Source organism: Humulus lupulus, chromosome 3 (genome assembly GCF_963169125.1).
Source record: "Humulus lupulus chromosome 3, drHumLupu1.1, whole genome shotgun sequence".
NCBI lineage: Eukaryota > Viridiplantae > Streptophyta > Magnoliopsida > Rosales > Cannabaceae > Humulus > Humulus lupulus.
Window position 1 is genome coordinate 5074471 of NC_084795.1, and position 144179 is coordinate 5218649.

The 144179-nt window shown below is 33.4% G+C and overlaps 9 protein-coding genes and 1 long non-coding RNA gene across 12 annotated transcripts; 5 read left to right on the forward strand and 5 right to left on the reverse strand.

The window, feature by feature from the left end:
* Positions 1-733: 733 nt before the first annotated feature.
* LOC133821879 (uncharacterized) lies at positions 734-40142 on the reverse strand. Its single transcript, XR_009887778.1, has 3 exons — positions 39987-40142; positions 1192-1429; positions 734-1098 (listed from the first exon to the last, which is right to left on the reverse strand). It is a non-coding gene; the product is annotated as an uncharacterized LOC133821879 (long non-coding RNA).
* On the reverse strand, positions 27458-31936 carry LOC133821877 (uncharacterized). Its single transcript, XM_062254042.1, has 2 exons — positions 28158-31936; positions 27458-28050 (listed from the first exon to the last, which is right to left on the reverse strand). The coding sequence occupies exons 1-2, from the start codon at positions 28548-28550 to the stop codon at positions 27571-27573; spliced, it is 873 nt and encodes a 290-aa protein (XP_062110026.1). The 5' UTR covers positions 28551-31936; the 3' UTR covers positions 27458-27570.
* Positions 32078-40486, reverse strand: LOC133821876 (pleiotropic drug resistance protein 1-like). The gene is made up of 26 exons (XM_062254041.1): positions 40169-40486; positions 39871-40009; positions 38832-39069; positions 38617-38737; positions 38449-38537; positions 38281-38365; positions 38039-38198; positions 37842-37918; positions 37620-37673; positions 37452-37542; positions 37053-37354; positions 36683-36967; positions 36262-36578; positions 36015-36175; positions 35836-35939; positions 35529-35685; positions 35299-35424; positions 35111-35220; positions 34328-34660; positions 33963-34253; positions 33796-33879; positions 33568-33701; positions 33245-33472; positions 32994-33165; positions 32653-32907; positions 32078-32550 (listed from the first exon to the last, which is right to left on the reverse strand). The coding sequence occupies exons 3-26, from the start codon at positions 39065-39067 to the stop codon at positions 32290-32292; spliced, it is 4233 nt and encodes a 1410-aa protein (XP_062110025.1). The 5' UTR covers positions 39068-39069; positions 39871-40009; positions 40169-40486; the 3' UTR covers positions 32078-32289.
* Positions 40487-47543: 7057 nt separating this feature from the next.
* On the forward strand, positions 47544-49308 carry LOC133821878 (sphinganine C4-monooxygenase 1-like). 2 transcript variants are annotated; one of them, XM_062254043.1, is made up of 3 exons: positions 47544-47647; positions 47766-48011; positions 48654-49262. In XM_062254043.1, the coding sequence occupies exons 2-3, from the start codon at positions 47766-47768 to the stop codon at positions 49215-49217; spliced, it is 810 nt and encodes a 269-aa protein (XP_062110027.1). In that variant the 5' UTR covers positions 47544-47647; the 3' UTR covers positions 49218-49262. The 2 variants fall into 2 exon arrangements, with proteins under 2 accessions (XP_062110027.1, XP_062110028.1); XM_062254044.1 differs by lacking the exon at positions 47544-47647 and having other exon boundaries at positions 47691-48011; positions 48654-49308.
* Positions 49309-59684: 10376 nt separating this feature from the next.
* Positions 59685-62698, forward strand: LOC133820907 (sphinganine C4-monooxygenase 1-like). The gene is made up of 3 exons (XM_062253472.1): positions 59685-59796; positions 59979-60235; positions 61872-62698. The coding sequence occupies exons 2-3, from the start codon at positions 59990-59992 to the stop codon at positions 62430-62432; spliced, it is 807 nt and encodes a 268-aa protein (XP_062109456.1). The 5' UTR covers positions 59685-59796; positions 59979-59989; the 3' UTR covers positions 62433-62698.
* Positions 62699-64344: 1646 nt separating this feature from the next.
* LOC133821880 (elongator complex protein 2) lies at positions 64345-69519 on the reverse strand. The gene is made up of 10 exons (XM_062254045.1): positions 69328-69519; positions 69149-69236; positions 68702-68787; positions 68394-68547; positions 67864-68024; positions 67124-67774; positions 66650-66965; positions 66245-66465; positions 65510-65687; positions 64345-64987 (listed from the first exon to the last, which is right to left on the reverse strand). Exons 1-10 carry the CDS (start codon positions 69466-69468, stop codon positions 64491-64493), a joined length of 2493 nt encoding a protein of 830 aa, XP_062110029.1. The 5' UTR covers positions 69469-69519; the 3' UTR covers positions 64345-64490.
* Positions 69520-72530: 3011 nt separating this feature from the next.
* LOC133821881 (uncharacterized) lies at positions 72531-78630 on the forward strand. Its single transcript, XM_062254046.1, has 9 exons — positions 72531-72993; positions 73086-73163; positions 74583-75278; positions 75450-75552; positions 75835-75935; positions 76023-76197; positions 76941-77111; positions 77199-77299; positions 77923-78630. Exons 1-9 carry the CDS (start codon positions 72667-72669, stop codon positions 77980-77982), a joined length of 1812 nt encoding a protein of 603 aa, XP_062110030.1. The 5' UTR covers positions 72531-72666; the 3' UTR covers positions 77983-78630.
* A 2019-nt stretch (positions 78631-80649) lies between these two features.
* On the forward strand, positions 80650-82456 carry LOC133820908 (auxin-responsive protein IAA32-like). The gene is made up of 4 exons (XM_062253473.1): positions 80650-81133; positions 81272-81529; positions 81607-81715; positions 82238-82456. Exons 1-4 carry the CDS (start codon positions 80977-80979, stop codon positions 82305-82307), a joined length of 594 nt encoding a protein of 197 aa, XP_062109457.1. The 5' UTR covers positions 80650-80976; the 3' UTR covers positions 82308-82456.
* A 6369-nt stretch (positions 82457-88825) lies between these two features.
* On the reverse strand, positions 88826-91696 carry LOC133821882 (receptor protein kinase-like protein ZAR1). The gene is made up of 2 exons (XM_062254047.1): positions 89972-91696; positions 88826-89832 (listed from the first exon to the last, which is right to left on the reverse strand). The coding sequence occupies exons 1-2, from the start codon at positions 91446-91448 to the stop codon at positions 89153-89155; spliced, it is 2157 nt and encodes a 718-aa protein (XP_062110031.1). The 5' UTR covers positions 91449-91696; the 3' UTR covers positions 88826-89152.
* Positions 91697-107914: 16218 nt separating this feature from the next.
* LOC133821883 (uncharacterized) lies at positions 107915-112306 on the forward strand. 2 transcript variants are annotated; one of them, XM_062254048.1, is made up of 12 exons: positions 107915-108072; positions 108183-108281; positions 108398-108482; positions 108650-108719; positions 109201-109261; positions 109369-109422; positions 109588-109744; positions 110074-110170; positions 110464-110573; positions 111384-111490; positions 111646-111756; positions 111866-112306. In XM_062254048.1, exons 1-12 carry the CDS (start codon positions 107983-107985, stop codon positions 111980-111982), a joined length of 1158 nt encoding a protein of 385 aa, XP_062110032.1. In that variant the 5' UTR covers positions 107915-107982; the 3' UTR covers positions 111983-112306. The 2 variants fall into 2 exon arrangements, with proteins under 2 accessions (XP_062110032.1, XP_062110033.1); XM_062254049.1 differs by having other exon boundaries at positions 107959-108072; positions 108187-108281.
* The last annotated feature ends 31873 nt before the right edge of the window (positions 112307-144179 follow it).

A 144179-nucleotide genomic window follows, 5' to 3' on the forward strand; every position in this document is an offset into this window, starting at 1 on the left:
ATGATGGTACCGAAAAGGTGGCAGGCGAACGATCATGGGCGGATTTCCAAGTTACTCGAGTACCTTAAGTAAGCAATACCCAACTGACGCGTGTCCATTTTCAAGTGTGTGATGGTGCGGTTCCTGAAGAAAGTAGTTCAAAATTTTCCTTCTCATAGGATTCGAACAAATACTTTTGAGGGGGCAAAATGTTACACCCAGATTTCGAGCCATAAGAATTATGATCTCGAAAGCTGGATTCGCAATGGATGAACTCGTAATGTCTGGATCATGTCCGCAGCCGAGGCATCGAGCCTGCGAAGCAGAGACGACTTCGAAGATGGTAGCCTCGGGATCCTCATAAGCTCGAAAGACAGACACCGAAGTACGTATGTTCTTAGGAGGGCCTCGGATCATGGGCTCCGAGCTTGACACAAGCTTGAGCTCGAAGTCATGTGATCTCGGGAAGATGTTATAGCTCGAAAGTCGATAAGATATCTGGGTGAATAGGACCCTAGCGATATAAGATAACAAATTTGAATATCTTAATGAATCATCTATATGAGACGCGGTCTATATTGATTGCTATAAATCCCCTATAATCAAGGGATATTAATTGTTCAGTTATACGCCCCCTGATCTTCAGGGGACGTTTCCTTGTATATAGGATTGCAGGCTTTTGATGTCATTAAATTTATTTGCATATACAGAATAACTTCCCGAAATATGTGGGATAGTATTCTGAAATCTTCTCTATAAATAGAGAGGTCATGCACCATTGTAAATGACCGAATTTTTGTGATCTTGAGAGAAAACTCTGGAGAATTCATCCTTGAAGAATTTTCAGAGATCATCTTAAGTTTAATAACAAAGACTCGTGGACTAGGCAGATTTAACTGCTGAACCACGTAAAAAATCTCGTTTGTGTTATCATATTTTTATTGGCTATTACTGATTATTGTTTTCGTGCTCTTATTTCACTGTTGACGAAAAACGGCGTCAACAACATTCGTCGTGAAGTTAATGAATGAAGGTAGAGCTCTTTCTCCCACGTAAATATCTGTCTCAACATTGAGATGTTCAAAACGCACTTCAACAGTAGGTAGCTCAATTCCAACCCTGTTGAATGTGGGAAAAAAGTTAGTTAAGATAGGAAAACCTATTTCTATTTGATTACTTGGAATATTAAACAAAACAGAGAAAGTGTGTAACTTGTCAATGCGATTCTTCAGTTTGGTTAAGAAAGTTTCATTCTGTTCCTCAGGCACCTTGACCAGCTTCTCAATCAAATTCTGTTTTTGGTCAATACTAAGATGGTGTACATCAATTGTGCAAGTGTCGAGTATTCCTTTTCTTAGTCATTTGTACGTTGGAAGCCTCTCAAGTGCTGTCCACTTGAGAGCTTCTTCGTCGTCTTCTACTCTTTTGCCAAAGGAATCCCTCTTCATTCCTTTTTTCCCAAAATATTAAAACATAAAATTTATACCAAACATGGAGTAGATAGCTTGTAAGGAGAACAAAAAAATCAAATGAACCCAAGAATGTAGAATATAAACAAAAATGACTATATGTTATTATGTTTACAAATATTTAGAACAACAAGAAATGGGATTGCCTTGCATGAGACATGTTCTTCAAGCAACATACAGCTTATTGCTGATTGAATCACGAAAACTACAAACTCCAGTACTTTTTAAAAAAAAACTTTTGAGAAAATGAAGCTGCCTTGTGTGCTAAGCCCAGAAGATTTCCCAGATTTAATTACCAATTTATGAATCATTTAGGAATTGAATATTTTGGGTCATGGGATTTTGATTCCTGTCCAAATTTACCCCCCAAATATGAATATGAATACAGATTGGGATTGAGTAAGCTATCGTATGACAGCTTATATTCCTTTTCTAATGGGAAATTTCACTTTTTATAAGTTATAATATTTACAATTATACTTTAGAATATTTCCAATTACATAACAATACTACAGCTATTCACCATTTATGCTAAACATTCTTGTATTTCCCAAAATACCCATATCATTTTTCTACACCCAAAAAATCAACCTCTCACTTCTCTCTCGGTTTCTCTCTCTACCACTCTCACAAAAATCCAAGAACCCCGTCGAGCCCACCTCCGTCGAGGCCCCAACCCCGAGACCCACGACGAAACTGAGACCTACGTCAACCCCGAGCCATTATTTCCTCCAAAGTTTTACAATCAGAGGTAAAATATTGAACCCATTTCAATATTTGATAGAAATTATTGTTGAATCTGTGATCTGTGAAATGGGTTCATCGTTTTCTTGGGATTTTTTTCTGGGTTTGAACTGGTGGCTCGATAAGTTCGATAATGGCTCGATTGATTTGTGGTAATAGATTAAACTAGCTTGATAGACTCGATTATGGTTCGATAGTAGGCTCGATAGGGTCGTTTGGATTGTTCGATAGTTGCTCCACATGAGCTCGATAGGGTAGTTTGAATGATTTGATAGTAGGCTTGATATAGTTAGGCTCGATGTAAGCCGATAACTCTATATTTTAGAGTTATTAATTGAACTTTTGAACTTAAAAATCTAAGTGAAATAGAGTGTTTGTGTTGTTATTGTATCGTTTTAGTCATTTTGGATGGGGACACCTTGTTCGGGTTCATTCACTGATGGCCCGGACCATTATGGACGGGGACACCTTGTCCGGGTTCATTTACTGATGGCCCGGACCATTATGGACGGGGACACCTTGTCTGGGTTCATTCACTGATGGCCCGAACCATTATGGACGGGGACACCTTGTCCGGGTTCATTCACCGATGGCCCGGACCATTATGGACGGGGACACCTTGTCCGGGTTCATTCACTGATGGCCCGGACCATTCTGGACGGGGACACCTTGTCCGGGTTCATTCACTGATGTCCCGGACCATTCTGGACGGGGACACCTTGTCCGGGTTCATTCACTGATGGCCCGGACCATTATGGACGGGGACACCTTGTCCGGGTTCATTCACTGATGGCCCGGACCATTATGGACGGGGACACCTTGTCCGGGTTCATTCACTGATGGCCCGGACCATTATGGACGGGGACATCTTGTCCGGGTTCATTTACTGATGGCCCGGACCATTCTGGACGGGGACACCTTGTCCGGGTTCATTCACTGATGGCCCGGACCATTATGGACAAGGTCTATCAGGACTTTCTTCCCTGTTCATTGGGCTCAGGGTGAGCCTGGATCTCTTTGAGGGAGTCCATGCACCCATCGTGTCACGCCACGCGTCCCGGGGGAAAACAGGGATAACAATATATATGTTTCACCTAATAATATTTACTTATTTTACTATTATTATTATTATATAGAAAATTACGTGCCTAATTTCATATATATATTTTTTTCAATATATATAAATTCAAAATTAGTATTTATTAAATGCCATTATTGTTTGTTTTATTGTTCACGGCATGATATATATTGTTTTGATTAGGAAAACTGGATGTTTTTTTATCAAAGAATATCATATTTTTTTACTATGCTAAATTATCACAAAATTATGCAATTTTTAAAAATTAGGCCAAAAAACGATGCTTAACATCAATTTTGTTTAATTGTTAAAAAATGATATAATTTTGTGATAATCTTTAGAGTTGACAAAGTGAAAAAATATGACATCTATTACAATTTAAGGAGAGAAAGACTACTATGATTAGAATTGATATTCCATCTTAAAATTAATTAATATTAAGTGGAGTACTCTTTTTCTTTCTAAAAATATTATTATTCTTATATATTTTTCATATATGATTTTTTTCACATCTAATAGCATCTTATTATGCATAAGAGATCAAGTTTTCAAATAATTCCTTTGATTATAATGATGGTATTACAGCGAACATAATGATTTTGTTAGTTTGTCATATCTAAACGATATTCCATTATTTATATGTTGATTTTCATTTCTAATAGTGACAATTTTTTTATTAACATTTTCTGGATTAAAAAATGACTGAACACTTTTTGTTCATAATTAAACGAAAATTAAATTGTCTAAATAAAAGTTTAGTCATATTGGAAAAGACAGGATACTGTTTGCCACATTGAAAGGGTTTTAATGTTAATTAATATTTTTCTCCAAATGCTCTCAATGTAATGAATCTGATATGAATCAGGATCTCATATTTTTGATAGTTCATCTGAACGGTAATTGGTGAAAATAATATTCCTTCTTTTATTAAAAGTGAAAATTCTCATTCTATTTTTAGATTATTATTATTCCCACGTAAACATCAATGTGGAAATTAATTAAAAAAATATTATAGCAAGTAAACTCATGCAGTATAGGGCACATATAAATGGGATTTTTTTTATTCTCATTACATTTAGAGCTCTAATTATATATTTATTTGTTTTCTTACATATAGGTTTTCAAGTAACAGGGGCTATTTATAATTTTACATTCTTAGAGGAAGTGCTATATATAGATTGAAAAATTGAGTTAAATTATTTATAGAAAAAAAAAAAGACTAGGGGAGCCCCTCTTTCTTGTGGCTCGATCTGCAAAATGATAGTGCACATCACAATACTGTTTTCTTAAGTGGTAATTTTGAAACAACTTTTTCCATGGAACATGGTATTTTTCTACGGATAGGCATTTACATTAATTTGTTCTCTTCTAGAAATATAATATAAGAAACTAAAATATATATATCTCTTCTAGATAAAACATGTGTAAATAGCGAAAATTCTTAGTTTTAACAGGTTTTGTTAACTGTTATCCTTATTTCCTGACGTGGGCCCGGGACGGCGGTTTAGGCCCATGGATTGGGCGTTCGACTGTGGGCCCAGGCCTGGCCCGCTTGGTACAGGAATATCCGAGGGGGGCACGGCGTAGTGCTTTCCGGGGGCCCTGATGGTGATCCAGGACGATTGCCCGGGAGACGTACAGAGCTCAGAAGCCCATTGAAGCACGCATGAACGATCCCGGAGCCTGGCACGGTCCGGGCCTGTGGTAAACGAAGAGGGACAAAGGTAAATGTACCCGGATTAGGTCGTCCCCGGTTGGTAAGGAAAAGCGTCCGTGACTCTGAAGCCGCCCCACTCCGCGTGGGGGTTGTCCCCACTTTTCGTCTGCAGAAAAGGTCACATCGGGATTGCACGCCGATGTTTCTGATCTGCGCTGCCAAGTACTTTGACTGGTCTTGTCCCCTGAATTTGCCTCGTAACTCGAAGTGCCCAGACCAAAAGCATCGTTTTGTCGGGCGAAATATAGTTGTTGGGCCACCCTATTGGGCCTTATTTAGTCATGAATCTTTGTATGTTTTATCTTTTATATTGGGCTTCCACCAGAGAAGCCAAGGGGATCCATATCTCTTATGGGCCCGGGTCATACCCGGCCCAGACCCGGTATACCTATAAGCCTATAAATACAGGCGATAGAATACTGGGAAAATGATCTCTCTTCAACTGATATACAGTTACTCTGTCAAAAAATAGAGAAAAACTCCATTGTAAAAGACTTTCCAAGCTCGAATACAACTAACTCGTGGACTAAGGCTCATTAACTCCCCAACCACGTAAAAATCCCGTGTTAATCTTCTATTTACCTTATCATTACTCTTAGATAATATTCATTAGTATAGTTTCCGAAAATCTCGATAAACATTAACTTTAATAGAATATTTTAAATATTTAACGAAATATACTTTTAAAACTAACTAAATATAGATATTTATTTTATTAATATAAATTCAAATATTATAAAATATCATTATTATAATAATATTTAATATAAGACTACATATATAATAATTATATTAATATAAATTCTAATTCTAATTAAAATATTATAAAATATCATTATAATAATAATATATAATACAAGATATTATAATTATATTAATATAAATTTAATGTTATAAAATATTATTATGATAATAATATTTAATACAAGACTAATATTTAATACTTATGTAGAGGTTGAAATCTACAATGATTGGAAATGATGGATCGTGGGCACTGACAACCTGTAGAACAAAGGAAGAAATACCGTAAAAGCCTTGGGACACTGGGGTGATGCCAGCCGAAGAGACTCCGATGGTCAAGTCAGTAAGCAATTCGAGTATATAATAAAGAAATGTAAAGAAAGTAAACAACAATTAAATAAATCCACCGTAGAGTGGCGGTCAGGGGATGATCTAAGTGATCAGTTCGATAGTATTAGAGAGAGATTGAGAGCTTTTGAATGAGTGCTTGATAGGAGTTCCATTTTTTTTTCTTTTTTTTTCCAGAGGTCCAGAAACTTGCTTTTATAGAGTTTTCAATAGTCTGTTGCTTAACCACTGTGAGCGTGAGAAACGATTTTCCTCCTGAAAAGGAGGAAGACATATTCTCTTGGGTGAGTTGTAGATTGACCCAACTCCTTTGCCCACGCTTTTGACTTGTTTTGTTGCTATAAAGCTTTTTGGGCTTACAGAGTAGTCAGAGCCCAACACTACTCTTGATGAGTGGGCTAAGGTTTGTTTGGGGCAAAGACTGGGCCTGGTTGTTCAGAGTAGCTTCTTACGGACTTACCTTGATGGGCTCTTTAGTGTTTAATGGGCTATAGTTTCCAATTGGGCTGATGCATAATTGATTTGGGCCTGGTGCAATTTTTGGCCACTACAGTTTGTCCCTTACTTTCTGAGTCAAGTTAAGTTGGCTCGGAGAGTAGTAGCGTCGACTGGCAAAAAATTGAGATATGTAGTTTTGAAAATTCTATCGAGTGTCCAAGAGAAAAAGTGTTGGATGTGGAGAGCAACTTAGGGTGGAGTTTGGACAATAATATCAAGTGAAAGGTTAAATATATATATATTTAAAAAAAAAAAATTACCATGTGGACTCCTTAATTATATGAGATGTAACATGCATAAATGTATATAATTATAATTATCTGATGTATTTAACAATATTTATATGATTATATAAAAATATGGATATACTTATAAAATTATCTTGCTTACCTTAGCTAGGATCCTCATGACTAGATATAGGTTGGATATATATATATAAAGTAACATTTGTCATGTATTTTGAATATACCACATGATATCTGCTTTTGGGCTTCGTGGGCCTATGTCCTTAGTCTATTTCATGCATATAGACTTAATGCTTGACATCAATATTTTGGTCAGAATCTAGACGTATACGGATGCCTTATTTGGAGTTTGACAACCCCTCAAGTTGTCGTGTCCCTGGTAAGAGCTGAGTCTTTTTCTTCTTTTATTATATCATTTCTATAGAAGTTTAAAATATCAGTCATTCTTATTTTGTCTACTAGAAGAGCAGAAAAAAGAACAACGTTTGGGACTTCTCACCTCAGGCCAAAGAAAGCGAAAAATTCAGGTTTAGTTCTCTCTTTCTCTCTCTCTCTCTCTCTCTCTCTCTATATATATATATATATATATATATTGGTATATGTTTTTGGGTTTAGTTGAAATTTGGATGAATTTAAAAATGCATTTCTAGGGTTTTCATGAAAGGTTTAAATGTTCTTGGTGTTCTTGATATTTTGGCTTTTTGATCTGAAATGAATGACAAGAAAAATTTAAATGTGTTTATGGCTTTTTGATTTGACAAGTATTTTTCCCAAATTTTGACTAAAGTGTTTGAGACAATTTGGTGGATTGGAGAATCAGAAAATGCTAGTCTTGATATCACTTATTTATTTGGGGATTGTAGAGAGTTAGGATTGGTGGACCCAACGTTGTCCATTTGTCTTGGGATTGTAGTGTACCGAAAAGGGTCACTCAAAAGTTGTTTATCTGTCTAGGGACTGTAGGGTACCAAAGAGGGTCACTCCAAAGTTTTTTATCTGTCTAGGAATCGTAGGGTACCAAAGAGGGTCATTCCAAAGTTGTTTATCCGTCTAGGGATCGTAGGGTACCAAAGATGGTCATTCCCAAGTTGTGTGTCTATCTTAGGATCGTCAAGTACTGGATGAGGGGGCACCTCCATGCTGGTGTCCCTAGTAAATATAAGGATGGTCGCAGGGATGTGTCTCCTAAGAACTCCTTGTCCTGACGTAGGGTGATAAAAAAAAGAGTACCCCTTAGGCTGTCCCTAGTGTAGGCAACAAAGTCGTAATATTTTGGTGGATCGTGAATAAGTGTTGTGCTGAAAAGGGGGTCTTTTATTGGTGTTTCCAGTGGAATTGTTGTGTGGGAATTGAGCCTTTGAGGTTCTATGTCCTTAATGTGTTATGTGAAATAGCCACTTAGGATTTTTGTGTTGTAATATTTTATATATATATATTTACGATTTTGACAACCTATGTCATGAGTAGGAGTTAATGTCGAGCGCCGGGAGTGCATTCTACCCCGCATTTGTAGAGGTAGATTCCGATACTAATAGTAACGGTCAGCAGGTTGTCAATATGGATGATGATTTTGGTGATGAGGTCCTAGATGCTTTGCCTATTAATCCTGTTACAGTGGTAGATGATTATTATGGTGGGGATATTGAAGACCATGATGCCATCGGGTTGGCGGTACCTGGTGAAGAAGCCTCTGTGATGGGTTATATCTTGGCGCAACTGGTGGGTGAAGATGATGGGCCAAGTTTTTCTAGCCGATCACAAGGTATTCCTGAAACCCAACTGACAGTTCCCTTTTTAGCTAAAATGAGATTATCTTTTGGTATTCCTCATAGTATTAAGATGAGGTTACCCAGGTTTGTCGAACGGATCGACTAGGATACCCCTGGTTGGTGTGGTATGTATGAGTATACTTTTCATCAAGGCTTTAGGTTTCCCTTCCCTCCTTTTGTTTAAAAAATACTTAACTGGTATCAGATAGCCCTTAGCTATCTAATGCCTAATGCATGGAGAATGCTTTTAGGCATCGAAAGGTTTACTGAGGTATTCGGGATGAGTATTGAGTTAGTAGAGTTTCGTGCTCATTACACAGTGAGTAAACATAATAAAGAGAAGGGAAGATATAGTTTTGTGTCTCGTAATGAAGACGAGTCATTGGTTTGTAATATAAAATCCAATGACCGTGGATGGAAAAAATACTATTGTTTCTTCCATGGAAAGGGAATGTTCACGCCTGGAGTCGATAGGTTTCCTACTAGTTGGTGGGTATTAGGTAGGTTTTGTATGCTAGATGATTTTACCTTTTGTTTCCAACCCATTGAAATCCTAATGTTAGTGTTTTTCTTTTATTTTTTGTAGATAAAGAATTGACAATACTTCCTGCTCTGTCGTACGATAGTGAACAGAATTTGAAGAAAATTTTAGCAATCCCTGAAAAGCAACGAAGTTGGAAGAAATTGCTGAAGGAATCAAATATGACTTCCAGTTTTCTTTGGAGCAAAGCTGAGGGGCGGAGTGGAGGTAATCTTCTTATTGGGATGGACGGTCTAATTCCTGTTTTTTTGTTGAAGCGAGCTTTAGAATTGATTGGTATCAAGTTTATTCTTCTTAACCATCTGACAGAAGAAGAACATAATCTAGCGGATAAGTTTTCGAAAAAAGATGTCATTCAAAATGCCTTCCGATCCTGATGCCTTGGAAAAAGCCAAGAAAGCGGCAAGTAAGAAGAAAGGTCATTCATCGGCTGTAGAGCAATCAATAAACTCTCTGCCCTCAAAGAGTATTGTTCCTTCAAAGGACATCTGTACGCCCTAAATATCCACGGGTTATTAGCGAGCTGAAAAATGGCATAATTCTATCAGCCACGTGGAAGCCACCTACCCAGAGCTGTTGTTACAAGTCTCTACCTCTTTAGCTCGAGATAGCCAAAGATTTAGTGAGATTACTAAGGCATCGGATCAGCAGTATGGACACCACGAGCTGAGACTACATCAAGCTCGGGGTACGAGCTTAAGCTGATGCCTCCGACCCTTTATAAAGTCAACCACGCAATGTAAACGTGCATATATCAGACATCACGTGTCTACCCCATTCCTGAATTCTCGGACACGCAACATAAACGTGCGTGTTCAGGCACCCCACGACTGGTTTGGGCCATGCGGCCCATTATCCCCCTTACCTATTGATTAGACCACACTTCAGTGTTAGGTTTTAGGAATTAATCATAAACGTCACAGAAGTGACATGATGGGTAAGAAGGTCACGGGATGACCTCCTTTGCCAACACCCAGGTGTCCTCTCCCTATAAATATGGAGACCCTGAGAGTTGCAAAGGGTTAGCTTCTAACTTGTAAAGAAATACCCTATAAGGAATATCAGAGATATATCAATAATATTGACTGGTGGACTAGAAGGATTTTAACCTTCGAACCACCTAAAAAAGTATTCGAGTTATAATCTCCCTTTGAGATCATTCATCTATTACGGTTCATCATTTAGCACTAATCCCTCTCCTTATTCATATAATTAGCTGTTGCCGAAGAACCGCGTCAACACCATCAAAGGAGGAGGATTGAGCAAGAGGCCTAGGGTTGATTTTGATGAGTCGAAGAAAATATCTCTGTCATTATTCCAAAGAATACTTGTGTGACGATGTTGTAATGCCCCAAATTTCCTAATAAGGTTTAGGACCTTGATTAGGAGGCTGGGAGGGCCATAATTGATTTATTATGTTATTAAATGATTATATGCATGTTTATGTGAATTATATTATAATATGATGATGAATGCATGCATATAGGTCCACATTTTATGGTAAGGGCATATTGGTAATTTGGTTCGTTGAGCGTAATTGTGTATTTTGGTGCATGTTTGTGATTATTTAATAATACCACATTATATGTGGATTTGTTCGAGCCATTCGACATGAGACGATCATGGAATGCAAGTTTTCGATCTGGTCATAACGGGGTTAATTTCGGGGCTCGGGGTGAGTCTCGGGGTAATTTGAGGATTAGAACATTACCGGGAATTAAAGGGTAATGGGATATGATTTATTGGCATTTGAGAATATTGAGAATAGCGGGAATTGGAGGGTGTTAATTATGATTAACGAGATAGGTGGGAAATGACAGTTTTGCCCTTGGTGGCTGTTAAGGTTTCATTTTAGACTTGAGGGCATTTTAGTCTTTTCACCCTAAGGTTATAGAAAGCTATAGAAACAGAACATCCAACCTTCTTCTCCCGTGCACCATTTCTCCACCATTTCTCTTTATATTTTGAAGCTAATTTTGAGGAACCAAGCTAGGGAACCAAGTCTTGATGATCTAGGGTTATGCTCTACCATTGAAGATGGTGTGATTCTGAGATTAAGGTGATTTTCTAGCCATTAAAACTCTTGTTCTTGCTCTGTTTTTCTATTTGAGTTTCAGCTGGTTTTTGAGTTGGAAAGTTGAGTTTCAATGAGAGTTTTTGGCAAAGGGTACTTGGGTTATGATGCCTAGGTTATGTGTAGATGATGTTTGGGTTCAATTGGGGGTTTAAATGGAGTTTGGAAGCTTGATTTTCAGGTTAGCAATGGATGATTTGAAGGAGGGAAGAACCAGAGAGATTCTGCTTGGTGCTAGCGCCATAATGCCCACCTATGAGCGCTACAGCGCTAGCCAGGGCAGATCTGGCTCTGGTTGTAGCGCCTAGGCGCTAGGGGACAGTGCTATAGCGCTAACCTATTTTTCAGGGTTCTTATTTTGGGCATTTTTAAGGGTTTTTGGCTTGGGGTTTCAATTCCTAAGGCTCGGGATCGAATCTACTCACCGTTTGGTTACAATTCAGGGTCCCGGGAGTGAGGGATCATGAACCTTTTATGGTTGATTTTCATTAATGGAGGTTATATTTGGTTATGACTAGGTGAACGCTAAGGGATCAAAAGATCGATCGTTCTCAAGGGTCGTTCAATTGTTATTCTCGCTCGAACCAGAGGTAAGAAAACTGCACCCATTATGTGATGCATGAGAAACATGTGATTAGGGCATGGCATGAACATTGAATGTGAGATTGATCAGAGCTTGAGTCCCTATGTTTGTGCATGATCATAATTATGCTAGCAATTGTTAAGTAAGCATGTTGAATGCCCTACATTTGGATATTTGACATATGATATATGTCTGGTTGCATTGCTTACTTGTGCATGGCACAAGTCCATGAGTCAGAATTCGGCATGGGTCGTATGGTATTGGCTTAAGAGTCAAGAACGACACTGATGTGTTTAACACAAGCCGAAAAGATTAGATATAATCGAAATTTTCATTGAATGACTCATCATGAGCATTAATGTTGGACCAACCTTAAGTTCGATGAAAACTAAAAGCACTTGTCTAGCCTATGGCTAGTTACTTAGAGTCAGGGCCAGAAGGCCAAGGTGACTACATCGTCACATGGCTATGGATGCTGAGTCCACTTAGTGACTTGCTCATCAGTCACTCATTATGGTTAACAAAACCTCAAGTGTTAAATCACTCATTATGGTTAACAGAACCTCTGGTGTTAAATCACTCATTATGGTTAACAGAAACTCAAAGTGTTTAATCACTCATCTGTTTAGGATTAACTTGATAGTCATCCAGACAGGAAGGCAAAGCCCACATGGTTATGGATGCTGAGTCCACCTAGTGACTTGCTTGTCAGTCACTCATTATGGTTATCAGAACCTCAAAGTGTTAAATCATTCATCTTATTAGGATTGACTTTATAGTCATCCATTCATGAGGGTAGGATTTCTTATCCTGGGAATCCCATCATTATCTGAACTTGATTGCATGTGTGGTTAAGGCTATTATTGCTAGGCATGCACTTTATGATTTGATGACATGTTATTACTGTTCATGAGCATATTGAGTTTTCTTGTTGGGCTTCGGCTCACGGGTGCTATGTGGTGTAGGCAAAGGAAAAAAAAAGCTGGACCATCCTTGAGTTGGAGAGCTTAGGTAACGATGTGTACATATGTGGCTGCTTGACCACCACACGGCCGAGGGTTGAAAGAGGAACTAGGGATAAACCCTATTTTTCCGCTTAGATCGGCTGGTTGTAAATATTTTCTTGTAATTAACCTTTAAATTATATTTTTGGGATCTCAATGTATAAAGTAAACGTTTTAGTGAAACGTTATATCTTAACCAAAATTTTTAAACCTAAACCGTTAATCATGTTTAGATACACGATTATGGCCAAATGACTCGATTAGCGGGTTTAGCACTGTTTAAATGCTCACTGTAACGGTCCCCGGGGTATTGGGGCGTTATAGATGCGGTCACCTGGGCCTTCTGGCCCTGGTTATAAGTAACTAGCCTTTAGACTAGACAAGCGCTTTTAGTTTTCATCGAACTTAAGGTCGGTCAGGCATTAATGCTCATGATGAGCCATTCAATGCTTATGTCGATTAGAGATAATCTTTTCTATTTGTGTTAAACACGCTAATACCATTCTTGAATCATAAGTCAATACCATACGACCAGTGCTTAGTACCACTGCTGATCTTGACTGATAAGTCACAGCTTCACAATCAATGTTGATCCCTAACTAATAAGTCAGTGCTTCCTTAATGAGGTAATGCAAACAGACATATATCATATGTCAAATATTCAGATATTCATATATAAGGAATTTAGCATGCTCATTCAATAATCAGAAACATAATTATAATCATGCGCAATTACAGAGACTCAAGCTCTGATCAAACTCATAATCAACATTCATGTCATGCCCTAATCTCATGTATCTTATGCATTTTAATGCAGTCAATGTCCACATATAGAATACAGTCAATGTCCACATATAGAATACTCAACATGCCTCAATAATAACCATGCATGTCACATACTGGGTGCAGTTTTCTTACCTTTGGTTCAAGCGAGAAATAGTAAAAGAACGACATTTGAGAACGATCAATCATTTGAGTTCCTTAGCAGTTACCTAGACATAACCAAATGTGGGATTCCATCAATAAAATCAATCAATAAAAGGGTTTATAATCTAAATCTCGCTCCCGGGACCTCGAGTCTTACTAACACGGTTAGTAAATTCGATCTCGAGCCTTAAGAATTGAAATCCAGAGCCTAAAACCCTTGAAAAACCCTTCTTAGTTCAAATAGGAAGGGCGGGTCGCGACTTGGCTTAGTGGGTCGCGACTTGCCCTCAAATAGAGAGCTCCATCATGAAGGGCGGGCCGCGACTTGGCCCCTGTTGGGTCGCGGTGCACCTCCCCCTCTGAGCCCAAGGAGCCTCTGACTTGGGTCCAAGTCGCGACTTGGCCTATTGAGTTGCGACTTGACCCCTCGAACCAACATCCCCTGCCATTTTCTCCATGAAAACTAGCCAAAAATCTTCACCAAACCTCCATCAAACCAACCCAAAATCAAAACCAATCATTAAAACATCATGTCCACTAGTTTAACCACAAAACCCAAGCTTTAAACCAATTAAAATCACCTCAAATAACCACTTCTATAATCAAAACTTCTAGCTCAAAAACTAACTTCAAAACAGAGCAAAAACCAGCAAATTAATGGTTGAATTCTTACCTAAAACCCAGGTTTTGTAATAACCCGAATTTTTTTTTATATATTTTGTTTTATGTAAAAATTATTATGTGAATTAATTTTTTATTTAAGAGTATGAATAATAATTAAAACAATATTTGGTGAATATTATTTTAATTAAAGAAGTGTGAGTTGATCGCTTTAGACCATAGCGTGGAGACTTAGATGTGAAATAAATCTAAAATGGATATCTAGTTCAAAGAGTTTTAGTATATGATTTTATGTGTTTGGAATCCACATAAAATCATAGCATCATTTAGACTATGATTTTGTGACTTATGTACTAAGAGTCTATGAATAATCCAAGTGGTATTTTATGAGATCAAAGTCATGATTTTATGTTGTTAGGACTCACATAAAATCATAAACACATTATTAGCTAAGGTGGAATTATTTTGGTACCTAGACTATAGTTTATATTTATTTATTTTAAGCTATAGTTTTAGTATATATTTTGGAATAATGCAAGTGTATTTTGGAAGGGTTTAGAGCCAAAGTTATTAAGGGAAAATAATCTCTAAAAATATGGCTTAGTGGTGCTATAACTTAGTAAAATTCAGCACTTGTTTAATGACTTATTAGAGGGTATTGGCCAACACGTGGAGTGGAGGGAAACCATTTTTTTAAAAGTGGTCTTGGAAGTTTTGGAGGTTACAAGGGAGGGAATTAGAGCCATTTTTTTCCTCATTTGCTTCAGAAAACATTGGAATTACTAGAGAGAACAAAGAGAGTTTGAGAGATTAGAGAAGAAGAACACCTTGAGTCTCGTTGTGGTGTACGTCCATTTTGGGTCCAAGAAAAGAAAGGCAAAAAAGAGGAGAGAGTTTCACCCAAGTTTCGAAAACTTTGGTCGAAAATCCGAACTAGTTGTTGAGGACTATAGGAAAGGGAAGAAGAAATCACCAAGAACCCGCCACAGAAAAAGGATCTAAACGCAATCGGAAATACTCACAAGGACACAATTCACGAAAGCTAAGGACAAGAGGTAAGGAAGTATACACCAAGAGTAACTTAGCTTGTTGTGATCTTAATGAATTGTTTGCATGTTTGTATGTTGCCAGTTAAATTCTAGTTGTTATATATATGTGAGATTATATGGCTGGATGTGCATAATAGTACCTATCTATCAGGTTTGAATGTGCTTAGTGCAGTAAAGTTATCATGAATGCAAATGTGCAATATTTGTGACTGTCAAGGGAAACCTTGTGTGGGTGGATCCCATGTAGCCATGTACTGGGGTTAGCCGCCAAGTCAGTAAAGTCATCGTGTTTTAGCGGAGTGTACCCCTTTGGCACGGGAGGTGAGTATTCTCTGGGCCGCGGATGCCACACGAGGATCATGACCCCACAGATAACTCGATGGCTCAGTTACAAGGGAAACCTTGTGAGGGTGGATCCCATATAGACGTACAGTGGGGTTAGCCGCCAAGTCAGTAAAGTCATCGTGTTTTTAGCGGAGTGTACCCCTTTGGTACGGGAGGTGAGTATTCTCTGGGCCATGGAGGCCACATGGGGATTAAGATCCCACAGATAACACGATGGCTCAGTTATATGTTTTCAGTATGTTACGCAATAGTATGACTTATGTGAATATGCTAGACGTGTAGCTCAGTTTACAGTTTCCAGTTGTGCAATGCAGTTATGCAAAGTTTGTTTTGGATAATAGAATCATAAGTTGTAGCTAGCTTCCTTATTGAGCGTTATAGCTCATCAGTTACTATGTGTGTGTAGGTAAGGGCAAAGCTTAAGGGGCAGTGCAATGAGCTGGAGGGGATTCTGTCTGAAGTATGCATATTGTGAAATAACCGATCTGTAGGGTTGTCAGGGTTCTCTTAAGTCTTCTGTTGAGTCCAGTAACAGATTTATCAATATCATGTTTACTAGTTTTATTTAAAGAAGGCCCTATGGCCACAAACTATTCTTAAGTTACGTTTAACTACATTTTCTTTTTAAAACTATGGGATCCCATCAAAATACTATTTTATTTCAAAGTGCTACAATGTAAAATTTTCTAAAGTTGACTTTAAAGTGTATTTAGTTCTTAACGTCCGATTTTTACCAAAATTGACCGTAAGGGTCCAGTTGACCCCGAATAGACATAGTTGTATTTCTGTGGGCCTAGTTAGGAAAAGTCGGGTCGTTACAGGTTTGCATCCCCTTTAATGGCTGAACAAAAGCCTAGAACCTCAAGCCTTGATTCCCACACTCGAATCCTCAAATTGAGCTTCAAAAATTCAAAGGAAGGAAGAGGAAGAGAGATGATCGTGGGAGAGAAAGGATGGCTCTATTTTGGCTGTCCAATTTCTACAGCTTTCCTAATTTAAACATATCCCTTGGTCAAATGACCAAATTGCCCCTATGTCCATCTTTTTTTCATAACAGCCCCAAGGGCAAAAATGTCATTTCCCACTTATCCCGCTAATTATAATTAACGCTCTCCAATTCTCATTATTCTCAATATTCTCAAATAATAATTAAATCATATCTCATTACCCTTTAATTCCCGATAATGTACTAATCATCAAATTACCCCGAGACTCACCCGGTGCCTGGAAATTAACCACGTATGACCAAACTACTAATTTGTATTCTGAGATCGTCTCATGTCGAAAAGCTCGAAAAAATCCACATTATAATGTAACCTCATTAATAATCACCAACATGCATGAAAATATACAAATACGCCATCAACGGGCCAAATTACCAAAATGCTCTTATAATGAAAAAGTTGACCCATATGCATGCATTTATCATCATATAATAATATAATTCACATAAGCATGCATATAATCATTTAATCACATTATAAATCAATTATGACCCTCCCGGTCTCCTAATCAATGTCCTAAACCTTATTAGGAAATTTAGATCATTACAATTTACATAATAAAACCACTAGTCTCTCTTATCATAACTCAAAAAATATAAATTAAAATCTACTTATCATAATGGTCACCAAGCTGAAGTGTTATAACCTTTTCTAATAATATTATTTCTAGCACAAATATATAGTCAAAACTTGGGTCTCAGTCCTCCATCGAATTAATACTTTCATTATACTGATGAGCAAAAACAGTGTTGTACGTATATATAGTTTAGGATATAATAAATTAATAGAAATATATGAGGGTAATTTAGTCATTTCAGATGGTGAAAGGGACTTCTTTTCTTGCTTCATTTCTCTTTCCCGTCATTTTTTCTTCTTCTTTGGCTTTAAAATGTATGACACTCTTTCTCATCTTCCAAAACTTTTTCTTGAGTGTTTAAATGAGGTAAAACAAGATCAACATGGGCCTTGGGAAAGTTGGGGATGAAATATTGGGAACTCTTGTTCCAATTCTGGTGTACTGGGTATACTCTGGACTGTACGCCCTTGTGGGTTTAAAACTGGGTGAGAAATATAGGCTTCATACCAAGAGAGATGAGGAGGAGAAGAATGTAGTGCCCAAATCGGTGGTCATAAAAGGTGTCCTCCTTCAACAGTTTATACAAGCTATTACTGCAACCATTTGTTATATGGTATGAAACAGTAACTAAACTATATACTACTACAAAAACATTTTTTTAGGACACTCACATATATGAGAGTCCTAAAAACAACTTCTGGACTTTTTAGGACTCGCGTTACGAGTCCAAAAATCTCTGTGTGTCCTAAAAAAGTTTGATTTTGGGTTTTAAAAAAACACCTCCTGGACTTTTTAGGACTCACGTTGCGAGTCCTAAAAAAGTTTGATTTTGGGTTTTAAAAAAACACCTCCTGGACTTTTTAGGACTCCCGTTGCGAGTCCTTAAAGAATATATTTTAGGACTCGCATTTTGGGTTTTAAAAAAACACCTCCTGGACTTTTTAGAACTCGCATTGCGAGTCCTTAAAGAATCTTTTTAGGACTCGCGTTGCGAGTCCTAAAAACTTATATGTCTCCTAAAAATTTGAATTTTAAAAAATCACAAATCCCCTCCAATCTCCTGGACTTTTTAGGACTCGAGTTGAGAGTCCTTAAAGAATTTCTTTTAGGACTCGTGTGTCCTAAAAAAAATTAAAGTTTTATAAATAACTAAATTAAAGAAAAAACTCACACTTATCAGCCCCCTCTTCTTTCTCTCTCCTCTCTCTCCTTCCCTCTCTCTCGCCTGAAAGTTTGCCGAGCCCGACCGCCGCCTTCCCCGCCGCCACCTGCAACACGCGCGGGCTAGGGAGCTTCGGAGGCCACCGAAGCTACGACCCTCACGAGCTTGAGCCCTCACGCGCCTCCTAAGATGGACAACAGATAAGATCTTGGTGTTGGGTTTTCCCAAAGTTTCCGACGAGATTCCGACCACCTTGGGTCGTTGTGAGTCGAGCCACCACCACCACCATCGTACTCAACACTTTCATGCGAGCAAAACCCAACCAAGGATCGGGTTAGAAGTCGCCGGATTTCATTTTTGGTGTTCTTCGGAATCTATGGAGTCCGAAACTTTTTACCTCAAATCCGGCCACCACATTCTGTTCCACGAAGAACCACCACCACCACGACGTTCCCCGAGCCTTAGGCTTCGAAAGCCAATCATTTTTTTCACGAACCACTGTCGCCGGTGGTGGCGCTGCCGCTGTTGCCGGAGCTCCGGCGGGAGCTTTGGCCACCAATTCATTTTTTAAAAATTAATAATAAAACTTTTTAGAACTCGCAATGCGAGTCCTAAAAACATTCTCCTCAGTTTTTAAAGGCTCTCAAATAGAGGACTTGCGCCCCGCGAGTCCTAAAAACTTTTTTAGGACTTGCAATGCTAGTCCTAAAAACCCTTTTTTGTAGTTGTACGCCCTGATTTTCCCACGGGCTGTTAGCGAGCTGAGATACGAACTAATCATGACTACCACGTGGACATCCCCAAAGACCGGAGATGCCATCGTAAGATCCTACCTCCTTAGCTCGAGGTAACCTAAGGGTTCGCCAAGATTACTCGAGGACTGAGTCTGGACTCTGAAGGCCACAGATTGAGGGAAGCACCCAGCACGTGGTACGAGCTAGAGTTGGAGGCTGTGACCCCTTATAAAGTCAACCACGCAAGGTAAACGTGCATATATCATACATCACGTGTCTGATATATCCCTGACTTCTCGGACACGCAGCATGAACGTGCGTATTCAGACACCCACGACTGGGTTGGGCGGTGCGGCCCATTATCCCCCTTACCTATTGATTTGACCACACTTATGTGTCAGGTTTAGGAATTAATCATGAATGTCACAGAGTTGACATGACAGGTAAGAAGGTCACGGGATGACCTTCTTACCAACTCCCAGGTGCCTTCTCCTATAAATTTGGAGACCCTGGGAGTTACAAAGGGTTGGATTCTATTATGTAAGAAATACCCTATAAAAGAATACCAAGCATATAGTAATAATACTGATTGGTGGAGTAGAAGGATTTTAACATTTGAACCACCTAAAAACGTATTTTGTGTCACCATCCCATTTCCAAGATCATTCATCTATTTCGGTTCAACATAAGCACTAATCCCTTCCTCTTCTTTTCTTAATTACCTGTTGGCGAAGAACCGCGTTAACAGTTTGGTACTTTCATTGAGAGCAAGTCAGATTGGTGCTGTCTCAAACATCCACTATGGTGACCACTCGATCCCGGCAAGGTAACGAGACGGAACAACATGATGGGCAGGAGGCTCATCATATCGCCATCCCCGGTGAACAAATTCCTGAAGTTCAGCAGCGGCCGGGCAAACAGCCGGTGGGCCAAGATGACACTGGAAGTTTGGCGCCCCGGCCACCTAAAACAAAACCCAGGTTATTACACTGCGGTGGAGATAGAGAATGCTCAGCTGAGGAGCCAGCTAGCAACAGCCAATCAGCAGATAAAGGAGGTGTTGGCCCGACTACCCCCTCTTACAACCGACGCTAACGTCGGGAAGAGGCAAGGCGAGACTCATAAGTCCCGCCGGGGTAATTGGTCCAGGCATAGCCGCTTGGACAGACTTCCGACAGCCGACTCTATTCCCTCATTGCACCATCGAGAGGCAAACTTCAGAGAAATGCTAAGAGCCGAACAACAACAGTACAGCCGTTCAGTCTGAACTTTGACTCCCAGCTCCCAACCAGCCTCGAGCGCGCCCAGGAGAGCTCGAGGAAATTCCAAAATAAGATCCAGGGAGGGCTCACAACATCAGCCCGTCCCCACCAGCCGTCCTACACCTCGTCCAGATCGCCAGGCGCGGGACCCACAGGTTGGCAGGGCCGAAAGGCCCCCACCTAACTTGATCCGCCCTGATGGAACCAGGATCGCCTCTCCGGTCAGGCATCCTCCATCTCCAATAAGATATCCATCTCCTCCTCGGCCCATCCGAGATATTCCATCCTACGAAAGTAGCAGGAGAAACCCGTCGTCCGCAGGTCTTTCCCGACGTAGCAAGGCACCGAGAGAAAGCCTGGATCCTCACCACCAAAGGCGGACTCCGAGCCTCTCTGGCAGGAGCTACTGGATCGGCAGTCGCCGGAGTGACCTTTCTGGCGGGGACCTGCGCCAGCATTTAAGTTCGGCACAAAGTCCTCAAACCACCCAGGGGGGCGACCTGCGAGATCGCCTTAACTCTCATAGAGGGGGACAAGTAGGAGCTGACAGCCATGCTCGCTCAGGGGGAGCCCTGTCTGAAGTATGTAACGGCGGGAATGCCCCAAATAACCTATCTCAAGATAGGAGGGGAAATAACCCACCAAATATGTACAATGGATCCGGAGCTGTTGAACAGCCCCGGAATAACCAAGGAAATCAGGACAAAACCCTCGAGTGCCTAGCTCAGATGGAGGAGCTGATGAGGAAGCTCCTATCGGAGAAAGAAAAAGATGAATATGATTCGGGGGACGAGATGGAGCTCTTCGCCCCCAGCATAGCAGCAACGGCTTACCTACCCGGTTTCCGTATGCCGCACCTGTCCAAGTTCAATGGGGACGGAGATCCGTCAGACCATCTGGGGATGTTCAACACCCTGATGATGGCCCACAACATTGGCCCGGAGCTGAGGTGCCTGATCTTTCCTTCCACACTGACTGGACCAGCCAGGCAGTGGTTCAAGCAAAGCAAAAGACAATCAATCAGCTCCTGGAAAACTTTCTCGGATGATTTCAAAAGGGCATTCCGAGCCTCCCAGGCTGCCCGCGTCAAGGCCGACTCTCTGGCTAATGTGAGGCAGCAGCCCGACGAAACTCTGAAGGCTTACTTGAGTAGATTCGCGAACGTCGCTGCTCGGGCCAGAGACGCGGATGACAGCTCCAAGCTCATGGCCCTGAGAACTGGAATCCTCGTCGGAGGAGAACTCTGGAAAGATATACAAAGGAAGGGAGTTAGCTCAGTGAACGAGTTCCTAAATAGGGCCCAGGAGTGGATCAATTGGGAGGAGGCCGAGGCCTCAGCTGCAGGAACCAGCCAGGTCCCTGAGCAGACCGCTGGAGTGGGGACGGAGGTCGTGGCAGCGACCCAAAACGTCACACAGAACAACCAGCTCGGTGGAGGCAAAAGAAAGGGGAATGGCGAGGGCAGCCAGCGCGGCCCAAAGAAGAATAAGTCCGTAGACAAGTTCAAGCCCGTCTACACGACTTATACAGAGCTCACCCAGTCTAGGGAGAATATCTTCCTAGCTAACTCTACTCGCCTCCCCTGGAAGAGGCCGGAGCCGTTGAAGCACCAAAAGGGGAAGAGAGACACCTCCAAGTTTTGTTGTTTTCACAACGATGTTGGCCACAATACTGATGATTGTAGACACTTGAAAGATGAGATCGAGACTCTCATCCGAGCCGGCTCTTTGGCCCAGTACGCGCAGAACAGGGTTCCAGCAAGTCGACCTGCTCCAGAAGTCCCGGTCAATCAGCCCAGGTCTCGGGTAGATCAGGACGTCCCTCCTCCTGTGATAGGAGGAGAGATATCCACCATCTCTAGAGGTCCGCATATGGCTGGCATGAGCAGGGGTGCCTAGAAGAGGTACGTAAACAAACTCAAGGCGCATAATGGAGTAGAGTTCGTCCCGGAGCAGCGTCTGCCAAAGCAACAACGATTGGAAAGGCAACCGATCATTTTTACGGAAGAAGATGCGGGCCATGTCCAGTTCCCTCACAACGACCCGCTGGTTGTAGCAGTTCAGCTCGCTAACCGGAGGGTTAGGAGGGTGCTGATCGACAATGGGAGCTCGGTAAACCTTCTATTCCGGTCCACTTTGGAGAAGATGGGTTTGACTGTCGCCGAGCTGAAGGCGACCTCCATGATGCTTTATGGTTTTTCGGAAGAAGGATCAATGGCTGTAGGGACTATCGAGCTGGTGATCACCCTAGGAGAAGGAACTCAGACAGTCTCCAAACTCCTTAAGTTCGTGGTCATCGACTGCTCCGCTGCGTACAACGCAATTTTGGGACGACCTACACTCATAGCTTTCGAGGCCATCACTTCCATTCGCCACCTCGCGATGAAATTCCCTACTTCCATGGGAATATGCACTGTCCTTGGCGATCAGCTCGCTGCCAGGGAATGCTAAAATATTTCCATGAAGGGAAAATCAAAACCCGGGCAACTAGCAATGGCCATCCAAGATGGTGGAGAGGAATCTCAGGAACCCTTAGCTGATCTTGAGATTGAAAAACCTCAGAGCGCTGAAGGGGAAAATATCGTCTTAAGTGAGGATATTGACCCCCCGAATAGGCGAGGACAGGTTCGAGCTCCAGGCTATTGAGGAGCTCGAGGAAGTGAACATCGATCCGCAGAACCCTTCACGGATGGTCAAGCTCGGGAAAAACCTCTGTAGCAAGAGGAAGGCAGAGCTGACTAAATTTCTGCAGGACAACCTGGATGTGTTTGCGTGGTCACACGAGGACATGGTGGGAATCAGCCCGAGTGTCATCATGCACACCCTTCATCTGGATAAAAGTGTTCCTTCAAAGGCCCAGAAGCAGAGGCGCCTTAGAACAACCCGGGCTGAAGCCTTAGAAGAAGAAGTAGCCCGACTCAAGAAATGCGGCTTTATCCGTGAGGCCAAGTTTTCAATTTGGGTCGCCAACCCCGTGCTAGTCCCGAAGCCCAACGGGAAGTGGCGGACCTGCATCGACTTCTCCTACCTGAATAAAGCCTGCCCCAAGGATTGTTTTCCATTGCCAAGGATTGACCAACTGGTGGATGCCACGACAGGGCATGAGCTCATGTCCTTTATGGATGCGTACTCAGGCTACAATCAGATCGCCATGAATTCGGCGGACCAGGAGCACACCAGCTTCATGACCCCGACTAACGTTTATTGTTACAAGGTCATGCCGTTCGGGCTGAAGAACGTCGGTGCTACATACCAAAGGTTAGTAAATAGAATGTTCGCAAACCAGATCGAGAAGAACATGGAAGTGTACGTCGATGACATGCTAGTCAAGTCAAAGACTGCCGATAACCATGTTTCCGACCTGGAAGAATGCTTCAAGATACTATGGGAGTATGGCATGAGGCTTAATCCACAGAAGTGCACTTTTGGAGTCGCATCGAGAAAATTCCTGGATTTCATCGTCAATACCCGAGGAATTGAGGCAAACCCCGACAAGATCAGATCATTGCTCGAGCTTCCCTCACCCAGGTCGCACAAAGATGTCCAAGGCCTGACAGGAAGGGTGGCATCCCTCAATCGGTTTATTTCGAAATCCACCAATAAGTGTTTTCCATTCTACAACCTGCTCCGAGGAAATAAGAAGTTCGAATGGACAGAAGAGTGCGAAAGTGCTTTCCTCGACCTGAAGGCACATCTGGCCGAGCCACACATATTATCCAAACCAAAAGCAGGAGAGCCTCTTTTTCTCTACTTAGCTGTCACAGAGGATGCAGCTAGTGCCGTATTAGTCCGAGAAGAAGACCAGGTTCAGAAACCAGTCTACTACATCAGCAAGAGACTTCTCAGAGCTGAATCCCGGTATCCGTTGATGGAGAAATTGGCATTCTGCCTTATCACGGCCTCGCGAAAGCTCAGGCCGTATTTCCAGTCCCACTTAATACACATCATGACCGATCAGCCTTTAAGGCAGGTTCTGCAAAAACCTGAAGCATCGGGACGTCTGTTAAAATGGGCTATCGAACTCAGTCAGTTTGAGATTTTGTACACCCCCCGAACTGCCATAAAAAGTCAGGCTCTGGCCGATTTTGTAGCAGAGTGCTCAGGATTCCAGGAGGATCCTGCGGAAGACTCACCCCAGGTCACCTCGGCCCAGACATCATGGAAGATCTTCGTGGATGGTTCATCCAACGAGAACGGCTCTGGGGCTAGAATCATTTTGATATCCCCTGAGGGACATAGATTCCACTCGGCGCTGAGATTCGGATTTAAAGCCTCCAACAACGAGGCCGAATACGAAGCTTTGCTGGCCGGGCTGAGGATAGCCCAGGAGCTGAAGGCGAGCTCCGTCCAGTGCTTCAGTGACTCTCAGCTCGTGGTAAACCAAGTTCTGGGCGAATATCAAGCACGAGGACCCAAGATGGCCGCCTACCTAGCGAAGGTAAAAGTTGAACTATCCGCGTTTGGGCGAGGCTCAATCGAGCAGATACCTCGGGAACAGAACACTAACGCAGACGCTCTTGCCAAGCTCGCCACCTCCGGGGAGACAGAGACTCTGGGGCTAGTTCCGGTAGAGTTCTTGGAAAAACCAAGTATAGAAGAAGTCAGGACGGAGGTCGAGATGATCGACGCCAGGCCGACCTGGATGACCCCCATCCTCGAGTATCTCACTAAAGGGAAGCTACCTGAAGGGCGTAATGATGCGCGGTGAGTACTGTATCAGGCTCCCAGGTATACGGTGGTAGACGGGGTTCTATACCGACGTGGGCACTCCTTACCTCTCCTACGATGTGTTCTTCTAGGCGAAGCAAAGGCCATCTTGCAGGAAGTGCATGATGGTTTTTGCGGAGATCACACTGGGGGGCAAAGCTTGGCCCTAAAGGTCCTGAGGCAAGGATATTACTGGCCCACTCTGTCCAAGAACTCGATCTCATATGTCAAGAAGTGCGACAAGTGCCAGCGATTCGCCACAATTGCTCGAGCTCCGCCGGTCGAGCTGAAGATGATCTCGTCCCCATGGCCGTTTGCAGTGTGGGGGATCGACTTGGTTGGCGCCCTCCCTACTGGAAAGGGCGGGGTCCATTACGCCATGGTGGCCATCGACTACTTTACGAAGTGGGCTGGGGCAGAACCTCTGGCAACAATAACTTCCAAAAAAGTCCTTGACTTCGTGGTTAAGAGCATTATCTGCCGATTCGGGCTGCCCAAGAAAATCTTTTCCGACAATGGGACTCAGTTCGACAGCGACCTATTCACCGAGTTTTGCGAAAGGTACGGAATTGTGAAAAGTTTCTCCTCCGTGGCCTATCCTCAGGCGAATGGTCAGGTCGAGGCAGTCAATAAGACGTTAAAGGCGAGCCTCAAGAAGAGACTAGACGAAGCGAAGGGGGTCTAGCCAGAACAGCTCCCCCAGGTTCTCTGGGCATACCGGACCTCACACCGGACTCCTACGGGTCATACTCCCTTCTCCCTGACCTTTGGGAGTAAGGCAGTCCTCCCCGTGGAGATCAAGGTACTTTCGCATAGGGTCCAGGCATACGACCAGGATCGTAACCACGAGCTACTTTGCGCTTCCCTTGACTTGGTTGAGGAGAGACGAGAAGATTCGCAACTCCAACTCGCACATTACCAGCAAAAAATCACTCGTTATTTCAATTCAAAAGTGAAAAAGCGCACCTTCAGCGTTGGCGACTTGGTCCTCAAAAGAGTTTTCTTAGCTAGTAAGGATCCCAAAGATGGAGTATTGGGACCTAACTGGGAAGGACCATATCAAGTCATCGAGGTCATTAAAGAAGGAACTTACAAATTAGCTCGACTCGATGGAGGGGCAGTCCCACGAACTTTGAACGCCATCCATTTGAAGAGATATTATCAATGATTCCCTTGTAAGGCCTAAAAGGCCATTTATTATGTATTAAGCAATGAGAATTAACTTTTCATTTATGATTGTACATGTTTACAAGTGTAATCTAAAGTAACCACGAAAGACCCTTTCCTAGTTACTTGGGGGGCATATGGTACCTGAATATAATTAGGTCGCCTTAAAAGGCGTAGAAGTTAATTCAAATCGATTGATCGTTGTTCTTCTTAAAGAGCACGAGATATCGATTAAAATTAACGTGAACTAAGCTGTACCCTAGATATAACCAGGTCATAAAACTTAGAAGTTAATTTAAATCGATTGATCGTTGTTCTTCCTAAAGAGCACGAGATATTGATAAAAGTTAACACGAACTAAGTTTTCAAATCAAGTTCCTGGATATAACCAGGTCATAAAACTTAGAAGTTAATTTAAATTGATTGATCGTAGTTCTTCCTAAAGAGCACGAGATATTGATAAAAGTTAACACAAACTAAGTTTTCAAATTAAGTTCCTAGATATAACCAGGTCATAAAACTCAGAAGTTAATTTAAATCGATTGATCGTTGTTCTTCCTAAAGAGCACGAGATATTGATAAAAGTTAACACGAACTAAGTTTTCAAATTAAGTTCCTAGATATAACCAAGTCATAAAACTTAGAAGTTAATTTAAATCGATTGATCGTTGTTCTTCTTAAAGAGCACGAGATATTGATAAAAATTAACGCGAACTAAGTTTTCAAATTGAGTTCCTGGATATAACCAGGTCATAAAACTTAGAAGTTAATTTAAATCGATTGATCGTTGTTTTTCTTGAAGAGCACGAGATATTGATAAAAATTAATGCGAACTAAGTTTTCAAATTGAGTTCCTGGATATAACCAGGTCATAAAACTTAGAAGTTAATTTAAATCGATTGATAGTTGTTCTTCCTAAAGAGCACGAGATATTGATACAAATTAACGCGAACTAGGTTTTCAAATTAAGTTCCTGGATATAACCAAGTCATAAAACTTAGAAATTAATTTAAATCGATTGATCATTGTTCTTCTTAAAGAGCACGAGATATTGGGAAAAATTAATGCGAACTAAGTTTTTCAAAATAGTAACTAAAATGTGTAGAGGCAAAAGGGAGCAAACCAATTAAAAGTAAAAATTAATTGTCTCGAGGTGGAAACACCTCATGCAAAGGTTACAACAAAAAATAAGAATAATAAAATAGTGGGAGCAAAATGGAAAGGCCCTAGGCTCCACCAGTTGGCCCCTTGGAGGTCACCATCTCACCCTGCTCAGCTGCGCTGAAGACTTCCCCTGTCTCGGAAGGTGCTTCTTTCTCGAGACGAGCTTTGAACCCCTCCAGCAAGGGCTCCCAGACGTCCGCTGCCAAGAAGGAGAAGTCGCCGTCCGGGTTATAGGCCCAGCAATGGTAGAACATGTCCTCCATGCCGGTGCCTGAAGTTGCCTGCTCGGCCTCCAAGGCGGCCTTGGCCTCAACCTTCGCAGTGTCTAGGTCTACCCGCGCAGCGACGAGGGCGGCTTTGGTAGCCTCGAGCTCTTGTAGCTTGGGGCGGGCTTCTTCCAGCTCGACCTGCGCGGCCGCCAGGGCATCCTTAGTCGTCTGCAAGGAAGTCTGGTGAGTGGCCACAGCCGCCTGATGCTCGCTCCTCATATCCTCGAGCTGGGCCTTGGTCCTGGCTATGCTTTGATGAAGGGCAGCGGCGCTCTGCGAAAACGGAGAGGCAATTGCCTTAGAAAAAAAAGAGAAGGGAGAAAGGAAAAACAGGGCAAGGCATGATAATCAAAAACCATAAAAGGGTAAGGTCAGCCTACCGTTATGGCCATGCCCAATGAAGATTCCAGCACGCCCACCAGGCTCCTTGTTTCGATGGCCCTGAGCTCCCTCTCGTTGAATTTGTAAATGTGGCTGACGGCGTAGTTCGCCGTCTCATACACCGTCCCCCGGAAGGCCTCTGGAATCTTCTCCAGGTCCTGGGGGTCAACCGGGATGTGCACCTCGAAAGGTGCAATTGCCGAAGCCCCGGGCTCCGCCCCTGTGTCCCGGACGAAGGCCGGAGCTCGCGAAGGGGGTGGGGGCATGCTGCTCCCCCCTGCAGCAGGAGGAACAGTTTCCACGACTTGGGCGGCTGGGGGCTGCTCTTTCTCCTTTGCAGGAGACTTGGTTGAGGTCCCGACGGTTTTCTTCGACATCTGGAGTTTTTTCATTTTGGGCCCAGAAGCTCCTGCGGAGGAATTCCCTCCGGCGAACGCAGCTCACAGACTCTTTCCTCCGGGCTGAGACATCTCTTCTGTCAAAACAAAGATATGGTTAGTACAAAAGTTAGCAGTCATGCAAAAACAAAAACAAAGGGGAAAAAAGAGTAATTCGAGTATCTGTATATACTAAAGGGAATCCTACCCCCCGAGCTAGAAGAAGAATCTATGGTTACGACCATTGGCCCCGGAGCTCTTGCGGGAGGATCTAAGTCAATTACTTCTCGAGCTAGCGCGGGTTCTGGATTCGAGGCCGTCTCAAGACTAGACTCTTCTACGTATTGCCTAAGACCCGGAGCTACGGTGCCCTCCCGGAGTGATGGCCATGACCGAAAGTTAGTCCCATACTCCTCGAATAGGACCGACCTAAAGGCTAGGGTGTTGTCTACAGCTATGATACCCCTAGGATGGCTATTTTCGTAGCCCAACACGAGCTGGTCGACGCAGTGGAGCAGGGTTTCATCTAAGTCTGGGTCACTTCGGTGGCGTTGGACGATTTGTTTGGGATTATACCTAGCTAGCCGGGGGTCGGCAGTGGCCCTATCTAAGTTCCTAAACATGTATGGGTTACCTTGGCCAGAAGGACATGCGGCTGCTCCGGACCGGACCCTCTCCTCGTCCGTTCTTTGGGCGACCTCCAACGGTCGTTGCCTCGTCCTCACGAGGGGTACCTCATCCTCCTCGTCCTCCTCATCTTCATCGCCCGCGACCTCCTCCACGATGATAGGCCTCGTATCGCGGGCTGGGGGAAGCACCCGGGGCCTCCTCAGGTTCAGAGTCTGCCCTGGGGAGATCAGCTTGCAAGCCAGCATCGTCTCGTCTGTCATGAGCTGACGATAGTCCTTTTCACTGGGGGGGGGGGGGGAAGCCCGCCAGTGTCTCGTACTGGCTCCCGAGGATCACAGACTTCTCTATCCTCGCGAAGATAGCTGTAGAATTATTCTAAGTCAGAAATGGATACAAGAGGAGCTAATCGATACTTAACTTACGAGCTAAGGTTGAAAGGCACTTACGAGGGCGGTTGAAGTAGTGCAGCTCGCAGTTTCGGAACCCCGTCGACATAATGAATTGATCTTTGAAGTCGTTGGGGTGGCTGGGCAGCTCGATGATCGCAGCCGTGTTGGGGAACCGGGTTAAGTAGTAGAATCCGTCACCTCGCCCCCGCTGCTCCGGGCTGGCCTTGAGGCAGAAGAAGTACAAAATGTCCGCAGGAGTGGGGACCTCCCACTCCTGTTTCAAGAACAGGTATCTTAACCCCGCCAACAAACGGTAAAATTTGGGGGGGAGCTGGAAGGGGACCAACCTCACAAAGTTGAGGAAGTCGGCGAAATACTGGTCTAATGGGAGGAAGGCCCCCGCCTTGAAATGTTTGTCGCTCCAGGCCGAGAACGCCTCGTCAAGCGGCGCGCAGCTCCGCTCGCCTTCCAGGGGAGGTCGAGCAATCACGGATCCTCTCCCCAGCTCGATGTTATGGGAGAGGAATATTTTGTTTACCCTCGCCTGGTCAGTAATCTTTGAGACGATCTTCTCCGCCTCGAAGAACGCGTCAGGGGCCACCTCGAGCTCCCGTTCCACTGCTGGCCCGAAGTTGGGGATCGGGGATTCAGCCATCACCGCCTTTCCCTTGTCTTGGTGGGAGGACGAGCTGCCTACGGGCTTCTTGGGAGCATTCTTCTTGGGTCCCATCTGGTCGCCTAGCGAACAAAAAGAAGAAATTTTAGAAAAAGGCGACCTAAAAATGGAGAAGAGTCTGAATGTGTTTCTTTGACACGAGCTGAGGTAAGCCCAGCCCGTGGAGAGTGAGACCACGCGGTTCTATAAACACGCACCTGTGCTCCCAACAGATCCCTGATTACTCGGAATTCGTGTGTCAGGAGGGTCAGGATAGAATTTTTCCTTGGAGGGAAAGTTCCAGTAGGCAAGAGAGGCAAAACCGCCTGTGAAGCATGTCCCCTAAGCTACCCGGTTTTGCACCCAAAATACTAGATATTTTGAACAAGCCTACCACAAATCCTACCCAGAAAATTTCCCCAGAAAAGGCACCGTATAAACCGTGTTCCTAAATGGTTTTCTACTACAAACGATACCCTAACCTAAAAGGCTTTTACCCTTCATACCCACAACAAACCAACGAAACCTTGCATGTGGCTACAGTAAATATTTACCTAAGCTACAGTGAAAAATAATTTTAAAACATGCACGGTCAGGAGACTTACTGAGTGTTCTGATTGAGAAGAGGATGAAGGAATCGCCTGGGTTGGGGCTTTGTCGGAGTAGTTGATTCCAAAGCTTCGAAGGAGCCCTTGCACCTGAGTTTCTGGAACGCCGAAGATGGTAACCGGAAAGAGAAAAAATGGGGGATTTTTTAGAGCAAGAAAAAGAGAAATTTCTGAAAATTTTCAAATGAACGGGTGGCCCATGCGTAAGGTGGCCACCCCTTTTATATATGTGAAAGGCCTCGTGAGGAGGGCTGTTGGATTGCCCTGATGTGGGATCCAAAGCTCTCCACTCGAAAGACGAAACGACGGCTGAGTATAGGCTAGGCCATTAAATGCGGTTCTCGGAAGACGTACCGTCACCAACCACGATGTTCTACGTATTCGGCGCCTGCGTAGAATGTGGAATATGAAGAGTTCATGGGGAAGCCTAAAAGCCCCTACTGTGGCCCTATGCGAAGTCGTGTACCACGAGCAGGGGCTTGGGGGGCAGATGTACGCCCTGATTTTCCCACGGGCTGTTAGCGAGCTGAGATACGGCCTAATCATGACTACCACGTGGACATCCCCAAAGACCGGAGCTGCCATCGTAAGATCCTACCTCCTTAGCTCGAGGTAACCTAAGGGTTCGCCAAGATTACTCGAGGACTGAGTCTGGACTCTGAAGGCCACAGGTTGAGGGAAGCACCCAGCTCGTGGTACGAGCTAGAGTTGGAGGCTGTGACCCCTTATAAAATCAACCACGCAAGGTAAACGTGCATATATCAGACATCACGTGTCTGATATATCCCTGATTTCTCGGACACGCAGCATGAACGTGCGTATTCAGACACCCACAACTGGGTTGGGCGGTGCGGACCATTATCCCCCTTACCTATTGATTTGACCACACTTATGTGTCAGGTTTAGGAATTAATCATGAATGTCACAGAGTTGACATGACAGGTAAGAAGGTCACGGGATGACCTTCTTACCAACTCCCAAGTGCCTTCTCCTATAAATATGGAGACCCTGGGAGTTACAAAAAGTTGAATTCTATTATGTAAGAAATACCCTGTAAAAGAATATCAAGCATATAGTAATAATACTGACTGGTGGAGTAGAATGATTTTAACCTTTGAACCACCTAAAAACGTATTTTGTGTCACCATCCCATTTCCAAGATCATTCATCTATTTCAGTTCAACATAAGCACTAATCCCTTCCTCTTCTTTTCTTAATTACCTGTTGGCGAAGAACCGCGTCAACAGTAGTAACCCCAGATAAAAAATTAGAATGATATATATTTATGTTCACTTTTAATGTTATAAAGATTTAACATGAAGATGCACATATTAATGTTAGTCGAAGTTTGTGAGTCTTTCCTCGAGAAACAACCAGCCATGTTACTCCAAACCCATTTGAATGTATTTTAGCTATACCCTTTCCATCTCCATCTTTCCTTTTGTATTATTATTATTATAGCTATACCCTTTCTATCGCTTTTGAAAATTAAGTGTCTTAATCTGCAAGGCAAAGATGAGAGGAAAGGCAACTGCAAAGACAACATTAACAAAAGCAACTACTCCAAGAAAGTCGTGTTTATATCCGAAAAATCGTTCCACAAATTCTTTCACAGTCTCCTCTGAGCCATCAAACTTGTCTGCTACATCTCCATATTGTGATACCAACATGCCATACATAGTCCACGCTACAGGACATGTCCAATAGTACCATTTCCACCACACTGGTATTCTCTGTTATTTTCCAAGAAACCAAACAAGAAAATTAGCTTTCTTCCCAAATATAGAGAAGAAAATTGAAGTTGATGAAATAAGAGAACTAAAAAAACTTCCTACAGAATATGGTATGATGAAGCCGGAAAAGAGGTTCCACAGTCCATAGAAGGCGGACGAAACAGTGGTAGCGACATCAAGGTCTGGTGTTGCAGCCACAACCATCATTCCATAGAAGGTGAAGTAGAACATTGTGAAAATGGTGAAGAATAGATACCACAAGAATTTTGCAACAGTCCATTCAAAGCCTATCATTGCGTACACGATGATGGAATAAACTGTAGCTTGACAAACAATGTATGGAATCTCAATCATCACCTGTTCCATGAAGATGAGGATTTCATAAGCTTATCATGTAATTTGTTTTGGTCCAATACATTGTATAATATTAAGAGCAAGAATACCTGTGCAAATACATAGGGAAAGCCTGAATACATCCCTGCAGCCTTTTCTCTATAATAGACTGTTCTTTCTATTGCAACAACTTCTCTCACAGATGAACCGTTATGTACTCCGATGAAGAAAACAGCAGCATACATTGATCCCATTGCGTTGAGAAGGTCTTTTTGAGTAGTCCTGCACTTTCGATGTTCAGAAACTCAATAAAACCAAAAACAGTTTCACATTACTCGAATTATATTCCAAAGAGAGTTACCTTTTACCACCTAGGTCCCAAAATAATGTCCCAAACATCAGTGCCACAAACAATGTGAAAAAAAATCTAACACAAGTGTAAGGAGCATTTCGCCAATAGGACCATCGTTGTTTCCATAAACAAGCAATGCATTGTGTGGAAAATGATGTTGCAGATTGAGTTGTGAAATGGAGATCCTTTGAGCCAGGATTAGGAATGCTAAGTTCTTCAATAAGCTCTCTGTTCCTTCTGAAATGTATAAGATTTTTAACATATTTTACTCTTTTAATGTTGCAATAACATTATATACAAATGTAGGATTGAGATTAAGCAGTTACACTAACCTATACAGATCTGAAGTCTTGAAAATATCAGCAAAATCAATCCCCAAAGCTATTTCTTGCGCTGAAGAAGTAACCTCCAACATCCAGGTAGCTGGATTATAACCATCTTTAATTTTACTCACACCTTCAATGGCCTTTTATATTAAGAATTAGCATTTATTAGTGAGTTTATGATAGAGAATATGAAAAGCAAGAGCTTAAAGGATTGAATCTCTTGCTGTTTTATACCTCGAAGTATTGGATTAGATTGGAGCAACGGTCACCTAATGGCCCAACATATATCTCTTCACCTCCACACTTCATCAGGAAAAGCTGCAGAGAAAATTTTAGTAACTTAGTCATCACAATGGGTACATGAACATACCAAATAGAAAAAAATCTGAATGCTTAAGTACCTCATCAAAAGCTTCGAAGATGTCTAGGCTTGGCTGATGGATGGTGCACACAATGGTTCTGCCGGTATCCACAGCATTCCTAACTGCTCTCATGACAATTGCAGCCGCTCTTGCATCAAGCCCTGAAGTTGGCTCATCCATGAATATTATAGAAGGGTTTGCTACTAACTCAACTGCTATTGTCAATCTTTTGCGTTGTTCAGTTGAGAGACCATTAACACCGGGCAGTCCCACAAGTGCATGCTGTATTACATTTAGCTCTGCCAGCTCCATCACTTCCTCAATGAACATCTGTGGCAATTTATGATAATCAGATTCCAAAGATTTTAAATAAATAAATAGAGAAATTTCCATTTCAAACAAACCTTTCTCGTCTTGGTATCAATTTTAGTTGGTAAACGAAGCCATGCTGAGTAGAGCAAGGACTCGTAAATAGTAACGTGTGGCGAGTGGATGTCATTTTGCTCACAATATCCTAAAATTCGGGAAAATGTTTCCTGCTTCTTAGGATATCCTGAAATTTTGATATCTCCTTCAATGTATCCCTTGGTTTTTCTACCAGCCAAGACGTCCATCAGAGTAGTTTTTCCAGCACCACTCACTCCCATCAGCGCTGTCAAAACACCAGGCCTGAAAGCACCACTTAATCCCCTCAGAAGAATCAACTTATCATCTGCAATGCCCTGGTTCTTCATTTCCTGCAAGTTTAACTCAATCTTATTTAAGTTGCATTGAAATGGATTATCAGTTATTTGGAGCTATTCAATTTTCAGATTAAAAAACTTGATCGATATTCCCAATATATTTGCTAGTATTGAGAGCATAGACACTATTAGCCAATTCTGCTTCCCTTTGAATGAACATGCTTTTGTGACATATTAGCATGACCTACTGCGCAGTAGTTCTATGTTTTTTTTGGGTACTATTTAAATGAATTGGTAGTATTTGGTAATCTTCGAATAAAATAAGAGGTTCTAGAACTAAACCTTCACATAAGGGATATAAACTAAAACAGAATCCTTTATAGGACTTTGAAAAAGTCATGTAGAGAGACAAATTACTTTGATTCATACAAATTCAATAGCACTGAATCTTAATCTACCACAAAAGACAGCAAAATATACTCAAATTCTTCATTTGAAACTTACTTGTGGCATGTCAACAGAGTAAACAATATCTTTGAAAATGATCCAATGTGGTTCAAATGGAAGAACCATTCCTCTTTTTCTATTCTGGTTCCTCTCTTCAGTAACACTTTCTGCATTTTCATATGGGTTGAATTTAATAAAAAAGTATTCAAATCACAAACAATAGAATTAAGGATGAGCATTTTTACCTATATGATTTCGGCAGGTTGAGTTATTCTCTTTTTCCTGTAGTAAAATTGCATCACTTGTTCTCCCATTTTGATTATTGCTCTCTGACTCTTCAAGTAGAACAATAGTATGAGATTTCCCGAACTCTGCAATGAAGATGCAGAATACATCAGAACACGAGCTACAAAAAAAAACTCCTTATAGTATCAAGTCATCTCGTATCAAAAGACAGCAATATAGAAATACTCACGGTTGAGAAAAGTGAGAGCTAGTGCATAAAGAACATTGAAAATTATAGTGTAACCAACCACCGCTCCAAAGCCAATCCAATACCAATATGATTTTGTAAAGAATCCTTGAGATTCTAACACTGCAATTCCTAGATGTCTTGTTCCATTTGGTTCAGGCTATCAAAATTTTGAGTAAAAACCAAAAATCAAATACATCATCAAAATAACTTAAAAGTGAATATATAAATGTATTATTGCAAAAATAAAACCCCTCCACTAATATGAATTTGTTTACAAGTTCGAATCTCCTTGAGTCCAAGAACATACATGACTCCATTGGTCTGAAAGGAACTCATTGACCTGTATTGCATTCTGATAGTACATTAGGGGAGAACTCCAATAACCCCAAATCCACCATTTCTTAATATCATCTGTAATGAAACATTATAGCGGTCAGAATGGGAAGGCGTAATATATATAAAGAAAAAGATAGAAAGTCCATTTACTCTTTGATAACAGAAAGCCTCCCAAACCGAAAAGCATGAGCAACACAAAAGAGCCGAAGGTGTCAGCTACAATTAGATTCCTAGAAGTAGCTGCAATAGCTTGGAATAATGCAGAGCCCATTTGGTTCACAAAAATGAGCAGAAGACCTTGCTTAAATAAACTGCAAAAGTTTGCAAAATAGAACCCAACTATTTAACAGGTTCAAAAATAGGATTTTTCATGGTAAGTCAAATTAAATGAGATTACCTTGAAACACTAGGATCAAGTCCAATTAAATAGTATGTAATGGCAACCCAAATCAAGACTTCTAAACATGCAATAGGGATCTTAAGAATCCACGTGAAAAGAGCATAAGCCCATGCAGGGTAAAAATTTAGGTCCCTTTGCTTGTAAAACACTGGCAGTTTGTCGATTGTCATAGGAATCTCTGACATCCCATTGAACACAAACATGACCACAATGAAGAATAGAGCACCAGAGTAGATTATTCCATCTTCTATTGTGTCATGATGCATTTCAGTTCTTAAGAAAACAGTTGAAACTACCAGTGCCACAATCAAAATCTTAAAAAAGAAGAAAAAAGGGTCATATATTAATCTCATGGAGAAATAGGATTGAATATTCATAAGCAAACATTCTCTGTAGAAGAGTTAAAATGCACACTTACTTTGATGAGTCTGAAAATGTAAAAGAAGTAGTTTTTTTTCATAAGCAACCATTCTCTGCAGAAGACAGCTTTCAATATCTCTTTCTTGCTTTCAACACCATATTTTCGAGTTGCTAAAGCAGCTGGATGGTTCTTGCTCTTGTCAAATGGAGCTGAAAGCTCATCTTTTATTCTTTGTCCGACATGGAATGATTGGAATGCTTTGACAAAGTCATTGACAGTGATAAATCTATAAGATTCGTCTCTTCTTGCCCAATACTGCTCCTGATCTTTTTTCGATGTTACCTTATAAAATATGATCAACAAATGACTTTTAGTAAATGATAACAGTATCAATAAAAGATTTAATAAGAATCGCATTTGCAGTTACCTCTTGCAGAAAGTCAGCAGCAGCTTTCCTCTCGGGACATTTAAAACCTACAGATTCAAAAAAATCAAGCACATGTTCACGGGGACCTTGGTACACAATCTGACCCTCAGATAAAAGAACGATATCATCAAAAAGGTTGTAAGTCTCTGGCGCTGGCTGGAGTAAAGAGATGACAGCAGTTTCATTCAAGATGTGAACAATTTGCTTCAGAGAATTGACAATTTGATATGTTGTTGAGCTGTCTAAACCTGTGGAAATTTCATCCATGAACAGCACCCCTGTTGGTCCAACAAGCATCTCACCTGTTACAAAAACATATATTTATTTACAGGAAAAAAGTTACAGCCAAATAGTTACATGTTGTAAACTGCATTTGTAAATATGTAGATAAATGTGCACCTGTTGTAACTCGTTTTCTTTGTCCACCAGAGATACCCCTTATTAAGTCATCTCCTATTATGGTATTAGCACATACTTCTAAACCCAAAATCTATAAGCATTGCAATTTGATTTCAATTACTAAGAAGTTGATGTTTGAGACAATATTGACTTGTCAGAGAAGCTCACCTTTAGAACATAATCAGTCACAACACTTGTCTCTTGGCCTTCAATTGCTGCTGCCTGTATAGAGTAGAATAGCAAAAGCTCATGGTCAGAAAATAAAACATAAGTAAACAAGCACTTAGAGCACCTCAGACACCTACTCCGGGTTAAGGGTTGTTTGCATCTTCTAAATTTTATCCATATTAGGCTTTACATTCAAGTAAGGAATTTTGTCATAAGGATCACCTTCATGAAGACATCAATATCAGGATCAGGCTTGATATTGGCTTCTTTCTCTCTTCTAGACAACTCCGCTAGCAACTCTGTAAAAATAGCAAAATGAAGGTGAATTCCAAGTGTCTAATTTTCTCACACCAATTCAAAATATTATGGGAGATTATTAACATTTGAAATATAATGTTATAGAAGATATTCACACATACCATAACGCCGTGTAACTCCTTGGCACCTTGCAGAAAAATCCAAGGTTTCCCTAACAGTCATTTCTTTAATATGGGAATCATGCTCACTTACATATGCTGCTGTTCTCTCTGGGATAAACTCATCCAAGCCATGCCCATTATAAGTCACCATCCCACAAAACTGAATCACCAAATCATTTTATCTAAACATAAATCAATAAGACAAAAATGAAATAAATCAAATTAAAATTGAAATTTCTCACTTTCAATCGTGGGTCAAGCTGTCCAGCTAAAGCTAGTAAAAGAGTAGTCTTTCCAGAACTTGGAGGACCCAATAGTAATGTCATTCTGAAAAGTAATAAGCTTGTTTATTGATTTGTTTGTTTATTATTCTTTCACAAATAGAACTAAAAAGATACTAAGTCCTTCACCTGCATGGCTTTATAATTCCACTAAGGTCATCTAATATAGTAATTCTCTTCTTCTTGCTCGGAATTATATGTAGATAATTCAAGAACCCCTAAAAATAAAATAAAAGAACAAAATAATTATATAAAATTAATACGAATGTATGATTTAAGTACAATTTTTTTATTTACCTCAATGACATTCGTAGTGAAGTTAATGAATGAAGGTAGAGCTCTTTCTCCCACGTAAATATCTGTCTCAACATTGAGATGTTCAAAACGCACTTCAACAGTAGGTAGCTCAATTCCAACCCTGTTGAATGTGGGAAAAAAGTTGAGTTAAAAAAGGAAAACCTATTTCTGTTTGGTAACTTGGAATATTAAACAAAACAGAGAAAGTGTGTAACCTGTCAATGCGATTCCTCAGTTTGGTTAAGAAAGTTTCATTCTGTTCCTCAGGCACCTTGACCAGCTTCTCAATCAAACTCTGTTTTTGTTCAATGCTAAGATGGTGTACATTAATTGTACAAGTGTCGAGTATTCCTTTTCTTAGTCGTTTGTACGTTGGAAGCCTCTCAAGTGCCGCCCACTTGAGAGCTTCTTCATCGTCTTCTACTCTTTTGCCAAAGGAATCCATCTTCATTCCTTGTTCCCAAAATATTAAAAATAAAATTTATACTGAGGCCCGAAATAAATAAATATGGAGTAATGAAAGCACTCTCACTAGCTTCTCTATCCTATCATTCAAAAAACACTACTAAAACACTACTTTTCTATCCAATTACAGATATGAGATTCTCTATATTTTCTTCACATCATTTAAACATTATATTTTATGTATTCTCTGTGTACGGACTTGACCAAAAGTAAAGCATTCCCAACTTGATGTAGTGACAATTGCCCTCATCGAAATTCCAAATAATGCACAATAGTAGAGATTAATTTCAGTAATTACAGAGTCTTAATAAAAACCATTGAATCTTTAACATCAAGGAGAGAGCAATGCAATGGTGACCATATCAAGACATGTACTTCCCCAATATTTGCAACAACAAAAAACGATCTTTTTCCAAAACAACACTTAGAACTCTAAACAAAACAAGGCCATGGAAAATAACAAAATTCAGTAATGGGTTTGCAATGTCCACCTCATTAATGGACTAAAAATCTGAAATTCAATAACACTAAACCTTAACCCCGAAACCCATATACCATATCTCAATAACAACACAATTACATCTCAAGAAACAATGTAGCCAAGCAAAAAAACCAACCCCATACTACAAATTTGAGTACAAAACATCATCACCATCATCGTCATCAATCATGGGTATAATGAAAGTTCAATAACATCAATAACTTAATTATAAACAAAAACAAGAAAACTATAAACCCAATAAAACTAAGAAAATAGCATTGGAGGAAAATTATAAAAAGATTACCCACTTTTTCTTACAAAACGTTTGATGAGTAGAAGTGTTCAATCATTCCCATTTCATCCACATCTTCTATAAACGAAAGCTTCTTCACGCACAGAGAGAGAGAGATTCTAAATTTTTTACCTCAATGAAAGCAGAGCTTGAAGCTGATGATCAGAGATGGAAGCAGCGAGCGCAGTCAAGGAATAATGAGGAGTAACAGAGACTATATTATCAACCCAAAAAAAAAAAAAACCCTACTGTGCAATGAAGAATTAATTAACGGAGAGGAGAAGAGAAGAGGAAATTAAGCAAAGAGAGCTTACTTTGAACTCTTCGAATTGGGTTTGTGAGTACTGAGAAAAGAGTCACATCTCAGACCTCACTAATCCATGCAGATTTTTGAGTTTTGCTCAAGAAAATCTCATTGTTATCTTCTTCTTCCTCATTTTGATCGTCCTTTTCTGAAGAACCCATTATTTTCCATAGTTTTTCTCCCGCCACAAAAAAAATATATAATAATAATAACAAAAAAGAAAGTTTTTTCTAAAGCTGTATAATGATTTTTTTCATGGCGTAATTAATTAAATGTATTTGGAAATTAAATCTGCATATATTCGGAAAGAATCTACGAAGAGAGTAAGCTAATCAATAATATGATCAAATCTGTTCCGTGTGATGGGTTAGTTGCTAATTCATATTCGTCAAAACCAATCCCGTGTCAGTCTTTGTATAGTCAAAGTAACAGATTTCGTTGTCAGAGTAACACGCAAGCACACACAATTGTTGGAGTAATCCTATAAAAAGTAGTGCTGTCCAAAAAATTTTACAACCCGCCCAACTCGAATAAATCGTCCAAATCAATCCAAAAAAATCGCCAAAAAACGCAATACGAATAAACCGACTAAAATTTAAATCGCCCAATTGTTATATTGGGCAGGTTGAAAATAATTATCAACCTGCCCAATATAACCCAACCCGTCCAATTAAGAATTTATTATTTTTAATATATTCAAATAAATATATAAATTAATTAAGTTTTATTTTAATTTTTTTACTATAAATTTAAAATATTTTTTTAAGCTTAAAAATATAAACTTCACACTATTAGTACTAGTATTTAAAAGAAAAAAATTACAAAAATGTTAAAAAAAAAAATACCACTTTTGTTTGGGCAGGTTGACCCGCCCAACTCGACCAACCCGCCAAAAAAAATACAATTTCGATTTGGGCGGGTTAACCCGACCAACCTGCCCAAATTATTGGACGGGTTAAAAAATAAATTTCTTAATTGGGCAAGTTACGAGTCACTTTTGCTAACCCGATTATGACATTGGACGGATAAAAATGCCTTGTAACCCGACCAACCCGCCCAATGCTCAGCCCTAATAAAAAGACAAAATAAATTCATATAATATCATATTTATTTTATAAAATGATTTAAATATGCCCTAAATTTGATTTTGATAAACAATGTTCTTAAAAAAACTTCTATGAAAATTAAATTTAAGAGTATATTTAAATTATTTTATAAAATACAAATTCAAATAAATAATGAAACAAAATAATAAATCTAAAAATATACAAACCCTAATTTTAATAATTAATTTTTTTCCTGTCTTTTTAAATTCCCTTCTAGCACCAAACAACATAGTAGAAAATTCATTTTCTATCAGTCGATCATACTCTATTTCTTTTCTAACCTATCCATCCATGGATTATTTCCTCCAAAATAAAGTCATATTACAATATATTATGCATTGTTTTTTTTTTTTTTAATATTACAAAATCCGTTATCTTATTGTAGTAAAGTTTTGTTTATTAATAAAAAAATGTTAAATAATATATTACTAGGTAATTCTCTAATGGGACTGCTGATATACTCCAAATATTTTTGGTAAATAGAAAATTATAATCTTAATTTTTTTATATTATAATGTATATTATGGTTACAACACATTATATTTGTATTTTAAAATTTTCAAATAATTTATAGTGTCAAAATCAAACTTCAAACCGTTTAAATACTATTTTTAGTATCACAAATTATTTAAAATTTTCTGAAAAATATATAACATGCCTATTTTAATCACAATATTTATCATTATATAAAAAATTAGTATTATAACTATTCAAGTATAAAAAACACACGATAAATGCAACTATATAAAGGATACTACTTGAGAATTACCATATATTATTTATTTATTTTTCTTCTAGAATTATATTAATTAGTTAGTGAGACATATTTTATATTCCACGCAAAATTGAGATGTTACTCTCATTGTCAGTCAATAAGGTAGAATTCCAGTGCACATTAGAATGGGTCAATGGGAGATACTTTGAATTTTTTTTCCTATTAAATTTTGTGTTATAGAATATGAACTTAAAAATAAAGAAATGAAATCTGTAAAGAATTATACATTTATTGTGTTTCTATTTATATAATAAATGATTGTTTCCCCTTTAAATAAAAATAAATAAAAAATTAGCTAAACGACCAAATTAATTGAAATTAAAAAAAATGTACATTGAAGAGAATTTTAATATCCAGACAATTTACTCAAAATAATAATAATAATAATCCAGACAACATGATAGAAAAACTTTCCTTTTGAATTTTCTTGGAAACAAACACATACAGTTGATTTTTTTTTTTAATGGAACCTGTTAGTTTTTTCTTTCTTTCTATAGTGGGTAAAGTGCATTGAAAATAATTTTTCTTTCTTTCTAGTGGGTAAGTGCATTGAAAATAATGTTTTCCTGTTAGTTTTTTTTTTCTTTTTTCTGTCAAACTTTGCATTTGACCGAAGAATATAAGTATAGGGTAATTTTATGGTGCATACTTGAAAAGGTATGCATCGATACATATCTTTTGTGATTTTTTGTGTTTCTTGGCTTGTGAACATTTTTCGGCGTATAAAAAAAATTAATTACTCGTGTAATATCCTGTTTGAACTTACATTTCGTTACTGTAAATTATTCGGAATTTTTTGAAAATTTGCAAGATGCTCTAAATAATTACAATAAACACGGTCATAAAAAAAAATCACGCCTAAAATTGTTTACGAGCCGGGAAACACAAAAAATCATAAAAGGTATGCACTATAACAATACCCTATAATTATATACAAAAAAAATTACTTTAATTGAATATAGAAATTCAATCAAATCTATAGTCACAAACATAACTAATGCTACTAAGATCACTCCAATAAATAAAGTAAAATAGTTCATTTTCTAAAATATAGGGAAAAAAAGTGTAAAAATGAGTTTACAAAGAGTGAGCTAAACTTAAATTATTTTACATTTTCTTACCTTAATGAATAGCAATACTCCACATTTAGAGCACTCCCATCAGCTTCTCTACTCTATCATTTAATATACCTCACAAAACCCCCACATTTAGATCACTCACACGACTTTTCTACTCTATCTACTACTACAATATATATTTTTCTAGTCACCTTTTTATGCCAGACACAAATGGTGTAGGACATGAAAAGTGTTAGATAACATGTTATGCGTTAGAGAATATATTATATTCAATGAAAATATTGAAAAACAAAATACAACTCTAAGTAATAATACAATAGACAATGTATTTGATAAAAGTAATGTTACAACTCAATTTACAAGTAAATAGAAAGATGTAAAAGATGAAGATGACAAACTCAAAACAATAATAATACAAGTAAATAGAAAATGAATAACAAAATAATGAACACAAACTCTCACACAACCAAAATGTAGAGTATGGAGATCACCAACTAATACAATGTTCAAAACATTTGTCCAAAAGATTATTTCCCCTATTCTCTAAGCCCTAAGGGATCTCACAAGGAAATAACTTTCTAGAATTATCAAGCTTCTATGGTATTTTTTAGTCAAGTGTTTTGTGGATAGAAAATGGTATATGTCTTACAAGTAAGCATTAGATTCTTATTTATAGAGTTTGAGATACCCTTTGAATTTCAAATTCTACCAACCTCATGGTTGTTACCAATGTTTAATTGGATGTTTATGGAATTAAAATGTTTACTTGAGAAGTTAAAACCATTCAAATTAGAATAGGCTATCAGCGCCCCAGGCCACGGCCACAGGCCTCAGTCCCCCAGGCCGCGGCCAAGGATAATCAGTGGTTGCAGCCACAATGCAATTTTAACTTCCAATTTTTTTTTTTTCAGTTTTCCAAAAAAACGTCACAATCTCTTCCCACATGATTTTGTAACATCTATATACCTCATGAGAGTTAAAAACATGACTTCAACATCCTTATTACATAATGATTTTATGAAATTCAAACACAAATGTGTAACTCTCACTCTACACATTATCGAGTAATATTTAGAAATTACAAATTTGTAACAAATTTTGTAACTCCAAAATATGTTACATTTGAGCACACACATGTATCTAATTTTGTAACTCTTAATAATATGTTACAAGATATGACAAATCACATTTTATCATAACATTCTCATACTTAAATTAAATAATCATTTTTTGTAACACTTATTTAATCCATTAATTTTTGGCTCACCTTAACGGTATATATGTGTATATGTTTAATTTTTTTGTTAAATTATATGAATATATATATGTTATATATATTGTGTTTAAAAGGATCATCATATATATAAATATATTTATATGTAATATTATGTATATGTTTTAAGTGAGATCAATTATAAAAAAAGTAGCTGCAAAGTTTTTTTTTGGAAACAAATATATATATATTTATATATGTGAGTCAATTTAAAAAAAAAATTATTTTGGATTTGTATATTTAATTCCTTAATAAATAATATATTTTTGTGCAAGTAAATATACATTTTAGTAATTTATTTTCTATAAAGAGAATAATAATATTTTTGTAAATGTGAAAAATTAAATTAATTTTTAATTTGATTAATATTTTTTAGCTATTCATTTATTTTAGTAATAAATATGTACATGGATAAATTAACATTTATAGACTTCCTAAGAGTGTTGTTGCCCAACCTATATTGAAATGGCTCAAAAAGTGGTATTCCCTCCTATTTTGAGAGGAAGACCATTTCTCCTAGGCTTGCTAGTTGCCGAGTTGGACTGCAACCTATTTGTTATTGTAGTACATTAGTAACTTTGTAATATTTTAAATTTTATCTGGGGTAATTGATAACTCTTGAATAAAGAGTTATTTCATGTGCTTAATTGTGCAAAAAAATCATGGGTGAGGTTAGTTTATTTTTAGTTTTTGTAGCTAACTTGGATGTTTTCATTATCTTAATTAAGTGTAATTATTTTTTAGTTTTTAATAGCTATTGGGTTAAAGATAATGATTTCATGGATAAATATTTGCACAAAGGAATGAGTGAGCTTAAGAGTCTATTGTGATTAAATTATGTGTTGATGGCTGAATATTCAGGATTGCTGCAGCAAAACTAAAGCATTGTGATCAGGTATATTTTGGAGCATGGAACACGTGGCAGTCAAGAGTCAAGCTTACATTTCGGCTGATGTGGCAGTGGCAGAAGGAAATAATCAACATATTGGAGAAAATGACAAAAGAGAAGGAAGACTTGATGTTTTGGGAGAAAAAGAGGGGCATTATGGTACTTTTGGGAGGAGAAGAGAAAACCTAATATACCAAAAGAATGCTCCAGCCGTAATAGAGAACCAGCAGCCATTTTTGGCAAAAAGAACAACCAGAAAAATAGAAAAAACAAGCTGAGATACCAACAAGGAAGAAGGAGGACAAGCATAGAAAGCTCAAGCATCATTTTGGATTTGTTCTTTCTTCTTTTCCTAAACTTTCTGTTATTAATTTCTGAGTTAGATTCTAAATCTGAATATTATGGGCTGTTTTGATTGTGAATTAGTGTCTATGAACTCAGCCATGAACTAAATTTTAGGTGACTTGAATTGTTGATGAACCCTATGTTATAGTCTATAAATTTCATGCACTTTATTATAGTAAATCTCATTTGTTCATTCAAGTGTGCTTACATTAATTTCTTGTTGTTGTTTGGCCAGCAATGGCAAGTTATTTAGTTATATTTAAAGCTGGAAAGATTAAATGTAATAAGAAAAACTTGGACGACACAAGTCATAATCTAGGTTAGGTTATGTTAGTAAGTAACATAGGGATATGTTATTTGCCTTGTGTAACTTTTGAGAATTAAACTTTGATTTGCATTCTTAAATCTGATTTTGCATAGGAATATGTTTAATTAGGTAGAAGAATTAATGTCATAAAATTTGGGAAAGTTTTATGAGTGTTTAAAGGAATTCTCGTTAACCTGGGAGTTTTGCTAGAATATTGTTGCAGCAATTTGTCCGCAAATTGTTCAGGACGAATAATATAGGGGAATTCAATAATTCAAGTCCATTTTGCAATCCATATATTTCTCTCAACTTTCTTGTTCAGTTCAGTTTTTAATTTAAGTATTTCCATTTTATTTTAATATTTTGCTTAGCCTATAAACAACCACTTGACTTTTAATTTTCTAAAATTGTTTAGTAATTGTTTTGCTTACTTTTTTAATTTGCAATCCCTGTGAAGACGATTTACTTATCATTATATTACTTGTGTGATTACGTTCACTTGCATATTTAAAATCAAATATTAAATTGATCGCAACAGTAATATTTTGTATTTTAAATCATAAATATTATGTAATATTTTAATTTATAAATAATTCATCATTTTTATTTTAAACTTTTAATTTTTTTTTAAAATGGGTTTCTCGCTCCGATAGGGATTCCCTATCCTACCCCCAACAAGGATAGCATGAATGGGGGCGGGGACGGAGATTAAAATTACAAATGGAGACAGGGGAGCACTCCGCCCCAATTCTCACTCGGTGTGCATTACTTGGAGTACTCCTCTCCTCACCAATTCCCCACCCCGTGTACAATATTCATAATTAGATATACTTCCTAAGTTGAAAATAATTGATTAAATTCATCATTTTGTAGGCTATTTATGATTTTTTCTCCCCGAATTATGACCTATACATTATCGTGCCCCTCGATTTTTTTGGGCCGTTAAAAATTCCCCCGAACTATTCACATTGTTGTAAAGTGTGACTTCTGTCCAATTTTGTCCAATGTGGCTAACGACATGCTGATGTTACTCTTTGCTCGCTGATGTGTCTTAGCCACGTCAGCGCCACATGTGTACTTTACTTTTTTTATTTTTTTTGAATGAGACCGATTAAATTCATCATCTTTTTTTTAAGAAGGCCGATTCAATTCATCTAGTTCGTATTGGATAAGATATAATGTTTATAAAACGTGCGATTTCATTCCTTTATTGACTGTAGGAAGGGTGTGAGGAAATTTTGATGTATATAATATTGCAAATTCATTTAGGAGTATGTTTATAAAACGTGCGATTTCATTCCTTTATTGACTGTAGTAAGGGTGTGAGGAAATTTTGATGTATATAATATTGCAAATTCATTTAGGAAGATCCGTGTAGAATTTTGAGTAAAATTACAGATAAGAACTTAATAAGATAGGAATGCCACAATATCTGTTTATGTGTTTATGCTTAGCTGAATCCTCTTCTTGCCTTAGTTGGTTATAATGTTTTTGTTTGTATTGAGCTTAGCTGAATCCTCTTCTTGCCTTAATCGGATATATACCAAAATTAAAATAAGTGAGCAGACTTTGACTGTCAATTTCTAAAATATATGAACCTTTTATTTTAGGGATTAGAACTCTACTATTTATATAACTTGTTCAGTTTATACACCTAAAATTATATATTAACACTTCACAAAAAAACCCAAGTTTATTTAGTTTCTGCTCATCAAGTAAGTCATGAATATTTATATAGTGTAACACAAATTTTTTTGGCTCTAATCATTCTTTTCTTTTGGACTTTTTTAATATTTGGTTAACTTTTTTTTCTTTTTTGATTTTTGGGTTTAGATGTGGCACAAGAAGATGAGTTTTGAGGCAGTTTCTGATGAAGTATTGGGAACTTTTGTCCCAATTGTAGTGTATTGGTTATACTCTGGAATGTATGTTGTCTTGGATTTGTTAGTAGGTGACAAGTATCGTTTACACTCAAAGAAAGATGAGGATGAAAAGAATGTCGTGCCCAAAAAAGTTGTGATAAAAGGAGTTCTTATGCAACAATTTCTTCAAGCTATGGTTGCAATCACATGTTATATGGTAAGAATTAATCAAATAAATACATAATAAAATAAGAGAAAATCAAACAAAATGCTATCATATCACTTGTTTTCACAATTCAAAATCAAAATTTTGGCCATAAATATAAGAAAACAATTCTCAAAATAATAAAGAGCAAATGAATTAAAGAACTTGAATGGTTTTTGATTAAGCCATATTTACATTATCTATAATTTGGGTAAATCTTAATCTGTTGAGAGATTAAAGTTGCACCTTAATTTCTTTTTTCCTTTTTTGAAAGAGAGTTGCACACCCTAATTTCAAATTTTTATAAAACACTATGGGGAGTTTGGTATGGAGGTTCTGTTTGGTGGGAATGAAAATGTCAAATTTAACACATGTTTGGTAAATTTATTTTTAATGACTTGAAGGTTATTGTTTCCAAGTTTGTCTCATTTTTAACTTGAATTGATGGTAATTTTAACCCTTTTAAACACTTCAGTTTCACATTCTCTTGATCTAAATCACCTATAACTCTACTCCTATAAACCCAAACCTCATACCAAACACCTCATATGTGTCATCTTTCGAATTAAGAAAAATAATAAAGATGAAGGGTATAACTATAAGCAATCATTAACTTAGTATATTTTTCATATCATATTTTGAATTGTTTTGCAGGTTATTGGGAATGATGGAGAGAATGTTGTCGCAGATGAAAAGAGTAGCTCTCTTATTATTTTGATAAGACAATTTTTTATTGCTATGGTTGTTTTGGACACTGTGCAATACTTCATGCATCGGTTTATGCATCAAAATAAATTCATGTACAAGCATATTCATTCTCAACACCATCGACTCGTTGTGACCTATGCTTACGGAGCTCTATACAATCATCCTTTAGAAGGACTTTTCGTCGACACATTTAGTGGTGCAATGGCATTTTTAGTGTCTGGGATGTCTCCTCGAGCTTCCATTTTCTTCTATACATTTGCCACTATCAAGGCTGTGGACGACCATTGTGGCATATGCTTGCCTTGGAATATTTTTCATGTCATTTTCAAAAATAACACCGCTTATCACGATATACATCATCAATTTTATGGCAACAAGTACAACTTTTCTCAACCTTTCTTTGTTATGTGGGATAAATTACTTGGAACTTACATGCCATACTCTGTGGAGAAGAGAGTAAATGGGAGATTGGAAGCACGACCTGATAGAAATTATAAATGTATCAAGTGAAAATAACGTGCAATGCACATTTACTTAGTTTTATTTTTTTTTAAATATATTAATTTATTGTTATTATATTTTTTATTGGTATGTAAATTTAGATAAATAAACAATGTCATATATTATTATGAATGAATGACATAAACATTTTAAATATAATAAATAAATTTAAGCTAAAGCATTGTCTATAGTTTAAAAATATATATATATATATGATATATTTATAATACAAATTGTCCTACAGTCCTCTATTCAAGGTGCACAATGTTTGCATGTGATATTTTTCAAAGCACACAGTCTACACACGACATTTATATAAATAATGTATCTATAATATTTGTTATTATTTAATATGAATATATATAAGTTAGATTAAGTAACAATAAACGCGTTATTTTAAAAATAAATATAAATGATAAAAAAAATTAAAATTTTAGATTGTGTATTAAATATTATTATTATATTTAAATTTATATTGATATAATTATTAAATATACTTTGAATTTTCTTTCAAAGTTGATTTTCTTTCCTTTTCAATTTTGCTGCTGTTTTTTTATTTATGTATATATAAATAAATGAGAGCTGTTTTTCTATTTATGTATATATAAATAAATGAGAGTCTTAATGTGGTGTCGTGACACATTAAAATTTTTCCAAACCACTTTATCTATATTTTAATTTTTTTCTCATTATTTTATTATACTTTTTCTAATTTGTGGTTATTAATTAATATTTTATAATTTTTTTCATTTTTATTTTAATTTTTCTAATTTGTGGTTCTTTATTAATTAAGAAAAAAATATTTATATTTTTAATTTATATTATTTAAATTAGATATTTATCTATTTTCTTCATTTTTCTATAGCTTATTTATTTTTTTTAGCCATTTTATATTTCTTATTCATTTATAAATACCTTATATAATAATAATAAGGTATATTGTCGGCATAAATACATAAATTCATACTTGTGTTGCATTTAAATATCTAATTATTTTTTTGACGGCATAAATACTTAACGTTTATTTTTTATTGCAACTGTTACTTTTCTCATTAAGTGGCAAAACCCAAACTTTTTAAATACGAATATTAGTGGCATAAGTACTTAAGTTTATGTAATTGTTGCACTTAAATACCTAACTTTTCATTTTTTATCATAAATAATAAAATAAAAATGTAGTTTTTTAAAAATAAAATATTTAAATATTAAATTTGTTGACACTGTTTTTCGTCAACTTAAAGAAGAAGAGCAATTAAACAAAAATATACCAGAGGAAACAAAAAGTATAGACATGATTTTGTACGTGGTTCAACAGTTAAAATCTACCTAGTCCACGAGTCAGTGTTATTAACTTCTTGGAATTCTCTGATAGCTTTCTGGAAGCAATTGTACAGATTTTTTCCCCAATATCAATTTTTCGGTCTTCTTTACAAATGAATTATCCCACTCTATTTATAGATGAGTTTTCTGAACCTCTTCCCACAGATTTCGGGAAGTTATTCTACAAATCGAAAAAAATAATTCCATTAAATGCATACAGTTATCACGTACGCAGTAATATCCCATGATATTTGAGATTTACTAACAAATTACATCAGATCCCTTAAACATAGGGATTTTATAACAATAAATACATTCACATAAAGCTGACGAGCTTGGATGCTAGATTCACGTGCCTTCGAGACTGTTTTCCTATTGCAAGCTCGTCTTCTTGGTTCGCCTATGCTCCCAACAAGTAATTATTGACGAAACCATCCTCTTCGAGCTTACACCTCTCGAGCTCGAACCGTCTTGTCTGAGAGGAGGAAATGAATCAAGAAGTTTATACAAGTGCTGAACCATTGCTAATGTGAGTTGCGAGCCTAACTTATGACCTCAGAGCACCTTCGAGACTACGTAGTTCCCGATCTCACCAATTCGAGGTTGCCACTTGCTGCCTTAGCGAGATTGTCCCTGACTTGCGGGTCACATGATGACTATGCCAATCTCGAGCATACGCCTTATGAGCTTGAGTTTCGAGATCAAAATTCTCATTCTCGAAATCTGGGTGTAACAAAATTTAATTAATACAAAATTAAACACCTGAAACATTAAATTAAAAAATTAATTTTTGCATTTAGATATTTTGAAAATTTTAAATTTAATTAAAAAAAATTATTTTTAATTAAATTCGAAATATCTTAGAAATTAGAAATAATTTTTTTAATTAAATTTTAATTTTTCAAAATGTCTAAATATAAAATTATTCAAAACTAGAAATATGAAAAGTTATTTTTAAATAAGATTTTTTTTTTTGAAAAAATCATAGAAATTAGAAATAATGATTTTAATTAAATTTGAATTTTTAAAATTTATAAATTATTTTTTAATTTTTAATTTAATGTTTTAGGTGTTAATTTTGTATTTATTAAATTTTGGATTTAAATATTTTATTTTTAATACTATTTTTTTTTATTTTTTTTACTTATGCCATAAATATTAAAAGCTAGGCATTTTATTGCAACAATTACATAAGCTTAGGTATTTATGCCGCCAATATCTCTGATTAAAAAATTTGGTATTTGCCTCTTAATGGAAAAAAGTAATAGTTGCAACAAAAAATAAACGTTAGGTATTTTTGATGTAAAAAATAAGTTAGATATTTAAGTGCAACTGTAATACCCCGAATTTCCTAATAAGGGTTAGGACCTTGATTAGGAGGCCGGAATGGCCATAATTGATTTATTATGTTATTTAGTGATCATATGCATGTTTATGTGAATTATATTATTATATGATGATAAATGCATGCATATGGGTGTATTTATAATTATAAGGACATTTCGGTAATTTGGCCCGTTAATGGCGTAATTGTGTATTTTCGTGCATGTGGGTGAGTTATGAATGGTACCACATTATATGTGGATTTGTTCGAGCCTTTCGGCATGAGACGATCATGGAATGCAAGTGTTCGGTTTGGTCATAACGGGTTTAAGTTCAGGGCTCAGGGTGAGTCTCGGGGGTGATTTTAATGATTAGAACATTACCGGGAATTAAAGGGTAATGGGATATAATTTATTGGTGTTTGAGAATAGCGGGAATTGGAGGGTGTTAATTATGATTAACGAGATAGGTGGGAAATACCAATTTTGCCCTTGGGAGCCTTTATAAACCCTCATTAAACCTAGGGGTATTTTGGTCTTTTCACCCCTAGGATAGATATAAGTCATTAGGGTTGTAGAAGTGTAACCAAAATAGAGTCTCATTTCTCCTTCTCTCTCGATGGTTTTCTCCCTCATTTCTCTTTGGATTTTCAAGCTATTTTTGAGGAATCAAGCCAAGGAACCAAGTTGAGATAAGCTAGGGTTATGCTCCACCATTGAAGAGAGTGTGTTGCTGAGATTGAGGTGAGTTTTTAGCCATCAGAACTCTTGCTTTTGCTTTGTTTTCTTAGTTAAGTTTCAGCTGGTTTTTGAGTTGAAAAGTTGGGAATTAATTGGAGTTTTGGTTAGGGTTCTTGTGGTTGTGATGCTTGGGGTATGTGATGATGGTTTTTGGGTTCATTTGGCATAAAAAATGGGATTTGGAAGCATTGGAAACAGGTTGGAATTGAAGGAGTCGAAGAAGGAGGTTTCAGGGGAGGTTCAGTCTGGGGGTAGCGCTATAGCGCTACACAGGTTTGCTGATGGGCGGTTTGTGGTTCTGAGAAGAGCGCTGGGGTGCTAGGAGGGTAGCGCTACCCTGTTTCTTCAGAACCCCGTTTTGAGTATTTTTAAGGGTTTTTGGCTCGGGGTTCCAATCCTTAAGGCCCGGGATCGAATCTACTAACCGTGTGGGCATATTTCGAGGTCCCGAGAGTGGGGTTTAGATCAAGACCCTATCTTTGTTGATTTTCATTAATCAGAGGTTATGTTTGGTTATGACTAGGTGACCGCTAAGGGATTAAAGGATCGATCGTTCTCAAGGGTCGTTCTTGTTCTAATTTTCGCTCGAACCAGAGGTAAGAAAACTGCACCCTGTGTATATGTGACATTCATGGTTATTCTTGATGCATGTTGGATGTTCAAATGTAATGCACAAGAAACATGTGATTAGGACATGCTATGTATACTGAATATGAGATTGATCAGAGCTTGAGCCTCTGTTATATGCATGATCCTAATTGTACTAGTAACTGTTAAGTAAGCATGTTGAATGCCCTGTATTCGGATATTGGATATATGTTATATGTTTGGTGGCATTGCTTACTTGTGTATGACACTGACTAGTCAGGGTTGGCACTGGTCGCGTACCACAGACCTAATAGTCGAGAACGGCATAGCGTCATGAACGCAGGGTCGAATGAAGATTAGATCTAATCGATATCAGCATTGAATGACTCATATGGGGTATTAATGCTGGACCGACCCTAAGGTCGATGAAACTTATAAGCGCTTGTCTAGTCTAAGACTAGTTACTCAGAGCCAGGGCCAAAGGCCTAGGTGACAGTTTGTCACATGGCTAGGGAGCAGTACTCCATGGTTATGACTCTATGGTCATGAGGAAGGTTATGTTGGTGACTAGTCATCATGCACCTATCCTATTTAAGCTGGTGAAAGGATCACTTATCTATTCGAGAAGTTTATGCTGGTGACTATTTCACCATATACCTATCTTGTTTAAGCTAGTGAAAGGATCACTTATCTACTCGATAGGTTTATGCTAGTGACTATTTCACCAGATACCTATCTTGTTTAAGCTAGTGAAATGATCACTTATTTATAAAGGGAACGGAACCCACCTTAGTGACTGTACCACTGTCACTCTTCTATTTTGGGCTAAAAGCCCTGAATGATTATTATGATCATTGGTTGATGTGTTATACTCAACATTACGTGAACTCATTTGCTTGTATGATTAGGGCTATATATGTTAGGTGTGTGCCTTATGATTTGATGACATGTTATTACTGTTCATGAGCATATTAAGTTTTCTTGTTGGACTTCGGCTCATGGGTGCTTTGTGGTGCAGGTAAAGGCAAAAGAAAGCTGGACCATCCTTGAGCTGGAGAGCTTAGATGACGACGTGTACATATGCGACTGCTCGACCGCCACGGCTGAGGGTTGAAAGAGGAACTAGGGTTAAACCCTGTTTTGCCGCTTAGATTGACTGTTGTAAATATTTTTTTGTAATAGACTCTGAAATTATATTTTTGGGATCCCAATGTATATAGTAAACGTTCTAATGAAACGTTATATCTTAGCCGAACTTTTTAATCCCTAAACCACTAATCATACTTAGTTACACGATTTTTGCCAAATGACTCGATTAGCGAGTTTAGCACTGTTTACAAGGCACATTGTAACGATCCTTGGAGTTTGGGGCGTTACAGCAACACAAGCATGAACTGAGATATTTATGTCGCCAATATCCCTAATAATAATAAAGTATTTTTTTTATTGTTTTTGGATTTATTAAAATTAATTTATTAACATAAATTAATAATAATATATATAAATATGTTAGATATATTTAATTTGAATGTGTTTAAAACTTGATTCATAATAATAAAATAATTATTTTTTATTTTATTTGTAATTATTTAAATTAATTTAATAACATAAATTAATAATAATATATATAAATTTCTTATATGTAATTAATTTGAATATATTTAAAATGTGATTCATAAAGTAATTATTTAAATGTAACATAAATTAATAATATATATACATATTTTATAAATAAATTTCAATAATAATAAATAATTTAAAAAGTCTAATTTCAATTATTATAAAAAAAATTGCATCATACGCGATTATATTATTTAGTTTATATAATAAAAGATTATTTTCCCTCTAAATGGGAGAATATATTATCAACACTTTTATAGCTAAACGACCAAATAAATTGAAAATAATATATATAACCAAATAGTCTCTTCATAAAAAAAAAAAAATTTGACATGACATGAAAATAGTCATAATTTTAATTTACCAAAATTGAAGAGAATTTAAATAGACATGTAACTAAAAGTGAAAAGTATCCAGACAACTTGAGAGAAAAGCCTTCCTTTTGAATTTTCTTGGAGCAAACAAACAAATACAGTAGAATTGAAATTATTATTATATTTTATACATTTTTTTCAAAGAAAAAAAGAAACTTCACTAGAAAATGGAACCAATCTCTAGTTGACTTACTAAGGAGAATGGATGAAGAATAAAGATGATGGAGAATATAAATAAGCGAGAAGAGAGTGATAATTATTTTATAGTGTTTGGTACGAGGGATATAGTAGTGGAATAATAGATAAGTATATATTTATGAAATTATTATTTTAGCCTTATAATTATTTTTTAATAATATGTTAAGAATGTATAATTATAATTTTAAACAAATTAGAAAGTATGAATCCTTCCATTAAAGAAACGATTCATTTAATCTCTCTTACCAAACAATAGCATTTATAATCCATTCTCATCTTCTCGCTCCAACCAAACATAATGTTAATGAATTTTATGAGACCACAAGACAAGGACCACTATTGAATTTTCTTACTAGTGGATAAGTGCTTTGAAAATAATGTTTCCCATTTAACTTTTAACCCCACTTTGCATTTGACTCAAGAATATAATTATTATATGCACGAAAATTAATATAATTAGATATGGAAATCACATCAGAATTATAGTAAAGAAAGCTGATGGACTACTAGCAAGTAGGGTAGCCATATGATCCAATTCAACTTTTTTAATTTGATTTTAAAATTGTCATCCAATCCGATCCAATCCCAATTAAGTTTCAAAATCCAATACATTTAGTAATGGGAATTTACTTATTTGGTACCCTATATTTTTTTCAAAGTATCATTTTGGTACCATCTGTTTTCAATAATGCTCATATGGTACCATGTATTTTAAAATTATACATATTTGATACCCTAGACTCAAATTTGATAGATAAAATTTTGTCAATATGATCAAACTGTCATCAGTTATATGTAATTAAATAATTAAATTTAAATTTATAACTTACATAATTGACAGCAGTTTGATTAAATTGGTAAAATTTTATTAATTAAATTTGAGTTTAGGGCACCAAATATGTACGATTTTAAAATACAGGGTACCATATGAGCATTATTGAAAATAGAGGGTACCAAAATGATACTTTGCAAAAACACAGGGTACCAAATGGTTACCTACCCTTTAGTAATTGGATTGATTCAATTTTTTAATTGTATTTCGATTTGGAACCTGATTTTTATTATTAACTTAAAATTATAAAAAAAATCACATAAAAACTTAGGTTCAATTAGGTTATGTGTTTCTTTTTTTATTTAATTCTCTAATCAAGTGTAGTACGGTGCATGTGAAACAAGTAGACAACCAATAATAGTGCAATATAAATATTTTTTAATCATATAAAATAAATATAAATATATTTTTAATATATATTTTATGTAATTGGATTAGATCGGTTTTTATTGGATTTTTACAGCATCATCCAATAACTCATCCAATCCAATTAAAATCTAATTTTTCAAATCCAATCCATTTGTAACTGACTATGTTTATTTGGGCAAGTGTTAGTGTTGAGTTTCAAGGCTTTTCATGGCTAGGCTTGAATGCTAGGCCTAAACTCAAGTTTTGTCACTACACCTGCAATTCAATAACAATTTAAAACATTACATAAGTATTAATTGTTAGAGAATATTATAACTGTGGAGGAAAACCTCAAAATTACAACTCTAAGCTCAAAGAAATACAATTGGGCAAGGTGGTCAATAAAATAAAATTACGATATTATGCTTAAAATACAAATAAATATAGAAAAAGATAAGAAAATGAATACAAACTCAAAACAAAAGTTACAATTCAAACAACAAGAATAGAAAAGAAAACTCTCACACTTGCATAATCTTAAGTGAAGAGTAGTGAATATTCACTAGACTTGAACAAAGTTCGAAACCTTTGTCCAAACCCGTGGTAGGCGATGAATGGAGCAGCTTATTTATCATATTCTCTTAGCACTAAGGGACTCAAAGTTTAGGAAATAACTTTATGAAATTATCAAACCTTATATTTCCAACCAAGTGCTAAAATGGATGGAAAAATCTTATTCACAAGTGACCAAATGATCTTTATTTATAGAGCTATTGATCATCATTTGATTTTCAAATTCCACCAACCTCTTTAGTTGTTACCAATGATAAATTGAGTGTTTATGGAATTAAATATATGATTTTGGAATTACAACATTCAAAGCATAAAAAAATACTTCAAAACTGAAACTGTCAGGTTACTGATTTGTAACCTCAAGTAACAGGTTTGGTTACAAGCTGCCAAAATGCCCCAGCTATTCTTCCATACAATTTTGTAACATTCAAATACTTATCAGCTGTCAAAATAACATTCCTAACAGCTATAAAATATTATAGCACATGAAAATTAAATCAAGAACATGGAACTCCATTTTCATATTGATTATGGTGATATATTATGAGTTACAAATCAATAACTAAATTTGTAACTTCCCTTTGTATGTCACAAATTGACAAAAGAACGCCTCATTTTATTTTTCACACTAATTTAATAATCAACCTACATCATTTTCGTTTTTAGAGATTTTTGGTTTGTTTTGTCTAAAATTTTAAGTTATTTTGATTTTTCCATTTTTTATTTTCAAATTTGTGAAATCATTTTTTTAAATCGAAATTTTTAAATGTTTTAGAAATAAGTTTTTTACTTAGTGATTTTAAGTTTCATATTAGTTTTTTTTTTTTAAATAAATTTTTTATTTAAATTATTAATTTAATTTTTATAAAAAAAATCAGATTTCATTTGTATTTTTTTATTTTATTTTTAGATTTGAATAGAATAATTTAGTTTATAAGATTTGGATCAATAATATGTTAAAATGTTGGTGTCGGCTAGCACTTAATGGTTAAAGACCAATCGATGTAACTCAATCTTGTTGGAAGAGAGTATAGTTTTAAAAGAGTGTTGTTATTTGACACTTTAAGGTGTCCAACACTACATGAGGTGACACCCTATGATTGGTTAGTGATATATCATAATATTTATTAAATTCAAATGTGTGAGACCTGATATTAGATTGCACTAATAACAATACGTCACATCCTTGTGGTGTAGGGCACCAGTATCCCTTAGCAATTTCCGTTCTAAAACATATTAGATGCTCAAGTGTAACTTTTCACTAAGAAGATGGAGTTTTATTGCAAATATATCCAACAATCAAACAATTAATACACATACTTTAGCTTGTATGCATTCATTAATTATAAATGAATTGAAGGACTCTCTTTTTCATAGAATATGTTTGTTGATACAAGATTTTGTTGATGATAAGAGTTGGAGAGATTGAACGAGAAACTGCACATAGAGTTTTACGTGACTCGACTGTTAATGAAGCCTATTTCACAAATCACTATATTGTATTGAGGAAGAACTTGCAAAGATTAAAGTTCTTTTAGAGTTTAATAAAATGAGCAGAGATTTGGCTTGCACTCAAATGTTCCCTTGTGTACAAATGACTCCCACTACCCTATTTATAGGCGACACTGGGTGATTAACAATGGTATAAATTATATGGTTATACTTTAACTCTCGATTAGGTGAGATTAGACCTTATTACAATAGTGGTTGCATGGCCTTTACACGTGAAAACCTTAAGCTAAGTAAGAAAATTATGCTCGGGTGAGTTACTGTCATACTTCACCTTTTTTCGGATATAAAGTGATCGTGCATTGCATAGGGAATGATAAAAAAAAAAAAGATAGTGGTGATCCTCTCACTGCTTCTCAGGTACGATCTGGGCTGATAATCCGAGTAGATGACTCCCAAGGACCTTCTCGAGAGATGCACATCATGAGGGGTCTTCGAGCATCCAATGGGTGACATGTATTGCGAAACACTCTTCATGTTCGAACTGTTGTCGTGTATTATACTTTAGAAAAATAGGCCTAACAATGTTGATTAGGATGTTCAACATCTAATTAATTAAATCATGAAATGTGGATTAGATATACTTTCTAATAAGTTGAAAGTGATCGATACAATTGGCCTAGCAAGTATTGAATAGAATATGCTATAATGTAACCATTTCAATCCACCGAAAGTTTTTATTGGCTGTAGGAATAAGGATGTCACATTTTCAAGTATTAATGTTGCAAATTCATTTAGAAAAACTTGATAGAATTTTGAGTAAAATTATAGATTAAGATTGGAAAAATTATAGACAATCATAAAGTGGTCTGGGAAATGCATTAAGTCAATCCGAATGAGATAGATCTTTATTGACTTTTGGTACATAGAATTGTGACTGATAATGATGTAAGTTTACTTTGACTTGGATATTTACCAAACATGATTCAATGAGAGGACTTTGACTGTTTTTTACTGAGCATTTTCTAAAATATATGATTTTTATTTATTTTTTGTTTTATATATACAAGTTAAATCAGCCCACTGATTGAGAGACTAGAGTTCTACTATTTATAACTTGTTCATTTTTCATCTAAAACCATATATTAACACTTAATAAACCTACGTTTATTTTTTCTTTCTAAAAACAAAGAACCAACGTTTATTTAGTTTCTGCTTATCAAGTAAGTCATGAATCATTATTGTTTTTATTTATTTAAAGTGGTTGATATAGATGATTTTATGTAATTATGTTTGTTGCTGCATGAACAAAAAAATCATGTGTTTGTAACACAAAATTATATATTCTTTTCTTTTATCGATTTTTTTCTTCAATATATTTAGAGTTAACCTTTTCTTTTTTTAGGGTTCATATATATGTGGTTGAAGAATATGAATTTTGAGGCAGTTTCTGATGAAGTATTGGGAACTTTTGTCCCAATTATAGTGTATTGGATATACTCTGGAATGTATATTCTCTTGGAATTGTTACTTGGTGAGAAGTATCGTTTACACTCAAAGAACGATGAGAATGAAAAGAATGTGGTGCCCAAAAGAGTTGTGATAAAAGGAGTTCTTATTCAACAATTTCTTCAAGCTATGGTTGCAATCACATGTTATATGGTAAGAATCAAACTAGTTGATCAAATAATAAAGATAAATTATAGTAAATGATCCAAAACAATGTTATATGTTAATATTTTCGTTTTAAACTTTTTAGAGAAATGACCATTCTACATTGTTGATTACCTAAATTGTCATGTTTTATCATTTTTTAATTTATTTAAGAGCGTATGACTTTAATATAGTGATATATGTATATTAGTTTTGTTTAATTAGTTTTTATTTTAAAGTTATATTGATTTTTTAAGTATTTTATGGGTTGTTGGTATATTATTTTTTAATTAGTGTAAATATTTTTTGTAGTATGATATATCATTTTTTTTATGGTATTTAGTTTCTATCTTATTATACATAATGGTAATATGTAATATTAAAAAGGTGGTTAGACTATTTCACTACAAAATTAAAAATATGAACATTTACTTACTTTTACACATCACTTATGGTCATTTTGCACAAAACCTCAATAATAACAAACAATATGCAATCATCACTTGTTTTCATAAATCAAAAAAATATTTTGGCCATAAATATAAGAAAACAATTCTCAAATATTAAAGAGCAAATGAAAATAAGTAAATATTCCTATGATTCTTCTTTAAATAAGGTCTATTTGGGTCCTGTCATCTATGAATACAGAACTTGAATAGTTTATAATTTGGGTATAAACCTTAATTAAGAGATCAAAGTTGTGCCTTTATTTCAAACTTAAAGAGCACTTTTATACATTTTTTTAAGGATTTTTTTTAATAACTAAATTTTATAGTTCTTTCTTTCTCATCATTTTTCTAGTCATGGAAATATATTTTTTTAAATATGGTATTCGATTTTTAAAAATAGAGTTTTACAATTTTTTTCTAGTTTAATAATATGTTTTTTTTTTTAATTTGAACATATACCAACCATATGTCAAATATATACCTAGCATATACTAAATATATATCAAATACATACAAAAGTCCATCAAATAACATAAAAATTGTAAATATGTTTTCCAAAAGGTTATAGTATATGTAAACTCTCTCTCTCTCTCTCTCTCTCTCTAATTATTAATTATTAATTGGGAATTTTCATATTTTTATTTTAAAGGCACAAAATACAAATTTGTATATTAACACTAATTAAAAAAACTATTTTTTATTTAAGAAAAAAACTAATTTTGTATTGAAAAAAGATTTATTTTTTAATTTATTTAAGTTTTATTATTATTTATATATTTTTTAAGTTTATTTAATTTATTAAAATAATTATAAACAAAACATATAAGTGAGGGCAAAAGTTTCTTTGAAAAAATAAATTTGACAAAAAATAGGTCAAGGGTACTATTTTGGTAAGAATAATAAAACAGGAGGTACCATTTTGGTAGGAACATGAATTCAAAAGACCAAAATAGTATATTCTCTTTCAGATAAAATGAATTATTAGGTGGAGGCAAAGTTTAAGAATTGCAATATACTCAACTCACTTCACAAGACTTAAACATATCATGTCACTAACCCAATACAGTATTTTTTAAACCTCTACACAATATATGTTATTTTTCAAATTAAGAAAAATAATAAAGATAAAGGGTATAATTTATAAACAATTATTAGATTAGCATATTTTTCATATTATCTTTTGAATTATTGTGTAGGTTATTGGGAATGATGGAGAGAATGTTGTCGTAGATGAAAATAGTAGTTCTCTAATTAATTTGATAAGGCAATTTTTTATTGCTATGGTTGTTTTGGACACTATGCAATACTTCATGCATCGGTTTATGCATCAAAATAAATTCATGTACAAGCACATCCACTCTCAACACCACCGACTCATTGTGCCCTACGCTTTCGGAGCTCTATACAATCATCCTTTAGAAGGACTTTTCGTCGACACATTTAGTGGTGCATTGGCATTTTTAGTATCTGGGATGTCTCCTCGAGCTTCCATTTTCTTCTACACATTTGCTACTATAAAAGCTGTGGACGACCATTGTGGGATATGCTTACCTTGGAATATTTTTCACGTCATTTTTAAAAATAATACTGCTTATCACGATATACACCATCAATTTTATGGTAACAAGTACAACTTCTCTCAACCTTTCTTTGTTATGTGGGATAAATTGCTCGGAACTTACATGCCATACTCTGTAGAGAAGAGAGTAGATGGAGGATTGGAAGCTCGACCTGTTGTTAGTTACAAGTGTGTATGAAACTAAATTACAATATTTTGTCTAAATCTTTATTGTTCCATTGTCTTTGTTAGATGTGTTGAGCTAAAAAAAAGACAAAGAGAGTCAAACCATACTCCACCAACTGATGTTCTTCATTATTATTATAAAATTCACAGGATGCAATATGGCATGTTATGAAGAAAATATAACTTGGTGGATTCAAGTTGCACTAGAATGTTATATATCTTACCTATCTTATATGTTGTTTTCAAGAATGTTGTTGCCAAAGGAGTTATAATAGTAATCATATGTCATATCTTATATGCTGTATTCTTTTTTTTTAATGATGAATGTTGTTCCCAAAAGAGTTATGATAAAAGGGTTCTTCCAAAAAAAAAAAGAAATTAGTAGTAGTCATATGTTATATGATAAGACTCAAATGACTAGACTTAATAATAAAGGAAAAAAAATGCAGTCCTATTCAAATTATTTTAGGTTCTATTCAAAGTTTCAAACGATTTGACTAAGGAAAAAAAACATGATTTGTCCTATTCAAACTATTTTAGTTGTCTAGTTTATGACCATAAAAATCCAACTAATAGAGTTAACAAAACAAATTTCACTAAATTTATTGATCCATCCCACAAAACTCAATAACACATATATGCAATATACTTGCACATTACATGATCAATATACAGGATACCAAAATCATAAATTCAAGGTAAATACTTATTTAATACCTTGTATTTTATCGAAATACATATTTTGTATTTTATATTTTCAATAATACTCATTTGATATTATGTAATTTAAAATTATATATATTTGGTACCCTGGACTTAAATTTTATCAATAAATTTTGTCAATACGACAAAACTATCCTCAATTATATGAATTTCAATTTCAAATTTAATTGATTAATTGTATATAATTAAGAGTAATTTGGTCAAATTGATAAAATTTTATTGTTCAAATTTACGTTAAATGTACCAAATATGTATAATTTCAAATTATAAACTACCAAATAAGCATTATTGAAAACATAGATACCAAATCTATATTCTGATAAAACACATCGTAACAGAGTATTATATTCCTAAATTCAACACTATTAAACAAGTCCAGCCCATCTATATATATTACATAGGACAATTCTTCTATAGGAACTTCACTTTAAGCCCTACCGATAGGGCTTTCAGTGTTTCTCGACCCGTGAACAGTTTTCGACGCGACTTTTTTTTATGACCGTGTATATTGTAGCTATTTAGAGTATCATGCAAATTTTCAGAAAATTCCGAATAGTTTACAGTACCGAAAACTAGGTTCAAACATGTTGTTTTCCACGCGCATAAAAAAAATTAGTCACGCGTGCAACAACATATTTGAACCTAGTTTTCGGTACTGTAAACTATTCAAAAAATTTTGAAAATTTACAAGATGCTCTAAATAGCTACAATATACACGATCATAAAAAAAATCACACCGAAAACTGTTCACGGATTGAGAAAACTGATAACCCTACTAGTAGGAGAATTCCCCATATTATATACATACACGCATAAACTTTATTCAATGGTTTCATAAAAAGAAAATAAAGGAAAGCCATGTCTTGTTCTGTTTAGTGGTCATAGAATATCGATTTTTAAATAAATTGGAACTGTACATGTACAAATCATACATGAAATATATACAGAAGGCCATAAAATAAAATGGAACAAGTGTAAAACAAGATTATTTTTTCTTTCAACAAATTGTATTATATGTAAAATTCTCTTCTTTTTTTAAATTTTAAAGTCAATATATACCAAATTTATGATTTAAATTTTAGCTTTTTATACCAAATGTTACACTCGACCATTTTAAGAGATCAAAACCCAAGGAGGAAAACAAGAAGAATTTTCTACATTGCCCTAATTTTGTATGGCATTGACAATTAACCTTAAAGAGCTCCATGGAAATAAGCATGTTATATCAAGGCAGAATATTCTGAAAAAGACTTGTGTTTATCTAAGAAAAATTTCACAATTCTCACTATGCTTATATGATGTTAGGGTCAGACCAAAATTACTTTGCTGAAACAAACAGCTGGTTTGCTTAAGTTACCTTTACATCAAACACTCTCACACAGTGGTCAGCTCCACAAGAGGCAAGCTGCAAACAACATTCGTCGTCCCTCTTTTCGGGGTTTCTCCATGCTAAACGATTTACTGTGGACACGTGGCACATGACAGGATCAAGCTGGGCAAAAGGAGCAGCAGTTGCAGCGGGGACTCCTATAGCGCCATCGTTAGTTCGGTTTATGGATAGACTCCATAGCTCAATGAGTCCGTTTTCCATTCCAACTGCAAGTAAATCATTGTTTCTGTTGCTGCCGAGACCAACCCAAGAGAGTGCTGTGACACTAGTTTTGAAGGGTGGCAAAGTTAAGAGAGGCTTGACTGATGATTGATTTTCCAGACCCCAAATTTTCACGGTCTTGTCTCTTGAACCGGTTGCGAATTCGTAACCATGCGGGTTCCATGAGCATGCCCATATAATTCTCTTGTGTGCTTCCTGCCTTGCTATCAGCTGGTGACTTATTTCCTCTGTGCCTAACAAAAAACAAAAAAATCTGTGTTATTTTACACTAAATGGGAGATCAGAATTATATAAAAAACGAGCACTGCCAAATCAAACACAGTTTTTACTCTCCTGGAACCTTGTTTGAAGAGATTTTCAACCTGTGTTAATTACTTATATCATTTTTCTTTTCTTGGGATAAAAAATGACTAAACTGTGGGGAAATATTAAACCTCGTAGCATCATGGATAGATGAAAGAAATAATAAATAGATACGTATATAGGCACCATTGTGGCACAGCAGCAGAAAAAGAAATATCCCATACTTCTCTTTTACTCACTCATATACGGGCTCGGTACCAAATATTAATTCCTCAAAGATTTACCACCTTTACTACTGTCTAGCTATGAAATATGAAACCAGTTCCCTGTCCACTACTTATCAAGTCATCTTGCTAGTTCAGAAATGCAAAAACTCAGTATTCAACATCCATATCAACCAGAAAGTATGGCAACATCAATTGTTTAGTAACTTCAGAGGTAAAAACAATTACCTGTCCCATTGATTGCAAAAACAGAGAACTGGCGGTCCCTTGAAATGGTCAAAAGTAATTTGTCATCATGGGAGAATTCCATCTGAGTCACTGTCAAACTGTGAGACTGCAAACGACCAACTGCCTTCCATGAACCAACTTCCCATAGCCATATCTCTGCTACTGTTGCTGACTGGGCCTGCAAAATATAATAAAGAGTAAATACTGATTCTGACTAGGAATCTAAGACCATGACTGTCATATTCCTACTTTTATTACTTACATATGCTTGGCAGCCATACAAATGAAAAATGTTTTTATGTGAAGCACACCAAAGAAATCATACTTAAAATACCACACAATACACCCTACATAAAAAATTTCATGTCAAATTCTAGAATAAACCTTGCATATACTCTTCGCTGTAACTTCTAATACTTTTAACTTTACAAACATGGAAAGGGAAAAAAAAATTCTAATTAAAATGTTGTAAAAGTTTGAGACTCATTCTCCCCCTACATGCATTACACCATCCATTCATGAGGTTCAGCATCCAGTATTTCTCAGAACTGTCTGTTTAGCATGTAAAGGCTAACTAGTAATCCATGAATTCAAAAAAATAAAATGTCCAAATAGAAAAGTTACAAGAAGCCATACCAAGATTGGTATGTGTTGTCAGCAAGTAAAAGAAAATTTAGGAATTTAAATGACTCCAGACAACTATAAAAACCTTAAGATAGGAATAGCTTCTTATACCTTACATGACGAGGCAACAAGATTTCCTTCATGATTACAGCATAAAGAAAAAAGTTCATTACCATGACCATAGAGTTTGTGTGACTCTGGCCACAGTGTATGCCATGCCAGTTGATCTTCAATGGGGGGTTCAGTCAACACTACTGGGACTGCATCAGGGATAGTTTCAAGTGTGTCTATGCTCTCATTACCAACCCTGCTTGATGTGATGTTGTTCTCAGCTGCACAGAAAAGGTCTGTTAAGGTACACATAATTTTCAATAACTGATTATAGATTCCAAGAAAAGAAGTAGAAGCCTCGCCCTCTGTGCAGAGAACTATATACTTGTAACTCCTCACAAGAGTCGGCGGGATAAAAGGAATTGTGTGTTTGTTTCTATGTCCAAGCTTAAGATAGAAACTCACTCTGGACATAAATAGGCTTTTGTGATAGCCCAAGAGCAGACATGTTTGCACCCAAAACCTGAACACCTGTTTGGATGTCTTCAAAAATACTATTCTGTGAAATGGCATGACCCAGTGTCTTTAGAAAGGACAACGGAGCTTCAAATACTCTGGCAACCTTTTCATCAGCTCCACTGACAAATCGGTGGTTCCCCTTCCCTCTAATAATAGTAACACAGTTGATGTCATGACCATGGACTTGAGGGCGAGCAATTTCATGCCAGCCATCCCTATCAAGAGAAGCTTCATTTTTCCAAGGAGCAAATATCCGAGTTGTCTGCATATTTATTTGAGAGAATAATGTAATATGAGTAATAAATATACAACAATGAATGTAGAGTCAGGGGGGAAATAAATAGTGAAGAAGCAATTCTATGTTCTATTTAATGAAGAAAAAAAAATTAACAAAGTTTCATACCATGGCTAGCAAATTACCTGGTCATGACTGACAGACAGCAAGTATTCACCATTCCTTGCCCATGAAATATCTGCAACTGCGGCAAAATGCCCTGATGGAACTTTTTGCGGCTGCCAGTTATCCAAGTCAACACCAACATTTCTCCAGAGATGAAATGATCCACCATATCCATGAGCTAATATGGAATCTCCATTTGAGCTCCAGTGACCACCATAAAACCCCAATGCACAATGACTTAATTCACCAACAGTGACAACATTCATCCAGATACCAGAAGTCCTCTCTGGTTGCCAGATCATCATTGTCTTGTCCATTGATGCAGATAAAATGCTCTGGGGTTGACAGTAAGCAACCCTGTCTCCAGAAGCAGATGGCGGTTGCCATTCTACTGAATATACCCAATCCTCATGTCCAATTAGCAGAGATTCCAAAGAAACTTGATATGACACTGTGCCAGCAACAAGTACAGGGCCTTTTATATAAGAAGCTAAACTAACTTCTTCTTTCCTGTCACCAAGCAGCACAATCTTCCATATGCGTATGCCCTTGTCCTGAGATGAACTTACAAGTAGAATAGTTTCTGTGTTGCCATTGGAATATATAGCTAACGAGAAATCTAAACACCGGATCCAATCTGTATGCCCTTTCAACTCACAAGCACGGACAAACTGAGATGAATAATGTAAAGGTCAATACAGAGCTGCATAAAAAGATGGAGAAAATTACTGGATGGGTAAACAAGTCTGAAATTGCATACCTTTTCAGACCTCCCCCCACAGTAGAGATGAATTTTGTTATCCAAGCCTCCCATTGCCAATACTAAACGTCCATTATTTCCAGGCAGTTCTGCTAAAGAAAGCGCAACCATAGGCTTTGAACCAACAGAGATAGAATCCAGGCATATCAATTTACAGTCACCTGGAAGGAAAAAAAAATAGCAATTGGTTTAAGATGATTTTTGTTGAAACAATTACAGATAGTGGATAAGAGACAATTTATCCAATCTTGATAAATATCGTCAAAGATGTGGATAAGGCGAAAAAAAACATAAGTAATTTCAAACTGGGAATAACAATGAAATTAAGATCTATAGATAAGCACTGGATTTCAAATTATTTTGGAACAAATGGAAGTTATGAGCCAGCTATCTATCTACATGCCAATCTAACATGATGAGCAAATAGAATGGGTTGAAAACAAAACAAGCAAAATTGAGGAGGAAAAATGCATTAAGTTTTTCAAAACCTGAAAAGACATTGATCAGTTAAAGAGTACATTTTGGCTGACCTCCACTATTAGCAGGAAAAGCCACCTCCCATATGTGAACTGTGCCGTCCGAAGATGTAGACGCAAAGACTGCTTCAGATTCAGAAACCATAATTCCAGTAATGCAAGTGACACCCTTCTTGTGTGATTCTGGTACTTGTGATACATTCCTCCACTATAATCAAACAGACACCGAAAATGATATGAATCCACTTATAGATGATATATTTCAATAAGCAAGTAGAGTAAAATTTCAAAGATAATTAATAAAAAAAAAGGGAAATGTTTTGTAGTTCTGATGCATAGATAAGACTAGTAAAAAAGCATACCTTTCCTTCAAGAAGAGATAATTCCCATAAAATAATGGTGCCATCAGCATCCCCAGAAAGCAGATAATGCCGCTCTAAGTGCTTAGCTATCCATATACAGAAAAGTCCATTAAAAAAATGATTAGCATTATTGCTTACATAATTTACCAAATAATGTGGTGTATTTTGGGATACAGGCGGCAATAACCAAAATTTATTGAATCAATATTTTCCCAGAATAACTTCTTATAAAATCGAATAATGTTACTACCAAAGGGTTAAATTCACAATCTTTTTTTTTTTTTAGTGTAAGCTGAATTCCCCATTACTTGTCATCAATGAAGCAGAGCAAAAGAGTAGAATAGCTACGATAATACAAATAAGCATCACACCATTTTCTTCAAGCTTGGAATTGATAAGTGTATATGTATATGCATACACACATATATATAAGGGAAAAAAAAGTACCTTTAAAAGCAAATTTAGCATTAGGGAGCCAGTGAGTACAGTTGACAGAAGCCTTGTGACCCGGAAGAGTAGTCAAAATCTGAGCAGTCTGAAAATTCACCAAAAGAAGAAAACTTAGTACGAGTGAAGAAGATATCGTATGTAATGGTGGAGAAGAACTAGAAGAGGAGAAAAAGGACCTTTGGGGAGAATATAACGACGGCGTTTTGAGCTCCAAAGGATACCAAATCGGAGGCGCCCCATGAAACGTTGTTGACTATTCGGTTGCACCCTGCTCCGATCAACACTCTCTTCACCCCAACTCCGCCGCTATTTGACATCTCTTAGTCTGGTTCTTTCCCCAGCAACACCACTTTCTTCCGCTGCTCTCCCTAAACGGAGAACTAAAACACTCGCAAAGACGAGCGGAGGAGGAGGCTTGCATTTTGGGCCCTGACACTCTAAAAAGTTATGGGCTTCTAGTTTCGTTGGCCCAGTTCGTTTCTAATGACATATATGTGATATTATTTTCAAAATTACCAACTTTTTTATTTTTTTGGTTTTGCCACCTAAATGTTATATCTCGAGAGATATTAATCACTTTCGCTAAACTTTTACTTTTTCTTGACATTTTTTTTTTGGATAACTATTACATAAATATCTTTATTTTTTATTTATTTTTCAAAGTGTTTGTATATTAAAAAAAAACATCTTTTATGGGTAAGTTAAGAATTATAAAAATTATTTTAATTTAGAAAACAACTTCTCAAAAGTCATTTTTAGTTTTAGGTATTTTGATTAATAATTTTTAATTAATTTATTTAAAATATGATGTTTAAATGAATTTTTAAATTTTTATTAGATTTTTATTTAATTTTTATAAAAATTCAATAATAAATAATGTGGACCAATTAGAAGCTGTCACATAAACACTTACTTGTTAGATAACAGTGAGGTATCTACGGGTGCCAAAAAAATGTAACGAGATGTATTTTAGCCGCAAAAAAAAAAGGTTAGATATTTAAGTTACATAATTTGCAAAATTTAACTATTTTCGCTGCAAATATCCCTAATATAAATAGAGTAAGTTTCGACTAAAATAACAAATGTTTTCAAAATGTTGCACTTTTATACTAAATCTTTTTTTTCGGCTATAAATATACTTAATGTCTTCAAAATATTGCACTTTGATACCTAATTTTTTTTTGCAGTAAATATACGCAATATTTTTAAAATATTGCACTTTTATACTTTTTTTTATTATTATTTTGAGAAATAATAAGAAGGTTAAGGACAATTATATGTTTTATAATTATTTTTTAAATCTTAAATTATTTTCTCTTTCTTATTATTCCTCAAAATAACCATTTTAAATTAAAAGTAATAAATGTTTTATTAAAATTAATAAAAAAATAATTAAAAAATATTTTTCTATCAATTTAAAATATATACTTTTTTAAATAAAGAAAAAATATAAGTTTTAATTATTTTTATTAATTTTAAAATCTTAAATAATTTTTTTATTATTTTGAGAAAAAAATAAAGAAGTGAAAATAATTAAAAATTAAAAATAGGGTGAATAGGAAATTTCCCCCTGAATTATAGTATTTATAGAGTTTTGCCTCCTGAACTTTTTTTTCGTGGCAAAAATCCCCTTTGAACTATAGTAACTAAAATAAATGTGCCACTTATATTGCATTTTATTCATTTTTTAAAACAATTTGCTAATGTAGCATTAATGTGCAAGTTTCGATAGTGTTAACAGACAAATATATACATACATAGTGATATAATGATAAATTTTGAAAATATGTATTTGTATTTTGAGAACTAATTTTTGAATGTTTAATATCAATAAACTCAATTTCGACTAACTTCAACTAGTTAAATAGACTCTCATACTATAACTATACATATGACATGTGTCCAGAAAACTGCTTAAAAAATGAACGAAACGTAGCAAAATGGACATATTTGCAATGATTTTTATAATTGAAGGGGAATTTTTGCCACAAAATATTTTAGTGGGCAAAACTCCACAAGGGCTATAGATAGGGGGGAAATTTTATTATTTGTCCTTTAAAATATAATTAAAATTCTATATTATTCTATAATTTTCTTATTATTTATCAAAATAATAAAAAATATATATATAAAGTGTAACGTTTTAAAAATATTGAATATATTTATCATAAAAAAAATTTGGGTTTAAAGTGCAACATTTTAAAAAAATTAACCATATTTAATACTGAAAAAAAAATAAGTATAAAAGTATAATATTTTAAAAAAATTAGATATTTTAATCATAATTTAATGTATAAATATATAAAACATTTGGATCACATGGAACAATTTGAAAGTGATTTGATGATTGGTTGTTTATTATTTTGATTTTTGACAGTGTGTGATTTGAGGGTGTAATGAAAGCAAATGTTTTAATTTTTAAAGATGAAAGCTTTTGATTGAAAATGAGATGTATTCATATTATATCAATTTTTGTCCTCAAGTATTTTATACTTAAGATTTTTTAAATTCATCATTTTTTTCCAGTGTATATAAATAAATATTTTATAAGAATAGTATTATTAAAATGAGAAATTATAATAAATTATTTAAAATAATGACAGAAAGAAATTATTAATTATTTTAAATTATTTAAAGAAATTATTTTTTTTAAATTATAAAGAAATGATCATTTTATATTATTGATTACTTAAGTTATTATTTTAAATAAAGTCCTAAGTAAATATTATAATTTACTTAAGACGAAAGAAATTAGATGGAGTACCCAGTTTTAGAAGGAGTCTTTAATTTCTAGCTATTTTCTAATACTCTTACTTTTATACCTAATATTTTATTAAATCTACCTATTATACCCTTTTATTAATCTTTCTCCCACTTAATCTTTCTACTGACCCATCACTTTCTATTTACCAACTCAAATCCTTCCAGTTTTAGAGGGAAAAATTAATGGCAGAAATCTGCGTGAAGGTGAGTAGGATTTTTGAGTAAGGGTACTATAGGAAATATGGTTATAAATCTAGGTAATATTAAACTAAATATATTTATTGGCTAATTTTAGTTAACTAGTCTTAAAAATAGATATTTTCCGGTTTATCTCTTAAAGATGATAAAGGTAAATACAGAATTGTAGTATACTAATTTATTATATGAGTCGTTTATTGACTTTTTTTATTAAATTGTGATATTAATCTAAATAGTAATTATTCTGGGTGTATTTTGCTCGTGTTTAATTTTTATTATTATTATTATTTAAAATTTAAAATTGGTTAAAAAAGATTAATAATAATAAAAAAAAAGTTGAAAAAGAAAAAGATAAACGTGGAAAATAAAAGGAAAAAGACACAAGTGAAACTGGAGAATGAGAGAAGAAGGCAAAATCATATTGGTGTTACGCGCGTTTAACCGTCGTGAATCCACGTAAACCACCTTAAGCCCAAGCCAACAATGTCAACAAAATTAAACTTTGAGTCCAGCTTAGACAAGGCACCCAATTCTACACCGCCTCCATAGCAAAAATGGCTACAATTCAATCCGATTTTCGGTGGGTTCTGCTTCGCGTATCGTCGTCTTCATCGTCGTTCCCGTCGTCTTCAACCGTTCGATCTCTCAGCTCGACTTTCATGAAGTCCCGCGCCGCCGTAGTTCGCCGGGCTTTGACGTCGTCTTATTCTACGGCGTCGTCGTTTCGTTTGCGGGCTTTCTCTAGTGACGTGGCTCCAGATACTTCCGCTGTCAAGATCGAGGATAAACCGTCGATTTGTACCGCCGATGAGCTTCATTATGTTTCCGTTCCCAACTGTAACTGGAGACTCGCTCTCTGGCGGTACCAACCTTGCCCTAAGGTACATCCTCGCTTGTTGTTGTTTTTTAAAGTTTGAACTAATTCCTTTTGTTTTTATTAACTTCGGTGAATTTTTTTTTGGTGTTTCTATAGGCTGTTCAGAGGAATCACCCGCTTTTGTTGTTGTCAGGAGTGGGAACAAATGCCGTTGGATACGATCTTTCTCCCAAGGTCCCCTTGCTTGATTATTTATGCTAGTTTTTTTTTCCAGTTTTTTCGCCATAGTAATTGATGAATTTTATTTTGTTTTATGTTAATATTACTTGTCTGACTAGCATAACACGCATCATTTTGAAAATGCAATGGGAATGTGCTTTGAGTCACATTTGTCAATACTTGTGTTGTGTATCAACTGTCAAATCATGGGGAGTAAATAGAGTAACATATGATTTAACTTGATTGCTTTTTACAAATATCAATTTCCCTATTTGGGTATTAATGTTCAAAGTCATAGTTGTTGGCATGTAAACATTTAGATTGGTAGCAGCTAGCAACACCAACAGTATGGCCACTGTGTTTGTTGAGTTACTTAAGTATGTGATTGTTAATTCAAGGTTTCCTTATTCAATTAGAATAGAGCTGGTTGGAATCACGGAAAAAGAGTTTGTGTGAGATAAGCAACTGGGTTAGGATTCTCAATAGAATGTGTAAATGTAAGGATTTTTTTTTAGGATTAGTATGCCTATTGATGGTGAGACTAGCCTTTCTTGATTACCTCTAAATAGGTCTTGTACGGGTTTGATTAGATTAAAACTCAATCTAGAATTGTGATTAAATTTGTTTTATTGCTTATGTAACAGTGTTAACTCAATGTAAGAGAGCATTTTTTAGAAGGAAGTCTTTGGATTTTTTAGGGTGTTGAGTTCTTCCAGGATGTAACAATGAAGAAATGTCCTTTCCTACTCCTTGCAAAGAAGCAGGGCAGTCTTGTCCTTAGCAAGCCGTGTAAAATTGAATTAATTAGTGAAGGATCCATTGAGATTTTAATAATGTTTGGTGATTGAAGCTCAGTCCCCAGAGCGTGAACTTTTAAGTAGTTGGGTTTGATTGCAGTTGTCTTTACTATAAGATCACATTTATTTTTGAGTCCTTATCCTTGTTATGAGATCTAGTAAACTGTATTTACCCTATCAAGCTTAAAGTAAACCTTTTTTTTTAGGTGATTTTCATCTTCTTGTAATTGTATGCTTAAGAAAGAAATTCCTCTTTCTAGGGTCTTTGAGGTTTCTTCGATAGATTATGTTGCAGCAACCCTCTTGTACGCACTTTTGAACATTATTTGCTATGAACATCTTTGTGTGTATAAACCAGCTCCAATGCTGTGTAATTCCTGAATTTGTCCATGTATCTTTCATCTTGCACCCCTGCTATATCAGAGGCTTTCTTATAATAATAATATACGATAATATTTTAAATTTGTTTCTTGTTTAATCCTGATTTCTCTCTAAGTTGTTAATCAATAATATAATAGCAGCTAACTTCCACTTCCATACATTTTACAGAAGCACAACTCAAAATATACATAGTGAAAATATTGGCCTTTTGGCCAGCTGATCTAGTGTTTCTTAAATGATTTTTGCTTCTTTTCAGTCTTCATTTGCTCGTTACATGTCTGGACAAGGATTTGACACATGGATTCTGGAAGTTCGAGGTGCTGGGTTGAGTTTGCGTGGATCAAATACAAATATTAAAGAAATTGAGCAGTCAGCCCAAGCAATATCTGAGCAAATGGAAGCTGCTGCTGAGGGTGTAACTAATGAAGCTTTGTCTTCCGAACAGCAGTCAAACAATGTTCTCAGTGCCTTGACTTCTGATAACTCTATTGTCAGAGGAGAAAAGTCTGATGCAGACATGAAAGGCATAGCAACAATGTGGGATGAATCAATACTGGTGACAAGGTTGACAGACACTTTTATGCGATTGTCAGAAAGACTTTCTGGCTTTCTCAGTGAAAGTCAATCCAAGCTTATGTCTGCTAAGCTACTTGATCAAATTTCAAAACTACTTCTAGACTCCCAATTATCTGAGCGATTCAATGAGATAAGGGATAGCTTTTTAAACTTGTTCGAGAGACGGCAGAACTCGGGTGTTGCTGGACAAATTAAGGACTTGAGTCAGAAGGTTGTAACTATTGTTGAAGAGGGTCAGCGATCTGTCTCACCTCAACTGTTTGACTTACAAGAGCGTTTTGCCTCAACTATAGAAGATTTTCAAAATCAACTTGACTTGATGGTGAAGTATGACTGGGACTTTGATCACTACCTGGAAGAGGATGTTCCTGCTGCGGTGAGGTGACATTTTATCTTTCTAGAAGTCTGTCATGTAATTGAACGATTTGACTGTTGTCTTCTTTACCTAGACATAAAACATTTGTCTGTCATTTTTATTTAATGTTCTAAACATATTTTGTATTGATTTGAATGGTGAGTTAACAGTTATCTGGTGTTATTATTACAGATGGACTACATAAGGGCTGTAAGTAAGCCAAAGGATGGTAAGTTGCTTGCAATTGGACACTCCATGGGTGGCATCTTGCTTTATGCCATGTTATCACGATATGGTAAGATTTATCCCATTTCCATTCCATGTATGATTTTCCTTTGCTTTCCTTAATAATGGAATGACTGCTTACTGTTTTGGCCTTATAATATGTTAGTGCTGTAGGCTGTGGATGCTAGAGCCATTTTATTTATGATAGATTTAATATGGTGTTTCATGTATGGTGATCACTATATGGAAACAATGAAAAATTATGTATTTGTTCTTTTGGTTTCTCTTGTTATCTTATCAGTGCCTTTCCTAGAGAGAATTATGCACTGATGTATCTGTTTTTTATTTTTAGGTTTTGAAAAAAGAGATCCTAAATTGGCAGCTGTAGTTACTTTGGCAGCATCTCTTGACTACACATCTTCAAATTCAACACTCAAATTGCTCTTACCCCTTGTAAGTGGATGAAGATACTTGTCTTGTCTTGTCATTTTTTGTTCAACCCTATGCTAAGAAACTAACATCAAAGAGCATGTCTTACAGGCAGATCCTGCACAGGCTCTTAATGTACCTGTTGTTCCTTTAGGGGCAATTTTGGCTGCTGCGTATCCTCTTTCGTCTCGTCCTCCTTATGTCTTGTCTTGGCTTAACTATTTGATTTCAGCAGAAGACATGATGCACCCAGAGCTATTAGAGAAGCTTGTCTTGAACAATTTTTGTAAGTGTTTCTGCTGACAAAATATGGAAGATTTAATTTCTGCTGCTAAACTCTAGGGTTTATTAATATTGAAACAGCAAATATAAGACTGCATATCTTAGTTTAATGTTTTAAAAATACTTTGGGGGTGAATATTCCAGTCTTGTTTGGGTTGTTTTCATAGATACTGATTTTCATCTTCTTTTTCCTTTTTTTCTATAGGTGCTTTTTTTATTGGCTCATAAAATTAATAAAACTTACAGAAGATTTTATACAATATTCACATAGTTATGTTAGTCACATAGTTATGTACTACTAATAGTAAAAGTTTACTTTGTTAGTTTCAGAAATGGTACAAAAAGATGCAGAAAAAGCCACTTAGGCTAGCTCAAGTGGTTGGGTAAGTGTGTGTATTAGGGGACTGGGGTTTGAACCCCAGCTGGGACTAAGGATTAGCTAATTCTTATTAAAAAAAGAGATTGCAGCAGAAAAAATAGGTACTCTTTTGAGTTGGGAAGGACTGATTTTTTGACTTCGGTATAATCTTGAAAGAGGTTTTGTATACATTATTCAAATAGTTAAGGACACGTAGAAGGTTACTTTGTTAGTTTCAGATAAGAATGGGCAATATTTTGCAGTTAACAGAAAAGGTTGAAGGTTGTTTGAGACATTATGCCTTTGTGATTTACACTTAGTGCATGTCTCGCATTTCCAATTCATTCTGATACTAGTTACTGATAGACACTGGTCCATTACTATGGTAGGCACAATACCTGCAAAGCTTCTTCTGCAGCTTACGACAGCATTCAAAGAAGGTGGGTTACGTGACAGGAAAGGTGCATTCTTCTATAAGGATCATCTGCATGAATGTAATGTCCCTGTTTTGGCACTAGCGGGGGACAAGGATCTAATATGCCCACCTGAAGCTGTTGAGGGTGAGCCGCACTGGAAAGATTTATTTCAATATCTATCACTGGTGGTATATTGGCTTCTTAATGATTTTTACATTTGATGTGTACCAGAAACTGCCAAGTTGATTCCTGAACACCTGGTCACCTATAAAGTATTTGGAGAACCTACAGGTCCACACTATGCTCATTACGATTTGGTTGGCGGACGAATGGTATGACTGAGATAGTTTTTCCCTTTTAGCATCTTGTAATAGAACTAGCCCTATCTTCTATGCTTCATGTACTACAATAGGTAGCGATGTCTAAGCCCATATTGCTCTCGATTTTAAAAAGGGTTTATACTTTTTTGGACCCTGTGTTTTTTTCTATTACCTGTTTGGACCATATGTTTTGGACCCTGTGTTTTGACAAATTACTTTTTGGACATAGAATTCTAAACTCTATTTTGATGAAGACAAAATTGAAGATAACAACACAGTTTTTAAACAGAATGATTTTATTTTTGTTCTAAATTGTTAGTTTGGTAAATTATTTGTGATTTTAGTTGAGAAAACATTGACCAAAATCGGGTTTAGGGTTCTATTTTAATCATTTTACAAAACATAGGGTCCAAAAAGTAATTTTTCAGGTCCAAACAAGTAATGAAAAAAAACATAGGGTCCAAAAAAGTATAAACCCTTTTAAAAACTTATCTTCACATAGGATTTTATGAAAATATACAGTGTCCGAAATCAGGATTCAGTTCATCAAAAGTATGCATGGTGTTTTCTGCTAAGTATTTTTTTGCTCTTCAACTTGTTTAACTCTTTTTTCTTTATGTAACTTTGATGTGCAGGCAGTGGAGCAGCTTTATCCCTGTATAGTCCAATTTCTTAGTCTTCATGATTCAATCTGATTCTCTACACCAAATCTAACTTTACATATATTCTGACCTCAGAGAACTCGATACATTAACCGGTTTCCACTTCCTCCTTTTAACAATAGTTTTTGACTCCCTCTCGGATTCTGGATTATTGATTTAGTACGAAATCCCTAAATCGACAAGCGCGGAATTACATGCCGAACAGAATGATTTGGGGAATTTTGCATGCACCACTGTTCCCATCACAAAAATGGAAATTTTGGTACCGAAGCAAATACCAGAAAATTAGGGAGGGGAAACACAATTTGTAATCACATTAGTTGTGGATGACTTTGCCGCAGAAAAGGTCATTTGTTGTTTTCAGATTTGGTAACATATGCCAAGTTTGCCATTCTTGATATTTATGAAAATTGATAATTGTTCAAGTTTTAATTTAAGTCCAAGAGACAAAAATGATAACGTCTCAGAATTTTATTTCCAAACATGTTTTTAGAAAGTTGATCTTACTGCCTCTTATTTTGGGGGAAGAGTTGAATTATTTCTGAGGTAGAGAAAGTCACTGGCCCCCTTCTGTATTTTCGTGTCTTGTAATCTGTATGAACATTGCCCCATATGGACCATATTTTTGTTCTGTTTTTTATTTTATATAGTTTGGTTTGGTCAATATTATTAATTTTCATTTGTTCCTGCTGTTATATATTCTTATTGAGTAACATGCTCCTAAATATTGCTTCTTTTAACTTTCTTGATAACCTAAAGAGTATTGTTATTCCTTTTTATTATATAAAATAAAATACTAAGCCTGTCATTCAAACGAAATACATTGCAAAAAAACTTCATTTAAATTACAATAATGTACAAATCAAATCGGTTTTTATGAAGACAGAAACTTTGAGGGGTATGAAACCTGAAATTTGTTCATTTTCTTAAAATTCTATAAAGTTTTAATGGGATTTTTTTTTATGGAAAGTGAAATTTCATTCATATGGATCTTAACAACTCATAGAGTAACACCAAGATGCACGGAATTTAGATAGATAAATTAAGAGTTGAACTCCTTGTCTTGTGTAATGGTTGAATTCTGTATTTTGACAAATTAATTTTTGAACTTTATGTTTTTGTAAAATAATTCAAATAGAAACTTAAATATGATTTTGGTCAAAGTTTTCTTAACTGAAATAACAAATAATTCACCAAACTAATAATTCCGAGCAAAAATAAAATAATTATGCTTAAAAAATGTGTTGGAATATTCAATTTTTTCTTCATCAAAATTGAGTTTAAGAGTCTATTTGAACTATTTTACAAAATATAGAATCTAAAATGAATTTTTTAAAACACAAAGTCTAAAAAAAAAGTATAAACTCATAAATTAATCTAAATCTCCAAATAGATGCAATATACAGTGACTGTAAAAATCTTACAATCAAGTAATATACTCAATTGTAGTGTATGTAATAATATACTAAAAATACTCTAAGCTCATGTTATATATATACCTCTCATTCCCTCATTTTTTTTTTAGATTTCAAACAAGAGAAAATTAGAATTCCTGGGAAAATCTTCAATCGTTTTAGATTGCTCTCAAAAACCTATTGTTCAACACTGTTGGTAGTAGTAAAAAGAAGTTGATAGGTTATATAATTAATGTTCATGTACTTTTTGTAGTCTAATTTCCACCATTGATTCAACCTACACTATCCATGTCCTGTGAGACCCTTGCCTGGGTTGAAGATAAGTTTCTTTATGCTGATTAATGTGCTGAGTCCAAGTGTCAGGTAAATGGTCATGCAATTCTAGCTACCACAAAATTTGAAGAGACATCAACAAAAATAAAATAAATAAATAGATGCCCAAAGCAAGAAAAGGCAAGATTGAATGGGATGTAGGGTTATGCCCAGATGCTTATTCAGACTATTGTTCCATTGAAGAGAAGCAGTACTGTCATTCAAAAAGAGAGTTTTGCAACAACAACAACAACAAAAAAAATATATAATATGCAAAAAAAAAATATATATATATATATATATATGTAGCATAAAATGGTGCTAGTGCTACCTTATGGTCATATATTTTTGTCAGATTAATGGGATCTTGTACAGTACAATATTATATATTTTTTTGGTTCTTGACATTCATTAATTTTTGGCTAAATATACTATAAAGCAAACCAAATAAACTATTTTATAATGCTACTTTGTAAAATGACATTCCTTGTGAGGGTGTCTAGAAAGTTATTATTGCCCAATACCACGAAAATGTGACTTACCGTTATTGATGTAATTCAATATCAAGTCCTATTCATTTGAATTTAATAAATATAATGAAATATCGCTAACTAATCATAGGGTGTCAACTCATGTGTTGTTGAACATCTTAAAATGTCAAATAGCAACACACTTTTCAAAAAAATTATCAAAACAAGATTATTAGATATTATAATAGAAGTTGCAAATAAAATAACTACTTCCTTCTCTTGTCGGACTAATGTTGGACTTTGTCACACACTCCCAATAATAATTTGTTTAGTGGATATTAAATCCTTTGTTTTGTTATTATCTATCTATATATATATATTAGCTTGATTATATAAATATGAAAAACATATCTGGTAATTAGTACCATTGGATTCTGAAAAGTGTGAACCCTTGTATCAATTTTGGGTTGCAGAATCCAACCCAACTTATGCCAAAATCACATTGGCCATCCCTTGTTCTTGTTGCACACTTTTATGTACTTTGCATGTTCTTTGTAGCAGAAAGAAGATAAGCAACACTGAATGATTGGTAGTGGGGAAATTGCTTTCTTTGTCTTCCATGTTAATTAACACATCTGGGTCCACACCCAACACCACCTTCTTCTTCTTCTTCTTCTTCTTCTTCTTCTGCTCAAGAAAACTTAGATAAATACAAGTCTCAACTTGTTCATTTCAAATATTACTCAACTGGGTCCAACAAGGCTATATTCCTTGTCATTATTATATATAGCTAAGTTCCTAAAAAGGGTTTTTTTTTTTTTATAATTTTTATGGATTCCAACTCTTCAAGCTTTCTTCTCAACCCTTCATCACTTCAATCAGTTTACTATCATCAAGCCAAGGAGGGTCATGATGGTGTAATAGATCTTGGTCTCAGCCTCAGAACTTTACAACCTGAGGCATATAATCATCCCTCTTCTGCACATTGTATGTTTTTCTTATCAATCTTTTTTGTTCAAATATCTTCTTCTTACTTCAATTAAACATTTTAAGCACTAAAGGGTTTTGGTGATGATAGTATAATTAGTTGATATTATTATCATTGTTGTTTGTGAATGAAATCAGTGGTGAGCTTGGAGGGATATGATGATGATCTTCTAGAGTGGCCTCAATCAAACTTGAACTTGAAATGTTCAGACATTAATACACAACCAAGAAATAATTTCCAACCAGATTGTGAGGAAGATGGGGAAGGAATCCAAAGCAAAGAGAGTTGGGTTTATGTGAAGGTTAACATGGATGGAGTCATTGTTGGAAGAAAAGTTTGTGTACTTGATCATGGTAGTTACTCAAGCCTGGCACTGCAACTAGAGGACATGTTTGGTAAGTACAAAACTGTATCAGAAAATTTAGATTAAATTTTAGGAAAAGTGAATGAACAAGGTTGATTGTTTTTGCAGGTAGACAAACAGTGTCTGGATTGGGATTGTTCCAAGATGGGTCTGAGTTCTCACTATTCTACAAGGATAGATATGAGAATTGGAGAGGTGTTGGTGATGTCCCATGGAAGTAGGTTTATTATTACAAAATCTTCTCACTAATATTATTTGAAAAATTGTCCTTTATGCTTTGTTTTATTAATTAATTAAGGGTTTATGTTTTTTTAAACCCTGTGTTTTGGCTCATTATTTGTTTGGACCCTGTATTTTAAAAAATTATTTTTTAGACCCTGTGTTTTTTAAAATAGTTCAAATAGACTCTTAAATCCGACTTTGATCATAGTTTTTTGAACTAAAATCACAAATAATAATCAAACTAACAACTCAGAAGAAAAATACCGTCATTCTGCCTAAGAACTGTGTTATAATATTTAATTTTTTGTTTATTAAAATCAGGTTTATGGGCCTATTTGAACCATTTTATAAAATATAAGGTCTAAAAAATAATTTGTCAAAACACAATGTCCAAACACATAATGAAGTAAAATAGAGAGTAAAAAAGTATAAACACATTAATTAATTAATTAGTATAGAGAGAAATTGATCACTTTGGCTACCTTGATTTAAAAATCTATTCTTTGTTATGTGACAGGGAATTTGTTGACAGTGTGAAACGGCTGAGGATTGCAAGAAAGTGTTGTGGAACTGAGCTTCTTACCTGATAGTTTAAATTGGCCTACTTTTTTTGTTCTTGTCTTATAATTATTAGAGCATCTCTGACTTTAATATCGAATTTAATTAAATGTGACAGCTTTTTTTAGAAAACGACATCTGAATTCAATGTGGGCAGATATTGCTTTATAAGGTTAAACAGTACCTTTGTTTTAATTTGGGATTGTGATCGAGATCTTTTTCCCATCCCATAATTATATGGGAAATTTATAAGGTAAGGAATTTAAAAAGAACCGTACTGGTAGGATTCTCATGTTCTCAACTCGTGAACAGATTTTGACGCGATTTTTTTTATGATCGTGTATATTGTAGTTATTTAGAGCATCCTGCAAATTTTTCAGAAAATTCTGAATAATTTCCAGCGTCGAAAACTAGTTTAAAAACAAGTTGTTGCATGCATGACTAGTTTTTTTATGCGCGTGAAAAATAGCATGTTTGAGCCTAGTTTTCGTAACTGTAAATTATTCAAAATTTTCTGAAAATTTGCAGGATGCTCTAAATAACTACAATATGCACGATCATAAAAAAAATTACGCCGAAAATTATTCACGGGTCGGAAATATAAAAGAGCCCTACCAGTGGGGCTCTTTTTGAAGGCCCTACCATAGAATTATCCCAATTATATATAAGTATTGGAGAATTCTCCGATGGGGGCTTCACTTTAAGCCCTACCGGTAGGGCTCTCAATGTTCTCGACCCGTGAACAGTTTTCGGCGGGATTTTTTTTTTTATGACCGTGTATATTGTAGCTATTTAGAGCATCCTGCAAATTTTCAGAAAATTCTGAATAGTTTACAGTCTGAAAACTAAGTTCAAATATGTTGTTACACGCGAGACTAATTTTTTTTATGCCCATGGAAAACAACATGTTTGAACCTAGTTTCCGGTACTGTAAACTTTTCGAATTTTCCGAAAATTTGCAGGATGCTCTAAATAGCTACAATATACACAGTCATAAAAAAAATCACGCTGAAAATTGTTCACGGGTCGAGAAACACTGAGAGCCCCACCGGTAGGGCTTAAAGTGAAGCCCCTATAGAAAAATTGTCCAATAAGTATTTAGGGTATTTGTTCGGTGCAACTCACAAGAGGTGTATGAGTGCATTTCTTTTTGTTTGGACTCTGTGAACATTTTTCGGCCCGGTTTGTATATTATAGTTATTTAGAGCATCTGCAAATTTTCAGAAAATTCCTAATAATTTAGAATACCGAAAACAATGTTCAAACATATTATTTTCTACGCGCATAAAAAAATTAGTCACATGTGTAACAAACTGTTTGAACTTTTTGAAAATTTGCAAGATGTTCTAAATAACTAAAATATACACAGTCATAAAAAAGTTTACGCCGAAAACTGTTCACGGGGTGCAAACATCTTTTTGTGAGTTGCGCACACCATAGAAATACCCTATATATTGTAAGATTTTTAAGTAATTATTGTTACTTAAAAATATGTCGAACATTGTAATAATGAAATGATAAGATAGCATATAATATAAGCCTAGTTTTTTTTTCTTTCCAAAGTTGGTTCAACTACATCAAGATATAAAGGTACATTAATGAATAAAGTTTTCATCCATTCAAGAAAATTTATTGTCTATGTTAAGGGTATCCCAAAATAATGTACCTTATTGTCTATGTTAAGGGTATCCCAAAATAAGGTACATTTAAAATTATTGAAACCAGTATGAAAATAGATATTACTAAAAATTTAGCCAATAAACTTTTACCACAAAAGCACTCAATTATGGAGTCCGAGAAGTTGAGTCCAAAAATCTCACTAATAACAAGATAGAGCAAGAATTAATACATAAAGGGAGCCAAATTTATTTTTATACAATGTATAAAAAAAATTAATTTTAAGGGAGTTTATATAATTGTATTAAAAAAAAAGATTATATCTTTTTGAACCCTTTGTTTTGTCTCATTACCTTTTTGGACCATGTGTTTTGATAAATTATTTTTTGGACCCTATGTTTTGTAAAATTGTTAAAATAGAACCTTAAACCCGATTTTGGTCAATGTTGTCTTAACTAAAATCACAAATAATTCACCAAACTAATAATTCAGAACAAAAATAAAATCATTATACTTAAAAACTGTATTGTTATATTCAATTTTTTTCATCGAAATTGAGTTTATGATTCTATTTTAACTATTTTACAAAATATAGGGTTTAAAAAATAATTTATCAAAATACAGGGTCTAAAAAATTATAAACAAAAAAAACTATGGCTATCCTTAGTTCTCTAGCTCCATCATTGGCCAGAAATTTCAAATTAATTAACTCAAAAACTTCCTAAAAATTAAGTAATATTTATAAACAACAAAAATATGTAAAAAAAATAAAAAATAAGCACCAACCCTACTAATATATATAAACCCTAGTTCTAATTTTTTACAAATAAATAATGATAAAGATAAACCTCACGTGACAAATTGTTGATTAAAATGGCAGCAGACAATTCTGTCAGCAATTTGGGTACCCAACCCAAGTAAAGTTTTGACATTCCTGGGTTTGTAATATGCATTGGATTCTCAATAATGGCTTCTTCAATATAATACAATAAAGAAAAATGCTTTCCAAATAAAAATAAATAAATAAAAAAAGTTACTAAGAGTAACTAAAAAACATTGAATGAAACTCTTTAATTATGTGATAGTGTGTACCTTTCCCATTTTTATATAACAAACAAAGTTAGTTAAATCATTTCTTATTACAAAAGCTGCAAAGTTTTCCATTCCCATACCAGTTTGTTCTACTTTTTATAATCCTAGCTTCTTATTTAAACCAACTTGCCATTATTTCTTTACGAGTCTTGTTATTTGATATCTTAAGGTGTCCAACATCACATGAGTTGGCATTTTATGGTTAGTTAGCGATACTTCATAATACTTATTAAATTCTAATATGTGGGACCCGATATAAGATTGCACTAATAGCAGTATATCACATCCTTATAGTGTTGATGCCTCTTAGCAATTCTCTTTATTTATTTATTGGCACAAAATTATGTATCAAACATTCTTTTAAAACTAGTTATAAAGTATACTTTTCATTATGATTTTGTGTATGATACAACCTTCACTGCATATGGAAAAAAAACATTAAAGGGGCTAAATACATAAATTTTAGAAAAAACAAGGATAATTTAAAAATATATATATAGTTTTTTGAAAAAAAAATATAAAAGTTAGGGGGCCAAATCCATTCTTTATGAACTTGGATCAGGCCCTGTATAGAATTCATAATCTATTTTCTCTTAAAATAGTTTTTCTTAATTGTTCATAATCTAGCAACACTTATAGGGGTCATTGTGATAATTTTATATTTATAATGGGAAGAGTAATAAATTGTTGAAGTTTAGGACCAAAATGATATTAAGATTTTAGTTCAGCCAATTATAGAGTCATCTCATGATTCAAATTTGTTGTCTAAATTATGTATTATAATTGGTGTGATTTCAATTGTATTTTGATACTTATTTTGTTATATATGATATGATGTTGGCTTTTCTTAACAAAGAAAATATATTAAACATAACTAAACAAGTGTCAAATTGTAATTAAGTAGATGCCAATAAGACAAGTTTGGGATAGCAAATTTGAATCCTAAGATGAGTCTCTTAAGTGAATTTCATGGTTGTTCATGGAGAAAGTATAAATCAAATTTAGCTCGTCAATATTGGTTGTGTTTAGTAAAATTTTTATTTTTGAATATTTTAAACACAAAATAGACATATTATTTTTTATTTTTGTTTTTTTAGTTTTAAAAAATAAAAATATACTTGGTAATTATTTTTGTTTTTTATTTTTAAAAATAAACAATAATAAATGTGTTTGATAATTTTTATTTTTATTTTTTGTTTAACAATATAAAATGTGATATTGATTTGAAGAAGAGAATAAAAAAAAGAAACGAAAAAGGCGAAAACGGTTTAAAAAATTTTGAAAGTGAAAAAATTCTATTTTCAAAATTTAATGAATTTTAATTAAAATTTTTAAAATTAATAAATAAAAAAAAAAGTTACCAAACACTGTTTTATGTTTAATTGTCAAATTTTTAATTAATTAAATAATAAACTATTTTTTTAAGTATTACCAAACAACATCATTAATAGTAGATTATTAAGTGAACTCTTTCAACGTTTATGGAGAAAGTATGGATCAAATTCTTATCTCGCCAATATTATTAGTAAATTATTATAATAAAGTGGACTTAGAATGTGATCCCACCACCAATTATTTTATAACATGATCACCACCAATTATTTTATAACATTTAAAAAACCTTATGATTAGCACAATAAAATAAGCAAGTATTTTCTAAAAAGAGTGTCAAAACAACTAACTTGTGATAGCTTTAGGTACCATATATGACTAATTCACATGTTAATATGTATGGCAATGGTTTCAACTTTCAATACTAATGACCAAATTAAGAGTGTTGTATAATAATATCTTGTGATGTACATTATTCCACTCACTACTTTTTTTGGTTTTTACTTAAGAATAAAGCAGGGAGAGATTCATTTAAGCATGGGAGACCATAACTTGGTGGACTTTTATAATCACAACATTAACTGGGTTTCTCACATCCAAGCCAATACATTTGAACTTCATAATATTAAAAAAAAAAATTTAAAAAGGGTTTATACATTGTGTTTTGTCTCATTACCTGTTTGGACCCTGTGTTTTAACAAATTACTTTTTGGACCATATATTTTCTAAAATAGTTCAAATAGATCCCGAAACCCGATTTTGATCAAAGATTTTTGAACTAAAATCACAAATAGTTCATCAAATTAACAACTCAGAACAAAAATACAGTCATTCTGCCTAAGAATTGTGTTGTTATACTCAATTTTTTGTTCATCAAAATCAAGTTTAAGGACTTATTTGAACAATTTTACAAAACACAGAGTCCAAAAAATAATTTGTCAAAACATAGGGTTCAAGAGACAAAACACAGAATCTAAAAATGTATAAAGCCTTTTAAAAAAAGAAGACTATATCTCCATAAGAGTCTATAGTTATAACTTATAATTTATATCAACACTCCATGCTGAGCTGCCTAAGAAAAGTAGGATAAACATTGAGAAACATTACATTCTTTTATCATGTGGGTACATAAAGTCTACAAAATAAAGCAAACAAACTTTATTGCTATTTATATGTATATATGTATGTATGGACAACAAAAATTCTTGTAGGTTTCCTGTAAAACTCACTATTGGGGTATTAACAGATCATGTGACACCCCCACATATATAGGATTTAAAGAAAACACCCTTTGGTTGGCTTGGCCAATCTTGTTCATTTTGTAGCTTAAATTAGAGAATGAAATGATTGCATTTTTTGGCTTTTCATTTCTATTACTAATCAGTTTGATGCCTCAATATGTGTCATGTGAGTAACCTTTTTCATTTTATGGGAATTTTCTTTTTAACTTCATTAACCAAATACAACCCACAATAAGCTCCATCAAAGTCAAATAATATGCAATTTAACTAGGATTTATATTTTTTTAGATCTTGTGTTTTGACAAATTACTTTTTGGACCCTATATTTTGTAAAATAGTTAAAATAGAACCCTAAACACGATTTTGGTCAATGTATTCTCAACTAAAATCACAAATAATTTACCAAACTAACAATTCAGAACAAAATTAAAATCATTCTGCTTAAAAATTGTGTTGTTATATTCAATTTTTTTTTCATCAAAATTAAGTTTAAGATTTTATTTTAACCATTTTACAAAACAAGGTCCAAAAAGTAATTCCAAACAGGTAAGGAGACAAAATACAGTATCAAAAAAATATAAACCTATTTCACTAACTAGTCATTAAGTTGTTAGTACTATACTCAAAGACAGCTAAGAATGGTTTTTATTTGGTAAAAGAAAAGACCATTGCTTATTATTGGTTGGTGGTGTCTCCTCCTACATCAGCGCCCAATCACTAGGACAAATCAGTTAAAGTGATTGGATGCCAAGAAAATCAACTGTTCTTTTTCTTTCTTTCTTTCTTTTTTTTTTTTTCTGATCATACTATTTTCCATGAGATTGACTAGGGAACACTGTTGCAAAAGTCTTTTGTTTGTTTGGTAGAAAAGAAATAGAGATATGGGCCCAAGAAGAATAGGACACTCAACTGTACAGAAATCAAATAATGGAAGGTTGGGCATAAATGATGGCTCTAAAGAGACTTTGAATGCCAATGAAAGAAGAAGAAACAGAAAAAGATGGTAGAAATCATGAATATCAATCCATAGACCAAGGGAAGGAAAGATCTTTAGTATAACATTACATAGTTCTCTCAATTCAAACCAAATCATTATTTTCATTGATTGCCAAAAAATTATGAGAATTGAATGGAATCAATAGGGGTTTGATTTAATGATAATCTGGTACTTTATGATTCAATGAAAAATGGGTTGTTTCTTACTTCTCTTACAAGTTTGAATTTTGACTAAAAATGAGCTCAGCTCACTATGAAGAGACCCGGCAAGTAAGAAATAGTAATAAATAAATAAATTGAACAAAAGGATACAAAAGGCCTGCAACAAGAGCAAAAATAAGACAAACTTTCACACATATATACTAAAAACAAACTCAATTTCAAATAACACTTGAAAGCATGCTCTTGTTGCAGACCTAACTTGAGCCAGTCCAATGCAATAATAGCTAAAAGAAGTTGAGAAACTTACAATGAATTTGAAGTCATGCAGATCTATGTCAAATTACAATTGTAAAAGGGTTCTTCTTTCATGGTTTCATATGATCACTTAAGGCTAAAACATGAAGAAAAGGATTCTCACTAGCTTGTTGGGTTTCTCAAGAATCAGATATGATCAGCCTGTCCAAAGCTTCACCTACATGCCTCATTGTTGGTCTCTTCTCAGGACTAGTTTGAATGCAAGCCATTGCAATCTTAATAACTCCAATAATCTCGTCGTCCTTTTCGGCATCTTGGACTAAATAAGGGTCTAAAACATCTGAGAGAGGCTTCTTCTCTTCAATGCAGAGCTGAATCCAATGAACCAAATCCATTTCAGAGGAACCTACTTGGACTATGGGCAATCTGCCAGTAATCATTTCTAGCAGGATAACACCATACGAATAAACATCCCACTTCTGGGATGGTTTCACCACTTTCAGTGCTTCAGGAGCAATATAACAAGATCCCAAGTTAGTAGTAGTAGTAGTAGACGAAGCAACAGTAGTGGCATCAGAAGCACTCTTTTGTGGCCTCTCTTGTGACTTATCTGTGGCCATTCGGCTAGATTGCAAGGTGGGAGAACCTCCAGCAATATTAGCAAGGCGACCGAGTCCAAAATCGGAAATTTGGGGTTCCATGTTTTGTCCAAGAAGAATGTTATTAGGCTTCAAATCACCATGAACATATTTCTTGGGGCTGAACTCATGGAGATAGACCAAACCTTTTGCAATTCCTTTCATGATTTTTAGCCGAACAGACCATGATAGAGGTGTGAATGACTCTGTTCCAGACCTCCCTGATTACATGAAAAGAAATCAAATTGATCAAAATATGAATAGCATAAGACCTGTGATCAATCAAACTCCAAAACCAGAATCAAAATAATTAAATAATTCACCAACACAAGTCAGATAATGGGATGTGCTGAAACTTACCATGAAGTGCAGTGGAAAGATTTCCATTGGAAATGTAATCATATATGAGCAGCTTCTCATCTACAGACCAGTAGTAAGCTTTCAAAGTTACAACATTAGGATGCCTTAGCTTCCCAATTGCTTCTACTTCTGTCTGAAACTCCTTAAATCTTTGGGAACCTCCTTCCCCTAGTCTTCTCACGGCTAATGTTAGCCCCTCTTCAAGAACAACTTTATAAACAATCCCAATTCCACTCTTTCCAAGAACAAAAGCAGAGGCCTTTAGAAGCTCATCCAGATCAAAAGCCACCTGGGTATCCAACGCCACAAGATCATACTGCTCTACATTTTCTGATAGAGTCTCAGACTCATCTTTCCTGAAGCACAAGCACTCCTTTCTTCCCTTCCCTCCCTTGCCAAAACCATGACCATGTTCATCCTTTCGGCCTCTACAAGAACAAATCCTCGTGTAACAATAAGAGAAAAGCAGCCCAACAAGGCATATACCAATTATATCACAGACTATTATAGCAATCACAGCACCCTTACTTAAACCTTTGGCTTTTTCACTCTTTCCAGAATCAGAATCCTGAGGTGGAGAATTATCTGGCAGGTATGGAAATGAGGAAGGTGAACTTGCACCAGGAGTTTCTGAAGAGCATGGGTTCTTCAAAGGGGGGCCACAGAGTCCAGGATTCCCAATAAAAGCAGTTGGCCCTCTGTTCATTAGAGCACCAGTTTGGGGTATTGGACCGCTTAAATTGTTATAAGTGAGATCAATATAGACCTTCTCAGGAAGGTTTCCAAGACTAGCTGGTATGGGACCAGAAAAAAGATTATGAGACAAATCAACAGTGCCCTGCAAGCTAGACAAATTTCCAATATCACCAGGAATTGGGCCATTGAACTTGTTGAAGGAAAGATCAAGCTTTTCCAGAGAAACAAATGCTTTTCCAAACCCATCTGGCAGAGAACCAGTGAAATTATTCTGACTAATATCAAGGGCTCTGAGTCTCTTGCACTGAAGAATTGATGCAGGAATAGACCCATTAAGAAAATTTTGAGACAAATCTAAAGTTTGAAGATACTTAAGCTTCCCAACCTCTTTTGACACAGACCCAGATAAGGAATTTCCATAAAGGGCCAAACTTTGTAGCCCCTGAGCTTCAAAAAGCTCAACTGGCAAGCTTCCATTCAATTTATTGTTCCTTAAATTCAAATGACGAAGCCCAGAGATGGACCCAAGAGCAGAAGGAAGAAACCCAGCAAGTTTCTTCTTTGGAATGCTGAGTGAAACAACTCTAAGCTCCTTGCATGTGACCCCATTCCATGCACAAGGGTTCTCATCAGAAGAGTTCCAGTTACTCAGAGACCCTTCTGGGTCTTGTGTAATGGCTTGCTTAAACGACAAAAGGGCATACCCTTCACCGTTCAATGAACTCACCAGTCCATGCGAGTTGCACAGCATCAAAAGAACAAACAAAACCAAAGACACCATTTTTTTCTTTCTTCTGAAGAAATCTAAACAAAGAAAAACAGCAAAGGGTTTCACAAGGCTTACCTTTCTAAACCAGAAACCCAAGTAGTGAAGAGCTGAGAAGAGAAGAATTTGACAAAGAACAGCGTTTGTGTGAGAGAAAAAGAAAGAGAGTAGTGTGAAAGCTTTGACAGTGATGGAGAAAGAAAGAAAGAAAAAAGTGTTTGGAGAATGGGAAAGGTTGAAGCTAGCTAAGCTAAGGTCTTGGGAGGATAGAAAAATGTCAAGTGAAAAAACAGACAGAGCTATAGAAGAGTGACTCGTTGAGAGAATCCAGAGTATTTGGTTCGGAGAAATTCAACTAATTATCATATCGTATCAATATATCGCGACATGTTGGTGAAATTCTGTTCTATTGTGAACCATTCCATTTTTATTTATGACTAAAATACTTCTCACTTTTGTTCTTTCTGTTGGCTCCCTTCTTTCATTTATTTATATACAACGAAAATTAGTGTGTAATGCATTTAAGAATTAATAAAATAAGAAAAATGTTAAAAGAGGAACCTAGGGACACCCTACTTTTAACAATTTATTTTTAAAATTATAAAATACTATTTGTAAAAATTATATTGAACAAAGAGATTATTTCTATCCAATTAAGTTTAGGAGTATTATGATTGGTGAAACTCTTTTGTATTTTTGACTCGTGAATAATTTTTGGCACGATATTTATTTTTTATAATCATATATATTGTAGTTGTTTAGAGCGTCCTGTAAATTTTCAAAAAATTACGAATAATTTACAGTGTCGAAAATTAGATTCAAACATGTTATTTTCCACGCGCATAAAAAATTAGTCACGCGTCCAATAACATGTTTTTAAGCTAGTTTTCGGCACTGTAAATTATTTGAAATTTTCTGAAAATTTACAGGATGCTCTAAATAACTACAATATATTCAATCATAAAAAAAATCACGCCGAAAACTATTTACGGGTTGAGAACACAAAATAACCCTACCGCTAGGGCTCTTTTTGAAGCACCTACCATTGAAATTTCCATAAGTTTATTGTCTAATTAAATCAATCTACTAGTTGTTTTATAAAAAAATTATCAACAAAATGGAGAAGTGTTTTTTTCAAAAAATTAGATAAAAAAAACTTTACAATAGAGAAAGAACACCCAATATGAAGTATTATTTTGAAATGACAAATGTGAAAAAAAATTCATACTTGAAAATAAATTTAGTAAGGTTTTAATTATAAAAATTTATTAAAAATGACTAAAATATAAATATAATTATATCAAAAAATAAATATCAATAAAAATGTGAGGGTGGAGCTGCCCTTTTGTCATTACATAAGTTTGCTATGCTTTTTTTATTTGATTTAAAAAAAAAAGAGTAATATACTTAAAACCAAACTAAATAAAAACAAACTAAAAGCTCCAATCAAATATTAATTATTTCACAAAAATCCAATTAGCATTAAGCAATAGCCAATATTCTTGAAGAAAGAAAAAAACTATATAATAAAACTAAAAATTGCATCGACATAATTCAATAAGATTATGAAACTAATTACAAGCATGTTTGGTGCATAAGATTTGATGGATACACACAACGCCTGTTTGAATAAATATTGATTCACATATTTACTTTTAAATATCGCGATGTTAATAAGTTTTAATTTTCTTTAAAATAAAAAATATTAATGGCATAAATACTAATATATGGGTATGATTGGTTCTCGATTAGAAAACTGTATTTTTAAAAAGTGAGATTCTGAAATGAAAATATGAATTTAGTGACTAAAAATATATTTCTGAAAATGTGATTGGTTCAATATCAGTAAACTGATTTTGAGTTTTAAAAAATTGAGTCTGTAATTGGTATTAAATTTAAAAATATAACAGAAACTAAATATGTGGGATTTTAGAAAATAATTTCTCAAAACTAAGAAAACGAGTTTTTCTCGTATCCAATTTTTCTTAACAAATTTTGGATACAGATTTAAATTTAATTTTAAAAAACAAACTACCAATCACTAATTATAATGGGTCTTACTAATTTTAAGTATTTGAAAACATAAAATTGAATCCCAATAGAATACCAATAACACCCTCTAATTTTCTATTTCATTATGTGTACTGATTTTTTATATATAATTATTTGTGGTATTACTCAGACTTGGCATCCTATTTGAAAAATTATTTTATAAAAATTTATCAAAATAAATATTAAAAATTATAATTATAATATTTTTTTTTTGCAAAAGTAGGTACTGAATAAGAAAAAATAAATAAAAAATGTTTTATATTGTGGAGTGGACAGTGATGATTGAAGCATCTTGGATTTGAACCGTTAGGGGAACATAAGATGATTATGGTCACTAATCTCTATTTATTTCTTTATTTATTTCATTGGGAGACCCAAATATATTTAATTTATGTTATTTCTTTACTGTCATTCATCATACCCAAAAAAACCCAGTTTGACCAATTCTTTTGGTTCAAGATGATTATAATAAATGAATGGTCCTGATCTTTCCTATTTTTTGTGTTGTACACTGTTTTGGCAGTTTGTGATTGTATTTATACGTATAACAAATTATATCACGTGTATACTTGGATTTTTTTTGTTTTTCTTTCCACGTAATATGAAGATAATCAAATATGTTATGTAAGTACACAATGGTAATATATTCACAAGAATATCAACAGTGTTATACCTATTTAAAACTTTACATGGTACAATATTGTTATGAGTAATGATTTGTACACTAAAAATAATAAGCATCTAAATATTACATGCAAAAATAGTAAGTCTCAATTTTAATAAATAGAGTAATGATACGTACATCCAAAATATACACTCAAATATTACACACAGTAATATAGCAGTTTAACCTAATCAATCACATTTATTAAAACAGGGACTTACTATTTTAAAAAATATTGACATATCACTGTATGTAATATTTGTATACATATTTTGGATGCATATATCATTACTCTAATAAATATGATTTGCTAGTCTAAACTACTACATCACCATGTGTAATATCTGAGTGTATGTTTTGCGTGCACATATCATTACTCTATTGTTATGGACATTGTAGCAACACACTTTATGCATATGGATGGTTTCACATTTCTCATTTTTTTTTAAGAGGCCATAGGTTCAATCCCTTTTTTTTCCTTAAGATATTAATTTATCATGATATAATAAAAAAAACAACAATATAAATTTATGTGCACATATATTTGATTTTTTAAAAATTACATTGTTGAAAAAAAGTGAAGAAGAGAAGAAAAAAAAACTAAAAGTTGAAAACAATTTAAAAAAAATTTGAAAGTGAAAATTTTTTATTTTCAAAATTTAATAAATTGTTTAAAATTTAAAAAAATAAAAAATAAAAATAGAGTTACCAAACGCTATTTTATGTTTAATTATCAAATTTTTAATTAATTAAATAAAAAATTGTGTTTTTAATGGTTACCAAACAGCACCATAATATTCAAATGTTAAAAAAAATAGGGGGACTATGGTCTCTCTTGCCTTCTTTTGGCTACATCATTGATTATGTAATTAGTTAAATTTATTATCAAGTCTACTGGATTCTAATTTAAAATAGAATTATATATATATAATACACAAGAATTCACTAAAAAAAATTTATATTTTTACAGACTAATAAAGTTTTTATTTTATTTTTTTGTTTTTAATGAAATTTTTACTGTTTTACCTGTTTTTTTTCTTTTTAGTTGTTTAAATTTATATATAGTTGTTTTTATATTTTTCTAATTATTTAGGTTTATGTACAGTTGTTCAGTTATTGTATTGATATCTAATTGACATTTAGATGTTTTCAAATATATTTTGATTTTTTTTAAATGTGTTATTATGCAATAGGTAGGTTAACTTCTAGTTGTTATTTAATTATTATTTTTTAGTTGTTTTTTAACGTATTAGTATGCAATGAGTTAATGTCTAATTGTTATCCAATAATTAGTTTTTAGTTACTTTTTGATACTGTATTTTCAAAAATAAAAAACTTTAAAAATTATATTTTTAAAAACTTAAGATAGTATTTAAAAAAAATGTATTAAAATATTAAAGCTATTAATTTAACCACTTACAACATAGATGAAGAGTATATACTTTTTTTTATTATAGTGCTATTGTTTTTTTTTTAAAATTGTTATTTTGGCGTTGCTCAATTTTCTCTTTACCATTTGTTTTCCCAAATTGCATTTCTCCCAATATTTCATACTTACAAAATGACATATCAAATATTGCTGGACAGCATAGAGTGTTACATCAATGGTCGTGTTCGCTAAAATTTTTGTTTTTAAATTTTTTAAACACTATTATTTTTATTTTTGTTTCTTTATTTTTAAAAAATAAAAATATGCTTGAAAACTATTTTTGCTTTTTGTTTTTTAAAATAAAAAATAATAAATATTTTTGATAACTTTTATTTTTATTTTTTATTTAATAATATAAAATGTGGTGCTGATTTGAAGAAGATAAGAAAAAAAAATTAAAATCGAAAACGGTTTAGAAAAATTTTTAAAGTGAAAATTTTTTATTTTCAAAATTTAATAAATTTTGTTTAAAATTTAAAAAAAATAATAAATAAAAATAAAATTACCAAACACTATTTTATATTTAATTATCATATTTTTAATTAATTAAATAAATAATTATTTTTTTAATTATTACCAAACAAAACCAAAATTTATACATATTATAACAAATTATTTATAACATAATTATATTATGAAATACAACAAAAAAATATTAGAAAAATATATAAATATAAAACAACCCCATATTTTTTTTTTAACAATAAAACAACCCCATATTAAATCATTATTTATTAATTTGTTTTTGGATAATTTGCAACATGCACAAATCGTACGGACTAAGCTAAGTGTACTCTGTTGTGACACTTCTCCAATTAATGAATTATAAGTATTCAATAACAGGTGTCATAAATTGTTTTTTTTTAATTATTAACAGAATGTAATAACTAAGCACTGTTAATTAATTAAAAAAGCAAATATATAAATAATTGGAAAGATATTTTGGTGATTGGAGATAATATCGTGGTATATTGAAGGGTGGCGAGAAATTGAAAATAAACTGACACGTGAACTTCGGAGGTAGCCGTTTGTCAGCGAGTGGAGAACCCCACTTTGTTTAGCGTGGAATTGTCTAAATAAAGATAAAGTAGTCTGGTCTTATTATAGGGTCTTTATTGCAATTTGGCAAAATAATAAGGATTGGAAAAAAAAGTGGGTATTCGAGTGGGAATATAACGACCGAGTTGAGTGAGTCTAGAGTTCGTATTAGACTAGAGTGGGCCACTCAATTGGTAAGAGTTTAGAAATTCGTTAAGAGAATAATTTAGTGAAAATAGTTAGCTCATTCATGGATGTTTTTGGTAACAACACAATGCACTTAAATTTAGAAATGGGAGTACTCAAAATAAGTAGCAAAGATTTAAAGTAAATTGCAAAATAAGTAAGAATAACAATATTTCTTATCAATAAAGAAGTAGAAATTATTTTGTTCAATTAAATTGTGTTGTTTACGTATTTTATTACATGATTAATTATTATTAATACAAACGTTTATAAAATCCTGAACATATATGTATTAGGGCTGAGCATCGGTCGGTATGAGCGGTATTTTTCTATTCTAAAATCTAGATTTTGATTTTCGGTTCAAATTGGTGCCATCCAAAAATCGACCGACCTACTTACAACACTAAAAAAACCAAGCGATTTAGACCGTGGTTTGGTTGGTTAAAACCGCCCAAACCGAACTTAATTTTTTTATTTATTTTTTAAATAATTTTTAAGGAAATTCAAGTTAAAAAAATGTAGATTATTGGAATCTATTTTTTTAGCTTTTTTTTTTTTTAAATATGAAATTGATTCATTTAATTTGTTAACTTAAAGATTTTAACTTTATGATTTGAAAACCTAAACACATGGTTACATTGTTATATCCACAAATTTGGAACCTAAGCATATTCGGTCGGTTTTGGTTTGTACGGTTGGTTTGCGACCAACTTATAAATCGACCGATTTAATGTCGGTTTTCGCCAAGGCGGTTTCATCGATTTTTTGTTCCGTCAGTTTCGGTTTTTTCGGTGTTCGAGCAGTCTGTTTGAGCGGTTCATTCGGTTTTTTGGATTTTTTGCACAACCCTAATATGTATAGTTACAATTTTAGCGACTCGGTCACAGTAGATTATAATTGTAATTATATGTTCAAAAGTATTTTATCCTAAAATTAAATCAGTACGTTGGATTTTTACTGATTCGGTAATCTGCGATAAGATCTACCTACATATCTGGTGTGATGTCTTATCTAGGACATTTATCAAGTAGATAAGATCAGAAGTATTTTGTTATATTAGACTGGACCGATATTGATTATTGATAAGATAAGATAAGTAAATATCGTTATTATCTAATTTAATCATATCACGACGTTGACCGTAGGTTAATTCAATCTTAAATCTAAGTGATTAATATTCTGCTAATTGTATTATTCAAGTCTTTTGATTTGTTCGTTACTAGCTTACCTTATGAACTAGCTCATACTTACATATCAGAGATTTGGTAGTATAACTGAGTGAGGTATTTATCATTTACATGAAATCTATAGCTTCTATTTAATGAGTGAAACAACGATTTCTTTATAGCTTTGTTCAAATGTTAAATGATAGAGTACTCATTTATGTAATTAAGTTTACGAAAATATCATTTACAAGGAATTTTGTGGGAGTTAAGGATAAAATACCAATGAGGGGTAAAACGGTAATTTGCACCCGTCTCATTAGTAGATCATCTATAGATGATTGAATGACGATTATGGTTATAACAATGGATAACATATTTCTATTTGGTGTAAAGTGTTCTATGAATTCAAGAGTACAATTCCGAGTCTATAGTGGAGTCACGAGGAATTAATAAGGTAGTGAGATTATTTGTTATAAATAAAGTTATGGTAACTTATTGGAGCTTGAGTTCATGGATTCATGGTCCTCATGTCATTTCTTATCAAAATGAACATAGTAGTCTTGAATAATTAATTTACTTATTACTTATAAAAATATCATATTGACTAGGTCAATGAAAATAAATAATGTTAAGTTATTTATTGATATTTTGTGATAAAAGAAATAGAAGAAACATTAATGATTTTATTGCAAAGTCTAAAAAAAAGTATTATAGTTAATTGGGACAATTTTGTTAATATTGATAAATTTATGGGAATATACTTATTTGGTACCCTATGTTTTTGCAAAATATCATTTTGGTACCATCTGTTTTCAACAATGCTCATATAGTACTCTGTATTTTAAAATCGTACATATTTGGTACCCTAAACTTAGATTTGATAGATAAAATTTTGTCAATATGATAAAACTGTCATCAGTTATATGTAATTATGTAATTAAATTTAAATTTGTAACTTACATAATTGACAGCAGTTTGATTAAATTGACAAAATTTTATCTATCAAATCTGAGTTTAGGGTACCAAATATGTACGATTTTAAAATACAGGGTACCATATGAGCATTATTGAAAACAGAGGGTACCAAAATGATACTTTACAAAAATATAGGGTACCAAATGAGTATATTCCCTATATTTATATTAATGTTAATCATGTTCACCACTGGACACGTGGTAGTCATTAGAGGAGTAATTAAAGCTCCCCGAGCACTAATGAGGTTTTGTAGAGCTCGCATAGAGCTTCTCGGAGTGTAAAACTCTTTCGAGTACTATGATCCGGCTAGACGTGGATATCTCCAAGTGAAGCCACGCTCTGGGGTCCGTCCTCGAGGCACGGATATCTCTAAGCGAGGCCACGTCCCGTGGTTTGTTTCCAAGGCATGGATGTCTACAAGGCCACACCCCGAGGACCATCCAGGTGGTCCTCTCTCTTTCTTCACTCACCAATCCTCCAAGTTTAGGATTTTGTCGTCGGGACCTGGAGTAACTGTCAGTTGTCAATCATTGGAGTTGTGGCCCACCAGAAGATCATCTGACAACTTTTGGTGAGCCTCGAGTAGTGGTGTCGAGTTCGTACACTCGATAATTGACATTTCTCATAACGTTGCCTGGCATGGGCAAACGTGCAGCCGTATTCTGACACTGTCAGATACTTGTTCCCCGTAAGGTTGGTGGGTAGCTTGCAAATGGGCCCCGTGCATATCGCCTGGGCCCATGCTTTTTATTAGTGCATCTTGTTTAACGTCTAAAAGTGACTTCCACTTAGCGATAGTCATAGTATAGATGGGTGGTTGATTCCACAATGAGGTAAAAAAACAAAAAACAAATAAAACGGTTAGAATATAAGTAATGTGAAAGTAGTAAAAGAAATTATATTTTTGTGGTTTTGAAGAATTGAAATGAAAGGAAAATAAATGATAAAATGGGTTTGGTGAGGCATCGAGGTTCCACAATATATTTTGGTCACCTATTTACTTTGATAATTTACAAATGTATTTTAGTAATAAAATCTTTTAGTTTAAGTACATGCATATGTTATTATTATGAGAAACCTAGAATCGACATAATACCATTGGCAATATGCAGTAAAAGACTACTCACAAAATAACAAACTAATATATAATGCTAATACTATTGTTATGAGAAATCTAGAAGCGACACTATACCATGTTGGCGATAATGCAGTAAAAGACTACCCACAAAATAATAAAATTAATATAAATTATTTTAGTAAAATTACATAGAAAAAGCTTGACTGAATCTATATAAAATTAATAATAAATATTAATTGCATAAATAATGATAGAAATAATAAAACTCAAATATTTGAACATTAAAACACTTTTATAAATTCAAAATAAAAAGATTACAAAATATTAAGCTTCACCCCTATCCTCACAAAAAGAAAACTCTAACCTAAGTTAAAAGTCATTCTTATATTTTCCATTGAAAATGTGAGAAGACTAGGCTTAGAGATAAAATGGAGAAGAGGTACTAGAGAGAAAAGATGGTAGGGAGAGAAGTGTATAGAAAATGTGTCTTTTTCAAATGAAAACTACATCCTATTTATAGGTGTAGAATACAAATAAACTATGGTGGAAATGACATGTGGCAAGCTACCATTGGTTAAGGGTGAAGCACATGGATTGCTAATTTTTGTTGAAAAGAAGACACTTCTATTGGTTGAAAATGAAGCATATAAATTGTCAATATTTGTTGGAATGAGTTGTAATTTGTTTACCCAAAAAAGGCTCTTGATGACGTGGCAGGATTGGCCTACACGTGGTGGGCACGCGACGAATTTAAGTGAATGAATCATGTTCGACCATCGACCAGAAAGTCATTGATTTATCAAGCATCACGCTTAGGTGCGACCAGTCTGGTCGCATACTTTCATTTACTTCATTTTGGATGTGCAATCTTGTAATATTTGTATTAATTGTAAATTTTTTTATTACCTAGATACGTGAATCTTAATGATAATTAAGGCCCATGGGCCCATGTACTCTTCTTGAGCCTATAAATAAGAATCAAATGGCTCAAGGAAGGGACTTTTGAACTTTTGATCTTTGTACTCTGAGAGAATAATATAGTGTGATTATTTACCAAAGTTGTAATCTTCTCAAGCCTTGTGAAACTCGTGAACCCTAGTTCACTGATCACAGTGTTGGGATTCAACATCAATAAGAACACTAAGTGGACGTAGGTCATTACCATCCAATCGGGGCCAAACCACTACAAATCGTTTGTGTCATTTACTTTTCCATTTGAATTTTTTCTTGTTTTCATCTCATCTTATATCGTTTATCTGACTCCGTGTCGTTGGTCAATTTGAGAGCCAACATAATTGACATCTTTTATTGGTGGATAAGAAATTGCATGGATTGGTGACATGGCATCTTCATGAGTTGGATTGGGCTTTTTCAATTTGGGCTTGACTTCTTCAAAATGCCAACTTTCTTCACTTTCTTCCACTTTTACTTCATTTTCTTTTTGCTTTATTTCATTCAACAAAAATTGTATCATTTTCCTACAAAATAAAAACAAATTAAATATTTTAATTTATAAAATATATCACATTAATTCCATGAAAATATTAATTACAACTTAATTAATTTTGACAATTAAAATTGTACGCCCTAATTTTCCCACGGGCTGATTAGCAGGCCGAGCTACGGACTAATCACGATTAGTCCATGAACATCCCCAAGACCGGAGCTCCCGTTTCGGGGTCGTACCTTCTCAGCTCGAGCAATCCCTAAGGACTCGCCAAGGTTGCCCAGGACTGGAGCAAGGAATCTGAAGGCCGAAGGTCGGGTCAGGGGAGCAGCTCGTGGCACGAGCTATGTATGGAGCTTTGACCCTCTGTAAAGTCAACACACACAAGATAAACGTGCATATATCTGACATCACGTGTCCGATATCTCCCTGACTTCTCGGACACGCAGCAGGAACGTGCGTGTTCAGATACCCACGGCTGGGTTGGGCCGTGCGGCCCATTATCTCCTTACCTATCGATTTGACCATACTTATGTGTCAGGTTTAGGAATTAATCATGAATGTCACAGAGTTGATATGACAAATAATAAGGTCACGGGATGACCTCCTTACCAACTTCCAGGTGCATTCTCCTATAAATATGGAGAACCTGAGAGTTGATAAGGGTTAGGAAAAATAGTCTCTGAATAGATATATACTTTGTAACCAAATACCCAGAGTATATCAATAATATTGACTAGTGGAGTAGAATGATTTTTAACCTTTGAACCACTTAAAAACGTGTCTTGAGTCACCTAGTTCATTCTCTACGATTTTATATCTGCGACGGTTCTATATTCAGCACTAATCCCTTTCTCTTTTTCTCTTAATTACTTGTTGGCGAAGAACCGCGTCAACAAAAATCAATAAATGTGTATTTTTGACCCTTAATCACATCTCAGTGTAATTAATTAGCATTTACTCCCCAAATAATTGTGAAATGTTGTATTAATTGTCCATTAAGGACATTAATGACTCAAACCCCTATAAATAGGGCTGAAGTATCTCATTGAAAAGAATTCAGAATTTTGGCTTGTAAACTCAGAGCAATATATACGCTACTTGAAACTTCATTGAAGCTTGCTTCAAACTCACTAATATAAAAGATTCGTGGACTAAGACTCTTTTATAACCTAAACCAGGTAAAATCTCTGTGTTATTTTCTTCTATTTTCTATCAAGTCCTTGAATTAGGTTGATAGCCAAAAATAGAGTCCATAAATAAAATATATTTAGTATGATTAAATAGTTATACATTTTGAGTTGTTAGAGCACTTCCAATGAGTGCTATACTCTATATCTCAAAATACCTCATCAAAATTTTACTTTTTATATTTTACCTTACACTTTTAGATTACACCATATATCAGCTTCTTTATATTTTTTTTACATCATTTAAATATTATATTTATAAACATTACTTGTTAGTTAAAATCAAATAAAAAATTTGAAAAAGAAAAAAATAATAATAAAAAATAGCTAATGGGAGAGAGAAAGGAAAAAAGTTAAAAAAATATATTAAAAAAATATTTACATTCACTTTTAATGCTTAGTTACATTTAGTTTTACAATTATGCGTGTTTGTGTAAATGTATTTTAACTAAGCATTTAGAGCATCCAACGAAGAAGAATTTTAACCTATTTAGCGTTTTTTTTTTACATATTGACATATATAAACCATCCATTAGAACTGCTCTTAGTAGTGATTGAAGAATAGTTTAAGTTCGATCACACTTTGTGCGTTACCAGCTTGCGATATCGAGCATATTACACCATTTTTTTATAAGAAAAAATCACACTTTATACTAAAAAAATATATTATTATTCCACTATTATACCATTTATTTCTTTTTATAGTATAAAGTATATTTATCTTTTTATTTCTACTTTTTATGTTTCGATTTTTGAAACTATTTATATTTATATAATATATTAATTATATAATCAATTATAAATTCAAAATGTGAATTGATTTTTATTCATTAATGAAAAATGAAACTTTTTTTTTCTGTATCTGCATTATTCTCAAATCTCATTTATTGGCTTACCATATTTGTTTGCATACTCACTTTTTTGTGTACGTTTTGTTGCTTGGATGCTTTGTTTGATCGACTAAACCTTTGGGTTTGGAATTTGATTCATATGAGTGGAGAAGACAATTTTTTTTTTTGTAAATATAGTCCTTTTTATTTCTATTCAATTTAATTAAAAGACAAAATAAACTGAATTAAACATTTTCATAAACTAAATGGTTTAAAAACTAATTTTATCTATTTTTTAACTTATCATAGTAGTTACTGGATTTTCAGTATGTCAAGTTCTTGAATTATAATAATTCAACTAATATTGTCATTGTTTTATTTAAATGTGACTTAATAAAAAAATAACTTATATGTAGTATTTTTATATGAAGATGAGCTAGCAAATAAAAAACCAAGCAATTTATAATATTATGCGCTTAAAAAATATATTATTGTTGGTTGAAAAAATAAATGTAATAGTTATTAAAATAATTATTGCATATAGAAATCAACTATGTGAGGTATATTAATCTTGTTTTTCAATGCTAACTGTATGGTTTATTTCTAATTATCATTATAAGTAAATAATAAACCTTATAATATTATGTACATAAATATCATATTATTATTTGTTGAAAAAAGAAACGTAATAGTTATTCAAATATTTGTAAAATAGAAATCAATTATGAGACATAATATTCTTATTTCAATATCTAACTATATGATTTTTTTTCTATTAAAATATAAAAGCAATATTTCTTTAATGGCAATTGGCATTATTAGTAAATAATTAACCAAACAGTTTATTAACCTGTTAGTTTATAAATAAGAATTGTCTGCAGCCTTCACTATCTTGTTCATATGAAAGATTTTCAAAATATTTTTGTTCTCTTACAAATTCAAATGCCAGTTTTTAAGCGTTATATACTATTTATGAGATTTTTTTTTTCTTCTTTGAATTTATATCATTATTATTATTATTATTATTATTATTGTTAATTGGGTTGAATAAATGAATATTAATGAGTAGATATTTTATTTATGGTAAGGATTGTTTTTTTTATTATTATTAATGGCTAACTCACTTTTGCACTAATTACAAAAATTTAAAAATCTGTAACATTATTAACATTTCTTTATAATAATAGGATATTAATAAAAAAAATCCCTTTTTATAAGATACTGTGGGATAAAAGTACCTCATAATAAAAGTTTATAATTGTTTTAAAATTTTATTAGGTACTCCTTCCTCCTATCCACACGGCTTGGTTGACAGTTTATTTAATTATTTTTTTCACCTCTAAATAAACGGGGAATATTTGTTGACACATATTTTTGTTCTGATTTTTATGATTTAACTCATTATCTTTTGTTATATTTTTTTAACTATTTCTTTGACTATGAACACCAAAATGGTCTTAAACTAATATCAAAATGATGTAATTTTAACACTAATTTTTTTTCAGTCCAACCACAACACTAAAATATATATTCTACATTATTATATTCTCCAGAAATACACATTATGTTATTATATTATTTTATCTTATAAATTTAATTATATATATTTATAAAATATTAATATAAAACACAAAAAAATTTGACTTGGTAAACAGTGTCACTTCAATAATGTCATGACACTGTTTATGTCTACTATTTGATGCAGGATAAACACCAATTGCGTGTTCCCAATCAACAAATTAAAGAAGTTAATATTTTATTTATTTATTGTCAATGGAGTTTATAACCTGAAGTTTATGTCTAAATAAGAATCTTATTGGTGGTGAGAACAATGTTTTTGTTTTTATTTTTAGAATTTTTCTAAAGCTTAAGCGTTTAATAATTTTTTGTTGTTGTTAGGTACATTAAAATGTATTTCAAATGGGAATTTTGTAGTAATAAAAAAAAATTGGTTAGAGGGTGTGAAAATAGATGTAAGTTGAAAGTTGAGGGATATATATAGAAAGCCTTTATATTTTTATGACTAAATATTTAAATTATATATTTATTTGCATGAGTTTTTATAATATATAATATTAAAAATTAAAAAAAAATATATGCTTATAATTTTTTTTCTATGACAAACAATATTTTATTAAGAGGCACCTCCTATAAGTTTAAAACACCAAAAGTATGAGACTTGAAAGCCCAAATTGTAAGTCATGAGTACAAGAGATTCTAGCTCTATTGATCTAAAACGGAGAAAAATCAATATAAGACTAAAACAACTAACTAAGACATGATTGGTTGGGATTTTGTGTTTTTATAAAACTAAAGCCTAAGAGCACTTCTATTGGGTGTTCTACTCTATTCTTTAAAATACCTCATCAAAACACACATTTTTCTATTTTACCTCTAAATTTTACATTATACCATACATCAGTTTCTCTATATATTTCTCTACATCATTTAAATATTATATCTTTAAACATATTTTATTACTTAAAGTAAAATAAAATAATTAAAAAATAAAAAATAAATAATAAATATATACTAAATGGAGAGAAAAAGCTTATAAAGAAAAATAATAATATTATATAAATGATATGTAAATGTTATGTAAATGTAGAGATATATTAATTGGAGTTTGTGCTTATCTATTATAAATATATGTATAAAGGAACTGATGGAATATGTTTTTATGAGTTTTAGCTAAATATTATAAAAAAAGTATATTATAAAATATATCACAAAAACATACATTTTTATAATTTACCTCAAAACTTTTACATTATACCATATATCTGCTTCTTTACATTATTTATATATTATATTTTTTAAAATATTTTATTTATTTTAAGAAATAAAATAATTAAACATAATAGTATCACACTCATATATATATATACAAAAGTTTATAAAAAATAATAAAATATTTATAGCTTGATGAATAGTATTTTACTACATATAAAGAAATACTATTGATTTAGGTAAAAAAATATAACTTTACATCATCCAATGGAAGGCTACTTAACTATTTTTTCTCTATATTATAAAGAATAATACATTTTAACTCATCCAATGTAAGTGCTCTAAGCGCGTTATAAACCAAACAAGTGTTAAAATTATTTTTAGCATTTCAAAAGCCAAAAAATTGATTTTTAGAAGCTCAAATTATGCTTTTGCTTATAACTATATGTATAAGATAAGTAAAAACTGTGTCTTATTTTTTCTGTTTGGATAATTATTACGTAAATATCTTTTTTTAATGAAAAATTCTTTTCAAAGTGTTTAGATATTAATAAAAAAAATCTTTTATGAGCAAATTAAGAAATATAAAAAATATTTTAATTTAGAAGTACAACTTCTCAAAAGTCATTTTTGGAAAAGCTAGGGTCTCCGAGCTTTTCTCAAAAGTACTTTTAAATTAAAAAAGAACTTTTTATTCTTTACTCAATCACCTCAAAAAGAACTTTATTAATTATAGAGGCTAAAAAAGAGCTTATAGAAACTTAGTCAAAGGGGGTCAAAGATAAGCTTCGTCTCAAAGAGTTTTATAGAGTCAAAAGCTAAAGTACATTAGAAATTAAACTAAAGCTTTAAAAACCAAAAAATGGATTTTAAAAGCCTAACCAACCAAGACCATTAAAGAGAAGGCATGAAGCAATCTTGAGTCCAAACACTTCTTCTCCTATCGACCATTATTGTCACATAGTAAAAAAATGAGAAGAAAACGCAGTCACCCCGACTAAACCTATTGCATACCTCAATTGCTAGTAGAATTGCTCCCATCTTTACCTCCAAAGATAATCTATATGAGATCTTGGACAAAGCCACAACATTAACACAACCTCCACCCCATCAACATTTTTAAAAAGCCATTTCTGCAAAAAGTCTTATCTTCCTTAGTCTGGGGTTAAGCCATCTGACACGACAAACTAGAGGGTTTGTAACTTACAACATTATGTCATCGCTTCCCAAACCAACAAACTCCGAAAAACTTGAATGTATAACACTTATAAGAACCAAATTTGATCACACCAAATGACAAAATAACGAGAATAAGAATCAATATGAGGTGGGTCGATGTTCCAATCAAGGACATCTAATCCATTAGAAAAAAGAAAGCTCTCTAATCTATCCGCCCAAGTTTCTCCAAACTAGGCTACTTTGGCAGAAGAACAAATGGATCAAAGCATCCAACCCTAAACTACTTATTTAAGGTGCTCACATTCCACGAACCATCCATATCAGAGAACAAACTGTATTTTAATTTTTAATAATAATTAAAGTGTTATAAATATAAAATTTTGAAGTCTAATCTAATATCACTTTAAATAATAAACGTGTGATTTAGTGGGGTGAAGGAATAAAAACGACGTGTCGCATATGGTAAACTAAGGAATAAAACGACGTCGTTGATAAGTCTTATCGACCTCGGAAAGAAGAAGACGACAAAGAAAGAAATCGTTGATCGAAAACGCGAACTCGGAAGAAAACAACCACCACAAAACCATGGCGGACTCTCGTATCAGAGGATTAGTCGATGCAATTCACGCGACTCCAACTCAGTGCGTCCTCTATCTCGCCGGCGGCGCCTCACAGGTCCACTCTCTCTCTCCAAATTTCTCACGCGCCGCCGTATGTATACGCATATGTATGAACAATTCCATTCGATTGCGGCTAACTAATCGAATTGAGTGACTGTTAATTAGGCAGTTGGGTGGCTACTATCGGTGCCTGGAGCTTCCAACACAGTACTCGAGACCGTGGTCCCATACTCCCGGATGTCCCTGATTCAGTTACTTGGGAAGGTTAAACGACGTCGTTTTCACCGTTCGATTACGTTTCAAATTCTTTGTGTTTATCTTCCCCTTTCCATTTTCAAGAATGTAGATTCTGAGATTCTGATTTATAATGTCGATTGCAGATTCCAACCCAGTTTTGTAGCCAGAATACTGCTGAAGAAATGGCCTCGTTGGCCTATAATCGCGCTCTCAAGCTCTCCACACCAGGTTTTTAATCATTATTTGTTAATTTTTTATTTAAGCTTCTGTGACTATATTAATTATGGTGGTGTTTAGGAAATTTAGAATCAAAAGCGGTTTTTTCAGGTGTTTTCCTACTTGTTTATGAATTGAATACACTATTTTGACACTTAGTTATTTTAACTTTGCAATAGGTTCCCCAGTTCTTGGTGTGGGTTTTACTGGCTCTTTAGCTAGCAAGCGCCCAAAACTCGGGGATCACAGGTATGGTTTATAAACTATCGTTTGTGACTTGAAAAGTTCATGGACATACATTCATAAAAATGTTCTCTTGACTGGATTGAATCTAGTTGTATTGCTTTGGCTTATTACGGTTTTGAATTTTGATACCTGTTATCTGAATCCAACCCATGATGCTTTTCTCTAGGCTTTCGTATATATTTAGAAAGCAGTTAAATTGATCACTTGACGTTGCCATTTTTTCTTATCTTCAGTTTGTATATTCAGTGGTTAATTGTTGACTGGGATGCATGTTACTCTGAAATGACTAAGATCTTACTCTGGGAAATTTTTGCCAAATATTAGCTTAACTGTTGGGTTCCTGTGTCATTTTTGGAGGTTTAGTCTTCATTTTTATTCTGTGATTTTATAGTTTGTGACTGGTTACCTGTTGTTAACTCTTCATCACATTTGCCAGAACATCACCTCTTTTTTTTTTTTTTTTTTTATCTCTTCTTATAAACAGGTTTTACTTGTCAACAAGAACATCAGACCGGCTTTGGGTATCAACAGTTACTCTTACTAAGGTAATTGTATGATCATTCTTACTCTTTCTTTTTATGCAGTCCCTCCTTTAACAAGTAGAATGGTGAAGTATAACTCGATTTAGATATTGTGTTTCTCATCATTTTAGGGTTTGCGAACTAGAGAACAAGAAGATCATCTGTCAAGTCAACTCTTTCTGAAGGTGAGTTGTGAGTGTTAAAATTTTAATATGATTTCTAATGTTTAGGCTGTTTGTATAAAGTTCATAAAAAAAGATTACTTGATCATATTTTCCTCCACTCCATTTGTTATGAATTTTATATTTGACAATGTTTCTCATGCGGCCATGTTATAATGTTGCTTATAGGCAATTGCAAATGCATGCAAAGTACCAGGAACATTTGTCCCAGATTTAGTAGAGTCTGATGTATCTGAGAAATATGAAAGAGATTTCAATGAAGATCAAGAACTAGAGCAACTTATAAATGGGCAAATAAGCTTCAAGGTTTATCCATTTTCAAAAGGTATGATTTAATTCTTGGTTTCAATCAACCTATTAATACCGCTGAGATGTACATATTGGAGAGGAAAAATGGAAGAAAATCTGAGTTCTATGATTTGATCAATAGCTGAATGATTTACAAGGAAAAAAAGCCTTGCATAAAACTTTAAAGTGGCAGAAAAGTCGTGTTCCCATTATGATTCTTTTATTCCTTAAGTACACTAACCTAAGACAATAACAAAACACACACAACCAGTAATCAAAAGCAGAATTTAACCCATAACTATCCTTCAACATTGTGTATTTACATATAATTATGTACTGGATTACCTTTTTATTTTTATTTTCCAGATATGCATAACTCAAATGGAGAGAGAAGGATAATATTGCCTGGTTCTTTTAATCCACTGCATGAAGGTCACCTCAAGCTTTTGGAAGTTGCTACCAGGTACATGAATTTGTTTTATTGCAACTAATTTCAAGCTGGGGCAGATTATGCATCTCAGGCTCTCTCTATCTTCAGAATCTTTTGGTTAAGTGGGCAACCATGGAACTCTCTTTTTTTTTAAATATCAAAGCTGAGTTTTAGTGTCTGAACACTTCTGAAGACAGAATTAAGGTGGTAAAGCATGCCCAAATATTTTCAAAAGATTAATTGAACTTACAATATATTTTTAATGGTCAAGACATTTAACCTCTGAAAATGAGAACGCGCGGCTAATTATTCTCATTTCTGTGCAGCATATGTGGAGATGGATATCCATGCTTTGAAATATCAGCAGTCAATGCTGACAAACCTCCACTTTCAGTATCACAAGTCAAAGATCGTGTTAAGCAGTTTGAAAAAGCTGGTGAGTTTGGTTGTTTTTCTTCTTGATCTTGCTGCTATAGTTTACTTCATTTTTTATTGGAGTGCATTAATTATTGGGAAAAGTTTGGATTAAATGGTGTAGGCTTCTCACAAATATTTCCTTCTTGGGCCTACTGATTATGAATACTGACATGACATCTTTGGAGATTGTCCAAATTCACACGCGAACGGAAAGTATGTTGATCCAAAAATTAATAGAAACAATTACATATGTAGAAATAGCCTGTGGCTGTATTTCATATCTTCTCACGAGAATTCGAGACAGTGTATGATATGTGGAGTCTTAAACATGATTTCATTTTCTTCTTGTGGTTGTATTGACAAATGTTGGTATATTTATATAACCAAACAACTAATAAGTACTAATATTTTGTTGAATGTCTTCTAAGAAAATATATATATATATATATATGAAAAAAAATACCCTGTTAATACCACCCGCCTTATGTTCATCAATGCAAGATAAAGTATTTTTTTTATTGATCAGTCAAAGATAACATTAATGAGTTATTCTCTCTAAAATCTGTCTTCTGATACAGTTTGTACACTGGTCAGAAGTATTCCGTATATTGTGACCTTTAGTTTCTTTGGCATGACAATATAGTGCGTTGACCATAGCTTCGTGAACTTTATAACATATTTACTAGCTTTTACTTTAGCTTATCACATTCCTCTTGTTCTGCATATTTTATAAGAGAACTTTTTTTTAAGCACACACTTTATCAAGTGCTAAGTGAGATCAGATTGTTATATTAATTTACTTGGATTAATTTAATTCTCTGTGTGTCAGGCAAGACGGTAATCTTATCCAATCAACCTTATTTTTATAAGAAAGCTGAAATATTTCCAGGCAGTGCTTTCGTAATTGGTGCCGACACAGCAGCCAGGCTTATCCATGTATGGTCCTCGATACATTAGTAGATTTTGCATTAGTTCTTGTGTCACAAATTACAAAACTTTTTGAGCCACAAAATCATTCCATGAGAGAAAATTAATTACAATTTCTTAAATCATTATGATGATATCCTACTCTATCTTTTCTCATTTTCCAGCCTAAATACTATGATGGGGACCACAATAAGATGATGAAGATTCTACTTGGATGCAAAGCAACCGGCTGCACTTTTCTTGTGGGTGGCCGTAATGTAGATGGTGTTTTCAAGGTACTATTTTTTGATGCACAAGAGCTTGTTGAACTATCTCCTAGTTTTCAAACCCTCCAAAATAACTTCTTTGTGGAAATTTCCGAAGCTTATTGGTACAATTATACAGGTGCTTGATGATTTTGATATTCCAGAGGAGTTGAGAGACATGTTCATCCCAATACCCGAAAAGAAATTTCGCTTAGATATATCATCCACAGAACTTAGGAAAAAGCTTGGACAGTGATTGTCATAGATTCTGGTTCACAAACATTAGATGCTGAAAATGAGGACAATAATTGACAAAGGAAGGAATAAAATGGAAGGACAATGCATGTGTTATTTGAATTGAAGGTGGTTCTTTGTTATTTGTGTGTGGATTTAGAGAAAGAGACTTACATTTGTGTTGGAATAAAAGACATGAGAGTTACAGAGTGCATTTTTGCTTGTACAGTGAACATGGGCAGAATTGTCCTTGTCAGGAATCTGTATAAAAATGAAGATGGATGAATCTTTTGCTGGTTTTTTTATTTTTTTGAGTAATAATACGTGCACTCAAACATTATATACAGTAATGTGTCACTATTTTTTTTAAATAATGAGTCTCAGACCAATCTAAACTGGCACATGACTGTGTGCACTTGTCATTACTCGTTTCTTTTTTCTATACTTGTGTAGTTTACAAATTCAACTTGGCAAAAGAGCATATGGACCATGTGTAATGGAACTTTGTAATTGTAACATTTTTTACCTTTAGAATATTGCCATTTATATATATATATATTTATTATTATTCTTGAGATGGTTAGGTTAGATTGTAGCAACGTTGTAATTTGGAGTGACATATATATTGACTACACGATTTTTAATACAAGACAAGTTATTAATGCCGTATAAAACTACTTTAGAATATTTGACCTGTAATGTTTGATTGAACTTTGAAGTTTGAACCTTTCTAATTTACTCTCTAAACCTTTTTTATTAGTAGTTATCTAAACAAATTGCTATCTTGTTTTGCTTTTCTTTATTATATGAAATTGCCTAAAATTTTGCAGTACAAAAAATCAATGTTTTCACAGGCTATCTAAACATTTTAAAATGAGGCTTTCATTTAGAAAAAAAAAAAGAAAGAAAGAAAAGTTATCCAAACACTACAAATAAGCAAATTTTTTTCTTATCTTGTGATTTAAAATATATATATATTTAAACTTAACCCAACTACATTTAAAAAAAAAACTAACATGGACAACTTCCAATTACAATTTGCATTATTTTCTAAGTACAATTACTACAATCATATTTTTGTTTAATTTATAAAAATATGAGCACAAGTCGACCGAAAAATAAGAAAAAAAAACCAAGTGTTATATTGCTTTGCAAGTTATTAACAGTTAATAACTACCTCATCCTTCCACATAATAATAATAATTACAAACCTCATCCAAACAAAAAAACCCATTGGGCAAATCATGATTTTCTTTTGTTGTTCAAAAAAAAAAAAAAAAATTATTTTGTTATAAGAACTGCTAATTTTGATATATAATCTTTATGTATAAGTTAACTAGCAGAAAAATTACACCATGTGAATCACTAACACAGAAAGAGAAGAGAGAAACGACGTAGTCGAATCTTCAACCGCCGCAGCCGCCGCCGCAACCCCCACCACCGCAGCCACCTCCGCAACCCCCACCGCCGTAAGTAGTGCCAGAAGACTTTTCTTTAGGGGCTCCATCGGCGCAGGCGAAAACCACCGCCGATATCAGAGCCAGAGTCATCAAAAGCGCCAACAACACTGTAACGAAGCCGGCTAAGCTCCCTGCGCCGCCGCCTTCTCCCGCCAACTCTCTCAACACTCTCACCATTGATAATCTCTCTCTCTCTCTAACTCTTCTCTATGTCTCTTTCAGTATATATATAATATATGTACATAAGGCTCCTTACCTTGCACCGCTGACAATTACTGTTAATAAATACAACTCCTAATAAAATTTATATTATATAGTTTTAAAATGATAATATTCTTCTTTCAAGATTGAAGTCAAAGTCAAGAATAATCTTACATTCCTATTTTTGTTTTGGTGTCAGTATTAACCAATTATATTGCACCACGTCATTGAAAGGAGGGTTATTTTGGTAAATTCAAAGGTGTGAATTGTTAAAATGAAAGCTTATATATACACGTACATATCCCGGCATTGAAAATTCAAGTAGACGACTTAGTCAACCTTTATCTTTTTCCATTTGTAACTTTCTTTTTCTTTTCAAAACTATCTTTGTTTTCTTAATTTCGACGTTTTTTTTTTTAATTTAGTTCAAAGTATTATAATTAGATAATGAATAACACATTATTTTAGCCCAATAAATATGCAACACAAATTCATAATAACACAATTTAGAAAAACTCATATAGTGTATATATATATAAAAAAAAGTCAACAAAAGACTTTAACACCACTTGGATTTTTTTTAAGCTTTAATTTTATCCACCCAAAAAGTAAGCTTTATTCACAAAATAAATAAATTAAAATAAAATAAATAACAAATAGAAAAGGGGAAATGACCAAGAAAGAGGAAATAAATTGGAGAGTAAATTACAAAGAAAATAAAGAGATTCAATCCAAGCAAGTTGGACACATTTTATATTAGTATAGTGTTCTTATTTGATATTTTGATTTTGAGTGTTCAACTACACATGAGATGACACTTTATGATTGGTTAGCAATAACTCATTATACTTATTAAATTCAAATGTATGGAACTCGATGTTGAATTACACCAATAATAGTATGCTATATTTTTGTAGTGCTGCGTACTAATAGTGTTTCTTAGCATTTCTCATATTAGTTGGGTGATAATTAGGTAATTAATTGTTAATACCAAGGCTTTAATGTGCTCACGTACTAATCAAGTAGTAAAGTGTTTAGTTAAACCTATTTTTTAAATACAAATGGTATTTTGTTTATATGGCTACCAACCCACATGTACATGAGGGGGCATTTGCCCTTTCAACTTACTTTTATTATTCTCATTAGAAAAAAAAAGTAATCTTCTTATTTTTTTTAACTTTAGATAGATTTTTAATTTAAATTCAAAATTTATTAATTTTCTAATTTATACATGTTCATTAATTTGCTAAATAATTTGAGCTCAAAATTTAAAGATAGTTGTCTAAATCATTTTATTTTATTTACTTTATAATATATATTATATTAATAAGATTTTCTTTTCATGTAAGGTAACTAAAACAACAAAACAATTATAATAATATCTAACTTATAGATTCTATAATCACTTTATTAATAATTCATTTTCTATTACACATCCCACAAAATGTGAATTGAATCTTCAAGAGTGGTACTTGCTAGCTTAGCACGAGAGAAAATTCGGAGACCAATATGTATGTTAAATAATTTTTAAGACAATCAAAAGGAAAATATTTTTGTAATTATTTGTCCACCTAAAGTCATGTTTTAGAATATATAACTAACTAGTATTTTAAATATTTTTAAAAATAGCCAAAAGGGTCATCTCGATATTTTTGTAATTATGTTTACCAATGTCAATATTTGTGTAATTACTTTTAGTTTTGGTAGAATGTTTTTGTAATTAAGATTAAAAAATTAATGTCAAATGTAAATATTCCAATATTATTACAGAATTTTGTCTTTTTAAATAAGGAATTTTGACTTATTATTGACATATGTTTACTCATGTGACCCAATATTATTTTGGGCTGAAGCATTTAGGACTTTGGACTTATGAACATCTTGACTTGGCCCAACTCTATGAATACTTGTGTTCTTAAAAGCATTTTTTTTAAAAAACTGTCCTCTTTTATCATTCTTTAACCATAAATAGCTACATATTTTATTTTTATAACTAATATCTATAATTAGAGAGAGTGACCAAAATAGTATTTGTTTACATTTTTAGGCTTGTGGTTTACATTTATGAATGTGTGGTTTACATTTTTAGCTTGTAGTTTAAATTTCAAAATCTAGTGATTTATATTTCAAAGACTAGTAGTTTACATTTCAAAGCTTAAAAATAGTAAAATGGGTATTGTGAGTAGAAAATTGTGTATTAATCAATAGTTTTAAAATTTGAAGTAAAATTACAAGGTACTATCTAAAATAGGGTAGTGCATGTAATTTCTTCTTAAAATGGCTCATGATTATTAGTTGGGAAATTATTAGTTTTAGGCCTAAGCCCAAATTTATTAAGATAAGATTACATAAATATGGGAAAAATATATATAGTTTCTAAATTTATGGGAAAAAAAATAATTGTACAAAATATGGTAAGTTTTGGAAAAAAAGTTTAAAATATGGTAAATAAATTACCATAAACTTAATTCTCATATTTTCTCTTCTCTCCTCACCTCACGATCTCCTCACCTCACGATCTCTCTCTCTTCTCATTTCTTTCTTTCTCTTCCCCAATTCAATGGCCATCTCAGATTTTGTCTAGCGATCCTACCTCCGCTGCTGCCTCCTCCGACGACGACGACGACGGCGGCGGCGAACTGATTTTCTTCTTCTTCTTCTTCTTCTTTCTTTCTTTCTTCTTTTTCTTCGTCTTCTTTCTTTCTTCTTCTTCTTCTTATTTGGTCTTTCTTATTTTTCTTTTTCTTTCTTCAAATCTAGTTTTCTTCTTTTTTACATCTGATTTTGAATTTCATATTTGATTTTTCTGGATTTTTTTTTCTTTCTAAATCTGTTTAAGTAACCAGGTACTTGACTTCATATTTGATTTTTCTGGGTTTTTTTTTCTTCTAAATCTATTTAAGTAACCAGGTACTTGACTTCATATTTGATTTGATTTAAGAAATGTACTTAAGAAAAGTTGACTGCTATTATTTAGTGTAGACTATGGTAGTATAAGAAGCTAGGTAGTTGAATATTTTAGGGTACTTTTAACATATGAAAGCTTAGGTTAGCTAATTAGTTTTTTTGGTTGAAAAGGGCAAAAGTTGTCAAAAGGTTCTTCTCTGTGATGTTTAGATCAATAGGTTTAGCAGCCAAACATTCATCAAAATAAGGTTCTAACATAAATATTTATGTGTTTATTGATTATTTAAAGAAATAGAACTAGAACGTTTGCTCAAAAAATGTATCGATAGGTTTACAAAATTTATTCAGAATACAAGTACAAGAAATAAAAAAACAAGCAAACAAAACTTTTGATTTTTCTGGGTTTTTTTTTTCCAAATCTGTTTAAGTAACCAGGTACCATGACGACTGAATCATTTTATTCATATCAGATTTTTTTTAGACCTAGGTGTAACCAGTTACAGTAGTGATTAATTTAGATTTTTTTGTTTAGATTTGATTTTGTTTTCACACCTGACTAAGTAACCAGATACCATAGCAATTGGTTATTTTTTTTAGATTTGATTTTTTTTTCAAACCTCGCTGTAACCAGTTACGATTATCAATTTAGATATTTTAGTTTTGTGGCAGTAACCGGTTACTACTATCAATTTTAACTGTCATGGCAAGTACTCGAGTGAATTGTAACTGGTTACTGACAGATTTGGAAGAAAAAAAAACAGATCAGAATACATCCAGTAAAGAAGAAGAAGAATGAGGTAACCGGTTACCCCTATTAAAATAACTGATTGATAACTAGTTACTGAGCCAAACCTAAAAAAAAACTCAAAAAATAAAAAATTAATCTAAGAAGTAATAGTAGAAGTTTAAGAAGAAGGTAGTAACTGGTTACCCTATAAAAAAATAAAGTAAGGGAATCAATTGAATAGTCTAAAACAGTAGTAGTAGACTTAGAAAAAGCGAGGTTAGTTTGGTCGTACAACAACTTACATAGTTTCCAGTTATAATGCATTTTCGGAAACAATGAGAGGGCAGTCAAAGAAAGCAGCAATAACATCAGGCAGCATCTACATTCCACAATCTCACACTGATTCATATTTCATAACTTAAACTGTTTGTCTCCTCACTCTTATTTATTATTCACAACTTTAAATTAATATATTACTTACTATACACCTATTAATACTACCTTAACCACCACCTTCAAACTCTTCCAAAAACATCAAACTTTATATATTATTAAAAAAATATATTGTAATAAATATAAATAAATAGGTGCTAATAACTATTATTCACGACCCCAAAAAAAGGCAAAGAGAGTCAAAACAAAAATAAAAAGCCCTCCCTGTCCTCCATTTTCACAACTCTGAGCTTTTTTCTTTCTCTCTCGCGAGCTAGAAATGGAGAACTTCAGATCTCGGTCGTGCAGAAATGGCGGCGGCGGCGAAATTGCGTACCCTCGAGCTTCTTGATACAGGTTCAGCTAAGTCATCGAAGCTTTCTCTTCGAGCGGCCACTGAAGAGGAAAATGAAGACGAAAAGAACAGAGACCCAAGATGGCCACTGCCGTCATCTTTGCGCAGAACCCAAGGTCGGTTCTGGTTTTTTTAGCTGAGAATAGAAACAAAAAAAAAAAAAAAAAAGGGAAACAAAGGTAACGATTACTCCAAAAAATTTATATTATATATGTTTTTATATTATATTTGAGGAATATCTGTGAGTTTGGTTTCTGTTTCATTTTTTTCTTCTGTTGGTCTTTCAAATAATTGTGCCACAAGTATACAACTTAGTTAAAAGAAATGATAAAAATTAACACAAATAAATTAAAATTATAAAAAATAATCTCAAAATAATAAAAAATAAGTACCAAAAAAGATATAAAAGATAAAATATGGTCTACAAATAAAGTTTTACAAATATATGGGAAAAAAACTCCAATAAAAATGTAAATAAAAAAAATATGCCATAAAAAACTTAAAAAAAAAAACTGCTATATATTTCAAAGTTTATAAAAAATTCCCATATTTGGTGTAATTTCCTCATTTATTAATTTGAACTTAAGTAACCCTTATTATATTATATAAAATTATATTAGATTGTAGCATATTTCATATTAAAATGCTTGATATTGATTTGTTTTTACATATAAATATATAACATTTTAATATAAGTCAATACCAAATATAGTACTACATAAAAAATATGTTATATAATATAATATAGTATAATTATAATATTGTAACGACCAAATTTTTTTAATAAGGCTTAGGGCCTTAATTAGGGGGCCAGGACAACAAATTATGAAATTATATGATTATGTGATATTTATGTGTATCATTATGTGATTATGTGAGTTATATCATAATATGACTTGATATGCATGTTTAGATGTATTAAATATGCATGTGGACTCATTTTTTATTAATTGGGCAATTTTTATAATTTGGCCCGTTTTTGGTATATTTGTTATATATGTGGTATGTGCGTGGTACTTCATTATTATTTGGTTATGCTAAGGTTACTCAGCACGAGATGATCCTAGGAGGCAAACCAGTGGGAAAGTCTCAATACTTGACTCAGAGTGAGTCAAGGGGTATTTAGCACATTACCAAAATATTAGGTAATGAAAATAAATATTTGAAGATAAATTGAGAGTTATTGAGATCATGGGGAAATTATGGAACCTCATATTAAGCATAAAAAATCAAATTTCCCATTACAAATTCAACTTGGCAAAAGAGCATATGGACCATGTGTAATGGTACTTTGTATTTGTAACTTTTTTTACCTTTAGAATATTGCCATTCATATATATATATATATATTTATTATTATTCTTGCGATGGTTAGGATAGATTGTAGCAACGTTGTAATTTGGAGTGACATACGTATTGACTACACGATTTTTAATACAAGACAAGTCATTAATGCCATATAAAACTACTTTAGAATATTTGACTTATAATGTTTGAACTTTGAACCATAATTTCTAATTTACTCTCTAAACATTTTTTTAGTAGTTATCTAAACAAATTGTTATCTTGTTTTGCTTTTCTTTATTATATGAAATTGCCTAAAATTTTGCAGTATAAAAAATCACTGTTTTCACAGGCTATCTAAACATTTTTAAAAGAGACTTTCATTTAGAAAAAAAAGGAAAAGTTATCCAAACACTACAAATAAGCAAATTTTTTTCTTATCTTGTGATTTTAAATATATATATTTATCCTTAGCCCAACTCCATTTTACAGAAAAAACTAACATGGCCAACTTCCAATTACAATTTGCATTATTTTCAAAGTACAATTACTGCAATCATATTTTTGTTTAATCTATAAAAATATGAGCACAATCGACTGAAAAATAAGAAAAATAAAAAAACCAAGAGTGTTATATTGCTTTGCAAGTTATTAACAGTTAATAACTACCTCATCCTTCCACAAAATAATAATAATAATAATAATAACTAACCTCATCCAAAACAAAACAGCAATTGGGCAAATCTGTTAGGATTACAAAATTACATTTATAGTAACACAGTATTCAACAGTAGTATTTAACCCAATTTCTCAGAACTTAATCGTGTTACTGAAAGTAAATAAATGATAAACCCTAAAACATATTTCTATAAAAACCTTTGCCAAATTAATTAAAAAATGAATATAATAGCGGAAGCACTAACATGAAGCCATTGCTGGAGATTGCAAGAAGAATGATGGAGATTGAATCAAGGCAATTGATCTTCCAAGAAAATCACTTTCTTTCTCTGTATATTTCTCTGTGATGGGGAAGAAGAGAATACGAAAGAATACGTTTCTTGGGGACCACTACCTATTTAAATAATAATCTGATTATTAAATTAATTTTGGATATTTATAATTTGGCGCCTCATCAAATTATAAATATAACTTATAGTATCTACACATTATTTCCATGACATTTTAATACCTATGATACTTATAACATAATTGGTCACTTTATTTTTGTATCAAACTTTATAATAGCATCATACATTAATACATATGTGCCCATAGTAGGATTTTTAATCCAACAAAATCATGATTTTTCTTTTGTTGTTCAAGAAAAAAAGAAAATTCTTTTGTTACAAGAACTGCTAATCTTGATAAATAATCTTTATGTATAAGTTAACTAGCAGAAAAATTACACCATGTGCATCACTAACACAGAAATAGAAGAGAGAAACGACGTAGTCGAATATAAGGCTCAACCACCACCACAGCCGCCGCCGCAGCCACCACCATCACCACCACCGCCACGTCCGAAACACCCAGAAGACTTTTCTTTAGGGGCTCCATCGGCGCAGGCGAAAACCACCGCCGATATCAGAGCCAGAGTCATCAAAAGCGCCAGCAACACTGTAACGAAGCTGGCTAAGCTCCCTGCGCCGCCGCCTTCTCCCGCCAACTCTCTCAACACTCTCACCATTGATAATCTCTCTCTCTCTCTATCTCTTCTCTATGTCTCCTTATGTATATATATATATAATATAATATATGTATATAAGGCTCCTTAGGCCAACTCCAATGGGAGTGGCTCTCCTAGTGCCTTGTCAGTGACAACGTTGCCTTCAATTTTTAATTTTTTTCTTTTGTTTGATTGGTTCAATTTTGATGTGACAATTTAAGCCATTACTCCCTATTGGAGTTGGCCTTACCATGCTTGCACTGCTGACAATTACTGTTAATAAATACTACTCCTAATAAAATTTATATTATATAGTTTTAAAATGATAATATTCTTCTTTGAAAATTGAAGTCAAAGTCAAGAATACTCTTACATTCCTATTTTTGTTTTGATGTCAGTATTAACCAATTATATTGCCACGTTATTGAAAGGAGGGTTATTTTGGTAAATTAGAAGGTGTGAATTGTTAAAATGAAAGCTTATATATACACGTACATATCCCGGCATTGAAAATTCAAGTAGACGACTTAGTCAACCTTTGTCTTTTTCCATTTGTAACTTTCTTTTTCTTTTCAAAACTATCTTTGTTTTCTTAATTTCGAAGTTTTTTTTTTTTAATTTAGTTCAAAGTATTATAATTAGATAATGAATAACACATTATTTCAACCCAATAAATATATGCAACACAAATTCATAATAACACAATTTAGAAAAACTCATATAGTGTATATATATAGATATATATAAAAGTCAACAAAAGACTGTAACACCCCACTTGGATTTATTTTAAGCTTTAATTTTGTCCACCCAAAAAGTAAGTTTTATTCACAAAATATATATATTAAAATAAAATAAATAACAAATAGAAATGGGGAAATGACCAAGAAAGAAGAAATAAATTGGAGAGTAAATTACAAAGAAAATAAAGAGATTCAATCCAAGCAAGTTGGACACATTATATTAAATATTATATTAGTTGAGTGTTGTTATTTGATATTTTAACTTGTCCAACATGATATAAAGTGACATTATATGATTGGTTAGCGATACCTCATAATACTTATTAAATTCAAATATGTGAGACTTTATATTAAATTGCACCAATAGCAGTTATACCATCTTCTTGTGGTGTTAGGCACCAGTAATATCCCTTAGAGGGTGTTTGGTATGATGATTGAGTTTGGGGGAGTAGAGTTAGAGGAGATTTAGATTAAGGGAATGTGAAACTCAAGTGTTTAAATGAATTAATATTACCTTCAAATCAAGCTAAAAATTGAGACCTACTTGGAAACACAAACCCTCAAGCCATTAAAAATAAATTTACCAAACATGGGTTAGATTTCACATTCTCATTCCCACCAAACCAAACCCCCATACTAAACACCCCCTTAGTATTTCTCGTATTAGTTAGGTGATAACTATGTAATTAATTGTTAATACCAAGGCGTTGATGTGCTCACGTACTAATTTAAGTAGCAAAGTGTTTAGTTAAACCTATTTTTTAAATACAAATTGTATTTTGATTATATTTATGTTTAGAGTAATGATATGTGCACCCAAAATATACACCCAAATATTACACACAGTGATGTGGCAGTTTGACTTAGCCAATCATATTTATTAAAATTGTAACCCACTGTTTTATAAAGCAGTGGCACGTCACTGTAATATTTGAGTGCATATTTTGAGTGCACATATTATTACTCTTATGTTTATATGGCTACCAACCCACATGTACATGAGCGGGCATTTGCCCCTTCAACTTACTTTTATTATTCTCATTAGAAAAAAAAAGTAATCTTCTTATTTTTTTTAACTTTAGATAGATTTTTAATTTAAATTTAAAATTTATTAATTTTCTAATTTATACATGTTCATTAATTTGCTAAATAATTTGAGCTCAAAATTTAAAGATGGTTGTCTAAATCGTTTTATTTTATTTACTTTATAATATATATTATATTAATGAGATTTTTTTTCTTCATGTAAGGTAACTAAAACAACAAAACAATTATAATAATGTCTAACTTATAGATTCTATAATCACTTTATTAATAATTCATTTTCAAGAGTGGTACTTGCTAGCTTAGCACGAGAGAAAATTCGGAGACCAAAATGTATGCTAAACAATTTTTAAGACAATCAAAAGGATTTTTGTAATTATTTGTCCACCTAAAGTCATGTTTTAGAATATATAACTAACTAGTATTTTAAATCTTTTTAAAAATAGCCAAAAAGGTCATCTCGATATTTATGTAATTATGTTTACCAATGTCAATATTTGTGTAATTACTTTTAGTTTTGGTAGAATGTTTTTGTAATTATATTTATGTCATGTATTTTTATAAATAAAATTACAAAATTAATGTCAATTGTAAATATTCCAATATTATTACAGAATTTTTGTCTTTTTAAATAAGGAATTTTGACTTATTATTGACATATGTTTACTCATGTGACCCAATATTATTTTGGGTTGAAGCATTTAGGACTTTGGACTTATGAACATCTTGACTTGGCCCAACTCTATGAATACTTGTGTTCTTAAAAGGATTTTTTTTTTAAACTATCCACTTTTATCATTCTTTAATCATAGCTAGATATTTTATTTTTATAATTAATACCTATAATTAGAGACAGAGGGACCAAAATAGCCTTTGTTTACAATTTTAGGTTTGTAGTTTACATTTATGAAGGTGTGATTTACATTTTTAGCTTGTAGTTTAAATTTCAAAGTCTAGTGGTTTATATTTCAAAGACTAATAGTTTACATTTCAAATCTTAAAAATAGTAAAATAGGCATTGTAATTAGAAAAGTGTGTATTAATCAATAGTTTTAAAATTTTACGTAAAATTAGAAGGAACTAACTAAAATAAGGTGGTACATGTAATTTCTTCTTCTTAAAATGGCTCATGATTATTAGTTGGGAAATTATTAGTTTTAGGCCTAAGCCCAAATTTATTAATTTGAACTTAAGTAACCCTTATTATATTATATAAAATTATATTAGATTGTAGCATATTTCATATTAAAATGCTTGGTATTGATTTGTTTTTACATATAAATATATAACATTTTAATATAAGTCAATACCAAATATAGTACTACATAAAAAAATATGTTAATATAATCTAATATAATATAATACAATATAGTACAATTATAATATTGTAACAACTAATTTTTTTTAATAAGGCTTAGGGCCTTGATTAGGGGGCCAGGACAACAAATTATGAAATTATATGATTATGTGATATTTATGTGTATCTGATGGACCAAAAACGGGTATGTTTTAAATATTTATAAATCGCAAGCTTACGAATCGTTCATATAAAATAGTGATCGTGTAAGCAAGGATGTCGAACCCAAATGAGTTGTCTAAAATCGAAAAGAGAAAACTATTTTAAATCAAAAGTAGTAAATTCTAACCTAGCTCCAAAAATTGATGAGTTTTAATAATGAAAATAAAATAAAAGACAATAATAAAGATATTAAAGACAAATATATAAACATAAATTAAAAGTAAAAATCAAGATGGTAAAATAAGATTATTAAGAATTAAAATCCACAAAATATATGTTCAATAATATTTATAAGTACATTGATTCCCAAATTTTAGTGATAGTTAAAATAAATTAAACTATCATTTTCCAAATAGATTTATAATTTTAAGCACAAATTACTTTTAAAAAGATAAGATTTTTCTTCACTTTTCAAAACTATAATTTCAAAGCATTTAGTGTAAATCAATCTAATGAAATAATAAATAAATCAATGAATATTATTTATAAGGCAAAACATAATATTTTTGTTCTAAGCATGGATGTGTACAATTTAATGACACATCTTACACAAAGAATATTATGTTTTAGCACTAATGAAGAACAAAGTGTAAATATGTGCTAACAATCCAAAATACATGATATTTAAGATGAAAGAAGATATTTGAAGAATAAAATTCCATAAACTTTGTTGCATAAAATGAGAAATCAACATACAAAATAAATACTATCTAGTTACAAATTGTTTCATCGTCACCTTAATAATCTTAAAAAGATTAGAAACGCATAACTAGAATAGCAAATACAAACTAAAAATTACAAACATAACTTAGGAAAACTTGGAGGAAAACCCCCAAATTGTTCCTCTAAAAATACATAGAAAATAACCAAAAAGAAGAAAAAGATGAAGAGAATTGAGAGGTTTTGAATGTGTAGAAATTATGGGTGAAAATTACACCTAGTACCCAATTTAAGTTAACATCTTTACTTTTTACCCACCTTTTAAAACTCTTAGATTAATACCCAAAATATTACTGACTATACCTATTATACCCCTTCTATTTCACAACTTCTTCTCCTCACACACATATCGTCTTCTCTCCACTACAGCTTATTTAAATGGGGAAGTAAATGACACGACAGAGGCAAAGATTGAGATTTTTATATTGAATTTCTAGTAGTGTTTTAAGGGTAATATGGGAAATGTACTTAAAAAAGTGGGTAATATTCAACTAAATGTTATTAGTAGCTATTTTTAGTTAACTAATCATAAAACTGGATATTTTTCAAGTTATCCCTAAAAAATGAACACTTAATTCCCCTATTTATAGCAAAAAAAAATGTGTTTAAAATAATCAATTTAAATTAATTAAATTGATTAAATTAATTTAATTAATTATAATATGACAACTAGGGGTAAATTATAGAATATAATAATTATGTTTTGGTGTAAAATGTGTAGAAAAATTTGGGCAAAAAGTGATATTTTTAGACATAAGGGAACAATGGTACAAGAGCATTTTGTTGGGCTCAATAAGTGTGGCTTTTGGTGTCTGGCAGATGCTGGGCGTGGGTGAGGAGGTGGCTGGCTGTTTTGGGGTGCATTGGGCCGAATGGAGAGGTTGTTGGCCTAAGGGACCAGGCGGGTGGAGTGCTAGGAAGGCAGAAGTGGTGCTTCTGCTGGAATCTGGCGTGACGTGAGGCTTGCGTGGACTGAGGCAGCTCGGGCAGGAAGCTGCTGAGGTGGTTTGGTGTGCGTTGAAGCATCTGGGGGCTGGAGGTTGATGCTGGGAAGGAGAAGCAGGCGTGGGATGCTTGCTGAAAAGGATTTGGGCTGGCAGATGAGGGCAGGCCCACGGCTGGGAGAGCAGGAGCAGCTGCTGGCAGGAGAAATTGGGCTTGGGCCCGTGGCTGCCTTGAGCTGGCTGGTGCATCAGGTGGACTGGGCTCATTTGGGCTTTTAATTATCAAAAATGCCAATTTCTTTGAAATTTGCCACTTTTTCTTTCTTTCCTTTACTCTTCAAAGCCCAAAAAAATTACAACTTACTCCTACAAAATAAACATAAATTAAATCAAAATAAAATATTTTCAACTATAAAATAAATCATATTAATTCATTGAAAATATTAATTAAAACTTAATTTAATTTAAACATTTAAATTCAATAATACAACATTTTTTTACCTCAAACTAAATGACAATAATTCAATTAATTAACTACAACATTTTATAACAAAATAACTATAAAAACACACAAAACTCTATAAAATCATGATAAGACTAATAAATTCAAAATTACTTAAAAATTTAATAAATCAATTAAAAACTCAATAAATAAGCAACAATTAGCACATAAAAAGTGGTAAAATAACTCTATTTTGTAGAGTTATCACACACCCAAACTTAATATTTTGCTAGTCCTCGAGCAAAAGAAAGATTAAAAACACAAACATTTTGCTTTTCTTTATTATATGAAATTGCACAAAATTTTGCAGTACAAAAAATCACTGTTTTCACAGGCTATCTAAACATTTTAAAATGAGGCTTTCATTTAGAAAAAAAAAAAAGAAGAAAAGTTATCCAAACACTACAAATAAGCAAATTTTTTTCTTATCTTGTGATTTTAAATATATATACATATATATATATATTTATACTTAACCTAACTACATTTAAAAAAAAACTAACATGGCCAACTTCCAATTACAATTTGCATTATTTTCTAAGTACAATTACTGCAATCATATTTTTGTTTAATCTATAAAAATATGAGCACAATCGACTGAAAAATAAGAAAAATAAAAAAACCAAGAGTGTTATATTGCTTTGCAAGTTATTAACAGTTACTAACTACCTCATCCTTCCACATAATAATAATAACCTCATCAAAAAAAAAACAGCAATTGGGCAAATCATGATTTTTCATTTGTTGTTCAAAAAAAAAAAAAAATTCTTTTGTTACAAGAACTGTTAATTTTGATACATAATCTTTATGTATTAGTTAACTAGCACAAAAATTACACCATGTGAACCACTAACACAGAAAGAGAAGAGAGAAACGACGTAGTCGAATCTTCAACCGCCGCCGCAGCCACCGCAACCCCCACCGCAGCCACCTCCGCAACCACCACCACGGTAAGTAGTGCCAGAAGACTTTTGTTTACGGGCTCCATCGGCGCAGGCGAAAACCACAGCCGATATCAGAGCCAGAGTCATCAAAAGCGCCAGCAACACTGTAACGAAGCCGGCTAAGCTCCCTGCGCCGCCGCCTTCTCCCGCCAACTCTCTCAACACTCTCACCATTGATAATCTCTCTATCTCTTCTCTATGTCTCTTTCAGTATATATATATAATGTATGTATATATATACATGTATATAAGGCTCCTTAGCTTGCACCGCTGACAATTACTGCTATTAAATACTACTCCTAATAAAATTTATATTATATAGTTTTAAAATGATAATATTCTTTTTGAAGATTGAAGTCAAAGTCAAGAATAATCTTATATTCCTATTTTTGTTTTGGTGACAGATATTAACCAATTATATTGCGCCACGTCAGTGAAATGAGGGTTATTTTGGTAAATTCGAAGGTGTGAATTGTTAAAATGAATGCGTATATATACACGTACATATATCCCGGCATTGAAAATTAAAGTAGACGACTTAGTCAATCTTTTTCTTTTTCCATTTTTAACTTTTTTTTTCTTTTCAAAACTATTTTTGTTTTCTTATTTTCGAAGTTTTTTTTTTAATTTAGTATAAAGTATTATAATTAGATAATAAATAACACATTATGTCAACCCAATAAATATGCAACACAAATTCATAATAACAAAATTTAGAAAAACTCATGTAGTGTATATATATATATATATAAAAGTCAACAAAAGAATGTAACACCACTTGGATTTTTTTTAAGCTTTAATTTTGTCCACCCAAAAAGTAAGCTTTATTCACAAAATAAACAAATTAAAATAAAATAAATAACAAATAGAAAAGGGAAATGACCAAAAAAGAGGAAATAGATTGGAGAGTAAATTACAAAGAAAATAAAGAGATTCAATCCAAACAAGTTGGACACATTATATTAGTAGAGTATTACTATTTGATATTTTAAGTGATTAACAACACATGAGGTGACACTATATAATTGATTAACAATAACTCATTATACTTATTAAATTCAAATGTGTAGAACTCAATATTAAATTACACTAATAACAATATGTTACCTTCTTGTAGTGCTGCGTACTAAAAGTGTCCCTTAGCATTTCTCGTATTAGTTAGGTGATAATTACGTAATTAATTGTTAATACCAAGACTTTGATGTGCTCACGTACTAATCAAGTGTTAGTTAAACCTATTTTTTAAATACAAATTGTATTTTGTTTATATGGCTACCAACCAACATGTACATGTGGCGGCAGTTGCCCCTTCAACTTACTTTTATTATTCTCATTAGAAAAAAAAGTAATCTTCTTATTTTTTTTAACTTTAGATAGATATTTAATTTAAATTCAAAATTTATTAATTTTCTAATTTATACATGTTCATTAATTTGCTAAATAATTTTAGCTCAAAATTTAAAGATAGTTGTCTAAATCGTTTTATTTTATTTACTTTATAATATATATTATATTAATGAGATTTTTTTTTTCATGTAAGGTAACTAAAACAACAAAACAATTATAATAATATCTAACTTATAGATTCTATAATCACTTTATTAATAATTCATTTTCAAGAGTGGTACTTGCTAGCTTAGCACGAGAGAAAATTCGGAGACCAATATGTATGTTAAATAATTTTTAAGACAATCAAAAAGGAAAATATTTTTGTAATTATTTGTCCACCTAAAGTCATGTTTTAGAATATAACTAACTAGTATTTTAAATATTTTAAAAAATAGCCAAAAAGGTCATCTCGATATTTATGTAATTATGTTTACCAATGTCAATATTTGTGTAATTATTTTTACTTTTGGTAGAATGTTTTTGTAATTATATTTATGTCATGTATTTTTATAAATAAAATTTAAAAATTAATGTCAAATGTAAATATTCCAATATTATTACAGAATTTTGTCTTTTTAAATAAGGAATTTTGACTTATTATTGACATATGTTTACTCATATGACCCAATATTATTTTGGGCTGAAGCATTTAAGACTTTGGACTCTATGAATACTTGAATTCTTAAAAGGATTTTTTTTAAAACTATCCACTTTTATCATTCTTTAACCATAAATAGCTACATATTTTATTTTTATAATTAATACCTATAATTAGAGAGAGTGACCAAAATAGTCTTTATTTACATTTTTAGGCTTGTGATTTACATTTATGAACATGTGGTTTACATTTTTAGCTTGTAGTTTAAATTTCAAAGTCTAGTAATTTATATTTCAAAAGCTAGTAGTTTACATTTCAAAGCTTAAAAATAGTAAAATAGACATTGTGATTAGAAAAGTGTGTATTAATTAATAGTTTTAAAATGAATATCAATGGAAATAATGTTTGTCACATAAAATCAATGCATGCCCTACTTGTTTTTAATATCGTAATTACTAATTAATTATATATCAACATTGCAAGAAAATATATATTGGGACCAAATAAAAAATAATATATATATGCAAATATTATTATGAGGTAATTAGTGTATTTTTTTTTCAAGCTTTAATAATACCTTTTGTTGACCCTTGATTTGGCCAACGACACAGAGTCAAAATAACGACAATGAAACAAACAGAAATCAAGATTGGAATCAAATGGTAAAGAAGTGAAACAAATGATTTATAATAGTTCGGCCCCAACAGTGTGGTATCCACTTAGTGCTATTATTGATGTTGAATTCTAATGTCGTGATCAAAGAACTAGGGTTCTTGAGTATCACTAGCCTTAGAAGAATTACAATTTTTTTGTGGATAATCACACTATGCTCTTTCTATGAGCATTCAGATTCGAGGTTCAAAAGTCAAAAGTCATTTCCTTGAGCCCTCTCATGCATATTTATAGGCTCAAGGGGGTTACATGGGCCAATGGTTCTTGATTGTCCTTAATATCAACGTATCAAAACAATAAAAATAAAATAATAAATGTAGTCATTACAAGATTACATATTTTTAAAGGAAATAAACTGAAGCATGCGACCAGACTGGTTGCATCTAATCACGAGATCTGATGATGCAAGGAACACCTGGTCGATTATCAAACAACATTCCTTCATTTTGACGCTCCCACGTGCCAACCACGTGTAATAAATTCTTGTCACGTCATCATGAGCCATTTTTAGGTAAACATTTTTTTTTTCATTTCCATGTTCTCTTCCTTCTTTTTTACTTTTAATAGTTTAGTTTTTCCTTATATATTTATTTTATGAATAATTTTCCAATGTTTTCTAAATTAATTTTGTTATGATTTATTTTTGTTTATTTTGTCATAATTAATGTATCATGGAATTGCTCTTTAGTTTCACTAGTGAAGAATTCATTTATAATTTGTATGCTCCATTCGAATAATTGTTTGGTTATAAATATTTTTTTGTGTTATGTAATTTGACATGGTATTATGATGTGAATGATATTATGTTTTTCGAAATACTAATATTTATATATATGGAACTCTATTATGGTGTCGACAAAAGTTGGTTTTGGTACGGGGATAGTTATAAATTCTAATTTTTCATTATGATATTTAGAACATCCAACAAATTTTAAAGAAATTTTGAATAATTTATAGTGCGGAAAACAAGTTTTAAACAGCTTATTGTACGTGTGCACTAAAAAATAGGCACACGTAGAAAATTCAACAGTTTGAACATTGTTTTCGGCATCATAAATTACTCGAAATTTCTTAAAAATTTGTGAGATGTTTTAAAAGACTACAATATATATAATATGATAATGAAAAAATATAATTTATAACTATCCAAATACCGAAATCAATTTTTGTCAATACCAGTATTGACAAAACATTACCGTAGTCTTTTCCTATCTATATCTATCTATCTATATATATATATATATATATATATATATATAGATAGTCGTAATATTGATTTCGGTACGAAAGCAGGTAGAGTTTTGTGGCTACATGCATATTATATATACTTATAATAATACTATAATATTATTAATCAAGTGGGAAGTGTCCATTCATTCATTTAATATATGCAAGAGTGGGTGTGTATATTGAATTAATGAAAATAGAAAAGTTATAGTTGGGAAGAAAATTGGCACAGTTGGAAGATAGACACCTTTGAAATGGACTTAAATCTATATATACACACGCATACTTATTATTTTCTAACTCCATTTTTATATATAATAAAGTCGCATCATATATTTATCAAAAGCTACGAGTAATTTAGTGAGTAATTTAGTGAGTGATTTCTGTCCTGAAAAAATGTGGTCATATATAAATTTATATATATAGAACACTTTTCATGGTTACTATGCATATTTATATCACAATTATGATGATGTGGTAACATAATGACTTGGTATAACAAATTATGTGTTAAATAATTTTTAAGACAATAAAAAAAAAATATATTTTTGTAATTATTTGTCCACCTAAAGTCATGTTTTAGAATATAACTAACTAGTATTTTAAATATTTAAAAAAATAGCCAAAAAGGTCATCTCGATATTTATGTAATTATGTTTACCAATGTCAATATTTGTGTAATTATTTTTACTTTTGGTAGAATGTTTTTGTAATTATATTTATGTCATGTATTTTTATAAATAAAATTAAAAAATTAATGTCAAATGTAAATATTCCAATATTATTACAGAATTTTGTCTTTTTTAATAAGGAATTTTGACTTATTATTGACATATGTTTACTCATATGACCCGATATTATTTTGGGCTGAAGCATTTAAGACTTTGGACTCTATGAATACTTGAATTCTTAAAAGGATTTTTTTTAAAACTATCCACTTTTATCATTCTTTAACCATAAATAGCTACATATTTTATTTTTATAATTAATACCTATAATTAGAGAGAGTGACCAAAATAGTCTTTATTTACATTTTTAGGCTTGTGATTTACATTTATGAACACGTGGTTTACATTTTTAGCTTGTAGTTTAAATTTCAAAGTCTAGTAATTTATATTTCAAAAGCTAGTAGTTTACATTTCAAAGCTTAAAAATAGTAAAATAGACATTGTGATTAGAAAAGTGTGTATTAATTAATAGTTTTAAAATTTTGTAGGGTAGTACATGTAATTTCGTCTTCTTAAATGGCTCATGATTTTTAGTTGGGAAATTATTAGTTTTAGGCGAAAGCCCAAATTTATTAATTTGAACTTAAGTAACCCTTATTATATTATATAAATTTATATTAGATTGTAGCATATTTCATATTAAAAAGCTTGGTATAAATATATAACATTTTAATATAAGTCAATATCAAATATAGTACTACATAAAAAATATATTATACAATATAATCTAATATAATACAATACAGTACAATTATAATATTGTAACGACCCAAATTTTATAATAAGGCTTAGGGCCTTGATTAGGGGGCCATGACAACAAATTATAAAATTATATGATTATGTGATATTTATGTGTATCATTATGTGATTATGTGAGTTATATCATAATATGACTTGATATGCATGTTTAGGTGTATTAAATATGCATGTGGACCCATTTCTGATTAATTGAACAATTTTCATAATTTGACTCGTTTTTTGTATATTTGTCATATATGTGGTATGTGCGTGGTACTTCATTATTATTTGGTTATGCTAAGGTTACTCAGCACGAGATGATCCTAGGAGGCAAACTAGTGGGAAAGTCACAACAGGATCCATACTTGACTCAGAGTGAGTCGAGAGGTATTTAGCACATTACCGGGATATTGGGTAATGAGAATAAATATTTGGAGATAAATTGGGAGTTAGTGAGATTAGGGGGAAATTCTGGAAATTTTGACTATTTTACCCCGGAAGGCATTTTTGGGACCCCGAGCATTAGGATTTGCTTGAGGTTACTTAAGCTTGAAGTAACCTATCAGAATAATAAAAGAACGTTCAGAACGTTCTCTCTCCCTCCCGTTCCCCTTTTGACACCCGGTTACATTTTCGAAGGAAACTTGAGTTTTAAGACTCGGATTCAAGCAAGGATCGAGGCATATCAATTCTAGAGAAGATTAGAAGCTTATTAGGCGGAGGATTTAGTTGGGAAACAACTCAATTAGAGGTAATATTGTTAAATTGATAACTCTACAAAATAGAGTTATTTTATCACTTTTTATGTGCTAATTGTTGCTTAATCCTTGAGTTCTTAGTTGATTTATTAAGTTTTTTAAGTAATTTTGAATTTATTAGGTTTATTTTAATTTTATAGATTTTTGTAGTTATATTATTATAAAATGTTATAGTACAAATTATTTAAAATTAATATTGTTAAGTTAGGAGTAAAAATATGTAATTTTAAGCTTAAATGTTAAATATAAATTAAATTATAATTAATATTTTCAAATAATTAATTTGATTTATTTTATAATTGAAAATATTTTATTATGATTTATTTTATATTTATTTTGTAGGGAAATTTTTATGATTAAAAATGAAGAAGAGAAGAGAAAAGAAAAGTGATAATTTCGTGAGAAAGACAAAACGATTGTGGTATTTTTCAAAAGCCCAAAAGCCATTCCCTTCCATGGATCCAACCCGTATAGCCAACTTGGGCCCTGCCACTCTCTTCGGCCCAAGTTCCAAGGCCCACCAGCACTTGAGTCTTCACGCCTGATCAACCTTCAGCAATTCTCTCCACCACGAAGCCCCAGTCCACGCCAGCTGTCCTAAGCACTCCATCAACACTTCAGCAGTTGTTGCCACTCCTGATGCCGCCTGTCCCAAATTTCTTCAGCAAGCAGCCAGCCAATCTCCACCTGCTCAACTTCATCAGCCACGTTTAGGCCTTCTGCCTCTGCACCAGGCCCGGCCCGCCAGCCACCAAGCCCCATTTCGCACAAGTCCACCATGGGCCTGCCTGCCATTCGGGCCTCTTCAGCCAGCAAGTTCCCAATCTCCCTGGCCCAAAATGCCCCATATGCCACAGCTGCCAATAGCCTCCAAAAAGCCAAAAATTACATTTTTATTCCCAATAATTTTCACCAAAATATCAATTCACTCTTCCCTATTTTTCTTACCTAAATAAACATTCCTAATTTATTTTTTTTACCCTAGCTTTTCACCAATCTTTTACCCAACCAAACATTTCATTTTTCCAATACTCTTACACTTACTCTATTTATCCTACCACTTCCCAACACAATTAAATTAATCAATTTATTTATTTTAATTTGATTAATTTAATCTCCATATTTTTCCTATAAATAGAGTCTTGTAAGACCATTTGGGGAGCTCTTCTTCTTCATTTTTTTTAACATCTTATACACATTTTTCTCTCTTCTTTTCACTAGTTTCTCTCTACCATTTTCATCTTTTGAAGAGCATGTCAAGTATGTTATTTTGTAATTTTTATCTAGTTATGAGCTTCTAATATTTTTCAAAGGTTATTAAGATGATGATGAAGCAAAATGTAACTAGATAGTATTTTTTATTGTATGTTGATTTCCCACTTGTGTAACATTGTTTATGGATTTTTTCTATCAATGATATGCATTTTTCATCTATTATTGAGTGTTAAAGCATATTACACTTAGTTCTTCATTATGCAAAAATATGATATTCTTTGATTAAATGTTTTTCATTAAATTGTTCACATCTAATTCTTAGAGCATAAGTATCATATTTTGCCTAAACATAATCTCTTTGATTTTTTGTAGTTTCATTAGGTTGTAACACAACTAATGCTTAGAAATTATATCTTATAAAAGTGAAGAAAAATCCTACCTTTTTGAAAGAGTAACTTGTGCTTGAATAGAAAATATATTTCGAAAAAAATATATAGTGTGATTTATTTCAACTATATTAAAATTTGGGAATCAATATACTTATAAATACTATTGAACTTGCATTTTGTGGATTCTAAAATCTTAATAATCTTATTTTATATATCTCATTTGAAAACAATTTTTCTATTTAATCTTAAATCTTTTTTATTACTTGTGTTTTATTTTTCTAAAACAAAATCTCATCAAATATTTGGAACTAGGTTAGAATATTCTTGCTTTGTTTGAAATAGTTTCTTTTGATGTTAGTCAACTCCCATGGGTTCGACCTCGTACTTACATGAACATTATATTCCGAAACGATTCGTGCACTTGCGAGCTTAAATATTAAAACACCCTCTTTTGGGATCAACATAAATTGAAAAACAATACTATGAGCATTACCAGTAAATCAGATTCAAAACAACATTACATGCTCATACAACAATCCAGGAACGCATTTTATTTAGAGCATTGAATTGAATATACATAGATGAAACATACCTGACATTGAGTCTCCAATGTTCATCCTTGAATCTCTCCACGATCTACACAAAACAATATTAGAAAAGCAATGCAAGAGAGATCTTATGGAGAGCAACCCTTACCAAACCATATGCCACTGTATGTTTCCCAACAACATATATGTTCAATATATATGTCTCATATGCCTTCTTACCCTAAGGGGTATATTGGGCCTATTGGGCTTATATTATCAGATATGGTGGACTATGATTTAATGAGCCAACCTATAGTCTTTAGGGTGCTACCATGTGCCTCAATTGCAATTAGATTAATATTAACCATCCCATTATGGTCTTTAACTATTCGTAGGCACTCTAGAAAATGATTGTGATAATGGAATAATGTTTGTAATTATATTAGTCCATATAAAATTCTAACATTCTCCCACTTGGACAATATAATCAAACCACCATAATATTGTCTAACACATATATGGCAATCAAATAAATCATACATAATATTATACCGATAGGATACAAATATTACATATGACTTGGCCATGTAGACATTTAAATATCATAACAACCATTAACTATCAAACCAAATATGCATGAGGTACAATTGATTGAGACTATGCGCATTCATCTTCTTTTGTACCTGTCACTTCGTTGAACAATAGTATATACATATATAAACATATATACGTAATAACAACAAGAAGAAGTGGCTTCAATTATCATTATGCATGTTCAGAATAAAACACAAGCTATAAGCATTCCATACAAAATACTAGCATGTTTGATACATAATAACAAAACTCCCACTGAGCTCAACAAGCTAGGCTCCTAACAATCCCATTCGAGCAACATGCTCCAGAAATACACATATGGGTAAGCCTTTCGTTAGTGGGTTTGCCAACATGCTAGTGGTAGGCGTGTACTCAATAGAAATGAGGGACTCAGCGACTTTCTCTTTAACAAAATAGTACTTTATATCAATATGCTTTGAGCGAGAAGTACTCCTAGTGTTCTTAGAGAAAGCTACTGCTGCGGAGTTGTCACAATACAATTTCAGCGGCCTCGAAATAGAGTCTACAACATTCAAAGCTGAAATGAAATTCCGCAGCCATATTGCTTGACAAGTAGCCTCATACACACGCCATATATTCTGCCTCCATCGTAGAAGAAGCTGTGAGTGTCTGCTTGACACTTTTCCATGAAACAGCTCCTCCAGCCATCATATAAATGTAGCCTGAAGTGGATTTTTTATCATCCACGCATCCTGCATAATCGGCGTCACTGAACCCAACTATATCAAGAGTGTCAGCTCGCCGATAAGTCAACATATGATCCTTTGTACCCTGAAGATACCTCATGACTTTCTTAGCCGCTTTCCAATGGCTAAGACCAGGATCACTCAAGTATCTACCCAACACGCCGACAACAAAAGCAATATCAGGGCGTGTGCATACTTGAGCATACATCAAGCTACCAACCAATGACGCATAAGGAATGACTTTCATTTCATCTCTCTCTTTATCATTTTGTGGACATTGGGCCTTTGAGAACTTATCACCCTTCACTATCGGTGCCTTCCCAGGAGAACATCCATGCATATTGAATCTTTTCAAGATCCGATCAATGTAAGTCTTCTGAGACAAACGAAGAATACCATTAGCCCTATCCCGAAGAATCTGAATCCCAAGCACATAGGAAGCCTCACCAAGATCCTTCATATCAAAATGGCTAAACAAAAGTTGTTTTGTCTCAGACAACATATCAGAATTATTAGATGCAAGCAGGATGTCATCAACATACAATACTAGAAAAATGAAACTGCTCCCACTGACCTTCATGTATATACATTGATCTACAACATTCTCCTTGAAGCCATTTGCAGTGACAATCATATCGAACTTGAGATACCACTGCCTTGATGCTTGTTTAAGCCCATAGATAGACTTTTTGAGCTTGCAAACCATGTGTTCTTTGCCAGACTTCTCAAAACCAATAGGTTGAGTCATGTAAACATCTTCAAATAAATCTCCATTCAAGAAGGCAGGCCTCACATCCATTTGATTGAGTTCTAGATCAAAATGAGCAATTATAGCCATAATGATTCGCAACGAATCTTTGGTGGAAACAGGTGAAAATGTTTCTTTGAAATCAATACCTTCTCTCTGGCTATAGCCCTTAGCCACAAGCCTAGCCTTATACCTTTCCACTTGCCCATTCGAGTCACGTTTGATCTTATACACCCATTTGCATCCAATGGGTCTGCAACCTTTGGGTAATTCAACCAACTCCCAAACTTCATTTTGTGACATAGAATTCAACTCATTTTTCATTGCATCCATCCACAACACAGATTGCGGACTATTCATAGCTTCTTGATAGGTAACTGGCTCAAAAGTGTCTCCGACATCAAACTCATGTTCCTGTAAATAGACAAGGTAGTCATTAGGAATAGCAGACCTGCGGGTTCTCTGTGATCTTCTCACCATAGCTTCATCATCCCCAATATCAAGATTTTCACCTTGGTCTTGATTTTGAGGTTCATCATGAGTTTCTACCGGAATCTGTTCAATCACAGGGTCATCAACAGGAGCGGAAGCGGAAGTAACAGGTACAGGGACATAAACACGTTCTTCCCTGAATACAATTTCTCTTGACCCTTGACTTGAACCAAATTCTTCTTCAAAATAGACAGCTGTATCTGATTCTATCACTCTGGTGGTGTGAGAAGGACAATAGAACCTGGAACCCCTCGATCCAATAGTGTAACCTACAAATTAGCCACTAATAGTTTTCGGATCAAGTTTCTTAGATTGTGGGTTATAGGGCCTTACTTCAGCTTTACATCCCCAAACATGAAAATGACGCAAACTCGGTTTCTTACCCGACCACAACTCATATGGTGTCTTTGGGACAGACTTACTAGGTACTTGATTCAAGATATAAGCAGCAGTTCTTAATGCCTCACCCCATAAAAATTCTGGCAAGCTAGAATGAATCAACATACAGCGCACCATGTCAAGAAGTGTGCGGTTTCTCCTTTCAGCGATTCCATTCTGTTGGGGCGTCCCTGGCATTGTATATCTTGCATCAATACCACTTTCCTGCAAGTATTTGGCAAAAGGCCCGGGGTTCCTTCCAGTTTCATCATAACGTCCATAATACTCTCCACCTCTATCAGAGTTGACAGTTTTAATCTTCTTTCCCTTTTGAAGCTCAACATTCGTCTTGAAAATCTTAAAAGCATCCAAAGATTCAGATTTTTCACGAATGAGCTCAACATGACCATACCGGGAAAAATCATCAATAAAGGTGATAAAGTATCTATAACCACCCATAACAGGTGGAACAAAAGGCCCACAAATATCAGTATGAATAGTCTCCAATACATCTGTGCACCTGTCTGACTTGCTCTTTCTAACCTTGGCAGTCAACTTTCCTTTTATACAATCAACACAGGCAGTGAAATCAGAGAAATCAAGATCCTGAAGTACGCCATCCTTCACCAATCTCTCCATTCTATCTCTAGAAATATGGCCTAAACGTTTATGCCAAAGCATAGAAGATTTCAAATCTGATCTTGCACGTTTTGACCCAACAATAACATTAAGAGAAGAAGAACAAGAAGAAGTAGAAGTAACAGGAACAACATCAAGTAAATCAAGCTTATATAAGTTTCCACATAAAGTTCCATTTCCAACCAACGTAGAGTCACGATACAAAGTCAGTTTTCCAATTTCAAAATGAAGACTATAACCTAGTCTATCCAAAATAGATACAGAAATCAAGTTCCTCCTAATAGAGGGTAAATAAGCAACATCATGCAACTCCAAAAAATGCCCAGTATTTAGCTGCAGTCTAACAGTCCCAAAAAATTCAACTCTGACTTTTGTATCGTCTCCCATGTATACATGTTCCTCCAACTTACTCGGTCTTCTTCGGTTTGCCACTGCTTGCAAGGAATTTGTAACATGAATTGTAGCTCCAGTATCTAACCACCAAGTGTTTGAGGGCACATCAATAATATTGGACTCTAAACAAACCATGGAGATACTTCTTGCCCTACCTTTTCTCATGTCCTTCTCTTCCTTGGCAAGAATAGCAGACATCTCCCCAACAGTCCATTGCTCCTTCTGAGCATTGTAGCTTGATCTGATTGAATCAAACTGAGATGGAATGTTCTCCATCACCAACCACACCATGTAATCCTCACCAAGGTCAATATCCATGGCCTTAAGTTTATGATAGTGGCCCATGAGCTTGTCAATGTGAACCCTAATGTCACCTGAACCATCGTAAACAGTGTGATGCAGCATGTTCAGATGTTCATTCTTCTCATTCTTTGAGAATTTCTTATACTTTTCCTTACTGGCAGCAAGAAAATCCTTTGCATTTTCAGACTTGGGAATACTATCACGAATGGATTCGTCCATGTGATATCTCATAAGAATCAAGCAACAACGATTGGAGTGTTCCCAGTCCTCATAAGATTTCTTAACCTTCTCAGTAGCATCATTAGCAGGCTTAGATGGTTCATCAATTCTCAAGGCCAAGTCCATTTTCATGAAGGTCAAGTTCATCGTGATATTTTCAATCCACTGCTTGTGGTTGGTTGCATTCAGCGTCAAGACGGCAGGAGATCTAGGAATGCTTACAGCTGAATGAGAAACAAGAGCAATAACTATTAAATACATGTTATGATAAACCATGTCATTTGTGCTCTTTTCTCATCAATATATGATCGCAAAATAACCAATGATCATTATGTATGCTAGAGTTCTTAGACAAACATACAAAATAGAACTCATACACAGGTAAGAACAATCTATTAAACATTATAATCAAAAACATTAATTTACTATCGAAAGGATAGATAAATTGTGATTCATAACGTTTAATAAATTTTCTTCACCATATTAAGCATCCTTACCAAGCAATTATTATCGATAGGATAATTAATTACTTATATAGATCTTAATGTAATTTTGGAGGAAAAAACACAAAATTTAAATAAATAATTATTTAAATGCTCCTCTTTACTAAACAATTCACATGCTTATTCTTACGACAGGCAAGAAAATAAACAATAATTGTTGACAATATATAATTAGATTCATGCCACAAAAGATTAAATACAAATACAATTATGAATAAAATTCATGGATTAATCTTGTGCATAAACATATATAAAATAGGGTATTAAAAGTTGAGTGAAATGGTGAAAAAATGGTCCAAAATGGACCTCCCACGTGTCCCCACGCCCAAAAAAAAAAAAAAATCTGTTTTTTTTATTTTTATAAATAACCATAAAAACGACATGTAGTTTTCTGAAAAACGACATGTAGTTTTTTGAAAACGACATGTAGTTTTCTGTGAAACAACAAAATTTTTTTTTATCCAAAAATGACATGTAGTTTTTCCCAAAAACGACATGTCGTTTTTCTGAAAACGACATGACCAATAAGCTAAAACCGACGTGTCGTTTTTTAATACCTATGAAACGACATGTCGTTTTTGTTGTCCCTGTCCTTGAAAATCAGATCTACAGGTCTGGTTTCGACCCGGTTTCGATCCGGCTGGTTCTTGGCCATTTTAGGCCGATTTCAAGCGCTTTTTGTGGGGGTTTTCATCCATTCATCGTCACCTATCACCCCATCTCTTCCTATAACTAATTTATTCCCAACAAAAGATGAAAAAACCCATAAATCTGAAATGGGTTTCTCCATTGTTAAGCTTTAAAAAAAAACTTGATATTTTCATAAATAAAATGCCAAAAAACAAGTTGAAAACCAGTATTCATTATCAAATCTAATTTCCCCATTAACATAGAATGATTTCGAAATTTATTGTGAAAAATTAGATTTTGAAAAATTGGGTATATATCAAAATTTCAAGCCCTAAAATCAAATAACCTAGCTCTGATACCAATTGTTAAATTGAAAAACAATACTATGAGCATTATCAGTAAATCAGATTCAAAACAACATTACATGCTCATACAACAATCCAGGAACGCATTTTATTTAGAGCATTGAATTGAATATACATAGATGAAACATACCTGACATTGAGTCTCCAATGTTCATCCTTGAATCTCTCCACGATCTACACAAAACAATATTAGAAAAGCAATGCAAGGGAGATCTTATGGAGAGCAACCCTTACCAAACCATATGCCACTGTATGTTTCCCAACAACATATATGTTCAATATATATGTCTCATATGCCTTCTTACCCTAAGGGGTATATTGGGCTTATATTATCAGATATGGTGGACTATGATTTAATGGGCCAACCTATAGTCTTTAGGGTGCTACCATGTGCCTAAATTGCAATTAGATTAATATTAACCATCCCATTATGGTCTTTAACTATTCGTAGGCACTCTAGAAAATGATTGTGATAATGGAATAATGTTTGTAATTATATTAGTCCATATAAAATTCTAACAAATATGAGTTTTAAGTTCTAAGTTTTTAAAAATTTTAAGCTTTGATTGGATTTTATGTTTTGATGAGTTTTTTAATGAATTGAAGCTTGAGTTTTATTGGTTTTGGATAATTAGGATGTTTGAGAACTTTGATTTTTGAATTTGGATATGTTTTGGTAGGATTTTGGAAGGATTTAAGTGGGAAAAATTGAAGGATATATTTGGTTTTGTGGTCAAGTCGCAACCTTGTTCTAGCAAGTCACGATTTGGATGAAGCCAGAGGTCAGGAGAAGGATGCCTGGGGGCGCGCCGCGACCTAAGAGGGGTCTAGTCGCGGCCCGCCCTAGTGCCCATGTAAGGGGGCTCTCTGACTTGGGGCAAGTCGCGACCGGCTTGGAAATTTTTGCCTAGATTTGGTTTTTAATCATGGGAACTTAACTCTAAGGGCCTGGGATCGATTCTACTAACCACTTGAGTAGGATCTGACGTCCCGGAGGCATGAGTGGGGTTTGGAAGTATTTATTTACTCATTTTTGATGAGGTTTGAGTGCTCTACATATGGACATTGATTGCATTGTAAATACATAACAACACATGTGATTAGGGAATGACATGAATATTGAATATGAGATTGATCAGAGCTTAAGTCTCTGTAAATGTGCATGATCATAATTATGCTAGTGAATGTTGAGTAAGCATGTTGAATGCCTTATATTTGGATATTTGACATATGATATACACTTGGGTGCATTGCTTACTTGTGAGTGGAACTGACTCCATAGTCAGAATCGACAATGATATCAGTACTGGCTGTGACTTATTAGTCAAGTTCTGCAGTAGTACTGAGCACTGGTTGTATGGAATTGACCTATGAGTCAAGAACGGTATTAGCGTGTTTAATACAAGCTGAAAATATTAGATCTTATCGACATAAGCATTATCAACATAAGCATGAAATGCTTGACCGACCTAAGTTCGATGAAAACAAAAGTGCTTGTATAGTCTAAAGGCTAATTACTTAGAGCCAGGGCCAAAAGGCTCAGGTGACTGTAACATCACATGGCTTAGGGTGCAGAGCCCAAGTTCGTGACTCCATAGTCACTTATCTGGTTCAAGTTCGTGACTCCATAGTCATTTAACTGGTTCAAGTTCGTGACTCCATAATCACTTATCTGGTTCAAGTTTGTGACTCCTTAGTCACTTATTTGATTGGGCTGCAAGCCCTAGCATGATTACCAGAATCATTAGTGATATTCACTTAGGATTGACTTGATAGTCATTTATACAGGAGGGCAGGGCCCACAATCATTTACTTGAACTTACTAGCATGCATGAATATGACTATTATTGTAAGGCATGCTATTATGATTCAATGACATGTGATTACCTGTTCATGGGCATATTGAGTTTTCTTGTTGAGCCTTAGCTCACGGGTGCTATGTGGTGCAAGTAAAGGCAAAAGAAAGTTGTACCATCCCTTGAGTTGGAAAGCTTAGGTGACGATGTGTACATATGCGGCTGCTTGACCGCCACGGCCGATGGTTTAAAGAGGAACCAGGGTTAAACCCTATTTTGCTACTTACGTCGGCTGGTTGTAAATCTTTTATTATAATTAACCTTTAAAATATATTTTTGGGATTCCAATATTTACAATAAACGTTTTAGTGAAACATTGTATCTTTAACAAAATTTTTTAAACCCTAAATCGTTAATCATATTTAGTTACACGATTATGACCAAATGACTCGGTTAGCAAGTTTAGCACTGTTTAAAATGCACAACGTAACGGTCCCTAGGTAGTAGGGCGTTACAAATATGACACATCAAACACACTCTAAATAGTTTGTTTTTAAATTATTATTCAATTTTGTTTTTTATTTTATTTAGTTTTGATTGTATCTTCAATTTTTTTTGGAAGGGTTTATACCTTTTTGGACCCTGTATTTTGTCTTATTACCTGTTTGGACCCTATGTTTTGACAAATTACTTTTTGAACCCTATATTTTGTAAAATGGTTAAAATAGAACCATAAACTCAATTTTGATGAAGAAAAAATTGAATA

Bases quoted from the DNA above. Each gene is read 5' to 3' on its own strand.
- LOC133821877 (XM_062254042.1), bottom strand. From the start codon at position 28,550: ATGAAAAAACTCCAGATGTCGAAGAAAACCGTCGGGACCTCAACCAAG. The intron at 28,051-28,157 runs GTAGGCTGACCT...CCGTTTTCGCAG, and splicing joins CATTGGGCATGGCCATAACG to AGCGCCGCTGCCCTTCATCA.
- LOC133821876 (XM_062254041.1), bottom strand. From the start codon at position 39,067: ATGAAGATGGATTCCTTTGGCAAAAGAGTAGAAGACGATGAAGAAGCT. The intron at 38,538-38,616 runs GTAAATAAAAAA...TTTTATTTTTAG, and splicing joins TCACTACGAATGTCATTGAG to GGGTTCTTGAATTATCTACA. The intron at 37,543-37,619 runs GTGAGCTTCTCT...CAATGCTTATAG, and splicing joins TGACTGATTATGTTCTAAAG to ATTTTGGGTTTAGAAGTATG.
- LOC133821878 (XM_062254043.1), top strand. From the start codon at position 47,766: ATGTGGCACAAGAAGATGAGTTTTGAGGCAGTTTCTGATGAAGTATTG. The intron at 48,012-48,653 runs GTAAGAATTAAT...ATTGTTTTGCAG, and splicing joins TTGCAATCACATGTTATATG to GTTATTGGGAATGATGGAGA.
- LOC133820907 (XM_062253472.1), top strand. From the start codon at position 59,990: ATGTGGTTGAAGAATATGAATTTTGAGGCAGTTTCTGATGAAGTATTG. The intron at 60,236-61,871 runs GTAAGAATCAAA...ATTATTGTGTAG, and splicing joins TTGCAATCACATGTTATATG to GTTATTGGGAATGATGGAGA.
- LOC133821880 (XM_062254045.1), bottom strand. From the start codon at position 69,468: ATGTCAAATAGCGGCGGAGTTGGGGTGAAGAGAGTGTTGATCGGAGCA. The intron at 68,788-69,148 runs GTACTTTTTTTT...GTATATGGATAG, and splicing joins TGCTAAATTTGCTTTTAAAG to CTAAGCACTTAGAGCGGCAT. The intron at 66,466-66,649 runs GTGAGTTTCTAT...TTTTCTGTGCAG, and splicing joins AAAGCCTATTTATGTCCAGA to CTGAGAACAACATCACATCA.
- LOC133821881 (XM_062254046.1), top strand. From the start codon at position 72,667: ATGGCTACAATTCAATCCGATTTTCGGTGGGTTCTGCTTCGCGTATCG. The intron at 73,164-74,582 runs GTCCCCTTGCTT...GCTTCTTTTCAG, and splicing joins GATACGATCTTTCTCCCAAG to TCTTCATTTGCTCGTTACAT. The intron at 76,198-76,940 runs GTAAGTGTTTCT...TTACTATGGTAG, and splicing joins GCTTGTCTTGAACAATTTTT to GCACAATACCTGCAAAGCTT.
- LOC133820908 (XM_062253473.1), top strand. From the start codon at position 80,977: ATGGATTCCAACTCTTCAAGCTTTCTTCTCAACCCTTCATCACTTCAA. The intron at 81,134-81,271 runs GTATGTTTTTCT...GAATGAAATCAG, and splicing joins TCATCCCTCTTCTGCACATT to TGGTGAGCTTGGAGGGATAT. The intron at 81,530-81,606 runs GTAAGTACAAAA...TTGTTTTTGCAG, and splicing joins GCAACTAGAGGACATGTTTG to GTAGACAAACAGTGTCTGGA.
- LOC133821882 (XM_062254047.1), bottom strand. From the start codon at position 91,448: ATGGTGTCTTTGGTTTTGTTTGTTCTTTTGATGCTGTGCAACTCGCAT. The intron at 89,833-89,971 runs GTAAGTTTCAGC...TCATGTAATCAG, and splicing joins TCTTTCCACTGCACTTCATG to GGAGGTCTGGAACAGAGTCA.
- LOC133821883 (XM_062254048.1), top strand. From the start codon at position 107,983: ATGGCGGACTCTCGTATCAGAGGATTAGTCGATGCAATTCACGCGACT. The intron at 108,282-108,397 runs GTTAAACGACGT...TGTCGATTGCAG, and splicing joins TGATTCAGTTACTTGGGAAG to ATTCCAACCCAGTTTTGTAG. The intron at 111,491-111,645 runs GTATGGTCCTCG...CTCATTTTCCAG, and splicing joins CAGCAGCCAGGCTTATCCAT to CCTAAATACTATGATGGGGA.